This window comes from Caloenas nicobarica, chromosome 1 (genome assembly GCF_036013445.1).
Source record: "Caloenas nicobarica isolate bCalNic1 chromosome 1, bCalNic1.hap1, whole genome shotgun sequence".
NCBI lineage: Eukaryota > Metazoa > Chordata > Aves > Columbiformes > Columbidae > Caloenas > Caloenas nicobarica.
The window spans coordinates 169405612-169549790 of NC_088245.1; the positions used below are offsets into that span (position 1 = coordinate 169405612).

At 37.6% G+C, this 144179-nt stretch overlaps 1 protein-coding gene across 5 annotated transcripts; it reads left to right on the forward strand.

Moving 5' to 3' along the window:
• The first annotated feature begins 3850 nt into the window (after window positions 1-3850).
• Window positions 3851-61434, forward strand: RBM26 (RNA binding motif protein 26). Of its 5 annotated transcripts, none has more exons than XM_065638242.1 (22): window positions 3851-4306; window positions 16639-16757; window positions 17297-17433; window positions 18299-18387; window positions 18960-19198; window positions 20873-21133; window positions 23686-23925; window positions 26511-26678; window positions 27032-27172; window positions 27960-28071; window positions 28874-29033; window positions 30413-30577; window positions 34072-34203; window positions 35192-35263; window positions 38368-38496; window positions 40564-40638; window positions 41282-41452; window positions 47715-47819; window positions 49799-50008; window positions 52360-52446; window positions 55826-55939; window positions 60713-61434. In XM_065638242.1, exons 1-22 carry the CDS (start codon window positions 4236-4238, stop codon window positions 60800-60802), a joined length of 3087 nt encoding a protein of 1028 aa, XP_065494314.1. In that variant the 5' UTR covers window positions 3851-4235; the 3' UTR covers window positions 60803-61434. The 5 variants fall into 5 exon arrangements, with proteins under 5 accessions (XP_065494314.1, XP_065494330.1, XP_065494339.1 ...); XM_065638258.1 differs by having other exon boundaries at window positions 26511-26651; XM_065638267.1 differs by having other exon boundaries at window positions 18960-19171; window positions 26511-26651; window positions 60713-61433.
• Window positions 61435-144179: the final 82745 nt, after the last annotated feature.

Genomic DNA, 144179 nt, shown 5'->3' on the forward strand with positions numbered 1-144179 from the left:
CAAGCCATTATTTTTAGATGCCAAAGGTCACTAAATTGAATTAGATAAGACTAATGCAAACTAAGCACACACCAAACCTATGAACTTTGGGAGTTACTATATATGAAAACATCTATACCACTCTGAAGAAGTTAACTATGTTTTTATAAGCCAAAAGGCTGTTATGAATTAGTAATTCTGATGCATGAATAAATAAGGGAATTAAATTTGTATTATTAACCTAACAATTTGTTTATATTTTAAGACTACTGATGTCAAAATGCACTTTTTGTATTACTCTAAAGAATATGTATGTCTGGTTTTGCATTTTTGAGGTTCCTATCAAATGTTTAGTATCCATAGATCATATACATGATACAGAATATCACTGTCATTTTGCAATAGGAACTAATTTTTTAAATTAAGGTGTTAAATAGAAACCTGAGGAAAGCATGTTCAATTCTTCTTTTGCTGCTTTCCAGTCTTTTCAAAGATTCATTCTTTTCCTTGGTATCTTCTTCAGGGCTTTACCTGTACAGGCAGGGGTTAAATTTAGAGTAGATTTTATTTTCCCTTGGACAGTTTATGAATTTTTCATCAAATAGCTACAAGAGAAACTGAAATATATTTGTCTCACGGAAATATGACACTGTAGAAGTTAATAATTACTTTGATCCTTTGCACAGATTGTCCATTATGTTGCATTAAATGAAACATGATCTTCAGAATTTTTGTCAGTTAAAGTACTCATTTCAGGTGTGACTAAAGTTTGTCTTAAGTAAAGACTATTCCTTATTTTGTGGTTTTAAAATTGTTATTAAGAACCTAAAGATGTTGTGTCTTAAATAGAAACCACCTTACGTATAGAAGCCACTTTACATTTTAGAAGAAATTGCTTCCTCAGATCTAATAAATAGTTTTACTTTGTACTCCTCTAATCCCTGCTGTGAAATGAAATGAAAATTGTTTCAAAGATGCTACAGAACATTGCAGTCACATCTGAAGATGCAGGATCAAAATCTTTATAAGGCCTTAAGATTTCAAGCCTGCAAAACCCTAGAATGGGGAATGTCAGCAGCTTTTATTTATTTATTTATTTATTTATTTGCTCTGAGTATCGCCACAGAAGGGTGATAATAGCATATTTCTATCAACACAGTAATGTTCAAAAGCTACCACATGCAGACAAGTCTTATCCAGTGCATGAAATGTTTTTGTGAAATACTTTTGCTGATCATAAATTTAATCTACTTAGAACACTGTGCTTCTGAATGGCTGGAAACCAGTTTAGAATATGAAATGCCAAACACAGAGAAGTTGGTACCATGATTATATCCATACATTTTATGCAGGGAAGACTTAGAGGCTGTGTTTTCCTGCTGGCCATTGTATAAAGGATCAAAGGTAGTTACAAAGATGAGAATGAAGTGGACTGACACAGTGCTTGCCTGAATTATTTCCTCTAGACATTGGCTTTTGCAAAGAATTAAGTGCCAGATCCAAAACTAAATTTAGATTCTTATCACAATTCCTATGTGCCTGTCCCTTCAAAGACTCATCAGAATCCCAAGCTTAGTGACCCTTTTTACTTGTTCAGGGGGAGTTAAGTTACAAGTTGGTGACTGTGAACCAAAGACTTTTTAGATGGCTACACAACTGTCTCCAGATAATTTCTGTCTACTGACCGGACATGCTGTTCACTCTTGACCATGCCAGGAAACCAAAATATATCTTCTAATCGGTAAGTCCTCACTGAAGTACCTGTTAAACTGGCAGTTTATTTGGTTGGCTTGCTAGACTCTCTAGGTTTCATCCAACTTTCAAGGATGATAATCAAGCCACAGGTGACCACGTGCAGGCAGCCATAGCCTCCTACAGCTCTTATTTAGCTGTCTCAGATACTGGATATCTTGGCAGTCTCTCTGCTGAGGTCAGGTGCTTCTCAGTGGCACGAAAAATTGTAAATAAGGGTCATAATTGTCCATGACCCTTGTTCTGTTACAGGTTCAGCCAAGTAAAGTTGAGTTTTTCAAACCAAAGTATGAGCAGTTCATGGTGGTTTCCCATAGAATCATAGAATGTCCTGAGTTGGAAGGGACCCACAAGGATCATCGAGTCCAACTCCTGTCCCTGCATATGACAACCCACACCATGTGTCTGAGGGCCTTGTCCAATCTCTTCTTGAACACTGTCAGGCTTGGGGCCGTGATGCCTCCCTGGGGAGCCTGTTCCAGCACTCTGGGCAGGATGAAAGTGGGGACAGATCTTGAAGGAGTTTCCATGCCATGACAACAGGCAGGCACTCCCCTTATAGCCAAACATGCCTTCTTGCCTTCACTCCTGCTCTCCAGGGGTCCCTCTGCTGTTATCCTGACTCCATGTTGACAGGTTGGCCAAGACCATGGTTGCCATTTAATCTAAGCTGATTACCCGAAGTCCCTCTTTACTTGAGAAAAAGCAGCAGGCATCCTGAGCATCGTCCACTCTGCCCTAAGAAATGCGGCAGGAATTATTTCCTTGAAATACCCGCCTCACTTGGGAGTTCAGGCGAGACGCTGGTCTTTTGGAAGCCCACCAGCCTGACTGATGTAGATGTACTGCTGACATTTTCTGTCAGCACTCGGTTACTCCACTGTCCCAGCAAAAGCAGCAGCGTACACTACACCACCACTGCCTCTGGGGGTGACTGAGCAGCTGTGTGGCCTCGGTTCCTCCGCCAAGTCCACCTTGCAGGACCTGAACTGTGGAACCACCACGTAACCATCGTGGGCAGGTTGGTGTCGGCACCTGTGGTCCTACTGTGGTACCTTGTCCTGCCCCTCAGGGCCCGTGTAGGGAAGATGCATGGCTCTGTTGCCAACTCCCATGTTTTCAGAGGAATTTCTTACTCTCACCTTAAAAAAAAAATAAAAAAATTTTTTAAAAAAATCTGTCAGTTGCAATAATTTCGGAACGTTTGCATCACGGGGCAGGCAGCCCTCGCTGTTCCTCTCCTTTTTGTGGCCAGGAAGGCCAAAGGCATCCTGGGGTGTATTAGAAGGGGGGTGGTCAGTAGATCGAGAGAGGTTCTGCTTCCCCTCTACTGTGCCCTGGTGAGACCTCATCTGGAATATTGTGTCCAGTTCTGGGCCCCTCAGTTCAAGAAGGACAGGGAACTGCTGGAGAGAGTCCAGCGCAGGGCAACAAAGATGATGAAGGGAGTGGGGCATCTCCCTTATGAGGAAAGGCTGAGGGAGCTGGGTCTCTTTAGCTTGGAGGAGACTGAGGGGTGACCTCATTAATGTTTATAAATATATAAAGGGTGAGCGTCACGAGGATGGAGACAGGCTCTTCTCGGTGACAACCAATGATAGGACAAGGGGCAATGGGTGTAAACTGGAACACAGGAGGTTCCACTTAAATTTGAGAAGAAACTTCTTCTCAGTGAGGGTAACAGATGCTGGAACAGGCTGCCCAGGGAGGTTGTGGATTCTCCTTCTCTGGAGACATTCAAAACCCGCCTGGACGCCTTCCTGTGTAACCTCATCTGGGTGTTCCTGCTCTGGTGAGGGGATTGGACTGGATGATCTTTCGAGGTCCCTTCCAATCCCTCACATTCTGTGACTCTGCCTCCCCGGGGCGCGTTCCCCTCCCGCCCACCCGGCAGCCCGCGCGATCGCGCTGCTCTCACGGGAGGGCGCGAGACGCCGCTCCCGCCCGGCCCCGCCGAGCGCGCCCACCGGCCGCGCCCCCGCCCCGCCCCGCCCCGCCCCGGCCCGGCCCCGCCTCCCGGCAGCCCCCGCGCGCCGCCCGCTCTCGCGAGACTCCTTATTCTCGCGGCAGCGGGGCGCCGCCATCTTAGCTGCTCGCCCGCTCGCTCCGTCTGGCGCTGCGGCTGAGGGGAGAAGCGGGGCGGGGGAAGGCGGGCGGCGCGTTTCGGAGCCGCGCTCGGGGCCCGCCGGCCGCGCTGCCCTCCGCTTGAGGCGGGGGGGGAGAGTTGGGGACTGCGGAGCAGCCGGACCGCCCTCCCCCGGGCGAGGAGCGGCGAGAGCGGGGCCCGCAGGGAGCAGCCGCCGCTCGGCTGGTTCCGCCCCCTTCGTGGCGCTTGGGCCTCCGGCCGCTGCCAGGCGGCTTCTGCCGAACCGGGAGGCGGCCTCGGCGGGTGAGGGGAGGCGCGTCGGCAGCGGGCGTCCCGGCCGGCGGGGCGGTGCGGACCCCGCCGGCGCTGTCGGTGCCGCTGCTGCTGCCGGGGAGGCGGGGGGCCCGGGCCGCTCTGGATGGTGGTTAAAATGATCATAGAAAACTTCGAGGCGCTGAAATCCTGGCTCAGCAAAACCTTGGAGCCCATGTGAGTAGCCGCGACCCTTCCTCTCTCTCTCCCCCCTCTCCGCCCCCCAAAATAAACCTTCCCTTGGAAAAGACGGGGGTGCCGAGGCGCGGGGAACGCCGTGCCGGAGAGGCCCGAGGACAGCCCGGGATTTGCCCCCCCCCCGCCCCCCCAGCGCCCTTCTCCCCCGGTTCTCTCCCGTGGGCTGCGTCGTTCCCCGCTCTCCGGGGCCGTCCCCGGCCGGGAGGTAGGACCGTCTTTCTCCGGAGGAGGCAGCTTCCCCCACCTAGCGACCGTATTCGTCTTTCCCTTTGTAGCCCAGGGTGAGCGGGAGATGGTGTGTCTGCGTGTGCAGCTCGCTGTTCGCCGCTCTCAGCCCCAGTCGGGGCCAGGTTAACAACCACAGCCCGCCGCCCTGTCCCATAACCTTCTCTGAGAGGGCTCGGGTGCCGCTGGGACGTTTTCCAGGATCCTGGGATCTTCCCAGTGGCATTTTCCATAGACTCGTCGCACGTCGTTCTTGGTTGTTTTCGGTATTACTCTCTTTGTTTTCCTCCACCCGAATAAAAATTGCATCAGTAGAGCACTTGGGAGTAGGAACACTAGAGAATAATTTGCCTATTTGTGAATACCTGCGTGGCTTCTAAGCATAACATTCATGTGAGTAATTTGGGCTCTTCTGCAAATAGTCCATGTTTTCCTTCTCTGCCAATTTTGGTGGAACTGAGATGTGAACTTGGTTTTAAAGGTTTCATCTTCTGGAAGTATGGTGTCTGTAGACATTTTAGATCAAAACATGCACTTCATTTGTCATTTTGAAACACTGTTATAGCATGTCTGAATTAAATTGCTGGAGCTTGATTCGAGTCAGTAGAACTAACAAATTAATTCTGGTATTAACTTTTCCTCTGAGATGTTTGGCCACTGTTGGTTTTACTCTGATGCTATTGAATGGGGGAAAAAAAGAAGTCTGCTTTATGTCTTCCATGGCCATTAGTTAAGTATATGTATGTACATGTATAGTTTTTATGACATGCTAAAATGAGTAAGTTATAAAATGCTGAGACATTTATAGGAGTGTTTTGGCAGGGGGGCTACTGTTCTGTTTTTCCGTAGGGCCTAATCCAAACCACAGGGAAATAGATGAGTCTTGAACTTAATTTCAGTGGATTTAGAATTAGGCCTGCAGCAAATTACGCTGAGTGCCTTTGTATAAAAGGTTTGACCCTTAAGACTATGGTAAGAATTTTTTTTTTATTTGAAAAAATATATATATATCTTCATCTTGTAAAGGTGTGCTTTTGGGAAGGTGAATTAATCTTCCTCTTGGGTCAATGTAAGGTGATATTAGAATAACAAAGGACATTGGCAAGGTAATATTAGAATAACAGAGCACATTGTGTTCTGTGGTAATAGATCCAGCTAGTCCTCAGGTACAGAATGCTCCCTGTTATTCTCTGGATACATTCTTGCATGAATATTCTGCTAATGGCAATCAGCAGTTTGATGTCGCTATTGGAAAATCTTGTCATTTCCAAAATACATGTTGGTATTTTTAAATGATAAATCATACACACTTGCCTCTTAGGTGCTCAGGAGCTGGAGATGGATATGTTAGCTTCAAAGAGTTTACAAGCAACATTTTAAAATTCTGTGAAATCTGGAAGTCTGCTATTGGCATTTTCAGGAGGACTTTAGTTGACTTCAAAATCTCTATACTGAGTAAATACGTTAGGTTCTTTGGATTTTGCAGATCTTATCCAAAATTGTTTTGTACATTTTTTTCTGCTCATTCTTGAATATTATGCATCGAGAGCTGATGTTTGACTTTACCAGTACATAATAAAAGTTTCCTATTCACAATACAAGAAGTATCGAAAATTTGCTAGATATTACTTAGCTGGAGGTCAGTACAGTTCTTCAGTCTTTCTCCTCAAGCTCATTAGCGATGTGTTGTAGTAACTTGTTTTTATGGTAACAAACTCAGGTTGTTCAATGGTTTTCTGTTTTAATATTGCACCGTGATATCTGCTATTCATAGTCAGCAGTTAAAGGGTGAAATCTGGATTTTCAGCTTTTGTGATCAGCGCAATTTTCTGCTTTTTAGTACTGAAAGGGCCAACATATTTCTGTTAAGTTAAATATAGTATGTGAGCAGTTTAAATGCATTTCTCATGCTGTAAAACAGTGTTGTGGAGAAGGGAATTGCTGTCCTGGAGGATGTTGAGTTCCCTGAACCTTTTACTTTGGGAGGAAACAAGCCAACAGGGACTGTTAAATTCAGCTGTCATTCAGTTTTGTGCAGACTCCTATGTAACTGCATTATTGCAGTAAATGTTGGAATTAGTGGAGAAGTAGTATCGCTTCCTAGCAGTCAAATACTTTTGGAGCTGCTTCTGATCTCAGCTATGTGAAATGTGTGTCTACAGCCATAGCTTCTGGCTGTATGAAAATTTTAGTGTGCGTTTACTTCTAAAGAAGTAACTGTTAGTGAGATATTAGCACAGTGAGGCCCTAGGTGCTGGTTGTCTGGAGGTGTTACCATAGCTTGAAAATAATTTTTTACTTGTCTTTTCCTTTTAATGAAACAAAAAAATGTGCTGATATTTCTTTCAGAAACCTTTAGTTGCAAGATAGGCATCTCAATTTCCTAACTAGAACAAGGAAGACACCACTGTATTAAACCATTACAGAGGTGTTGTCTCAGTAGTTTTAAGGGGAGAAGTGTATTGAAGAAGATACATAAATAAATTTTACACACCTGTCTTTAGGTCTGTATTTATGTGCTAGATACCCAGAGCTGAATAGTTAGAACATGCTTCATTTTCAAAGTTTCCCGTTTCCAAGTAGCTAGCATTTTTTAATCAGGATGTATAACTTGTTCCAAAGGCCATAACACATGTGCTTCTGAAACATAATGTTTCAGAACTAGAAGACAGCAATATCCGTAAAGCTTGTTTCATTTTATCATTAAATTTTATCTTTAAACTATTATAAAGCATTAGCAAGAATGCTAACTTTTTAGTGTAATGAGACAAGTATGTTATATAATTGTATGGACTGGACATAACTTGGTTGTTGGATTGCTTTCACATGGTGCCTTGGGGAAAAACTGTTCATAATAGACAAGAGAGGGATGATGGAGAATTTAAGTTTCGGAATTTTCTGTTTCTGGTAGATTGTTGGGGTTTTGTTTGGTTCTGACTGCTCTAATGCCTTTGGCAAAGCCTTGGTGATTCTCCACACAAACACTCCTTATCTGAGTTTACTCCTATTGCAGTGAGGCGGGAACTGCAAATGCTGCCATGCTGGAGCACAGTCATGGTCCAGCTCTGCTCAGGGCTCGTAGTTCTCTTAGTAACTTTATACAGTTCTCAAAAGAGAGGCTGCTTTTGTGGTTTTAGAAATAAGTCTTGAGCAGCTCAGTAAATATTCATACGGAACCATTACAGATACATCTATGTGAATGTAGTAGCGGTGTAAACAAAGTGGCAGGAGTGCTTTTTGTGCTGCAGCTGCTCTGTGTTTGACTAGAACTGTCTTGGATGTTCAATTCCAGTCAGCTCTGTAAAGAAGGCATTTGTCAACAGTCTTCTTACTTCTTGCAAACAGCAGTATGCTTGTTATATACTTTTTCTTGTCCATGGCATGGATCCTGTAGAGTGTTTGAATATAATGTTAAACTTGGAATATAACCTTATGTCTGTCACTTCTAATTTCTGTACTAACAAAGTCTTCACTGAGCCATATCTCTTGTGATGAATTTCTTTTCTGTGAATCTGTTCCAGATCCTGTATAAACTGTGTAGATAATCCCTGCTGGAATATCAGGATCTGGCTTGGCAAAGTTCCACACAGGGATGTCTTTTTCATTTTTGTCTTGGAATTTCTTTGAATCTCTATCTATGAAAAAATTAGCTCTCTTGTACCAATGCTGCACTCACCATTATGCCTTGTAAGACATTGCGATGTTCTCCCCATTGCCCTAATTCTTTACAGTGGAAATTTTTCTTGGTTTTAATTACTTTGTGTAAAACAAATTTAATTAAAATCTTTTGCTGGCACCCTGAATTTTACTTAAAACTTGATTAAGACTCCCATATCTATTTTTTTTCCACTTTGCTGTATTTACATTTTTGTGAAAGTTTGTTCATGTACTGAATCAGACTTGCAAGGAAGATTTAAAAATATCTGAAACAATGTTTATGCAGTATTTAGATATACCTCATTAAAATGGAAAGATTTTCTGCATTGGTTAATTCTGTACATGATCATGGTGTTGTAACTGCTTATGTCAGAGGGAATAAAATACAAATTGTTTAAAGAATATTTTGAATATATTTATCATTGGAATATTGTATGGCAGATAGTATGCTCTGGCATTCAGTTATGCTGTCACTGTTCTATTTTTTGTCATGCTTTTTTTCTTCATTAAATTCATCAAGCTAAGCTTCTGTGTAAAAATTACTATTATAGAATCAAAATATTGATATTATAAGGTGTATTTGAAAGAAGACAATAAAGATGAGAAAATTATTTCTGTTAAGAGAAACCTTTCATGTTCTTACACTGAACAGCAGTGAAATGGAACCCCTTGGCTGCATCGCAAGTCATAGAGACATGGTTTTTGCTTTCTGCATTAACAGTGTGTTGGACAACCAGCAAGCTGTCAGCTGTTCTCCCTCAGGAGAGCTCTCTTGAATGGAGATGGGGCATTTTAAGTTCCTGCTTACCTGTTGCAGCTCTATGCACGTGCCAGCTCTGAGTATTGGGATAACTATTGTTATCCCATCAGTAACTTATGTCACAGCATTGGAGACTTGCATTCTTCAGTGTGTTTTGGTACTTTAAGTACTGTTAAAAAGTTAATGGAAGTGAGCATTACAGGAGTCATCCTTCTCATCTACAGTAGTGTCTCTCGGTGAAAGTCAGATCTTACTGAATGAGTCTGTCATTCATTTTACTTATCGAACACTGTTGCTTTTTATAGATCTTTTTAGTAGCAACACAACAGAATGGTACAACTGCCTAAATTAGACTAGCTACTCTGCCCAATATGCAGTGTACGTTTTTCTGAACCCACTCAGCCCTGCAAATACAAAGTATGTCTCAACCTTCAAACATAACCATGTCCACTTTGGTTAATGTCAAGAGCTGAGCAGTATTCTAGAGAAGTATAGATATGTATTAATCTTTAGGCAACAAAACTGAACTCTGAAATTAGCTTGTAAATTCTCAGGATCAGAATATGACAACTGACATGCACCTACATGTTATTTCCTTTACAGAAAGACCATTCACTGCCTGGAGGACTTCAGACATGCTTTTATGGTTTCGATGTATTCTGGTAGTTTGCATTTGTCAAGGAACTGGTTTCAGAACTTGCAGCACCTTTTTGGTCTGTACATTCATTTAAAAAAATGAAGAAAAAACCCCTATGCCTTATGTAGTTTCTTTTATGATTTAAAAAAGTAGTGTGTGCACACTAGCTTTGTCCAAAATGAGCTAGAGATTTGAGGGTCTTGGCATTCGTTTGAAATAAAGGCAATGAGAGATATCTGAAATGAACAAGCAGTGTTTTCATTACAAGAAAACTTTATGGATTTTTTTTTTCTGTCCTTACTCCTCTCCCTCCCCTAAGCAGAGTTTTTACCCTAAGTGAGTAATCATGTTCATTTTGTGTGAACGGTCAGGTTACAGTTTGACAGCTTCATCGTGGGATTTTTTTTTTTTTTTTTTCAGATGATAGAAAGGTTACACGCCCTGTAGTTAAACACTACTTATGTATATCTTCCTTTGGGAATTTGCATACATTAGCCAAACATTTTCACCAGAGGGTAGACTTGGAATACTAGATTTTTTTTTAATAGAAAAGCTTAAATTAAATATATTTTCTATGTAATAGTTGAGTTGTTGTCTAATAACTGTAAAATTTAAACAGCAGTTTGTTTTGCCATGCCGAGGAGATTTTTAGCAAAATAAAAGATTATTCTCTTGTTATACTGATTTCTGTAGGGTTTACTACAGCACCATAGTACCATGTCTGCACCAAATACAGTAGATACTACTACTAAAAAAAATGACCAGAAATAGTGACTTTTTTGAGGCTATAGTTCAAAGTGGCTGCTTATTAAGAACTGACTTAAATGATAAATTGCAGCATGAAAAATTTCATAGCACTGGAGATACGGGGTTTCCTGAGAGGAAACCGCCTGGGTTTAGATATTTCAGACCTTTCCTCAAGCTAATTAGTTAATACTTTAAAAGACTTCAGCTTGGTATGTATGTATTATACCTAGAATATGTATCTTTACTCGCACTGTGCTTTGTCGTGTTGGAAAACATTATTTGAGGAAATCAGACTGGAGTAGAATAGACAACGTTAATAAGCTATTTAAATATGTGAGGTTTTCAGGTGTATTCTCATCATCTTCACAACTATCATTCTTGAGTCTGTTTGCCATTTTTTAATTCCTTGCTTGTCTTTCTCCTTGCTTTAAGAATTCACCATGAGTTTGTTCTGGAGTTTTTTTGTTGCTGGCGTGAGTATTGTAACAGGAGTTCTAGTGGCCTTCAGTATTTACTTGGTGGGGTGTTCAGGGCCCTGATGGGGAGATAGGCCCAAAGTTCTCAGTTGGTTGCAGAATATTTAGTCCAGCAGAGGCTTTTAGATCTGCCTTCCCTTTTAATACCTTTTACCTTAAAAATACTAAAATAACAGCATGTTTCGTCTTTCACTTTAATATATATTGTTGTACTGATGCTTAAACGCATTCATAGGCACTAACCTGGCAAAATATGTCCTCAGTACACTGTATTCAAAGTTCGTGTTTATTTTTTCTTAAGATGTCAGAGATATTTATTGTATGCTTCTATTCAGTGTCTTTTAAAATGGTTCTTATGCAGTATTTATGTACAAAGGTATTTTGCTGGTTTAGCTTATCTGCCTTGTTGAATTACTTTTAGCTGTTTTGGCAAAAGTCTTTCTAAGTCAGTATAAGCTCTGTTGTTAACAAGGGGTTTTGTATGTACAACTACGCCAGTAACTTTTTTTTTTGCGAACAACTTTAACATATATTCCACATCCACTGAATTTTTGAGTTAAGGCTGATGCCTGTAATTGCATGGTAATTATAAAAATCAAAATCTGAGTATTGGAAACGGATAGATTGAGTGGTGTTTAATGAATTGCAAAGTAAACAATTAAAAAATACTGTACAGAGAACTGGGTCCTCTTCAGCCAAATTATTTCCCCCTTCTCAAACATTCATTATTTAAAAAGAAATACATTTAAGGCTTAAATTTACTCATAACAACTTCAGCTTTCCTTTTCTGTTTTCTTTATTTGAAATGGTAATTTCAAATAATGACTGCAAAACTCGATGAGATTTTGGAAGAGGGATTTTGAACTTTTCTGTGAGGTTTATTGCGGTTGTGTACTCTTGCTCCTACAATTGACCAAAATATTTGACATGGTGTTAATTTCCTTTTTGAAGCTTTCCTCTGGTTAACAGTTGGAGATATCCAGATCACTCTCTGAAGAACATGTAGAGCTCTAGCAAGAGATTTCTTCCATCTATGCTTGTGTATTAAATACTGTTTATTAAAGCAGGATTACCAGAACAATCTTCCTTGTTTATTATAGAGCAGTAGTCACTATATATTCTCTGACTGATACAGACTCTGCAAAAAAAGCATTACTAGAGGGAAAAACATTTAGCATTACTAGTTAGGAACATACATTCAGCAAGATGGTGTAAGAAAATATGCTGTGGTGTTTAATTGTAGCAGGCCCTGGGATGTACTTGCTGCGGTAGAAATAAGTGCACATTACTTGTGCCAACTGTTTTTTGTTTGTTGAAGAGAGCATGAAAAAGAAAACAGGAGAAATTTATGTTATTACTGCTTGTAGCACACACAATAAGTTGAGGGGATGTAGATATGGGATTCAAAGTTGAGAAATGTTCATTTACATGTTTAAATGCATGTGAGTGTTTTTCTAGTAGCCATATTATAGCATAAGAATGAAGTTATGTCTAAATTTGTTACATTTTTAACGTGTAGATTCCATTTATGCTCAGATCTGTGACATACCCCACCATATTCAAGTTAAGCTAAGTATTCAAACCTGTATCTAATAACTGAAAATGTGCGTCGTTCGGTGAACACTAGATTTGAAACATAAATTTATTTTTAATTTTGAATGCTGCTTAAACTGTTTGAAATGTGTAGGTGGTATTCTGATTTTTCTTATTTTTCTGAATTGTCAGTTAAGAACCTTACCTTTATTAGTCTTACAATCTGCAAGAATATATCTTGATATATACTGTATGATAAGTCCTTGTGCTACACAGTATGTATTGCTGCCATCAGCATGGGCACCTTTTCTGTCTTCTTCAAGGTGACATCACTTAATAAAACAACGTTATCTAGGAGAGCATAAAATACAAGAGAGAGATATTTAGAAAAACTGATAAAGCTAACTCAAAATGGGCAAAACATCTACGTATACGCAACAAAGATACAGCAAACATATTGCAAAATATTCACACACAATGGCTACTATTCTGTAAGAAAATACTGTCAAACGGAAGAACATACGAACTTGTTTTATCAGAAAAAATCTAGGCCCCTGTAATCCAAACCAGCAGATTGTGATTAAACCAAAGGATGGAGAATTTATAGACAACATTTCAGAATTCAGTTTGAATGAAAAAGTAAAAAGGAATTGCTTTAAAAAAGGAGCTCTCCCCCAAACAAAACCATGAACGATAACATCCAGAATTCTAAAAGCTATAAAAAATAGAAATTTTCAGGCAGACCACTTGTATTCACAGTACTGTAAAGTTTAAATATATAACCTTGTTAAATCCATCTAAAATACTAGCTGGAGAAACAAGCATTGTCTTCACAGCAGGGTGGAGAAAACAGATAATTTGTGTTTTTTTCAAGCTTTGAACACAGAGATAGAAGGGGAGACTTCTGTTTCAAGTCAGTAGATTAAAAAGTAAGTCAGCCTTCAGCTGTGTAAAGATCATTAGCAGTTTAATTTTAAAAAAATGAAATCACATAAAATCATATTGTCAATTTACAAAAACATTTTCTCCATCTCTACCACAAAATGGATTTATTCATTATTGCTTAATTAGCACCAATTTGAAGTAATTTGCCAGTTAGTATTTCTTTAAAAATAGTATTTTTTGAATAGCCAAATTAAATACAGTTTTAACTTAAAAGCATTTAAGCTCTTTCTGTTGTGTACTGGGGAATTTCTACACTGACATATTGAATAATAATAATAATAGAGTTCAGTACGATTGTTTTGCATTGTTCATATGAGGTTGTATTGCATAGAGAGTGGTAAAGGCCGGTAAAGGCCAGGACTGCCACAGGAGAAAGCGATCCTGTATTTTGTGAATTAAAAGTACACTTTTATCGAGAATATTTTCTTGAGAGTATCTTGGAGTTGGGTGGATGGATTGAAATTCTGAAGTCATTCTGAGGTGGACAATATTGCAAAAATTTCCAAAATCGTCATTGGTGGGAAGGGAGGAAAGCACCAGTTGTTTGTTGTAGTTAAACAAGTTTGTTTGTTTGTTTTTTGGGTTTTGGGAGTTTTTGTTTGGTATTTTTTGTTACAGCTTTTGGAGTCTAGGTGGCTTTCCAGATGAGATTTCACATTTTTTACTGTGCTCATAAGAGAGGAACTAATTTAAACTGAGTATGAGGTTGTTGTATAGTCACTAGTGTAGGAGCTGGAGAATTAAAGTACATTGCAGTAGCTAACAGAAGTGGGTTTTTACCATATAGACTCACTTTTTTTTTCTTTTTTCACTAAATAATTTTGAGTGCATGTGTCATCATTTAAATCAGTTGTAGGTGATTTTGGACAGTGACAGCTGATGTTCATATTATCAGACGAGAACCAGGTTTATGGAAATTGAAATAAAACAATCCAGCTTGTAATGTCTTACCTGATTTTTGTGGAGAATAGAAATGAGAAGAAAAGTATTTAGGATTATAATATGAAAAGTGTCCCCTCCCCCCAAAAATTCTTTTCCTGTAATGGCTATAGATAGATAATATGAGAATAGCACGCTAATTTTCTGAGTCATGATTCAGCGTGAAACTAGGAGAGGACTGAAAATCTTCTGTAGTGACATTTAAGTAGCATTAAGGAACCATAAAAAAGAAAAAAAAAAAGAAAACAAAGAATTTTATAAATTAAGGCATTGAGAAGTTACAAAATGCTGGCGTTAGGGCCTCCTGGGGGCTGTACTGGATGAGGACCCTCACTGCAGCCTGTGGTGAGCACTCTGTTCAATGTCGGACTTCCAGCTTATCTGTTTGGATGATGTGCTCAGGTGCAGCCTCAAAGAGACTGTGCTGTGCCACTGCTCTTGCTGTAAGAGGTTATTTATGTGCCTGCCTCCGAGATGACTTGGTGCTTGGACAACATTTGCTTCCGGGTAAAAACTGTTAAATCTGAATGGGGGCAAACCAGATGTGATGGTGTAAGAAAAACAATTCTGAAGAATTTTCAATTGGTGTGCAGTCTGTTTGTCGATTAACAGTATCTATTTGCATTTTGTCAGTTTGGTCTGTGCGGTTTCTTCTGGAATGTAGACTTGATTGTGAACTCCCATCTCCTGTATCTGTGAATAGTGCAGGCTAATGCAGAATGCTGTGGTATGTCCTCTAGCAGCTCAAGTTGCTTTTACAGCATGAACTGAAATTCTGCTGCTGCCTGCTTTCTAGAGGTTGCTGAGTTATGTTTGAAGCTTTGACCTTTAACTTCAGAGCATTCTGTGCTGGGCCCAGGCTACCCAGAGGATCTCCTGAGAATGGATGCTGATGGATCTGCTTCCTTCGCCTAGTGGATGTGTTTGCATGGAGGATGTTGCTTGCTCTGCCAGAGGTAGCTTCTTTGGAGAGAGGAATTAGGGAGCCTGATATGGGGAAGGATCTGGTTTCTTCTGCCCAGTGTCTAAAATATATTTCATTTAAATGATCAATGTTCAGATTTATAATTAAACTTCAGCATTGAAATGTCACTTGTTTAAATGTGGAAGAGATTGAGGAACTGCAGTTTTATTCCATTATTGTGACTAGTGGACCTCTGTGCTGGAACAGTATTTGCGTGATATTCATATTCAGTGCAGCTCCCTGACCACAGTTTGATTTTACTTCTCAGTTATTTTTGCTAGAAATAATGTACAGTTAGGATGCATCAGTGCAATTTTTTTTACTCTTGTTGTAGTTTTTTAAAACACTAGTATTAGCTTTGGTCACCACTAAAGCCAGCTGTCTGTATCACATGATCAGCATGCGTGTTAAATCCTGCCCAGTTTTGTGGCGCCTGAGGTCTTCCTTTGGTTAGTGCTAACTAATGGGATTAAATGGTTTAACAAAATGCTGCTGTTCTGCCTGATAAACCATTTTCTAACCATTTCATTAGTTACTGGTTTTGCATTATGAAGTGTGAAATGGTTTTCTGCAGTGTTCTCCCTTGCTTTGGCAGGTTTTACTCTTCAAGACCACTACAAAGTTCATTGTCGATTACTATTCATGAAACGTAATAAAACTTTATCAGTTAAATTAAATAATGTTCTACTTAATGTGGATATACAGCTTACTCTGTTCTAAGTTTTTTGTTGATGTGCATGAGACCATAGGTTTCTACACTGAAGTGATCCATACTTAATCTTAGATTGAATTTAGATGTTGAAAACAGATAATGATCCCCTAAATTTCACTTCATTGTCTGTGTACCTCTTACAGAGATTTCCATGATAATATTGTATGAACACTTTCCTTAGGCTTTCGAAATTAAGATTTTTCAGTTAATCTGCTTTTTGTGGTGTTCATATGTAGGTAGTAATAAGATTCTTTAAAAACACATTTAAGCGAAAGGATCTCTCTGAGAGTCTGAATTTTTTTAATATTTAAGTATTTAAGTAGACTGACTTTTCCCCCACTAACAGTCACTTAGTGTTACACTCAGAATTACTGATTGAATAATTGAGAAATTATGGAAGTATTTGTTGTATTTGTAATTGTTTTTAAGACTCTTAGGCAGTGGAGCTGTTTCATTCTAAAGTTCTTTCAAGTTTGCTATGAGGTGCTCTGTGGAATATTGTTTGGAAATATTCTGCTTCTCTGGAAAAGAAAGGTGATACTTAGTGATCTTACCTATCTGGACTCTATCTTAAAAAACCAAACAAACCCTGAGTGTTTTTCAATTACTTTGATAGGAAATGTTTTTGTTCTCTCTATGTATTGGTCATACCAGTTTAAGACATTAACTTCTGTAATGTAATTGCTTTTTTTTTTTTTAAATTAATCTATTTGCAGATGTGATGCAGATCCATCTGCCCTAGCTAAATATGTTCTGGCTTTGGTAAAGAAGGATAAAAGTGAAAAGGAACTGAAGGCATTGTGTGTTGATCAGCTGGATGTATTTCTTCAGAAAGGTATGGTCTTTGTCATAACAGTTAAGCTTGAGTAAAAAGTCTGTCTTGTTTAATTCATTCAAATTGTTTACCATAGAATTGTGTGCTTATCTCTTTATTAGTGTTGTTACTTTAAATATGTAATTCAATTTTAATGAAGTAATTTGTTTTAAAAAACATATATAGCACAATATGCATATATTATATGTTTTGTGTCTATTTGTATTCCTTGAAGAAAATTATGAATGTTAAGAGTTATTGCCAGAATTAGAAGTATTGGAGCTCTGTATATATTGCAGAAATATTCTTCCAGATACTTTATTAAGAGTCATCAAATAATTCAATGATTTTAACCTTTATGAAACATTGTCATTGTTGACATGTTTCTTGACCCTGTAAATGTCATTTTTAAATATAAAATTATCAGCGAAGTATTTAAAAATAATACTCTTCATTGTTTTAACTTTCGGGTAAATGTTGATTTAAAAAAATATTTATTTTTAAAGCAAATGTTAATTGAAGTTTTGAATAATGGATATTTGTACACTGTTTATTTTTAGAAACTCAGATATTCGTGGAAAAACTGTTTGATGCTGTGAATACAAAAAGCTATCTACCTCCACCAGAACAGCCATCGTCAGGAAGCCTGAAAGTAGAATTTTTTCAGCACCAAGAAAAAGAGACAAAAAAAGAAGAGGTAGGCATTGATTTTATTTTAAATGTATGTCTTTTTTCATCTTCTGTGTAGTTTGCTTATGTGGTTCACCTACATTGTGCTTATTATTTATTAATAAAAGTTCTCAAACTTATACTATAGCATTAAAATACATCAGAAGATTTGTGCCTAATATGTTCAAGTACGGCTGCACAGTTTTTCTCATCATAAGTGGGTGCTTCAAAGGTAAACCAAAGTGGTTCTGACTAGGGAAATGTAAATAACATTACTGAGTAGTGTAGGCGTTGCAGTACAACCTACATTAGATTGCTGTTGCAGTTATGCTGCCCTTTAATTCAGCATAAATGCAGGCTGCTGTTCCGAATGGCAGTCCTCATTCCTCCAGCTGCTTGATGCAGATAATGTCCTTATTCTGATACAAGCATTTATCTTGTTCTTTGAGCCAGAAGAGTAGGTTTGTACTTTTCAACAGCAGCCTGGGTTTGGCAGCATGTAGATGTTTAACTGTGATCTGAACCAGCTAACCTGCTGATGAAGAAAAGACCTTACTGTGTCAATTGTTGAACATTCATGTCTCGCCAGATCTGTCCCTCCATCTTAGTATGCATTTTTGTCCAGCTGTAGCAAAAGCAGATGTATTTTCAGTGCAGGACAATAAGGATTGCTTATGATGCTTTGTTTTCTCCCACCTTGTGCTTTGAATATTCCTAGAAATAGAAATCTAATGTTATGAAGATTCTTTAATTGTATTAGACGCAAAAATGTTGTTTCAGTTCAGTGTTATTGCTTTGCTCAGCATTTTGAGGTTTTTGTTACTTGATTGTGCAGAAGTCTTTATTTAATAGTGTACTCCAGTTTTGATCTAATGTATATACTATAAATTCAGATAGTTAAAGAGGAAGAACGAGAGAAAAAGTTTTCTAGAAGATTAAATCACAGCCCTCCTCAGTCAAGTTCTCGCTACAGAGATACCAGGTAATAACTTTTGTTTAACCTCTTGTACTGTATCAGTAATGAGATGGATTTTGATTTTTCTAGTGTTACTAAATTATCTCCTTTCTGTATGGTCACCTAGTAAGCCTAAAAATAACACCTCTATATATATGTGGTTAAATTTTGAGTGTATAAGTGACAGTGTAAACAGTCTCTAAGCTGTGTATAACTATCACTTTTGAATTTTATGATGCGTTTTTCTTATATTACAATTTGTTATATTACAATTACTCTGTTCATTATTGAGATTGGATTGTGATAATTTAAATTTAGAAATCTTTTTAATGTTTCCGATTTGGGGAAGGTGCGCTATTGGGCACAAAAAGTGTTTTACACGCATTTTAAAATCCTATGGATGGTAAAAGTAGAATGCATAAACCAAATAAAATAATTTAAAAAATCTTCAAAGAAGAAAGGAAATGCTATAGTTAGATTTCATTTATAGTTTTTCTGTAGTTTTTCCATTGCTGTTACTTTAAGTTTTTAATGGTAGTGAAGTTTTTAAAGTGGGACTTCATAATTCTTGTAATTCACCTACAACGTTACGTGTTTAGAAGCCGTGATGAAAGGAAAAAAGATGAACGTTCTCGGAAGAGAGATTATGACCGAAATCCTCCCAGAAGAGATTCCTACAGGGATCGATACAACAGAAGAAGAGGGAGGAGTCGGAGCTACAGCAGGAGTCGAAGTAGAAGTTGGAGCAAAGAAAGATTGCGGGATCGAGATCGAGACCGGAGCAGAAGCCGAAGCAGAACACGAAGCAGAGGTACCAACAGTTGGTCTCTAAAACACGGTGAATGTTGCCTACAAAATTTAGACACTAAGCTTAAACACTATGTTCAAGTTGTACCAAAATTTCCTCTATTGTTCTTGTATCTTTGTCGAAATGTGGCTTGGTTTTCTGTGGAAATGAGGCTTATGTGATCATGTTTCAGTGCTTGTTTTTCCCTCTTTCCCTCCGCTCTTCTTTAATACCTTTGACTGTGTTGGCCACTTCTAAGCAATGTTGTAAGAGAGGCAGAAAAATCCAAGTTAATGGCATTTCATTAAGGTTTAGGAAACTCAGAGTCTTGTTTGGGAAGATACAGAAATTAATACCCACTCCTTAGTGTCAGAGGCAGGGACTGACATTATTACAGTAAATACTTGTAGTTGCAAATGTAGGAATTAAGGCTTCAGTACAGTAGTTTTCTAAATTAAGCTTTAAAAACAGAGCTGGATCTTCAGCTGAAAAGAGTGCTTTTTTCCCCCAATAGTTGTTATTGATAAATTGAAAAAGAGCATTGAAAGTAATTTTATAATCTCTTTACTCTGTTTTAAACAAAGTAGAGGTAAAAATTAGCCTGATAAGTCTCCTGTGTATTATTTTTCTTTCTGTAGAGTGAGCCTTGCTAACTCAGCCTTAAAAGTAGGAATGCGGAGTTTCTGAAAATAGTCAAGCAGATATTTTCCAAATAACTTATGAATGAGGAAGTTAACTAGCATATAGCAGTTTAACTAAAATATTACAATGTGATTAAACCTATATTCAAGGATTATTTTACATAAACTGCAGTGGTAATATAGACAATATAGTGAAAGCATTGTTTCTTTTTCTAAGCACATTAAGAAAAGTATGGTTTATGCACAATTACCTGCTATCTTTAAGACGTTTTTATTAATGTTCCTTTAATGTGGAGTTGTTTAAGTCTACTGATCTATCTTATGAGGGAATTCTTCTGTCTTAATCTGGATACTTAGTGTTTATTTTATCGTAATACTAGAAAATTAATTTAACAGCTTGTATGTATTCAGAACAAAAGGTCATGTCACTGCTGTATCTGGTCACTCCAGTCATGTCAAAGCAGGTAAAATGAAGATAAACAACTTGAAGATTTAACAATTACAGTGTCTTGAAGCATGAAAGATGTGTAACATTTATAATATTTTCAAGTGGTGGCTACCTTTTTCTTGCCTATTGCTTTCCTATATTCAGAATAATTCTCTATCTGAAGTTCTTAGAATAAACATATCACTATAGAAGATGTACTCTACTTGAAGTTAAATAGGGTTTCTGCTGTATTGTGGGTATAGCTGTTATTAAAATAGCCCAGCGGCTGACTGTGTACTTTTAAGGTGATTATTTTTCTGATTAAACCTTTGGAATGAGGAATCGTGGAATAGTTGAGGTTGGAAGACACCTCTGAAGGTGGTATCTTCCAACATCCTTTCTCAAAGCAGATAAACTGGAAGAAGTTGCTTAGGACCCTGTCCAGTTGGGTTATAAATAACGCTGAGGGTGGTGACTCTACAGGTGCTCTGAGCAACATGTAGAGCATTTTAGTTATCATTTTTATATTTTCAGTTGAACAGATGTGGAATAAAAATACCTATATAGCTTAGTGGCTGTTTCTGGAGAAAATGTACAGAAGAAATCATCCAATGTAATTATGGTTTTTTGTTTTTTTTTTTTTTTTTTTTTTTACAGACAGGGATCTGGTAAAGGCAAAATACGATATGGATAGAGCTGATCCATTAGAGAACAATTATACTCCAGTTTCTTCTGTGACAAATATTTCATCCGGCCACTACCCTGTCCCTACGCTGAGCAGCACTATTACTGTTATTGCTCCTGCTCATCATGGAAATAACACTACTGAAAGCTGGTCAGAGTTCCATGAAGAGCAGCTGGACCACAACTCCTATGGAAGACCTCCGCTGCCAAAGAAACGCTGTAGAGATTATGATGGTAAGTCTGTATTTTTTTGATTGCTTCCTGCAACTCTGATCGGTCCCTTTCTGAAAAGATCTTTCTTTTCTTAATTTCCTCTAATACTTTTTTTTTCTGTTACACAATTCTTGGATGCAAATTTTATCTCACTTTTTATTAATTTAGCTTTTAGACAACTTTCTTTATTAGTGTTTTTATAGGTATTTCAGTTACTAGAATTATTTTATATAGATGCAAAATAGTGTATATTAAAAACTGTTTTAAAAAATGCAGTTTTACCCAATTTTTCTGTCTTATGTTCAAGCCAAATACTACATTTCATAGTCTTGGCCATGATTAGCACCTTACTGACCTCATCATTTTTTTTTTTTTATTCCATCCAATCTAAGAGATAATTTTTAACTAGAAAGATCTAGAGCTGCAACTTCCCAGGCTCGTGTTAACCCATTTTTTCCATGTAGGTGTTTCTTGAAGTTGGGTGGGTTTTTTTGCTTATCTGTGTCTTAAACTATCATTTTGCATGTCTTGTGCCAAAATCCACGCAAGATGCTGCGTCAGTTGGCAGTAACTTAACTAAATTCAAGCCAGTCGACCTGTTAGCTCAAAAGAGTTTAAATTTCCCCCTAAAGTTTTTCCTGAGGGTTTTTTTGTTGTTGTTGTCGTATCCCACAATGATGAGTTTAAGATCTAGGCCAGTTTATATTCAGAAGTCTGATTAGAATAATAATGTGATTTTTTTTTAAGTAAAGAAAATGAGAGGCTGAGCTCTCAAGTGCTGGCAGAGTTGTGCTAGTGAAGAATAGCTTTGCCAATGTAAGTCATAGCAGTACTGTGGAGCGAGTAGAGTTGTGAAAGTGTGGTTTCGTTTCGAAGTTTTCTTCTAATGCAAGCTGAGATGTAAGATGTTGTGTCATGGTCTCCCAGCTCTACAGTTTATTTAGAAAGGAACAACATGTGCAGGCTAATATGCTTTCGAAAGAATATCTCCAGAAATGACACTGAAACTTTGTATCTTTAACAGTCTGTCTTCTGTAGCAGCTTATTATTTCCAATTTCTGAGTATGAAGCAAATGGTAATGTTGGAAAACAGTGATATAGTTGTCTTCAGATTTTTGCTGTAGTGGTGGTGGTGTTTTTTTTTTCCTTACGTTTCTGTTACTGAAATCTTTCAGTAGATGTCTCTTCCGCTTGCTTTTCTCCTGGCTGTTTGTGTCTCTAAATTTATAATCTCACATCCCTCTTCAGTGGCTAGCTGGTTCCAACATGGTGCTCTTCCTTTCTCTACTTTCACATTTTCTACTTGATCCTCTCCAGAACTTGTGGTTTTCCTTAACATTTAAATTTAATATGTTCTGTAACTCTTCCTGAAGGTGAGGTAATGCAGACTACTTTTCAGCGTCATGTTTTGAGGAAGCAGACACTCGGCTTTCTTCCTATTTTACCAGAAGATATTTTGAACTTTTACCCTTGTATTGTATTATTTTTTTTTGTGGGGGGGCTGTTCCTAAAAAGTTAATCATAGAATGGTTGGTATTGGAAGGGACCTTCAAAGGTTGTCTTGTACAACTTCCTGCAATCAGCAGGGACATCTTGATGTAGATCAGGTTGCTCAGAGCCCTGTCCAGCCTGGCCTGGAATGTCTCCAGGGATGGGGCATCTGCCACATCTCTGGGCAACCTGGGACAGTGTTTCATCACCCTCATCGTAAAAAACTTCTTCTTTATATCTAGCCTAAATTGATTCTCCTTTAGTTTAGAACCATTACCCTTTGTGCTATCGCTACAGGCCCTACTAAAAAGTCTGTCTCCATCTTTCTTACAACCCCCCTGTAAGTACTGAAAGGCCCAATAAGGTCTCCCCAGAACCTTCTCCAGGCTGAACAACCCCAACCCTTTCCTCATAGGGGAGGTGTTCCATCCCTCTGATCATTTTCATGGCCCTCCTCTGCGCTCGCTCCAATGTTTTACTTGCTTGTAGAAGAAGTGAATGCATATTTATTTTTATGTATATGTACATAATTACTATTTACATATGTATGCATATAGACACATATACAATACAAATATAGGCAAACAATGAAAAATTTTGCTCTTACACAATCACATACTATGACAAAATATTCTAATTCTTCCTGAAATAATTGCAGAGGAGGAAAAAGTTGAGTGAATTTTCTCATGTTAGAATTTTATAATATTAACTTCTAACTTTAATAGGGGTTTCTCAATCCCGATATCTGCACTTTTTACTTAGAAACACTGTGTTTTTGTTAATGCGACAACACCCAGATTTCATTCTTTGCTTTCACATTTTGTTACAATACAATGCAGAATTAATTCTTCAAGAAAAATCTAAGTCCTGTATTTATTCTGCTAGAATGTAGCTGCGGTCTTCCTGTGTGCTGACTGTTAAAATAAATGGTCGATTTAATTTGCTAATATAAATTTCTGTTGGTATGAGAAGCTCTTAATGTACAAACTGTTGCGTTACACATAGATAATCTCTAATCTGCTCTGAATCAAACTACAGCTGTTGAATACTAACAACAATTCTTTTTGGTTTTGCTGTTTCAGAAAAGGGTTTCTGTATGAGAGGGGACATGTGCCCCTTTGATCATGGAAGTGATCCAGTAGTGGTAGAAGACGTGAATCTTCCTGGCATTCTGCCTTTTCCAGCACAACCTCCTGTTGTCGAAGGACCACCTCCTCCTGGACTTCCTCCCCCTCCACCCATTCTGAGTCCTCCTCCTGTTAACCTTAGACCTCCAGTGCCACCACCAGGCCCCTTGCCACCTAGCCTTCCACCTGTAACAGGTAATTAAAACCTATTTTTTTAGTAGAAAAGCCTGGATGTTACTTGAGTTGCATGCATGGCAAAAAGCTGTTTTAAGAATGCCAGCTATATTTTAGAAAGTTTTACTGTCTTCTGCTATGGCATAGCTTACCCCAAAATATTTTTTAATAGTAATTGTTGCATAGTTGATTGTTGTAAAATTTGCATATTAAATGTGAATCTTGAATATGAGATAATATTGTAGTTGTGTTTAAGCAAAAGCATGGCATGGCAAAACTCAGTTCCTGGAGTTTTATAGGAGAAGTTGTCTGAACTTCTTAGTGGCTGAGGGAAAGGCTGTGGATGTTGTCTTCCTAGACTTTAGTAAAGCCTTTGGCACCATTTCCCACAACATTATCATGGAGAAGCTGGCAGCTCATGGCTTGGACTTGTGTACTCTTACTGGGTAAAAAACTGGCTGGATGGCTGGGTGCAAAGGGTTGTGGTGAACGGAGTAAAAGCCGGTTGGTGACCGGTCACAAACGGTATTCCTTAGGGCTCAGTATTGGGGCCAGTTCTGTTTAATCTCTTTATCAATGCTCTGGATGAGGGGATTGAGTGCACCCTCAGTAAGTTTGCAGACAACACCAAATTGGGCAGGAGTGTTGACCTTCTGGAGGGTAGGAAGACTCTACAGAGGGATCTGGATGGGCTAAGGCTGATTGCATGAAGCCAGGGTCCTGCACTTGGGTCACAACAACCCCAGGCAGCGCTACAGGCTTGGGGAAGCGTGCTTGGAAAGCTGCCTAGTGGAAAAGGACCTGGGCATGTTGGTCGACAGCTGGCTGAACATCAGCCAGCAGTGTGCCTAGGTGGCCAAGAAGGCCAACAGCATCCTGGCTCGTATCAGGAACAGTGTGGCCAACAGGGCTAGGGAGGTGATTGTCCCACTGTACTGGGCACTGGTGAGGCCGCACCTCAAATACTGTGTTCAGTTTTTGGCCCCTCACTACAAGAAAGATATTGAGGTGCTGGAGCAAGTTCAGAGAAGGGCAATGAAGCTGGTAAAGGGTCTGGAGCAGAAGCCTGATGAGGAGTGGTTGAAGGAACTGCAGCTGTTTAGCCTGGAGAAAAAGAGGCTGAGGGGAGACCTTATCACTGTCTATGACTACCTGAAAGGAGGTTGTAGCGTGGAGGGTGTTGGTCTCTTGTCCCAAGTAACTAGCGATAGGACAAGAGGAAATGGCCTCAAGTTACACCAGGGGAGGTCGAGATTGGATATTAGGAAAAAATGTCTTCACAGAAAGGGTTGTGAAGCATTGGAACAGGCTGCCCAGGGAAGTGGCTGAGTCACCATTGCTTGAGGTGTTTAGAAGACATGTAGATGTGGCACTTAGGGACATGGTTTAGTGGTGGACTTGGCAGTGCTCGGTTAACAGTTTGACTTGATGGTCTTAAAGGTCTTTTCCCATCTAAATGATCCTATAATGCTATGAAACAGATATTTGGCTTTTCATTTGTGATGCTAAAGAATTCATGACCCCATCAAATTTACACCTGAAAATATGTCATTTGCAACTGATTTTGAAACTAAACCTGTAACTAAGAAAATTCTCCAGCTTTTTGCTCTTTCATTGAAAGGTACTTTGGCTCACGTACTAAAAATTACATGAAGACTTGTGTGCCTGGCTGTCATTCATAAAAGAGCAGCTTAGTATTCTGTTCTCTTGTGTTGTTTAAAAACTGTTATAAACATTTTTATGTTAAAAACAGTTTAAAACTGTTTTATGTCATTATTGCTTGCTCTCTTTTTTATTAACTTAGATATCCCACTTGGTAACATTAAAAAACAATTTATATTTGATGTTGCTTGAAAGTTTCTTAAACTGTTTTCGTTTCCAGTCGATAGTATATTTCAGTAAGAACTGAACTTATGTATTTCACTTAGTAGAGAGAGTAACTGTATTGCTGGGATGATCAGTTCTGCCTCACGTGCTATTTCCAGATCTGTGTGGGAAGTCCAAATATATGTGACTTTGTCTCTTTTTCCAAAACTGGTTTTGCCAATGATTAAACTGAAGGTCAGTCTTGACTGCTCCGCTTTGCAAATGTCAGGTTACCTGTTGTAAAAAAAAAAAAAAAAAAAAAAAAAAGTCAAATGGTTTGAATGATCTCTTTGACTTTCTACCGGGGTTACAGGTATCTTTTTGGGTGTTTGGAAAAATAATTTCAATAAAGTTAGTTACTGTCATTATAAAATATTTTTGTTGTATGCTCTTAAAAATAGAATTTGTTTCTTTGAGGGAGTTTTATAGAGCTTTAAAGATCTTCTGGCTGTGAAGATAAATACTGGCTTAGCAGTTAAATTTTGCTTATAGAAAGGAAGTGTTTGGAAAAATGTTAAACTACTCGAATGCTTTTCTCTGTAATCTAAGTTCTCGGTCATTTGCTGGTGGGGATGGTTTCATATGAATGAATGAATGATACAGCATTGTGTGCATGCCCTCTCACCTCCTTTTTTTTAAATAGCCTTAAAAACATTTCAGGTCACATTCCTTGTAAGTTGAGTGTAATGTAAGTCTAGTGGATAATAAATGAGTGCCATGATTTCCTTTGCTTTTGACAGGACCACCGCCTCCACTTCCCCCATTGCAGCCTGCTGGCATGGATGCTCCCCCAAACTCAGCAACTAGCTCAGTTCCCGCTGTTGTTACAACGGGTATTCATCACCAGCCGCCTCCTGCTCCACCCTCTCTTTTTACAGCAGGTGTAGTACTGAGGCTTTGCCCACAAGGTTTGCTAAATAGAATAACATTGATTCATATTATACTGTACTTTTTAGAGATTATAATTTTATAGTTTGGGAGAATAAGTTTATATTATTTAGACTGTGACAGTAACTTAACACACTTCTTTTCTAACTCAGTTCAGGACAGAAGTAAAATTTGTGTGTAAAATGTAAATCTTGACAATGGAATAATGTTTTCACCATGTTTAAGCAGAAAACTTGGCATGAACGTTTTTTAGGATAGTGGTTTTAGAACTCTTCCATTGTAACTATATCTTGCAATTAATGAAATGTTATATTTGAAACCTTAGGGGTTTTAACTGCAATTTATTTTAATTAGACAATTTCTTTGTTACCAGAAACGTATGACACAGATGGCTATAATCCAGAAGCTCCAAGTATAACAAATACATCAAGACCTATGTATAGACATAGAGTACATGCCCAAAGACCAAATTTGATAGGACTCACGTCGGGTGATATGGATCTACCACCCAGAGGTACACTCTCAAAGCTATACTTAGTTCAGCTGGTTTTCTTACATTAATGCAGATTGAGGCAGTTTTCAGAGAACGTAATACTGAAAACACTGTATTTTTTTGAGGTCTTCTGGAATTAAGAGTAGTTCAGTTGAATAAGGAATTACGCTCATAGTTGCTTTGTGTGTGTTTTTACAGGTAAAATGAAATTTCTTGCTGGAGTATTGCATGGTCAATACTTGACTGTGATAACTAGTCACTTTGTTCAAATTTTTTTTAATGTGGGTTTACTGTGTTTCTGTTGGTGTATTTTCAGTGAGCAGTCCCTCATTATGATTCCTATTCTTCAGCAAGAGCCAATCCTCTCCTGCCTGATCCCTAAATCTTGCCTCCTAGGTGTTAGTGCTCTGGAGTACTGTACATTTCCTATCATGAGCGTTTTCGTGTATGCCATCTAATAGTAGAATGGAGGTGTGAGCAGAAATGTTGTGGGTTTCCAAGCGTTGTATGGACATAGTGAATCAGTGAGTGCAGTCATCTTGAGGCAGATGCTTTCTGTCACACCTCTTTTGTTTTCCTTTTTTATGACATTACTGTGACAAAAAAAACCTATTAGCTATTTTGATCTGTCACAGCATCTGTTGGTAGATAAGAAAAGTTTGTGACCAGGAATTGATCCGGTTTGAACAAGGATCATAGTCATTTAAAATACACAGTTGTGCTTTCCAATGCAAATTGAGAGTACCTTTTTATGATCAAATACATAGAAAATACAACAATATTGTAAAATCTTTTTGTCTGTTTACAGAAAAACCTCCCAATAAAAGTAGTATGAGAATAGTGGTAGATGCTGAATCCAGGAAAAGAACAATTGGTGCAGGGGATGGTGGAGTTCCTGCAAAGAAGACTTGGTTTGACAAGTGAGTGCTCATTAACACAAGGTTGACTTAATAGTTGGAATTCCGTGGAGCTCTTTTGTGTAATCTGAAACATATATAAATTTATATAAATTACAAGGAAGTTAAACTGTGAATAAACTGACCGTACTAAAGTAAATCACACCATAGTGTGGTGTGTATTTGACTGTCTTCTCTCAAAGGCAGTATAGAGAGAGCTGAAGTTGCTTTAGGTGATACCAGGATCTACTCCTTAAAAGCTGGAATGTTGTAAAAAACAGAGAAGCTGCAGTGTGATTGTTATTAGGGCTGACTGATTTCACTTTTGAAATGTGAATTGTATCATTGCTATTTTGGATTGAGTTGTCAGGTATGTTACTGACAGAAAATACAGGGTGCAGTGCTTGGTGTCCAGATATACCTGGGGTGACAAAAGGTTGGAAGGGATTTTAAGAGATTACTGGGACTGAGGAGAGCCTTGAAGTAATAGTTATTACAAACGTTAGTGGGGAGATTCCGTGGAACAGCTGAGGAATAGTTTTTGGAGAGAAGCAATGTAGAAGTCAGGGCTTACCAACACAAGCATCTTACTGTGAATTATCTCATGGATTTATATGCTGGGGTGTGCTTGGGAGTATTGGTGGGGAAAACTGCAGGTTTATGGGCCTTTGTCCGGTACTCTTCTGCACTTCTCTAAAATTACATTTTTTTAAAGTCTGCAGATCTTTCTCTCTGTGTCTCAAATGCTCCTATGCAAGCATATATAATTTAACATGGTGTTTGCTAGCTTGCTATGGATTTCTGGCTTGATTTTCATTTGTTTCAGGCAAAATTTTAACAGAACAAATAGTCCAGGTTTCCAGAAGAAGGTGCAGTTTGGAAATGAAAATACAAAACTCGAATTGAGGAAAGTTCCCCCAGAACTTAATAATATCAGCAAACTTAATGAGCACTTCAGTAAGTTCGGAAATTTAGTCAACTTGCAGGTAAGAGTCAACAAAGAGAAGGCAGTATGCTTTGACTTAACGATAGAGGTAGCTGCTAAAAGGAGAATGCCATATGTTTTTTAGCTGTTTCCCTGAAGCTGTTCTTATTATTTTCCTAACTTTTTTCTTAAACAAGATCTCATTGTTTTTTAACGGAATTGTTATTGAAGAAGCAGAAATGAAATGTTCTTTTAACTTTTGAACAAAAGTTTCCTTACAGATAAGACTTTTAAGATACATAGTTTAAAACACCGAAAATTGATTGGAAGTTTTTCCTTCGCCCGTTTTCTCAAGTTTGGATCTGATATCATAAACCCTCTGTATTTTTTGAGATAAACTGGGAGTACAGAAGACCTGTATTTCTCATCCAGAAAGCAGTCCTTGTGATATAGTTACTTTCTAGTCCCATAGCAGTGAGGGTTTAACCCTTATAGTTATTTTGTGGTGTATCCCAGTGACCCACATTTATAAACAAAAATAAGAAAATGATTAGGGAAACACACAAAAGACATGCAAAGAACTGAGGCCTGACTTGGGTTGATGTTACATATTACAGGCTGTATGTGTGATGGCAGTATTTCATATCCAGTCTCTAAGCTACTCTAATCTGATCTTTCGTCATGTTTCATTGTGAATAAGTTTCAGAAGGTAGCCAGTGTTTTCATGGATGCTTCCTTGTTTGCACGGTGAGGTTTAACAAAGAGGTGTAATAGAATATTTTGTGCATAATGGTAAAGTACAGATTAAACCTCCTGTGCCTGTCAGAACACTGAGGGAGTTTAAATCTCTCTTAATTGCTCTTAAATATTTCTTAAGCCTTTCCATAGTTTACCTGAGAATATGAGTCTATTAGCAGCCAGTATGATTCAGTAAGGCAAATAAAATTGTGTGTGAGTATGCATAGAGAGGCAGACATACGTAGATAGATGTTGCAAGCTGTGCTCTTCTTCGAAAAAGTGTAATTTTGTCCTTTGGAGGTGTCTAAAACAGTATGTAAATGCTCAAATGAAAACCAAAATGGACTTTGTTATCTAGCTCTGACACTAGCTAGGACATTTATTAACTGACCCCTGTATTTTTTTGTAGTGATGCTTCCTCTTGTCATATTTGCGATTAGAAATACTGTTTAGGTGTTTTACTTCAGTTTGTTTGGTTTGGGTTTTTCAACTGTTCTTAAAGTTTATTAGCTTAATCTCAAGGTTGCATCTTGACACCAGGTTTTTCAAACAGAATCATGAAGGGCAAATGCTTATCTGCTGACCCGTATTGGGTTTAAATTGTAAGCTTCCGAACCCTGAAACTAGTGATTTTATGATAATAAGAGACACAAATGAAAAACCTACATGCAATAAGTTTTGTTCTTCTGTTTTCAATCTTAGGTTGCATATCAAGGTGATCCAGAAGGTGCCCTTATTCAGTTTGCCACACACGAGGAAGCAAAGAAAGCTATATCTAGTACAGAAGCAGTACTAAATAATCGTTTTATTAAAGTTTATTGGCATCGAGAAGGCAGCGCACCACAAATCCAAACTACCACGCAGAAGGTAGAGGATCTAAGTCTATTCTATGTAGAATATGATGTAAATTAAAATATTTTGAAACATTTTTAAAAAATATGTATAGGAAGTAAACGAAGTCCTTTTGAAATAATGAAGACTTCATGTAATTCTTTTCCAAAAGTTACTCTTTAGTTCTAGATTCTTTGACCTCAGATACAAGGTTCAGGAGTTGATTAGCAAGATAATACTGAAGGTATTTAAAGAAAACCCGTCTGTGACTTATGAAGAATTCCACTCTGTTGTCATCTCATGTGAAGCAAGATCTGATGCTGCTGTCTGCTGAATAACATCTATTTTGCTTTGACTAGTATAGACTTTTTTTTTCTTCTGGTGAGCACAGTCAAGACAGCAGAGTTGTATTTCTTTTCTTGGAAGATAATCTCTTCCAAAAGGTGCTGTTTTTCCAGTCTTTTCTTTTTTCCTTTCCTGTTGACTATGCATACTGTTTTAGAAAGTAGTAGTAGAATTTGTTTTACACAAAGGTACCTATATGTATATACAGATATATATACGCATTTGTGTAGAGAGAGAGGACATGCACGCAGCGGTGTAAGAGAAAAGCTGCATTAGAGACACTAATTTAGTTGAAATGGATCAGGGACATTTTACATTTTTAAGTGGAGAGGGAGGAGCTGATCTCTCTGGTGTCTAGTGACAGAACATGTGGGAATGGTTCAAAGCTGTGTTAGAGGAGGTTCAAATTTGATATTAGAAACCATTTCTTTTCTGAGAGGGTGGTCAAACACTGGAACAGGCTTTCTAGAGGGGTGATCGATGTCCCAAGGCTGTCAGTGTTTAACAGGCATTTGGATAAAACCTTTAATAACATGCTTTAACTTCTGACTAGCCTTGAAATGATCAAGCAGTTGGACTAGGTCGTCACTGTAGGTCTCTTCCAGCTGAAATATTCTATTATACGTTTTTGGATCGAATTGCACAGTGGAGCACCTATTAGTAGTTGTCATGTGGATAGTAGCATTGGCAACTTTTTAGGAATACAAACCAGCAATTACTTTTGTGGAGCTTTGATTTGTTACGTGTGGCAAGCCAAATCAGATTTGTTAGCAGGTTTAGTGGTACTATCCAAACATAATGGGAAGCTTGGATTCTCCCATGTTGTGTAGGTTATTGGGCAGAGTATTTTCAGTTAGCTCTCGATGTAGCAAGTCCCTCTAGATGCTTGTGTATCTTGCTTTGTTGGATTTGCTGCCAGTGTGGAACAAATTCTACACGTAGAAGATATGGGGCAGGCTCTGTAGAAGAAAAGTTCATTTATTTATATACATTGGTATAATGAACAAATGAGTTGTTAGATGATTCTTTCAATTGCTGATCTAAGTTTTGAATTCCTTCTTTCTCCAGATGGTGAATGTTGTCGTCATTCAGAATCAATGACCCACTTTTCCGTAGCAATCCTGCTGTAGGGCACATTAGGCAACAATTTCCTTTCTTTCCTTTTGTAAGAAATGTCCTACTTTTTAATCTACAAAAATGCACTTTCAAGGACACCTATCTCATTGTATCCCCCGTTACTATCCTTTAGATTTGAGTTTGGATTCAGATTCATAAATATCCTTGGTGCTTCATGTGGACTAGTGCTTCTCAAACTGCTATTTATGTTGTAAGCTTGATTTACTTCTGATCAGCCAGAAGAGGGCAGTGGAGTATGTAATTTGAATTAACACAATCATCACCTATCTTGAGAAGCATAGCTTGAATAGTTACTGACATCAGCTTATTTGCTGTTTATACTTTCCATCTTGGAGTATTAATTGTGTATTTCCAAATGAATGTCTGATCTGTATATTTCTTATTTTGGAAAACATGAATTTTAAATAATCTTAAGGTTTTCAGTGATGTTACTAGCTTCCCAGCACACCACCTCTGGCAAGTTAACCTTGAGAGTGAATTTCCCTTGATACCAGGTAATAGTATTAAGAGTTCCTGCTTCACAAACGACAGCCTTTATCATGTGTCAGGAAGCTACAATTTGAAGTCTGTTGTGGGCGCACAATGGCAAGAAAAACTTAAACAGAAAATTAAAACATTAAGTGCAATGCTTTCATCTTCCTCTACCCCAAAATATAACAACTATACAATTGTTAAGTCGCTAAACGGGTGTTGCTAATTTATTAATGCTTCTGAAAGCCTTATATGTTTACTTCTCTTTTTATTGACATTAATATTTAGTAGGGTATCTACAAGTAGTATGAGAACCTTTTTCTTACAGTACTTCTCGTACTGTATTTGAATTTTTGTCAAGATTTCTGGTGTATTAATTAACTGCAGCTGAATTAATTTCACCTGTATTAATAATGGTTTCCAGCCAGATTTTCTATCTGTCAGGCACTAAGGACAGGCTTTTGATTTTTTATTTTTCAGTGTAAAATCAGTTGGTGTTTAAGTTGTCACTTCAGTAGTACCTGGTGTTGCACAATTTCTTCACCATTGCTGTTTCCTCAGCAGGATTGCTTGTGGAAATTCTGAAAGCAGGGGAAGTACTTGGTAAAGATGGTGGGAATCAACCATAACAAATCATCAGATAAAAGGCTTCTGCCAAGAAGCAGAAATAATGTGCTCTCCACATCTGTGGTAGATAAAATAAGAAGTACTGGGCTTAAAAGGCAGCACAGGAAATTTAGGTTAAATGTTAAACATTTTCTGATGCCAAAGGATACTGAAACACTTTTCCTAGAGAGGTGATAGGATCTCTTTAATTGGAAGTCTGTAAGAACTAGATAGATAGATAGATACTGTCGGTAATGGCTTAGTTATAGTTGGCTTTGCCCTGGAGTGGAGAAATGGGTTAGGTGACCTCCTGAGGGTCATAAATATGGCAGGAAGCTTGCTTGGAAGCATTTTTTTTTTCGTTTGGTCCTAAGTGTTTTTTATGTTTTTGTCAAAGAAAAAAAAGCAAAGTAAATATTAGCTGCTCTGTTTTCTATTTCCTCAGTCCCATGACTGCATGTCTTCATATCCTTATTTCTTTTTCTGTTTTGTCCAAGTTAAACACATAGGAGATGAAAAGTAACATATTGGTGTGAAACGTGAGAGTCTTTGTGATACAAGTTTGTATTTCACCTTTACGTAACTTAATGGTTGATGATGAAAAATTTGTGAAAGGAATGAGAAGACTGCTTATTAATTTTTGTTTGGTTCTAAAAGGTGGAAATTAAGAAAGTCTAAGGAGGCATGATTAATAGATATAGATCAGGGTCGTTTGATCACTTCCGTGAGCTGCAAGTGCAAAATAGATGTTACCACTGTATGCACTACACAAATAGTCAGTATAACATCCTAAATCTCATGAAGTGTCTATTTATACCATCGGGTGAAAAAGCTATTGGATGACAGAAAGGAAGAAGTGTAAATCTAAATGCCATTGCAGCAATTTTGTTTTGTATTTATTGAACTACATATATGTAGTGGCCTTTTGTTAATATTATGATGTGGGGGTTTTTTTGGGGGTGGTGTTACAGGTAATACAACCCTTAGTTCAGCAACCGAGTTTACCAGTAGTGAAGCAATCAGTCAAGGAGCGATTAGGTCCAGTACCTGCAAGTAATATTGAACCTGCAGAAGCACAGAGTGCCAATACAGAAGTCACTCAGGTATGTATGATAGTCAAAAAACCAGCTGCATGTTTTTCTTTCTGTAATAGATTCCATAGTGTATTGAATGTATCCATTACAGTTACTCATATTGTGCAAGTGCACATTTTACTACTTATAGGTGCATCTAATTTGATTGAGAGTGGTGTTTTGGTGTTAATTTTCCTCAGTGCAACGATACTTGGCTTTCTTACCCAAGCATGGTACTTCATTTTTAGTATCATAGGTTTTTACTTAGTTTTTAAAAAACCTAGAGACTCTGAAAATATTTTCAGCTTTCAAAATAAAGTTGGTTTCTCTCCGAAAAACTAGAAACTATTCTTATATCTGTTAAACAGCTAGAGGCATTAGAGACCGATGATCAGCATCTCTAAGTGTTTTCAGTATTTGTATGTCATCCTTAATACAAGGAAGAATGTAACCACAGCACCAATATGAATAATGACAGAATGTTGGCATGTTACTCTGATTAGAAATAGCCTTTTAATTTTATTATGTTAGAAGTATTTCATGATTAGCATTGTGCCACTACTTTAATTTTACTTCTGAAAAGGAAGACCACCACACTTGAGAAAACATTTGTGGTTTAAATTCAAACAACAACTTTCTGCGGTTGATGCCTGCAAATACCAGATTATAAAAGACAAAAACTGAAGTGTGTTTATAAGGGCCTGTGTAGATAATCCTCTGCTAACTAGCATGTCATGGACTTCTTGCAAAAAATATGTAGTATGATCTTTGATTCCAAATTTGGCTTTGTCATCTCCGATCTATTTATAGATAGATGTATATTAACTATAAAATCAAATATCTAAAATACATTTAATCAACTGCTTTAGTATTATTTTTCTTGTTGCTTAAACGTCTATGGTTTTATTAGTTAAATATGTTTTTTTCTAAATTTCTAACATTTGGGATTACAGAGGAAACAGTAAAATATTCATAAGGTAAAATATATTTTAACTTTAATTTTGTTTTGTTTTCTTAGAATGTGACTAAATTATCTGTGAAGGATAGACTGGGTTTTGTGTCAAAACCGGTTACTCCAACAACTGAAAAGGTAAGAGTATGTCTCATTTTCTTCCTCTCACTTTTAGTTTCAGTAGAATTTTTATTATAAAACCCTTTGTGTCAATATTAAGTTTGTCTCATAACTATGAATAAAGTTATTGGTTAAAGGTTAATTTTATGAAGTATAATATATTGAAACTTAGCTTAGCAGATGGCTAAATGGTTATAAGAAGAATAAAACGTGCTAGGACAGAAGCTGCTTTTTTTGTGGTTTTTGTTTTAATATACTAGATTCCATAGCTACATATGTTTCAGGATCACAAGCTGTTAAAAGAATATAGAAATAAATTTAAAAAACAAATACATTTTGACGCTACATATGAATCTATTGAAAGCTTTTCTATAAAAATGTTTTTGGGATTTTGTGTCCCTTAAAACATGATGCTGTAACATTTACCCTACTATTTGGTCTTGAAATTTGCAGTACTTTTGAAAAAATAAAAGTGGAAATTAATCAGTTTAGAAAGCACAGAGGTGGGTAATGTGGGAAAGGTGCATCTGAATTGTGGTTTTGAGTTACGTGTTTCACCCGGTGGTTGCAATTTTCAGAACACGGAGGTGGTGATGTATTTACTTTAGTAGCAAAGTTTGTGATTAATGTTTCCAGGTCTACTGAACACCTTAAGGGACAGGCTTTATGGATGTTTATAACATCCCTTTGAGAAGACTTTTGGTAGGAAGGCAGCAAGTTTTACCTGGTAACAAGTTTCCTTTGCTTAATTATACATCTGTTCTGTTGGGAATTGGCTTGACTGAAATAAACAAAGTATCCACTGTGTTTCACTCTCTGCCCCTATAGTATGGCAGTTAATGCATTTAGTGGCATCTAACAAGTAAAATTCTCTCAAAAGATACTATGCTGTATTTAATATACAAAGGTAACAATATGTAATGTTTTAATTGTAGAAGATGTCTCTGACACATTTCAAGGCGAGCAGTCCACCTAAATGGACTGATCTTGGCTTCTTGCCTGTATTCTTTTTTTGTTTGATTAGTTGCATTCCTGTTGTCCTAAACTAGTTGCAGATAAATATATAACTGTGTATTCCAGAACAACATTTTAGATACATACTCTATACTTACTTTAGAAATAGGAAGTCTGCTTCAGTTTGAGTGGAAATATATTTTTTTCCTGTTCCGTAAGAGTTATTCTGAAACACTTTTCTACAAAGAGTAAATTTGTGCTGAAATGGTTTTCTGCTGTGTTATCTTGTAGTGCAGACTGGTTTTGATGAACTGCTGGGCTGTTCAGTGAATGGGTTGTGAAGCAACTGTTTCCTTTGGCATTTTTAGTAGAGTTCTGAAACTTGGTTTGCCCTGTTTTACCTACTACTATCCCTTTACAAGGAAATACCTTGCTTAATTTGCAGTGACAATGATATATAACCATTAGAAATTAAAAGATTGACAGCTGTCAAAAAAACCAGATATCATGTCCTAGACTTTTTTTCTTGCTTCTGTCTGATCGCAGGGTTTTTCAAGTACTTTACAGTAAGAAAATAGGTAGCTATGCTCCCCAAAGAGCGGGAGGAAAAGGAGGCGAAACAGTCATTGTGAGGCCTTTTAAGATCTGTATAGGGATTTAAACTTTATGAACTTTTGAAAAGATTCACGGTATTCTTTCTCTTGAATAGTATTAAGAGATTTAGAAGACATTAACATGTTGCTTCTTGCTCTTGTGTATTAGTTGATGCAGGTGTATCTGCTGTGGCATCTCTCCTTATGTTAAAGAGATGAGGAAGCATGGTTCACTCTGCCATGAAGACAGTTCAGGGCAAAAAGAGTGTGTCAATATTTTTGTCTTGGTCCACTGTTTGTGATGTAGCCTCTCCTGAAGCTGCTTTGTAATGGGAACCACGTTATTGGATTGTGTATATATTAATGTGCTTTAATAAGTTTAAAAATATTTCATCTTCTTTTTAATGGCCTGCTTAGAGCATCTTATATCACTTTTTATGCTACCCCATAACATGCTTTGATTTTCTTTTTTGTTCTCTTCGTGCTGCTTACTCTAGAAAACAATATATTGTGCGAAGAAATAGTATAAATAGCACAATGAAGTGAAAAGCTTTTGTATGAAGTGTTCCTGTTGTAAATTCTTCTAATCTCTTTATCTTTTCTATCTTTCTCATGTTTCTTGGCTGTCTCTCTTTCTTTTCTTCTGTTTGTGGGCGTTGTCTTATTTTATGGAGTGCATGGTGACCAATAGACTCTGCATGCAGCTTTTAATTTTCCACATATATATATTTAAACTCCTGGAAATGATACCATTTGCATAATTGCTGTGATTTGCTAACAAGGTGGACAAGATCACGCCTTTATCTCCAGCAGTTAGCCATGGATTTATCAGTACTAACATGGCCAAAATGTCCTTTAAGGAATATGATAAAAGAACAGAACAGGCCAAATCTTCAGGTATTTTGGGGGTGTACATAGTATACTTTAGAGAGGGTGTATAGCAGACAACTGTGTTCTCAGTAAATCATGGAGAAATTTTCATACCTCATCACAAATGTAGGAAAGAGGGCAGAGAGGCATAGGAGTCTCTTCCTTTGCTGTACGATGTTGAAGACTTCCCTGTATTTGAGTTACTTCTTGTTGATTGTGCAAGCTCTGCTTTGCACAAACTGCATATAAAAAAGAACTATTGTATCTACTTTGGACCTTAGTCTCTAAAATTATGTTCATTTTTTGCTTGGAAAATTCATGCAGCCATGAAAAATTGCGTTTTAAACTTCAAAACAAAAAAAGAAAAACTTCAGTTATTATTGGGAAAATCTCAGTCTTCTGTTTCCTTAATTATGCTCAAATACGTAACATTTATGTATTTGAAACTTGGAAGTACATGTGAAATCTCAATGGAAAGGTTTTATAATCTTATGTTTAGAATTCTTATGTATCTGATATGAAGCTGCCTCTTTAAAAACTGTTTAACTTCAGCAACTCCACATATAATGGTTACACCATTTTTTTTATATTCCATATTATCAAAACATACAAAAGAAAAGACGCTTATATATTTTTAAGCACTCACTTTTTTTTTTTTAGATTGAAATTCACTGGCAAAAAAAATAAAACAATTTCCTCCTATAGGTTTTATCCACTTCTACTGGCTTGACAAAAACTGTGTACAACCCTGCTGCTTTGAAGGCAGCACAGAAATCTTTGCCTGTTGTTTCCACTTCCGTGCTAGACTCTAATGAAGCACAGAAGAAAAAACAGGTAAATTAAATATACTTCTTTATGAAATGGACCTAGATTGGGAACTTGTGACCACTAGAGATAGTGCACTAGGTATATTCATCTCAAGAGCACGGATGAAATTAGTTACAAGATTAAATTCCTTTCAAAGACAGAAAATTCAGCATTGTTTTTTATTTTTTCAGTGTATGCTCAGGCAGTGTAAGCAGGTTTAAAACTCTCTAGAAGTTCAAAACGTGAAACACTCTTACTTGGAAGCAGAATCTCCATGTTGAGGCATGAATTGTCTGTTGTGAGTGAGAAGGAAGTATAATATAGTCACTATTCTTCTCTCTTAAGCCTTTCTGGAACTGACCTTTATTTTCATTAAACTGGCCTTTATTCTCACTGTGTTTTGTACTTGTGACCAAAATTATTTCTTCACTCGAGAGAACTGAGAACTGTATGATCCTGCATTTTATTTTTTCCAAAATATAGTTCTGCTTGCTTAGAATTTTCAAAAAGCCTGGTAAAGCTCCTTTTTCAGGTTTATTCTTATCATTTAGAAAAACTAAATATAGGACAGTGTTTATCTTACTGGTTTTGAACCACAAATTAAGAGTTCAATACTAAGTTAGATTCAAACATAAGTATTGAAATCAGTATAACCATTAAACAAAAATTTTAGCCCATTGGTAAACTTCAGTAACTAGTGCCTAACATAATTTGAAATAGGAGTTTATAGCTGCATGTCAGTTGTGGGATTGATCCAGACTTTAAAGAAATCACTTCTAATTTTGGGATTTCATTTCGTATGTGTCCCCTAAAACATGTTTTTCAGAATTAGAGCCTTTACCTTTCAAGTTAAGATGCTAAGTGCCTGTGAAATGGCAAAAAGCTTGTAATGAAATTATTGACTCATTGTAACAGCTGTAGGGGTTTTTTGAGAGAAGATTGGCTCTTCTTTCATGTACTCTTGTGCTCTTTCCTCTCTTCAGAGATTTCTATTACAATATGCTAGTCCTTTTGGAAAAACATGATTTTTGGGACTCATTCCCTTCTTTCCTCCTGTCTCCCTAGTTTTTCTTAGCATTCTTCCACTTGTCTTATTTTCCCTTTCCCTTCAGAAAAATGATTGCTCACTGTATTGCAAAACTAACATTTCATGCAGCAGAATTTGTCAGTATTTGGGAAGACATAAAGAAACCGTATTACTCTTTCTTTTTTACGTCTGTTTTGCATTTGCACCCTTTCTATAAGGTAATCCACGTGCAGTCTGATCCCAGTTGATTGGTGATCTAGAGGTGCAAAATCACCTTCTGCTTCTTCTCTTTTATCCCATTAAATATGTTGGTATCAAAGCTCTCAGTTGTTTTCTGCAAGTATCCTGCTATCTAAGACTTAAGCACTCCGTATCTGAGAGCAAGAAGCAATTGCTTTCTCTCAAGGAGCATTAGTGGGAACTGAGCACAGCAGGTGTGGCATCTCCTCCTGCTTCACCTTTTGAGTGCAATGTGTCACATACTTATCAGTTTCAATTCATTTTAATTTTCCCATTGCAATGTCAAGGTTCTGTGTTTAGCAGCTTGAGTGGTAGTACTTGTCACTTCCAAGTTATAGCAGTCAGATGCAGGAGGGATGGTTTTCTTTGGGTAATATTTTAATTTTACAAAATAGAATATATTTTCTATTTGCTTATAACTGTACTGGTGAATGTGTTTTAATTGGTGGACTTCATTTAAAGTTGCTTTCAAGATACTGTCCTTACACATGACTCTTGTGTGTTGTACCACTTGTGGTAGTGTATTATATTACCTCTCAGCCTTCAGTGGAGTTGTGTAAAGGGTTACTTTGTACGTAAGTAATAATGAATTCTTCCCAGCACAGATCTAACTAAGAAAGATCATTAGATCCTTCACTAATTTGTTGATACATTATTTTCCAAAATATAATTTGAAATATTGCCTATTAGTACCTTGAGTTTCTGTTACAAATGTCTTCCTTGTTATTGTAAGTTACTACTTTATAGTTGTCATGTATAGTATATTTTTCTTCTGGCATTATTTTTCAAAATCTAGAAACTTTCTGTAATTTTTTTTATGCTTCTAGGAAGCATTACGACTTCAACAAGATGTGAGAAAAAAGAAGCAAGAAATCTTAGAGAAGCACATTGAAACACAAAAGGTAAAATGTTAGCATTAAAGTTTGTAATTCGGTTTAAAAATCTCAAATCAATTCTCTAAAATATTTCAGAATTTGTAAGCATGAGCTACAAAACTGACCTATAAAATAAGCATTTGCTTAGAATGGTATCGTTACATTATTTTAAGTTTAGAGTTTTAATCTAACTTGTCTTGTTAGTTCACTTAAGCTACAAGCTTGTGCAATTTTAGTTAAAATTTCCTAATTTGGGTGCCATATGCGTATGTTTTTTGGGAGAAGTAGAAGCGTGAGAGTTCTACTTGGCAAGAGCAGGAGAGATTAATGTAGAAAGGTGTGCTTGACTGCATTTAGGCTTAGGAGGAGAAAAAGGCCAAAATGTCATTTAAGTTGAATAAAAATTTTGAAATAATTTAACTATGTTGAGCATATTTGTCCAAATGAAATGGAGATATGAAATGCTCATTAGCAAATGAATTAGAGAATCAGACAAAAATTTTAATATAAGCTGTTAAAAGCCCTATATGTTGACTTTGAAGAGCACAGTAAAAGAAATACAATATTCTGTTTTTCCATTAGCTGTATTGAGTACTGGAAAACAGATCTCTAATAGTAGTTGTGAGGTAGAAAGATTTATTCTATATTTATTTTTTTTTTAATTGGACAGATGCTGATTTCAAAGCTGGAGAAGAATAAAGCCATGAAGTCAGAAGACAAAGCAGAAATCATGAAAACACTGGAAATTTTGACTAATAGCATTACCAAGTTAAAGGATGAATTAAAAGGTGTATCACCAGGAGGAGGGGCTCCTTTAAAAAGCATGAAAACTAAGACTCAGGTACTCAAGTTTTGGTCAGCTTTTTAATGAAATGAATTTACATGCTTTTGTCAGCAGAAAAAAATATGCAGCTACATCAGCAGTTTTTAGAAACATACTGGTTTAATTTCGAAGTTGTTTTTGAAGTGAGATTGGTTTTGCCTTCTTTTTAAAGGAGCATAATTAATTTTAAAACCATGCTGTCGTCTAAAAGGTTTATCCACGATTACACAGATATTACATCAAATCAAAAAAGCCCCAAAATCTCATGATTATTTCTGTTGCCTTATCTGATCTTTTGTGTATAGTCTATTGCTTTCTTAACTTTTTAATAGAAATAATGAAAATAGTATTTCTTCAAAAAGATTATCATTATGCAACACAGATATTGTCTGGTCAGGCTTAATGCACAAAAGAAACTGCTTCATGAAACTAGTCAACCACTGGTGCATAATTCTCTGGGTTTTTTTATGTCACTGAAATATTTCAATATTTTAATTAAGCCTTTTAGATTGAAGACCATACTGGTCAGTTTTCCTTTAATCTGTCTACCCATGTTTGGGTTGTACCTGTGATAGGAGTTCCCTTCTTTTGCTGTCATTCTGGTTAGTATTTGGCTAAAACCAGTTTCCTAACTGCTCAAATACACAATTATATTACATTTTTAAAATGCAGTATTTTGCTTTTTCTAGAAGTACATATTCCTAAGCAGGTTACAAGGAAATTAGGAATTCAGTGAGACTTTGAGAAATAACATTTTAAGAAATTAATGTGTTCTTTTAAATACATTACAAGATTTTCTTGCTTTGTCAAGTCAGGAAGTGCATACTAACAAAGGGGTAGATGTTTGTGCAGTGTATTTTCCAGTAGAAGACAAAAAGTCTTGTACTTGTCTTGCTGTTTTCATTCAGTTATTACATCTTCAGAATGCTTAGTCTTCTAATGTTGAGGATGGTGTTTTAAAAAGCTGGTGTAACATTACAACCCAGATTTACTTTGAATGAATCATTAGTTTTCAGTTTGAAACAGCATTTCTACTGCTTTATTTTACATAGAAATATAGGCATTTAAAGTAAGTGCAGTGTAAATTACAGTGATGTACAGTTTTGAAAAGAAATATCAAAAAGAAATACTGAAATGAGCTGTGTGTACTCACTGTAACTTCTTACATTGTTCATCAGTCAGGAAAAAGTTGAAGCAGTGTATTTTTATCCCCAAAATGGATATAAATTATAATTTCTGGAGGTCACTTTATACTCCTTAAAACAAATTTAGTTTCTTTGGAATACTCTACTGTGTTTTAGAGGGGGAACTAATGGTAATAGGAAAAAAAAAAAGATTCAGACATGGCTATAATAAGATCAAATTCCTCTTTTTTTTGGAGATGAGAGAAGATTTGGTTTTTGGTTTTTTTGGTTTTTTATTTAATGTTTTTGAAAGAGAGTAGATGTTGTTTGATAAGAAAATGTTTCTGAGAGGTTTGAATGAAGTTACCTACCTGTAGAGTGAATTTAAACTGTGAAAGTCCTAGAAACTGGCAATATTCTCCAAGCTGCATTTGATAAAACCTCATGTTTTTGAAAAATACTCTTCTACTGGTGGTGTACTGTGCTTCATAAATTTGAACAGGAAGAATAGTTTATAATCGTTTCAATCAAAGAATAATGGTTGGTTGTGGGTTTCATCACATGCAAGGGAAAGAATCCAGACCCATAGAAATAAAGAAGCAAGTTGCATCATGAAAACTTGGTAAATTCTTGACTAGAAAATAGTAAATGCAGCATTTTAACCAATGACAGTTATTTTATCCTGAGAGTGGTCCAGTACATTCTTAGAGTGGACAAGAAAATAGGCTGATAACACGAAGTTGCTCAAAAGGATTGGGGTTGACAATCTTTGGGGATTGTCCTGTTCCATCACCAGGCGCCGCTACGGAGAGTCTGGATATCCTCTTTACTAATCCACACTGGGAATTTAAACACATGAACGAGGTCTTGTCCCCCCACCACCTTCTCATCCTGGAGTCGAACCATCCCAACTCAGCCTCTGCTCATATAGTAGATGCTCCACTCCCTTAATGATCTTTGTGACCTTTCTCTGGACTCTCTCCACTGTATTTCTCTTGTGCTGGGGAGGCTGGAACTGGACACAGCACTCTGTATGTGGCCTCACCACTGCAGAGTAGAGGATCACCTCCCTCAGCCTGCTGGTGGTGTGCTTCCTAACGCAGCCCAGGAGGCTGTCAGCCTTCTTTGTCACAAGGACACATTCCTGGCTCATGTTCAGCTTCTTCTCTGCTACCAGGACACCCCAGGTCCTCTTCATTTGGGCAGCCCCCAACCTGTACTGTTGGCTGCGGTTATTCTTCCCCAGATGTAGGACTTGGCATTTCCCATTGTTGAAATGTAGGAGATTCCTCCTGCCCTGTTTCTCCAGCATGTCAAGATCTTTCTGAATGGAAATGCAACCAGCTAGTGTAGCAGCCACTTCTCCGAATTTTGTATTATCCACATACTTAAAGAGGGCCCACTCTGTGTTACCATCCAGATCACTAATGAAGATGTTAAACAGTTTTGACTGCTGGGATACACCAGTAGTGACTGGTCTTCAGCTGGGCTTCTGTCACTGATCAGAACCTTCGAACCTAGCAGTTCAGGCAGTTTTCAGTCAGTCTCACTATCTGTCTAGTCAGCACTTCACCGTTCTGGCTGTGAGGATGTTGTGTGTGGCAGTATTGAAAGCCTTACTGAAGTCAAGGTAAACAACTTCCACTACTCTGTTCTTGTCCACCAAGCCAGTCACCTCATTGTAGATGGCTGTTAAGGTCAAGCATGATTTCTCCTTTCCCAGATCACCTTCTTGTTCTTAGAATGCTGGGAAATGTTTTCCAAGATTATTTGCTACTTCATCCTCCCAGGGACTGTGGTGAGGCTGACCAGAATGTAGTTTCCCAGATTTCCTTGCCCTTCTTGAAGATCGGAGTGACATATGCTTTTTTTCAGGCCCAAAGAACCTCCCCCAAATGCCATGACCTTTCAAAGATAGTTGAGATTGGCTTTCCAATGACATCAACAAACTCCCTCAGTACTTACGTTTGCATCCTGTTGGGTTCCAGGTATCTGTGTATGTCCAATTTGTTTAAATGTTTCCTAACTTGATTTTCTTCTGACAAAGGTAAGGCTTGTTTACTCCAGGCTTTTCCACTGGTCTCAGGATCAGGAGTTGCCAAAGGCAAGTCTTACCAGTAAAGACTAAGGAACAGGAGGTATTGAGTGCCTCGACTGTTTCTGTGTCCTTTGTTGCCAGGTCCCCTTTTTCACATTCAGCAGTTTTCACATTTTAGTATTCCTCTTGCAGCTGATAGACCTGCAGAAGCCTTTCTTCTTATTCCTCACCTCCCTTCCCTTGCCAGATTCAATTCTAGATGGGCTTTGGCTTTCCAAACCAGTGCCTGCGTGCTCAGACAGTTTCTCTGTATTTCTTCTGTGATCTGACCCTGCTTCCATCTTTTGTACACGTTGTATTTGGATTTAAGTTCTGTTAGGTGCTGCTTGTTCATCCACGCAGGCCTCCTGCCACTTTTGCTTTATTTCCTGCGTGCTCTGGAACTTGGAGGATGTGATTCTTGAAAACCATCTTGCCTTTCCAGCAGATATCCAGGCCCAGGGTCTTCAAACAGGAGGCTTCTTCCAGTTGTCTAAAGAGGGCCTCCCCTACTTGTTTTACCTGATCAGGCAGTGTGCAGTACACGCCCACTGCAGCATCACCCGTGTTGCTCTGCCGTCTTGATTCTCACTCATAAACTTTCAACTGGCTCATAATCCGTCCACAGGCAGAGCTCCATGCATTCCTACTGCACCGTCACATAAAGGACAACTCCTGCTCCTCGCCATCCTGGCTTGTCCCTCTGTGAGAGACCGTATCTGTCCACTGCAGCGTTCCAGTCGTGTGAGTTTTCCTGCAGTGTTTCTGTAGTCTCAGTTAGATTGTAGCCCTGTAACTGCACACAGACATCTACTTCCTCTCCTTTTTTCACGTGTTGTGAGTATTAGTGTACAGGATCTTCAGAGAGGCACTGATTTCCCAGAAAATAAAGGAGATTTTCCCCTGTGATACTGTTCTGTAGGCCCTCCCTCATTTATGTGGATTGGTATATGTATGCTTGAGGTTGGTTCCCCTTCAACCCAGTTTTGTTGATCTTGAGATCTCTTCTGCCCAGATCACCCTTTGCTTGGCAACCTGGTTCACCACTTCCTTGTGCGATTGTTTTTTTTACTTAGCAGAGTGAGACAATATGCTAATTTGAATTACAGTTATAATGAAGTTAAATGAGCTGGTTTTCCATTTCCTTTGTAATATGAAAAGTGAAGAAATATTTTTTGCAAACCCACTTAATAATGGACAAAATATTCAAACTGTAGAAAAGTTGATTTTATTGATAGCTTTCCTCTCAGGGAGATTGTGCATAATGTGTGAGCACTGTTTTGTTAGTATTCGAAAAAGAGAAAACAATCAGTTCCATCTGACCTTTGTGAAAGTGGGAAATTAACATCCTTCAGTTAAAGTTTCCAACTTTGACAGTTTTCTGAAAGACTTTGCTCTAGGTTCTCCTACATTTTCTTAGCTTTGAAAACCTGGGCAGCTCAGAAGACCCTTGAAGATGAGGCCAATGTGACTGTGCCATTATCTTTACCTATTTTTGTCTTGTTCAGTTCATACAGATTACAAAATATGCTTCCTCCCTGAGTGTAGAAACCTTTGCTGCCTCTTGATGTATCTTGAAGGAAGTATTTTCTTCTTGAGACCTGGCACAGCTCTGTAAAAGAGAAGTCTTCATTAAGAACGCTAGAAATAAACCTCAAAAGTCTAGAGACTTTCTTTACGACACCAGTGTCACTGGCTGCTTTGTGAGTTCTAACTGCTGGTCATTATTAAACTTCAGAAGTGGTTGTTTTGCGATGTCATTATGTGTTGCAACACAGTGGGATTTGAGAGAAACAGTGTTTCCAATTTTGAAAGCGTTGAAAAACATTATACTGGAGATAATGGATTTTTTTCTGTGGTTGCTGTAGCTAATCAGAAAATGGGACTGAAAGGAGGTCAGATTGAAGTTGCCAGTTGAATAATCCAGCTTTTTTTCTTTTAAAGCTTCCAGGAAAACAAACAAACAAAAAAACCCCCTTCTTTATCATTCAGTGGTGATACTTGGTTTCCAACTGTCACAACTGCGAAACCTTCATCTCTTGACAACCAGCCTTTGAATACATTACATGCTGTGATTTTGAATCAACGGGTGTAAATATAAAACTGTTTCACAATCATCTATAATTTTATCCTTCATTTGTGATGTCACTGGAACATTAAAAAAAAAAATCTTCCAATTTGGAACAGAACTTCAAATAAAATTTTTATGGTCACATAAAGCCCTTTCCTGCACCTGTACCAGCACCTGCACGTCAGTGGTTGCAATGAGCATGTCTAAATTTGGGCTCAGTCACCTTTCAGTTTCATATCTATTTTGAATTTTCTAGTTGTTTCTAACAGGTTTTTTAACTATGTGCTGGAAGGCACCTCCGGGTGCATCAGAGACCAACCTTTTGTTAGCAGAGGTCTTTGTTAACTGTGTTTTTTCTACCATGGTCTGAACAGAACTACCATTTGTGCTTTTTCCATTATGAAATTGTGATAGATGCTTTTTCTCATTACTGATTGTAGATTTTTGTATTCATTCATAATTGTACTGCATTTTTTGTAGAATACTTTTTTATCATCACTACCGTATAATTTTGCATTTTCTGTCTTGTGTATCTCTAGTTTAGGAAAAATCCCATTGGCTTTGGCTGTGTGTTAGTCTAAAAGGTTTGACATCACCAAGCTCAGAAACATACTACTACACATGGAAGTTTCATTTTGCCAAGAGCCTCCTAAGCTTGTGTTTGGTTTTTTTTATGAAGGTGGAAACCTAGCATAGTAAGCAGTATACCTGCAAAGTTGCAGCTGTGATCTGAATTAATAAGCCACAACTTGGTTAAATTTAAAATTCCACTACAGCTTTTAGTTTTCAAATTCCTTTTTCTTAGAGTTTCCAGGGATCTATTTTTGAGGTAGAGGTGCTGCGGCAGATTTCTGCCTTCCCTGGAGGCAAACTTTAAGTCTCTGTGTATTTCTGAAATAGCTTCCTGATAGGAGCGTAGCAGTAGATTCTTGGGTTTTATTGGAAAATTGTTTCCTCAGTAGAGAACGTGAACTGTGCAACTAATAATTTACCATAACAATTTCTTAGATGCAGAAAGAGTTACTAGATACTGAACTGGATTTATACAAGAAGATGCAAGCTGGGGAAGAAGTTACTGAATTAAGACGAAAATATACAGAGCTACAGCTGGAAGTATGTTTGTCTCCTCTTTTGTAGCAATTACCTTTTAATCAAATGTTTTCATACATGTTTATTAGCTTATGTGTTGTATCATAAACTATTTTCTTTCAGAGTGCAATATTAAGTTGCATATACATGGAGGCATTTAGCAATATTTTTAAAAGTCAATTTCTGAATTCCACTGAGGTAGAGAAATAATATTGTCTCTAATTTTGATTGTTAATCTATTTAAATTCTGTAACTCTTAAAATGATGTGACATTCTATACATTTGTGGTAGTAGTAATTCCTTGACACTGTGGCATGTTTTTAAATTGTTGCCTGTAGGTGGTGTTATGTTTGATACAGAAGAGTTAGCAACATGCTGCTTGATCATTTATTCTTAGGTGTACTCTTAGTGAAATTAACCAAAAAGGCTGAAGCGCCAAAAGTAGTAGTATTGCAGCATTGATTTCCAGAAGAGGATTTACCAAAAGCGAATACAATGTTTCAAGAAGTGTTCAATGTATAGAACCACACTTTTTTCTTAATGTACTTGCTTTTAAAAAAATTCAGAAGGCTGTGCAAGATTCTTCCTATCTCTCTTATTTTGAGAAATTCTGAATGCTGTGGGTGTTATTCTGTGTTATATTGCACTGTCTTGCTTATATGATTGTGTAATATCTACTTAATTGCATGATAATCTTATCTCTTTTTACTGTTGAGCAGGCTGCTGTGTCGCTTAAATCCTTCTTGTCTTAATGAAGTTTGGTCATGTCTTATGTATAACTACATATGAACACAGTGCACATACGTACGGCTAAGTTGCATTAAAATCTTACTTTAAAAGGAAGTTGTTACACAGCTTTGGTAGTTGTGAAAATAGGTTTATTAATAAGCCAAGCCCAAGGTAACAAGCCTTGATTTTACTGTGAGAAAACCCAAACAGTATACAGTTTCATTGTTGAGTCGGCATAATCTGTAACTTTCTGGATTATTCATTTAACTATTTTTTTTTTTTAATGAAACAACAACAAAAAACCCTGCAATATTATCTTTACAAAAAAATAAAAAGTGAACCATATACTGTTATAAAATTATCTGAATAATTTCATCAATAAAGCCATAACAGATAGATCTCCTCGTGGGTCATATCACTGGCATGCACTTAAGTAGTCATATCACTGCTTGAGTTGTAAACACTGTAGGATATGTCAAAAACGTTCTGGTGATTTCATTTAACGTTTGATTCCTACATGAGATCTATTTGGATTTGAAAAGTTGTTTTTTTTTTTCTTGTGATAAACATTGTAATTAAATCCTTGAAAGTGCTTTTTTGAAACTTAAAATTAACTTTTGCAAATTGTTTTTCAAATGGCTGTCACAGATACTGTCATTGGCCTTTTGACTTTTCTTGGAGAGTTCATGCCAGTTCTTTAGAAAGGCTATACAGGTATTATGGGAATGGAAATTAGCGAGTACATAGAGCCAGATTTTTAGTGAGTACTTTGTCCTTGGAAGTGCTCGGTAGAGCCTCTGTTTCATACCTCACAATTCTGTGGCCAAAGTCTACTATGCTGCATTAGTTCTGGTCAGAATGAAAGTCTTGGCTGGACACTGAGAGACAAATTAAGAGATGGATAAAGAGACAAATTGAGTAGTTAGTCACCACATCAAGAAAATTTGTTAATGAAATTTCAAATGTTGTGCTGCAGTTCCTTTCTCCTATGAGGAATTATCCTCACAGATAAGGGCTCTTTTGCTATCTGCTTTTAATACCTGGTTCTTTCCTATTTCCATCCTATTTTTGATTTGTTAATAAGTAACAGTATTAGCTTTTTAATGTTATTAACGTGCTCGCCTTTTGTTATTTTAAGACCTGTAAGCTGCTCTTTCTGAGGCTTGTTTGGGGATGTGTTTGTAGGGAACATCAAAATATGCGTTTGTTAATTTTGTCTAAATATCTAGATTATGAATTTTAATATGTCAATATGTTATGTATAAACATCTTAGGCTGCCAAACGAGGGATTCTTTCTTCAGTTCGTGGTAGAGGGGTTCATGCAAGAGGTCGGGGTGCATCACGTAGCAGAGGTAGAGGAATACGAGGCCGGGGTAGAGGCAGAGGAGTTCCTGTGCATGCAGTTGTGGATCATCGACCTAGGGCATTAGAAATCTCTGCATTTACAGAAAGTGATAGAGAAGATCTTCTTCCTCATTTTGCGGTATGTGGCAATTTTTTTGTTCTTTGGATGACATTCTTCTTGTTTTCTCTTGATATAATTCATCTGGAAACATTATTTAGGAATGAACCTGTTCATGGAAAAGGAGGATACATCAGAAAAAGGTGTAACAAATTACACCATTGGTTCAACTAGTTAGAAAAGTAACCACATAGCATTTACAAGGCTTGTGGGGTTTTTTTTATTAAAAAGAAAGGAAATTGGGAATATAAAGCAATGACTTTTTTCAGCATATATGTAAAATGGTTACAAATTATTAGATATAGAAAGATAACTGAAAGGATGGTGAGAAAAAAGTCTGATTCACTGCCCAAACTTTCAGTGCCTAAAGTCTGTTTATCTTCACTGAAATGTGCTTAATGAAAATTTTCACTGAGGATTTTCAGTACCTTTGCCTGACTTTCTGAATTTAAGAATCAAGATGAGAATTGTGCAACCGTATGCAGATCTTGGCAGGACAGTCAAAGGTTTCTGTCTCTTCATCTGTTTTAGCTTAAGAAGTCAGATCTTTTTATACTTTTTTTCTGGTTTTGGTCTAAAAAATGATAAACTGACATTTTTTTAGCAAATTTTTATTTGCAAATATAATGAAGTAAGAAATCAGCATAAATTCATAAAAACCCTTATCCTCCATTATAATAAAAAGAAATTTGTTTATTTTGTAAAATGAGTGGTAGGAATATATAGTGGGGTAAATTGTGTGAATCTTCGTCTGTCGTCCCCCGTTGTTTTTTTCTTTCAATATTTAATTGCAGTCGTCTTCTGTGAAGGTAGAAGTCCAAGAGCCAGTAAGTCCGATAAATTCTACTCCAGTCAATGTACTTAATATTTCCTGTCTGGCAGCCATGCAAGTAGGCCAAAAAGAACCTGCTTCTCCTTTTTAAAACTTAAAAACCAAACCGAAACAGATAAACAAAAAAAAAAACCCAACCAACCAAAAAAACCCAAATGAACAAACAAAAAAAATGCTACTATTATACTATTTTTTTTAAGGTGTGTTTCCAGGAGCTATATATATATACACACACATACATAAATGTACGTATATATTTCATTCCCCTTAAATACACTGCATCATACCTATACAGAGGAACAAAAAGGGAACCATTATACCCATGAGGGGGACCAAATTACTTTCTGTAGAGATTAATGCCATACTGAATATTTCTGCATACCTACATATATGTATATGTGTGTGTATTTAAGGGGAACAAAAGTACTTTCTATAGAGATGCATGATGGACTGAACATTTGCTCAGTGACTTCACGAATTTCTGGTGTAAAACTAGGAACAGAACTTTAAAATGAAGCAATACCATCCACTTAGTCAACCACAGGGCATTTCTCAGCCCAGTTTCAATGATGAGTATAAGAAAAATCTTATTTTTAAGCTACAGCATTCTGTTGTGGTTTAGTCTGCTTTATGAGTCACCTTTCACGTTTTTGATTTCATTATGTATTTCTCTTACTGACTGCAAAGAATATAAAAATGAAGATGGAGAATCAGCCACTGTTAAAAGGTTGCTGTGTGGTGTCAGTTTATGGTCGTAACTTAGCGTTTTCTTATACTTCGGTTCTGTTGCAGGGAGAATTAAACTTACTAAATTTAACAAACAAAAATATTAACCAAAAACCCCCACCTTAGTAGTGTTTACGTATACAGTTCTATTCACAGTGTTAGTAGTGTAACACTGAGAAAAAATGTTAATTGTTTCATTTTACAGGTTGTGCATTTCCTGTTTTAAACTTGATCCAAATTGCATGGATTTGCACAGAGCTATATTTCTGTGATATGATCTCACAACTCTCTGCACATCAGAAGTGCGCTCCACCTGTACAGATCTGTTGGGCACTGCAGCTTACAGTGCTGGCAGCATTAAAGGTAGCAATACCATGAAGGCCATTACAGAAATAGATGGCTCAGGTTCTTAAGATGCTTAAATCAAATTTTGAAACTTTTTCTACCATCCCTGCTCTACCCCACAACTCTTTTTGTGAAAGAGTTTCCTAATAAACTAACTGAATCATCTCAAGATCCCTTTTTTCTGCTGAAGAGAGAAGTATTGAAGCAGAAGAATCTCTTTTTTTTGTCGTAATTTTGCTTCATACCTGTATGTTTACAATCAGGAGGTCCAGACACTACAGCACTTTTGTATTTTAGAAATGGATGTCAAAGTAACTATTCTTTGCAAAGACAAATACTCTGATTGGCATTAAGGGTGTGAAAGGTACACTGTTCTAATTTTATCTTATTTTTGAGGGCATTTGATTTAGGATAGCATTTTTAGAGGTTGAGAACGATTTCACTAAGCTTTTTTTTTATTTATTAAAAGCAATATGGTGAAATTGAAGATTGCCAGATAGATGACTCTTCTCTCCATGCGGTGATTACCTTTAAGACAAGAGCAGAAGCTGAAGCTGTGAGTATAGTCTTTGTTGAAAATACTCTGCACCATTGAACTTCTTTCTAGTTACAGTATACTTCTATATGTGATTAAATTTAATACTGCTAAGTATTTAAAAATATTTTAAAATAAGTCTGACACAAAAGTTTAATTCTAGATTAAATCTGTCAGAACAGCGTATTACTGAAATCCTTGGGAAATGAGGATGTTTATAGCAAATTCAAATGCAGGATATAAAAGAGAAATGAAGAGAAACACATGGGAATTGATAGCTGGTTGTCTTGGTTTATCTTTATTTAATTACTGGTTGTTTTCTACCTGAAGACTTGTTACCTTCACAGTCTTCCTGAAATTTCACTGGTATCCTGCAGAATGAGCCTGTGTATTTTGTTTGGGATCAGCTGGATTTACCTTTGCTTGAAAACCTGTGATAGTGTAAATGTGATTTGATGGGATTTGCTTTTTTTCTTCCTCCCTTTTTTTTCCCCTTTTTTTTAGCATATTTCTTAGAATTTTAGGAAATTACGGAAGTGTAGAATTATAGAAGTAACTTTTAAAGACTAAAATCCAGAGTTAAGGTATGTTGTAATTGAGCATCCTTATATGTGGATCATTAGGACTTTATACATTTGGCTCAGCAGGACTCCTGCCTTATTCAGTCCATGGTGTAGGTACCATATGGATCTGTGCAAAATAACAAACACAGTTGTTCTGCAGATGATTTTGTTTTCTCTAAAATCCTTGCATCACTTTTGGGAAGGAGTAAACTGAAAATAATAGGGACTCCTGAAAGAATGGATTCATATTTACAGTATGGTTGTATGGAAAGATTTTGTTTTATATTTATATTTTGCACAAAGTTTCTGGTTTTGCACAAAGTTAATCTTGTGGAGTTTACTTGAACATAGTTTTCATACCTGGCCAGACTCTTTTGTATGCTTTATTTTGAGACACCAGTAACCTAAGTGACAGAAATACTAATATTTACAATGCAAAATAAGCCGATGGGGACAATAGTTTTAAGCGCTTACAGTATCATTGATGGTTGTTACGTATTTTAAGAAACAATTTGATGCACATGCCAAAGGTGTTTTATGGAAGCATAGAAATTTTGTTTATGAAACTCTTAGATGTAGCAATGATGAGCACTAACTCTATGGAGATTTGTAACTGTTCTGTAAAAAAAAAAGAAGTATAATTAACATACGTAGTATGTACTAACAGATAGTGAAAAACAATACTGTACAACTGTATTGAAGGAACGCAGTTCAACAGTGAACAAAAGTTCGGTGGAGAATAAGAAATATCTGCTGGCAGATGAAAGCTGTCATAATTCATATACTCAGAAATTGACTGAAATAAGATTGAAATTTTAATTTGGGTGCTTCCTGACATCGGGCACTTCATTTTGCAGCTTCATATTCTTTGATGTTGTTTACATAAGAAATATTCTAAGTATTGAGAGAAACTTCTGCTTCCCTGAAAAGAAAAACAGTTCACCTAGAACAATAATTGTTTTTTATGGACTGTCCAAATAAAGTCTTTCGTTTTCCCAGGTGCAGTATGATTCACAACAAGGATCTTGACAGTATCTTACTGCAGATACTTGTTTATCAGCAAAATACAGTTTTTACTGTTATAACTGGTTTTGCCTAAAAATTGGCATGGAGAATCTTTTCAGCCTTAGCTAAATTTCTACACCTAAAAAGCAGGGAATGGTACTATTTTGGAACCAAACATAGAAGTGTAGAGATAGGAAGCACCTGAAAAAGAAAGTTGTGTAGAGAATGAAAAAAGATGTGGCAGCAGGAGAAGGGAGATGTGTTTGGTGGAAAGGTTGAAGTCAACATTATGTGCTTGGGTTTTTGTTCTTTTTTTTTTTTTCCTTTTTTATGATGCATTTCACTGCATTTGGAAAGCAGTATGTTTTTCCTTGATCACTCTCAAATAGGTAGAGTTTTCAACCTGTATTCAAGGTGAAGTTCAGAATATGCTCTGGAAAGTGGGGATGTTTTAGCTGGGTCAGAATTTGTGATTGATGTATGAAGTGTCCACATTGTAGTTATCATTAAAAGTTTTAATTGTCAAATGACTTTATGTCTAATTGCATCTTCATTTTTAAATTGAAATCTTATGAAAACTGTGTTTGATCCAATATAGTAAAATCCGTATTTTCCTTATTTCCTTTTTCTTATATATTAAATGTATTTCCACTGGAATTTCTGTGTTTACTACTAAAGCAGACTTTAAGGCTGGCAATTGGAGAAGTTGTTGAAGGTAGTCATTAAAAACCTCTGTTGAGGCCAATTGTGAGGTAAATGCAGCTAATATTTTACCTTCTTAAATGAAAATAGGCCTAGGCTTTATGACCATATATGTTCTAGCCTGGAAGGAAGAGGAAGATTCCCTATTGTAAAATGTTGCGGTTTGATGTAGTAGTAATTTCTTCCAAAGATTACAAGTTGTTTCTGGACCTAAATGTCAGGTATAAGTACTTTTAAAAATTCTAGTTGTGTGACATTGTGATGAGACCATGGACAAAAAGCTCCTGAGCTGCATTTTAATAAGCATAGAATCTTTTAAATTTATCATAAATTTATATGTACAGATTTAAAATTTATACCTGGGGACTTTAATATCACACAATTCATGTTCAGATGTCATTGAACATGTAATTGTTTCTACATTTCACATTATGCTGTGCTTTCAGATTGTACTATAAATCTTTTGTGACCGTGACGGTTATTTCGGAATGTTGCTAACGCTGATTTATGCTCATTCATGTTACTTTAATTTGAACATACTATTTCCAAAGCAGTCACTTAATGCAGCTGGTACTTAGGCATGAATATCCCATAAGTTAAAAATTTTTACATTTCAATTACCACGGCTTTACAGGAAGTGGAGTGTTTTCCAGTAGATTAAGTTGTAATCACAAAGGGGCTTTTAGTTGTTTGGGTGATTTTTTTTTTTTTTTTTTTTTTTTTAATATATTAAATCATTTGTATTTGTGGGATGTCTTCTTCCAGTAAGGCATGCATTAACAGGTTTGTGTCCATCTTTGAAAGGTGAAGAACCCATCAAGATAATATGAAAAACCAGGAAGGTGTTGGTTCAGTATGTTACCCACATCACCAAATGACTTATGGTTTTCAAACCTTATTTTCTTCTGAATGTATTTTGATCATTTTCCTGAAAGGAGTTGTGAATTCCCTGCGCAGTGAATGAAGTTTTGTTTTAACCTATTAACAATAACTCAGCATGAACATGTTACACCTTGGATGTTCTTTTGAGAAAGCAGGCTGCTGGTTTATTTCTGGCATTTAAGTATTACCAAAGTTAATTTTTCCCCTGACAAAGAAATATATAACTAAAATGTTTAAACTTGTTTTAGGCTGCAATTCATGGATCTCGTTTTAAAGGACAAGAGTTAAAGTTGGCATGGAACAAACCTGTTGCTAGTATGTCAGCTGTTGAAACAGAAGAAGCTGAACCTGAAGAAGAAGAAGTAAGCTTGCTTTTTCTTTTTTTCTTTCATTTTTTTAAGATAAAATACTGTAGCATTTTCAATATAAAAAGATCTGTTGATTCATACTTCTGTTTTTGAATCTAACTCATGTTTTGGATTAAGAAAGTGGATTTATCTACAAATACATCTTGTTTCCTAAGCTGTTGAAAGTCCAGATACTTTACTTTTCCTTGCAGAAATGTTTCATTTCTTACACACCAAAAAACTCTAGAGGATATACCTAGAAAATTGAAGGGGTGGGTTTGAATTTGCATGAGAGAGATTGAGGATTTTTTCCAAAATATGAGTTTTTGTATAATCTAGGCATTTATTTCTTAGAGAATCAAATTTCAGAATCTAATTTTCCTTTATAGAGAGAGATGGCTTGGAGGATACAGGTGAAGGAATATTTCCTAACTTCATTCTGGCATCTAAAGTACAGCTGCTGAGTGTTAGTCTTCATCACGGTGCATGAAAGATATTAAAGCCTTGTCTGAATAACCTTAATTGGATAATGCAGGAGTAGTGGGGCAGCATTTCTTGAGGCATTTAACTCATTACGCTCAAAATACCGATGTTTGTGAATTCTGGAAAAACAAATGTCACTTGGGGAAAAAGCCAAGTAATCTACTTCAGCTCAGGAAGTGCAAGTTGAACAAGTGCACAGTGAGATGGATTGAGAACTGGCTGGATGGCAGAGCTCAGAGGGTTGTGATCAACGGTGCAGAGTCTGTAGTGGGGTTCCCCAGGGTCCAGTCCTGTTCATCCTGTTCATCAGTGACCTGGATGAAGAGACTAAGTGCACCCTCGGCAAGTTTGCAGATGATACCAAACTGAGGGGAAGGGCTGCCACACCAGAAGGTGACACCTGGACAGGCTGGAGGACTGGGCAGAGAAGAACCTGATGAAGTTCAACAAGGGCAAGTGCAAGGTCCTGCACCTGGGGCAGAATAGCCCCAGGCACCAGTGTAGGCTAGGGGTTGACAGGCTGGAAAGCAGCTTGGTGAAGAAGGACCTGGGAGTTCTGGTCGACAACATGTTGACCATGAGTCAACAATGTGCCCTTGTGACCAAGAAGGCCAGTGGTATCCTGGAGTGAGGCCGCATCTGGAGTACTGCGTCCAGTTCTGGGCTCCCCAGTTTAAGAAGTATAAGGAATTACTGGAGGGAATCCAGCAGCAGACTACAAAGATGGTTAGGGGTGTGGAGTGTCTTTCTTATGAGGAGAGGCTGAGAGAGCTGGGTCTGTTCAGCCTTGAGAAGACTGAGAGGGGATCTCATCAACGCTTATAAATATCTCAAGGGAGGATGATAAGAGGATGCCGTCAGTTAACTGTGTATACATAATTGCCATAGAATAGCTGAAGTACACCTTGACTTACTCGGTGATAGCATTTTGTCTGTATATTTTTCCTGTATTTTGGCAGGTCTACCATAGTAGCAGCTTCACAGGGTTGTTTTGATATAACCAAAATCGGTTATTCTTTTTACACTTCGTTGTATTCACTTTCTGTATTTGGGTTTTTTTCTGAAGAAAGCCAGTTTGCCTATTCACTTTCTGTCTCCAAAAATGCTAACTTCTTTTTATCATGTCAGCCAAAAACAGGTAGGCTACCTCCACTACTATGTATTCATATTAGGCATTTGTGCATTCTGACTTTACTAAGTATCATTTCTCTTGTATACGCAAACCTCAAGCACTGTCAGACAGTAGTGAGCTGTGAGTGAACAAGAGGCTACACTAGGGAATCTTCAGAGCATAAATCGATGGACTCATCTAAAACTCTCCAGACTTTCAGAACTTAAGTAAAAAGGGGAAGTAACTTTATTTTTGATATTAAGGAATAACTTCCTTACTGGAAGGTTTACTTTTATTGTAGATATTTGGTTTTAGTGACCATTTATTTTTCTAACCCTTTTCTTGAGATCTGATTTTATTTTTAATTTAACTGTTTGTCCCTGGACTGTTTCTGCAGTTGTTCCTCAGCAAATTATTCTTGTGGAAATGCATAGGATTTTATCTTGGATCAAAAATTCTGGTTGTTCATTGCTTTTATGTGCTTGCCGAAATCTTTGCAATACCAAATGTGTAATACAAAAATACTAGTTTACCTGTATTTTTGTTAATAGTATTGCTGGATTCTTACTTGGCCCAGTGTTTACAGATTTTTTTTTTTTTTTAATTTAACATGATTGATGTACTTACCTCTGACCTTTTCCCATTTTCAAAACAAGCCAAATATATGTCTCTCTCCTATCTTCTTTCTGTAATGAGATTGGATTTTATTTGAATTTTCTACAACTGAATTAGTCCTAAACTTCAATAGAATTATTTACATGGGGAATTTTATTCCATAATCCTTAGGAAATTTTGCATTTAAAGGTCATTCTTTCTGTGAGCTTTGTACTGCTTCTAGCATTTGGTTAAGTTAGTATTTGAAGTATAATGTTATGATCCCTAGGTCTCATATGGATGAGTTCAAGAGTTTGTGTTCATGCGCTGAAGTTCAACCAATTGCATAAAATAATTTTTACATAGTTTTATTGTTCAACATTTGGTACTTATGGAGGATTAGATTGGGGGTGGGATAAATTCCTACAGTAAGTGGTCTGAATTTCATATATTCTTTTTACATGTATAATGTCTTGAGTTTCTGTAAGCCTACAATTCATCATGGTGCGTATTTAAGTTCTTTTCATGGTATCTATTGTAAATATAAAGTTTCCTTCATTTTTACACATCTGCCATTTTAGTTCAGCTAAGGAATGCTGTGCCAAAGAGGGATACCAGACTTTAGAATTGAGTGAAACTAAATACCTTTGTGTTTGGGGCAGGAGAGGGAGAAAAAAGGGAGATAGGTCAATTCAGCAGAGTGACATTTTTAATAATGAGATAGGGCTCCTAGTACGTTTATGAAAAAATGAGGACTTGAATGCTATAGAAAATCCCTGGTGAGTAGCCACTTAATTATGAAAGCACTTGATCTCCCTAGATGCCTTAATGTTCTACACCTGGGTGCCTAATAAAAGAGTTGGCTCTACTGAGTCAACAACAGATGCTTAGGAAGAGTAGAAGATGTATAAGTAGAGAAACTTTTAATCTTCAGCAGTTTATAGTTCAGGGACCTGTTGAGTCAGAGGTATGGGAACTTTGTAGTTGAAAGCACTCCATAGATGTTTATTTTATGAATTTGTCTGGTTTCTTTGAATCTGAATAGCGTCTATAATGTCCTGCAACAGAGAATGCTACTGTTAAACTATGTCTAGCAGGGATAAGTAACTTTATATTGGACCTGCCACCTGCATGTTTAATTTTTATGTTCTCCTGCTTTTGCATCGAAAAAACCAACCATCATTCCCTCTTCACTTTCTCTGGGACACTTACTATATATGGACTACTGTCATACTTCCCTTCAGTTACTTTCTCTTCAGGCCGGAGAATCCAAGTCCGTATAGTTGTTCCCCAAATGGAAGTTGTTCTGGGCTTTTTCATCATCCCTCCTGCCAGTTTGCCTTGTGCACCTTGAAGTTCTCCATTGTGCGCTGCCCAGGACTCCTCCTTTTTGACAGCACTGACATATTTTAGCCTGCTGGACATCTTAGACACCAGGGGAAGAGGCTGAGTCCTTGAAAAGCTTCTGTGGTTTAGTCTGGCTTAGAGTACCCAAGCATACATTGACAGACAGGTCAGGTGTTGACAGAGCTGCTTTTTAAAATGCACTTTCCATAGGCAGAAGTAATTAAGATAGTTTCTCCCTCTTGTAAAACAGCCTACTGGAAAGAGAGAAGGCTTAGTTCTAGGCTTTCTTCAGCCTGGAACCTCATATCTCACCAGCAGGCTCCCTTACTTCACTAATCAACCTTCACACCTCCTGTAGAATGTAGAAATTCTGTAGAAAACAACCCCCTTACAATTACTGGGACAAGAAGAACAAGCCATGACTGTTACTGAAAGGCTGGAAGACTTTGCTGGGGAGAGACTTCCTTGTGTTGCGGTCCTTTCAATTTAACTAATGCAGAAATTGCTGTGATAGGTGCAATCATCAAAAAAGTTCTGAGGCAGGGGATAGTTTATCTATACCCCCATGTTTATATGTAGACAAAAGTTAAAACAACTCACTGTTTATCTTTTTTTTTTTTTTTTTTTTTTTTTAACTTTACCTCTCTGAAGCCTGTAACTGTCGCCCTTAAATGTTCAGGGTTTTGTGAAGTGTACTGAGTTACTATGTTGTTACTGAAAGCAATTGAAAATACAGAATTATATTTTGTCTGAATTTCTGTAAATAGCTGTCTCCCTGTCCCAGTCTTTTAGATCTTGATATTGGTTTTAAGCTTGATTAAGCTGTCAAAATCAAAATTTGTCAGATTCAGCCTTTTCGATACTGTGGCACAGGTATATTAAACTCTTGAATGAAAACAGGCATAGTAATTCTCAATGTGGAAAAACTGGCATTAATTTTCAGAGTAGCATCTTAAGTTTCATGGGAACATTGCAGCTTGGTCATGAATGATATGCTGAAGAATCAGAACAGCTATTTTAGTATGAGGTGCAAATGTCCTGGTCATTTTGAAGTCCACAGAAAAGAAAAGGTTTCATTTGCCATTTGTTAATATATGTATATAATACATACACACACAGCTTTTTTGAAAGCATTACTGTTTACCTATTAAAAATATATTTGTTCTTTATTAAATCACAAGGATCAGAGATCTGTGTTTTGCCTTTTGATCTTTAGCATTTTCTGACATGAGTATCATGTTTTGTTCTTGAAGTTTCAGGAGGAATCTTTGGTGGATGACTCGCTGCTTCAGGATGATGATGAAGAGGAGGAAGATAATGAATCTCGTTCATGGAGAAGATGATTCAACCAACTGATCAGTGACAGTGCTTGAACTGCACTTGTGTTGCATTAGTATTACCTAATGTACTTCTGCATCTTTGTATTTGTTTTGTGATGAAGTTGGATTCGGATATAGACTAAAAAGCAGCTGGTCGGTTATACATTTTGAGAGATTAATGTTTGAGTTACATTTCAGTAAATGATTGCTAAAGACATCATACTAGGAACATATGCAATGTTTTTATTACATAGTTCTACAGAAAGTTACAGAATTCTTTGGGTTCTTTGTAATTTACCGAATTGGTCAAACACAAATGACCAAAAGTTGTTATAACATAGAGAATTTTTGTTCTATTCCAGATACGGAATGAAAATTTGCATTTAAAATCTTTGTGAATGTTTTCAGAAATGAATAGATAACAGTACTAAACTGAAGTCTCTCAAGTTATGTATTCAAAATATTGCATAGTAGTATGCTTAGGCTTTACTATGTACTAGCCTTTTGTTGGATTTGTGTACGTATTTTACCTATGGGTTTTAATGATAAAGTGTATGACTGCTTTGCATATAAGTCCTTATGACTTTAAGATGTTAAAAAATAAAGAAATGGAATGGTCTTCAAAAAAGAAAAAAAAAAAAAAAGAAAAAAAAAGCAATAACCAAAAGGCAAAGGCAATGGTCCTTTGTAATGGAAAAAAAAAAAAAAAAAAAAAAAAAAGAAAAAAAAAAAAAGGAAAAAAGACCGTTCCAAATGGCAAACCCCACCCCCATATTCACAAAAGGAGCTCTAATCACTATCACTTATACTAAAATGTTATTTAATATAAAAACATCTCAATAATATTTCGTTTACGTTAACACACAGGTGTACTCTGTTACATAAAAGCTTTTGGATGGCTTTTGAATTTTAAACTAATTTAAGTCAAATGGTAAATAGTAGGATAATATTCCAACAATAAGGGATTTATTCTGTATTCCTGCACTGTGCAACTGTAGAAGAAAATTTGATCCCACAAAAATATATGCAGTACTGAAAAGTAATTTAGAAAAATACACAAGGTGAAATAGAATATTTGGTAGATATTATTCTAAAAACTTCTAACTACCCACACATGCATCTTTTTTTATTCCTATCTTTCTATTATTACATTTTTCTATTTCAAAAGTAGCAAGTTCAAACTATAGCGTATGTTCATCATTTAAAAATGGGTGTACATGAAGTGTTGCTAGATTTCCTGTTCCACAGAAGTACTTTAATTGGCTCTTTCTAACAGGGCATTCTGTTACGTGAGGTCTGAAGTTTCTCTTAGGAAGAGGAACAGCCTGGTCCTTCGCAGTAAAAGACCTCTCTCACCAGAAAGATGCAAGACATAATACTTCAGTTGTCAGTGTATTTTCTTTAGTCTGTGGTTTTGGGGTTTTTTTTGAGGGGGAGGTGAGGGAGAACTTCTATAAGTCATGTCCCTGCCCTTTCTTGAAAAAAAAGAATTACAAAGTAGGAATGGAAGAAAGTAGAAATAATAGTAGTAATAGTATTCCAGAGAAAAGAGCTCCAGCTGTAGGATTTTTGTTCTGTGCTCTTCAGTTATTTGAGGGGTTTTGGGGACCTAGATCCTGTTTGGGGTGTTTTTTTACTTTTTGTTTTTCCCTATATCCCTGTGCATATGCATATCTTGTTGCAAAAATATGCACTTAAAATTTTTGTATAGTCTTAGTTTCATATTGAAATTTCACAATTGACTGCCATGCTTGTTACAGTAAGTTCTAAATCTTGCCATAAGGAATTGTGTTTGGGAAATGTATTTCCTTTCACACTAAATTTCAGGCAAAATAAAATGTTTTAAGAACCTTTTTATTTAATGCTCTGAATGAGCTGTTTCTAGTTCACTGAATTAAATACAAGCTTTCCTACTTTTCTTTTTTAATAATGTAGTACATCTGAAGGGTGCCAGATTGACAGTCTGGGAGGTGGAAGTTTTCTTTGTGTTGTCTTACAGAACAGGTACAGCACAAGAACAGGCTGCGGATGCTGCCTCCGGGTGGTCGCGTGGCATCCTGTGTCTGGTGCTCTAACCTGCCTTGTCACTGCGGTCAATCAACACAAGCTAATGACAACTATTAGTGTGTTCTTTCCATGATCACTTCTTACGAATCATCTGAAATCGCTGTATCGTGTAATTTAAAAATTGGTATTGCAAGTTTTCCTGCTTGTATTGATTTCAGCCTGGTAATGCATCCGTGCAAGATTCATTTATTAAGAAGTGTTTGCACTGTGGACTACCTGTAGGAGGAAGAAATCCTTTAAAATTCTTTTTACCACCTTCCTCCCCAAACTTCCATCAATGAAAGCTGTTGAGGGGAATTCTTACTGGTGTGTATTTTATTTCCTGCTGTTACCTTGTGACACTCTGAATGACTAAAAACCACCTGGATCAGAATGGCTTTGTTTACTCTCACTTTAAAGAAACAAACTCAAATGCTTGTTTCAGTCAAAACTAATCTGTGATTGTGTGCCATTCAGCATAAGAGAACAGTGTCCCAGGTGCACTTAAATGGATTCTGTACGTATTTCTGTCATTATCAAATGACTTCCTTGATTTGATCGCTTCTTGGCTTGCTCTATCCTTGTATTCCTTATCTAGCTCTGCTCTCCCTTTTTTTATTGCTACCTGATCCAACTCTTTTCATTTCAGTTCAGTCAGATCCTTATTAGCGTCGCCTTCAGTGAAACCTCTTGTCACCTGGAGCAGCATCCTTCCTTGTTTGAATCTGCAAACCAAGCATCCTGCTGACTTGCATTCCCTCTTTACTTGGTTCATCCTTCTGAATACATTCCCAAGTATTCCTCCACTGCGATTAGCTAAATAATTGTATTTTTTTAACAGTTCTGCAAATGGATTTTTCTAGTCTGAAACACCAAGAGTGGGGTTACCTTGGTTTTCCCTGGACAGCTTAAAAAGGTAAACATTTAAGCAGGTATTTTCTTTTCCAGCTAGATGCTAAAGGGCTTGAGTAAGATGTGATCTTACATGGAGTTCAATAACAATATTGTAGTAAACCACATTTATTTGAACTACAAAAAAATTCAAGTAATGTGAGTCAGAAATTGAGACTATATTAGAGTCTGTCTACAAAATAGTAAAGTAACAAGAACACCTCTTTGAAGCATTACTTATGGCCCAGGCTATTTGTATTTTTTCTTCTCTTAAAACTCACTTATTTCAAATCAGGAAATTCATAGGTGAACACAAGTTATTTATTAGTGAAACACGGAGTTACAGGATTTATTTTGCAACAAAGTCTAAGCAGGTCTATTTCCTAAATAGAAAAACCACCCATTGAAAAGTATTTATATAACTTCAGAAGTTTAAATTAGGTTTCTGTTCTAAACCACACTCTGAAAACAGTCTTTATTCCTTAGCTAGAAAAGCAGTCAAAACTACTGTCCAGGTAACTTAGGTATCTGAGAAAAGTGTAGCATGATTGTACCTAATTTAAAACATCTAATTTTGTTGTTGACTACTCTCCTACTCTGGAGAGGTCCCCAAACTGTTTAACCTTACTATTGTCAGCTCTTGGATAACTTCTAATAACTGTACATTTATTTGAGATATTTTGTGGTGGAATGGATAATTTGTCAGTTGTCTCATGAGCATAAAAAAGCACAAAAAGACGCACAAGAATTTGGCTTGGCTCGAAGAAGTGATTTTGGATGTTCCCTGTATTTTTTTTACTAATCTGTGAGCTAGTATATCTCACCAAAAATAAATGGGGAGGGACAGGGGATTTTTTTTTCTTCACCAGTTACACACTACCGTTGTACCAATACACAAAGTGACTTTAAGGGGCTAGAATAGGTCTTCAAGGAAGTACCTCATTTGCTGTAATTCAACCTTGTTTTAACGTTGCAAGTAAAAACGATACAGTCAGATTCAATCCTGTATCACTTACCTTTTCTTATAATTAGCAAATTAAGTTGCAATTAAGAGTAGAACAACTGGAACAATAGCAGGAATTAAGAGGGGTTTGTAGGGGGAAAAGTGCGAAACGGAGCAATTTTGATTATTCTTTGTCATCCTATTCTGAGTGGAGCTGTTTCTTACTGTGCTGTATAGCACTCGATTACTTTCAAGTCAGATAAAGTAGAAGTTTTCAATTGAAATTTAAAAAAAATAATTCTTTTTCAGTTGAGCCAATATTGTTGTAAACTGATCCATGGTGAAAAAGAACTCTTAGTTTTTGTGGACTCATGTAGACCTTCATAAACATGTTAGTGTGCTTGTCACACAATTGTCCAAATACTGTAGTTTTCTAAAATAATTAATTTTCATTTTATAATATGTGTTTGCGTGTTTTATTCTGAGCTGTGTTTTAAATATGTAGACATCAAAAATACTTGCAACAAAAATAGACTTTAGTGATTTCAGTCTTTTATTTGAATTCTCTTTAGATCTAATTGGAATGCTAATAAGAAGGATTTCAAGAACATAACTGCACAAGAAATTTTTTTTTTTTTCCTAATGGATCATTATTTGTAAAATCTTTATGTATTAACAGCTTATCTGAATGTTGGTGCTTTATTCTTTGTCCATGTGAGTGTAAATTATTATTTTTTTTTTCTTCTTACATTAGGCTTGTAATCCTGAGACCAGTCGATGTCTTTGAAAATCATCTCATCTGACCCTGTGGTATTTTATAATAATTTTGATGTTACAGTTTGACTTACTGAATTCCAAGATCCTTCCTGCTGCGTTAGCACAACAGAATAATTCAGTTTCTCACCTTTCTTTGGCCAAGACTAGAATACCACATTCAGCAAATCTGTCCGTGCTAGTTGATGAGCTGGATTTTAGTATTTCCCTGTCAGCAACTGAGAGAAAAAAATTTTGAGGCATGTACTCTTCAAAATCCATTTTTCTGAGAAACATCTGCAGGACATGTATTTTTTTTCATTTTGACCTTTTGAATGCAGAGAGGATAAAATTGTCTTCTCTTTTTATGCTGTTTTACTCTTCTGTGTTGAAGTTCCACATAAGATTTTTGCGTGGTAATTTAATGGGCAGATATTTTCTTTAAAAAGTCAGAGCTTTTTATATCATCTAGCATATACTTTTCTTTTAAAAGGAAGGAAAAAGACCCCAAACTGGTATTTACAGTTCCTCCTGACAAGTTATGGAGATTATTTGAAATCAGAAATGTTTACAGGCCTCAAAACTTAAACAGTTTAGATGACCATTTATCAGTTGCTAAAGAATGACTTCTACTTCTTAGGCTTAGTGTTCTTTTAAATGCAAAGGAGAAAAGAAACACTAACTTCTCCAAAATGTTTTCTTAATGATCTGCAGCAAGACGGAAAATTTCTCGGCTCTAAGGCATACTAACTCTTCTCTCTATACAATAATTCGCCCTCTAGGGAAATGAGAAAAGTTTCTTAGGTTTTAAAGGTCATAATTTATTCTTCATCTTGCATGGAATTTTGTGCAACAGATAAGTTTGAGCCAAAATGTTTCCTCCTTGTAGAGAAAACAAAAGACTTCACAAAAATGTATGTTGATCTATGCATGTAAAAATCTGTATCTTTTGCCAAAATCATGTGCATGTTGCTAATGCATATATGGTGTAGGTGAGATCTACAGAAGCACAGAAATGCCTTTAAGGTACAAGAACTCTTATTTTCAGAGCTCTGCAGGACTCTGCTGCATAAAAGCTGAGAGAAGTGTCCTTTCCATTAAAGTCCCTTGTTTTAACATGAAGAAATGTTCTTCCTTGCATTTGCAGACTGTGTTTTCTCTACTTAAAAAACCAGCCAGTTCTGATTTTGTGAATTTTTTTCAGATGCAGCCCTGTATTTTCTCTTTTGAATGCTAGAGGGCACTATGGCTACGTAAGTGAAACACAATAACTGGAAGTAATTTGGTCCCATTTCAACACTTCTGTGATATTTTTCCTGTTTCAGTTCTCATACTAATATTTGCATTTCTTGCAGAAACCTGTATATATCTCTACCGTGTCAGCAGAAATTCTATTTGTGTGAACTGACACAAAGTATCTCTCTTTGGATTTAGGTACCAATGATAAAACATGACTCCAGGTGTTTCAATCTGAATAAAATAGAAGAACTGTGTTGCAAGAGGCATATATCCATCTCCTGTTCTGGGAGCTGAATTAGTTTTTGATGGATTCGAGTTGAAGTTACAGAAAACTTTGGGTAGCTACATCCTGTTTCTCAAAGCTTTTCATTAAAATTAATATTTTAAGCATGTCATTTATGCTGTAGAATAAGGAGATATTCAGTGAAATGTAAAGCTAAAACATTGCTGGAAGGGGGAGGGGGGCAGAAATGGGGGCAGAAATGGCAGATGATATTACGTTTTTATATAAACCACAAAATAAATCACTAGCCTAACATGGTGTGAAGAAATTTCCCTACTGTAACCAGTTATCTTCGCTTTATGGTAGACTCATGTTAAATATATCAACGAATTACTGCTGTGGCTCTACCAGCTGGTGCAGTGTAACTACATGAAACAATTTTTCAACCCCGATATGGAATCCTTGCTTATCTTCATACCTCTGATGTGCTGCCTGTTACTGTCTTGCCCGAGTGCATCGGGAAGCTGCTGGTAGCCCATGGGTCCCTCCACTTGGAACTCTGAACGTGCAGCGTCCATGCACACAAATCACGTTTAGGCCAACGACATGCAGGATGCACATGGCTTGTTCTGCGTTGTTTTCTTTTTGGTCAGTAGCGTAATATCAGAAAGCGCTGAGGTATCATAAATTTTTTACCTAACCCACAAATTCAGGTATATGGAGATCATTATATACTCTGTGTTTTCTTGCAAGACGGCAGCTGTATCGTCACCTGTGGACAGACATTGTAAAATGCTGAAGAACTTCCAACCAGTCAGTATTTTTGAGTTCACTTAAAGATGCAAACCTTACTTGGCAGAAGTGATTGTGAGAATTTCTCGTTGAAAATAATTCTTTGGGTTTTTTTTAATCACAATTTTCTGTTTGTATTCAGATCTGATAGATGATTGACATTTACGCAGTGCTGCTCTCAGAGAGGTATTAGATAACGTTTAAAGTTATATATCCCCCATGTGCTCTTTCTACCAGTTTGGTAGCAAATAAAAGAGACATACTATCTTCATATATGTTTTGATACAATTTTAATGTTAGTTTTCCATCTACATTCTCCATGGTAATACTTTACCTTAGAAAACAGAAAAATGGTAGGATACTATTTATTTTTACAGTCTTAACCTTTCTCATTGCTGCTGTTTTCAAAACTCTCCCATACATCCTTCATGTATATAAGACAAAAAAGTTGTGTAAGGTTAAATAGAATTGCAAGTTTTATCAAGAACACAAAACAGAAATACCCAGTAAGCAGAAAGTGAACAGGTTTAGAAAATTTTGCTGCAGTGTAGAGTTGTGCAGTACAAGTGTTCACAAAGGTAGATTTTCTATACCAGAGTAATTGAAATCTTGTCCGTCTTTCAAACAAATTCTTACAATGAAGGGAAATGTTACCTGCTCATATCTGAAAACTTTGCTTTATTGCATTATTCCAGCAATTGAATAGACCTGAATGTGGAACCATAACTGCTTATCTACTGGAACACCTTTTAAATGGGTTAATCTTTGTATGGAGAGAATAGAAGAACTTCTTTCACAGCTATATCCAGGAGTAATTATTCAGTGTCTTTTGGGGGAAAAAAAAAATCTGTCTACTTTTAAAATATTAAGTTAACAACTGGTGAATATTTGCTTCCAATATTCAAGGATCTGAACACTGGGAGTCAGACAAGCTACTTCTGTTGGATTTTTTTCTGATGTAGTAAATTTCATCAGCTAGTTTTCAAAACTACCTTATGGAATTGGAGAAAGGCATTTTCTGATTTTAGAGTTTGGAATTCTTTGTTCCCAGAAGCAAAATCCTGTACATAGTGTATTTAGATGTATTATTGTGATGTACCCAGATTTATGCGTGGGAGTATTCTGTTACTGAAAAATGTGAGATTACAGAGCAAAGAGCAATAGCTGGAGCCTTCATGGTGGATGAAGCTGAGAGACGGTTAACAAACAAAGTTCTGGTCAGCAGACTTACTGCCTGACTTGAATTACAAAATACTTTTTCTGTTAAAAATTATGTAAGGATATTTGTGGTATAGCACAATGAAACTGAGCACTTTTTTCTGTCAAGAAACAGTGAAAAATTAAGGAACATAAGTCACCATTAGACCCTGTTAACTTTTAATAGGTTAATGCTGTCTGGTTTTGCAATTTTGTATTGGTGAACTTACCATAATATTATTTGTATGTCTTCACTAAATTTATGTTTTGATAACTTTATATTAAAATAATTTAAAATTTATTAGCTTCTTCTGTTTCTGTGTTGAAGTATCTCTAAATGTCCTTTCAAGTGCGTTTAAAGTAAGTGCTATTTCTTTTCCACCCTCATTTATTGCAATGCTTCCTGTACTGAAAATAGTGATGTGTTTGCTCTTGTACTGGCTCTCCTCTGCAGATTTACTATATATTGAATTTTTTTAAGACAGCTTGCCAGGAAAATGCTGAAGAAATAGTTTCGTATTAGGGGAATAAATTATAGGAACCGGAATGTGAAATAATAAAAAAATTCACCAGTAACATTCACTACACTGCATTTTTGAAGATGGCAGTGTATCACGCTACAATACTATCTGTAGATAAGCTTTTGTTAAACTTTTAAAGTAATTTGAATAGGTAATTACTAGTATTTTAGTAGTCCAAAGCACGATTGATGGCAGCTTGATTGGCTGTAGCAGTTACTAAAGTTCACATTTTATGACCTCCTTAAAAATATTAATTTAGAAGCTTATGAATTTCTCTCTGGAGTCACCCTGAATTAACAAATACTGAGCTAGCTTTTAGCTTTTGAATATTTTTCTTAAATAATTTCTGCCTACTACTCAACTTTATAGTGTTTTTCAAGAACTCATTTTCTAGATAAAGCAGGAGTAACTCTTTCATGGCCAGGGCTAAGTTGCACAAAATGCTTGGGGTTTTTTTTTATTATTATTATTTTTTATACGAATATATGACAGCATTAAAGATTACCTTGGCCGGTCACTCCTGCCCATCCTTTGTGTTTGACAGAGCAGTTATTTGTGTGATAATGCAGTAACTGAGGAGTTATGCTTTTAAAAATGGGGTAGTCCAAATGAATTACCTTCCTAATCTACTTCACCAGGTGGCTGAAAAGACAGTGTTGGGGGATGCTGGGGCAGGACTGAGGAGCTGGGATCAGCAGAGCTTGGCATCTCACATGTCTGGTTCAACCTGAGCTACTTCCACTGGAAACACCAGCACCACTGTGCTGTTCTCAGGTACATGTGTTTGGGTTCAACTCTTGGTTCTCTTCCCTCACTTTACAGGAGCCAGGGCAAAACATTTAACAAAGCCTTTAGTGAGCAAAATGTGGGAGCTCAAGTGCTTCCTCAGAAGAGCAACTGAGAACAGAAGCGTTGCGCTTGCCCAGGCTCCTCAGAAACACGAGGCTTGCCGTGGTTTAACTTGGCTTGCTGCATGGCCCCACATTTGAGCTGCTCCTCTGTACACATTTGGAAGGCAGTAAAAAGATCGCCTAAATAGCCTTGTAAACAGGGATTTTGCTGTGGGAGCTCTGGCTCCTTTTTGGTGTATCCCTCAGTGGTTCTGATGAGGTGGAGAGGGAAAGGTGTTCTCAGATGAGTTAAGGATTGCCTCCAAAGGAGGTGTGAGAAGCCTTGCAAGAATTTTGTTAGACCTTCTTGATCTTCGCTTAGCTTATTGTAAGTGCAGTCGCTTTGTGCCAAAGCCTGTGTGATTCATGAATCAGTGCAGATGCTTAGAAGATGCTTCCTGCTCCACACCACCATTGTGCAGGAGGGTCACAGTGCCTGCGCTTTCACGTCCTAGGAGAACTCAGGTTTGCCGGCTGGGTAAAACAGCTCTGTGGCCGGGCTACAGCAGGAAGAGATCATAGAATCATAGAATCGTTCTAGTTGGAAGAGACCCTTAGGATCGTCAAGTCCAACCATAACCTAACTCCAGCACTAAACCATGTCCCTAAGAACCTCGTCTGAATGCCTTTTAAACACCTCCAGGGATGGTGACTCCACCACTTCCCTGGGCAGCCGGTTCCAATGCCTGACAACCCTTTCTGTGAAGATTTTTTTCCTAATATCCAATCTAAACCTCCCCTGGCATAACATGAGGCCATTTCCTCTTGTCCTATCACTTTCTATTTGGGAAAAGAGATTGTTGCCTCTAATCGATCTGTGTAGACAAAGTAAACTATTGGAAGGGAACAGACAATTCTGATGGTATTTAGGGAGTTTAGACAGCTGGGAACCAAGCAGGTGGGAATGTTGCCATCACAGGAATGAATCCTGTCTGCAATTGCTAACCTAAAGATATGTAAATTGTTCCAGTTTTAGGTCAGTCTGCTCATATAACAAAGAGTGACTTGCAAAACACCCACACGAACTACAGACACTAGTGACCTTGCAGCTTTAGACATTTTGAAGCCCACACAGTTGAGTCTTGCTTTAACACATATCTCAAGACTTGGATAAAATGCTCTTTAGCTGAACACTGCTCATTATATGCTAAAAGGATTATGTAATGCAATACGCCAGCATGTAAGCAGTTCGGTCCTCAGGGTGTGATGGTAGTGATAAGATTTTGTATATAATGCCTTTTACTTTTCTTGCTGGCATGCTGGCTTTATTCTAGCATGCCGACTTATGCAACTCTGTAATAACTATCTTGTCTCTGTGTGCTAAATTGGGCTCATTTGTATGCACACCGGGTAAAGAACCCTGTTTTGGGGACCACAGGAAGAGAGTGGAGCAAGTACAGGGATGTACCATGTGCTATTAGACTTGCAGTTAGTTTAGACAACGTCAAGGCTGGTTTTGTTGAAGTTTGTTTGGTGTCGGTGAAATAAACTACCAATATCAAACTGTTAGAAGGAGGTGCTGAGGCAGATGGAAGCTGAGGTTTCAAGTTTTTGGCCAAACAGCTGGTTATGTGCATATTGCCTTTCCTGCAATTTACCAACAGTCTGCCACACCTGTGGGCAGCCCAGTTTGTTGCAGAAAACACTTGCTATAAAAGATTCGGGAAATACTGCTAAATCCATAGAACTGGGCAAGGAAATACCTTGTACTTTCACAGAGGCTTCCATCTGGAATTTTAAAATAGCATCCAAGATACTTAGCAGTTTAGAGAAACTTTACTTTAGTGATTCCTACTGGATGGCCTAGGGATCACAGAATTCAGTGTTCCTTATTACAAAATCCCTTAGGACTATGTTGTGTCACCAGTCGTTTGCTGGTATGAAACACTGCTGTCCTTTTTCTGTCAAACAATGGTTGTGTGTTCAAGCCTGTTTGTCCAAGTTAGGTTAGCTTAAACAGGTGAAGTAATGGACCTTTGCTGTCATTTAAACTGCTTGACCCTGTTGCCTGAGCGAACAAGTCAGGAAGCAGTTATATGAGCAACCTGGCATGCAGCTCATAATTTCAGATGGGAAAATGAATGACAATAATCTGTGGTAGTACAAGAATATAGGATCCTCTTTGCTCATCATGGCTGCAAAATAAGCTGAAAGGTATGGGTTTCAATGCTTACAATTACATTAACAGGAACTTGTGTCAATTGAACCTTTAGAAGTGGACACTTTTGCAGTGCAAAGCATTTTGGTGCCTAACTCCTTTCAGATATCTCTCCAGCTGTCCAAAGAATCAATGGTCCTGTCTTGCCCTTCTTTCTCTGAGCAGATTGGGAACTCATCCGAATATTGGAAGTGTTAGGAGCCATACCAAGTACTGTCTTATCTAAAAGGTTGTGTATGCTTTGGTGACTGCTTTCTAATATCGGGTGATCAAAAGCATTCAAAATAAAATATTGATATGAAAGATAGACTGTTATCCTACATCTTCACTGGAGTCCAAAAGTCACAATGAAATGTAATTTTCTACTTTTATCTCCATGGATCCACTGGTCAATTTAAAGAGTTCTCAAAGCCGACAGTAGAATCATAGAACAGTTTGGGTTGGAAGGGACCTTCAAAGGTCATCTAGTCCAACCCCCCTGCAATGAGCAGGGACATCTTCAACTAGACCAGGTTGCTCAGAGCCCCGTCCAGCCTGGCCTGGAATGTCTCCAGGGATGGGGCATCTACCACCTCTCTGGGCAACCTGGGCCAGTGTTTCACCACCCTCATAATAAAAAATTTCTTCTTTATGTCTGTCCTGAATCTTCCTTCTTTATGCAAATCTCTAAAATGTACCCAAATACTGCGTATACTGTTACTTGCAAAAATACACATTGCCTTTTGAAGAACTCAAGTTCATTTCCTTCCAAATGTCCACAGAAAAAATTAGTGGTCTTCTCTAGCCACTCTGTTTAGTATTATTTAGTGGTTTCGGGAATAATGTGGTAGGAACCCTCAGCATGAGTTCTGTAATTTGGGTTACTAAGATGCTGAATGATATTCTAAATTACGTGGGGATCTGAGGCCCTTCTGAATTTCACATCAAATGTTTAGGGGGCAAAGAACAAACAGTTGCACTCCTACCCCAACAGTCAAATGGTGAGAAAAGCCCATCAATCTTCTTGCAACACCAACTGCTCCTTCCTGCAGCACCTTGCCTGAAGATTTTGCAAGGTGGTAGACGATGGTGGCTTCTGAATGCCTTGATGTCATGCAGTCATACTGTGGTTTAGTCTGCTGCCTCTCTGGCACTACCACATTTCGGCACGTCTTTGTAGCTTTTGCTTTTAGCAGAACTCACTGGAGACATGTTTTTTTCAGTGTCTTTTTCCCTGTCTGAATGTTGGTACTCAGCCTCTTAGTCTACATCAATACTAGTAAATTAAACATGGCTGGGACTGTTCTCTGGTGCTGAGGTCACCTGGCATGGAACAACTCTCATGCACACTATTAGGCTTTAAAACAGGACAACCACGTCCACGTTCTGTGCTGGGAATGGTCTCTGGCTTGGGATAGCTGATCCAGGTCTCTGTGGAGCTAAGGCCTAACAATTTGATAGTACCAACAATAAAGTTCCAGTGCTTGTGATGTATGCTGGACCTGTTCCTTTTGCTAATTCAGATGTGGTCTGAGTTGTGCTGTATCTTTAAATGCCAAGCGTTGTCCAACAGCAGCAGGTAGTGGGGTCTAGTTCCACTGGTAGAAGGATGGGAGAATATCTGTTGTTTGGAAAGTCGGTGAGAATTGACAATGCTGTGTTGCAAGGAATCCATCCTCTCTAGCGATAAATGTCACTAGATAAAAGATAGAAAGGGTACTTTCGTTAGCATATAAATAAATGGCAATTAGCAATCCAAAATTTATAGACTATAGTAACTACTAGATTTAATAAGAAGTGTAAAATACATGATGGTTTTGTGAGATACAGAGTCAGACGAAACCTTATTAAAGAAAATTTATAAAAATCTTGAAGCTGAAATATGCATAGGCCATTGTATTAAAACCTTCCTATAATTAGTGAGGTTTGGAGGTCTCTTGAGCTATCCACTAAGTGTTATCGGCCATCTTAAAAATTAACCTAGCAATAATGCAATGCTGTAATCAAAGGAGCAATCTGTGATACTCTTCTGGCAAGCCTACCTGTAGAATTGCAGTTTCCCATAAACAGGCAAAGGGGGATCTCTACACAGATAATTCATCCTTTAGCCCTTCATGTGTAAGTATGCTTTCTGGCACAATGCATCACCTTAGTATTATACTTTCTGCAGCAGGATAGAATTCTCTGGATATTTTTTGTTGCCAAATTACTTGCACATACATTGTGAAAATATTTTCTGTCTGTACATGTATTTCATCAGCTATGGTCACATCTGTCAAAGTAGGGTGAATGCTTTAATTGCTTAATCAGCTTTCTGGGTCTCCCGTGCAGGCACAAAACCACCACAGCGAGTTGTATAGTTATGCGGTGGTGGGTAAGTGATTATTAGAAGTAGCTCTCCCAACTTTTGTATTCTAGTAGGCAGCAAGCACGGTGGATTTAGTAAGATGATAAGCACAGTTATTTACTAGCAGAAGCTGATGTTTTTCTCCCCTCTATTTTTACATCTGAGGATAAAGTACAATTTATGTTCTGGGCATCATCGTGTGGAAGTTCTAAATCACTTCATGAGGCTTTCAGCCTGGCTGATGTCATTTATCCCTCAGCACTCAGTCCATTTAATCCCGGCCTCTCAGCTGTACAGACCCAGCTCCTGTTGTGAGTGATCGGCCTGCTTGAGTGCTCCCAGCTTCTCCTGTCACATCACATTTGCATAAAAGAGGACGGATAACCAAATTTGAGCACACAAATGAAAACGCTAAGCGCCGAACCTGTCACAGTTGTTGTTCAACTAATTGTGAAAAATTTGATTTGCTGGCTTTTCACTCTTTATCATGTGGACCCCCTTCTCAAATTTGCCTTGGCTTCTGCTTCTGTACATGTAGCTTTTAAACTCTCTACACAAGCAGCTCACCCTGGGGATTACTTACCTCTCCTACCAGCTTTTAATGTTGGCTCATCTACTTGACTAAATTAGGCCACCATGGCAAACAAACACATAATTAAAAACCTGGGAAAGACAACTGCAGTTGCACTTCTTAAATTGATTTTGCAGTCTATTACTGCTATATGCCTTCGCATTTTGCCATTTTATCTTGTCCTCCTATAAACCCTGAAAATGTCTTTGCATTTGATTGTATATAGGAGGAAAATATTATTTCAAAATGAAGACTAAGATTTTCTTCTCAAAAGGGAATAGTAAATAAAACCAAATTCTTATTTCTGGATACTTTGTGGCAGCCTGTTACAGAGGTGCTGTATTCATTTTAAATTAAGACCAATTTTTGAACCAGCATTGAAAGCTCATGGATTGCATTGTTCAAAATCTTGTTATTTTTTCAAATTTCTGGGGTTTGACTTAGCTTTCCAAAGGTACTTACAACTGCTGTCATACTTCTATTTCAGATCACCTTCTCTTATCTGTATAATTTACACATCACTTCTTATAATGTATAGCAAAAGGTCACCAATTAAAACAGTTGAATGTCATGTTGCTTTTTTCATGAGAGGAGAGGAGGTTCAGGCAAACAATTATATATACAAATATGCAAAATTTCATCTACATATCCAAATCATCCAACTCTTGGGTATCGATGTTGGTTATACTCTAAATATCCATAACTATCATCATTTAGGAAGGTAGATGATAAAATGGACTAGTGGATACAAATCTATAAAGACCATTGAAAGCTTCTAAAAACAACCCGATAAGAAAAACTGGTATTCAGACGCAAATAATTGATATTTTTCTGGTAGTAATAAAACATAAAAATAACTATTTTCAAATCAAGAGAATATTTTTTCAGCAGATATGACTGTAACATTGTTTAAACATAAAATTGAAAACACTTTGCTGAAAATGCTTTTTAATTTCATTCTGTTGGTGAAGGGTGAAAAGTCCCTGAAGTGACCTTAGTGTGAAGTGCAGTTCACTGGCAACAGTTATAGTAAAGCCCCATAATCCCTTTCATAAACTGATAAAGACCTATCTTAAAACTGTAGGATATTTTCATCTGTTTCTCTAGTAAGATTGTGAAGAAGAAAAAAAAATAAAGTATATTTTCTGATTATTAAAAATTTTGTAATTTGTAGTCTAAACTGATTTACATCCAGGTTAACTATGGTTAGCCATCCTTCATTTTAAATAGCTTTTCTTTCTTCATTGCGTTTACTTCTTTGAAACGTTCATGAGCAGCTGTCATGTCGTCACCGCCTTCATTTCACCAGGCCACAACGGCTGGACTGCTAAAGGGCTTCAACAGACAAAGTCTGATGCTTTTAACAGCATCAGCTTACAATACTAACATTCACAGCTCAGTGTCTTGGAGATGACTGTCCTTTATTTTTCCATTAAGTTTTGCTCTTTTCCTCATTTTTACTACTGAATTCTACTGCCATTAAAATTGCAGCTGGAGAAATAACTCATTCTGTACTCTATACTCACTACGTTTTGTTTGTGATCAGTAGAATACTGTTTCCTTTTTCACAGCCTTCCTTCACATCCTACTGCTTTATCTCCTTCATCATTAATAGCTTTCCAAACTTCTCCTCCTTTCCTGCCCTCTTCATTGAGTTTGCCGATGAATTACATTAAATACACAAATCATATTTACAACATTAAAACTATTTTGAAAAGAGTGTTTGTAAGAGGCTATTTATTAGCATGTCAGACCTACAGCATCAAATGGAGGTGCAATGGAAATTTGAGAAATGAGTTAGCTAAAAAAAGCCCCCCATATTCTGTACTTGACAAACTGCAGCTACATTGCCAACAGGTTTGATTCTGAAGGTCTGAAGTAGCAGCTCTTGGTCCAGACCAACAAGGTGGCTTGCAGATTTCCAGAATGTTGGTACATCCTTTAGGTTATTCTGAGTAACCTTCAACAACATGTTCCATAATGAATATAGTAGTCTCTCCCAGCTACTCCCACTTGCAAAATACATCCTGATAGCTGAAATGTCCTGAGGTATCCTTGTGATCGAAGAGGCAGAAGAAGATTTATCTACTCATGAAAATAGGTACCATTTTCAAAACCCCTTTTCTTCATATAAAGAGAGCAATAAAAATTACCTTAGTTACCACGTTCTTCAACAATGGGGTTAATATCTATTGGTGAACTGTTATTTCTTCTTATCATGCAACGATTGGATCTGGAAACCTCACGCAAATGTTAAAGCTGATAGAACAAAATTAAATATTTAGGCTCGTGCACTGTATTTGTCTTAGGAAGATCTATGTTTATAGATAAGATTCTGTCCTCTGCTTCTTCTCAAATTTTAACAAGAAAACAAGACATGAATTTCTTGCTTTTTTTCTGATTTAGCAATATTGGAATGTGGAAATTTTATTGTTCAATCCCAGAATTTTTTTATTCAGTTAAAAAAAAAAAATTTGATCCCTTGTTTTTCTTCCTTTGCCTTTCTTTGAACTTAGTTGTGTATTTTGTTAGATGTATTCTGTAGTAGTATAAGAAAAGCAGAATGGAAGAGAATTACTACAACAGCCACACAACAAAATATCAGTTCTCAGGGTAAGTTTTGCAGTCAAAGTAATTGTGACAGTAGAACTTAAATGGCAGTTTCTCAAAAGGGAAATTAGATTTTAAACTTTCTTCAGAAGTTTATCTGTCACCTAAATAAACGTGAACTCCTGATTTATAATTTCAGAAACTACATTGCAAAATTTCTTCCGGTTCTGTATCCTTCAATATCCTTATCCATAAAATGCTTTGCTAGGCAAGTCAGAGAAACACAAGAGTGAGGACAAGAAATACGTTTAAAATTTTGAACAGGTATTAATGGAAAATGTTTTGCTATATTCCCTCAGCTCTAATAAAATGTACACTTTCCATTTATCCTTCAACTAGATATCTATTGATGTTTGATTAAAAGCAATCTCCTCTGCTTCTGTAAGTGCCTTTGTGTAATTCATGGGGATTTTCTCATTTTCCCAGGTCCACTTGGGTAAATAAAGGTTTCTTCTTAGCTCAGTCTCTTAGGTTGGATGTTAGAATAAACAAACTTCCATTAACTTGCTTTTTGTTTTGCTTTAAATCGCAAGTAAATTCATCAGCATGTAAGAGAGACGACTGCTCCATCTCTCCCTATATATTCTGTTACACAAAGCTGACCCCCTTCCCATGAGCTTAGCTCTTAACTATAGCTAAAAGCAAAAGAATAAGCACACACAGACAGATTAGCAGGTTTACACATAGACATCTCCATGGTCTGTGGGTATGTGCAAAGAAAGAGATATGTTAAATTGCATGCTCTTTTTATATAAGAAAGAAAACTTATTTACCCTGTGGGTAAAATGTGTGTTGACCTACTGTATTACAGTATAAGCATGAACAAGGTTACTTTTTCCCCCTTTCTGCTAAATAATAAGGCAACTCATGCTGAGGGTGCACTTAAACTACACCTATAACTCTTGGAAATTCATAGATCGTAAGGCCAAATGGGACCATTATGATCATCTTGCCTGACCTCCTCTATAGCACAAGCCATAGGGTTTCCACAACATAACAGTATTTGTAATTTCATATGCATTAGAGTGCTATTTATAGGATATATATTGTATTGAAATGGCAGAATATTCATTGCTCTGAAATTCTGCTAGATAATTTTACTACTGTAGTGGCACCTACAGCATTCTCAGTTGGTACATTTTACTAATAAAAAAAATTCAAACTGAATTTCAAGTAATTTGCTGAAAATGTGACTACATCTGATAAAAATGCTTGGGACAACAGCTGCAAAGCCATATGTTTAATATAAAAATACAGTTGATACAAAATAATCCAAGTAATTTATTAATTACCAAGTATTGTAGAATCTGAAGTCTAATTAAGATAAATGATGACTAACTGGCCCATTCCACTAACTGGAGTATTTGAGCAAGACTAAAGAAAAGTAAACCAAAATTTTTGTACCTTTCACAAGGCTTACTCTTTTCCTTTGGGCTGATATCAAGAACTATGGTGCTTGATTTCATTTCCATGGAACCGTTGCTACAAACGACCGCTACCAATGGGAACTGGTTTTAAATGGCAACTAGTGCAGAAGCAGACATCTGCATATGTAAAGCAAACTGAACCGCATCCCCTGCCCTGCTTTGTAAAATTATCACCCCTTTTTTTATATCAGGGAGTATATTTAAAATTCATATCCCCCCCTTTTTTAAATAAATTTGTTAGTCCTCAAGTTTCATTTCCCACCTATCTGAAACCCAGAAAATGTTCTCTGTGTTTTCTATAGGAGTTGCTAATGAAATGTACTACATTGAACAGTCCTAAAGGTCCCCATCAAACCAAACCAGCTTCACTGCTCAAATCTTTGAAACAGATAATATGCCTGATTTTTAAAGATAAGAATCCAGATATCACCCATGTTTGTATTTGCTGCTGGGAAGGGAGCAATGAAAGAGCAATTAGCATTTCTACTGATCATTGGTTAAAATGATTTAACTTGCCTCTTAGCAAAGTAATAAAGATCCTTGAAGTAATTACATCATTTTGTTAAATGCTAAGAATGATGAGGTAAAACAGCATGGATATCATTGGTCAAAGATGTTTATCTGTGCACGTTAAAAGCCTTTAAACATGATCCTGTAGAAAAGCCTATGCCATTCAGAGCAGCTTCTTCTTCTGCCAGTCTTCTCCAAAATTACACAAATTTAAAGACCTATACGAACAGCTATGCCCTAAAAAAAAAAAAAAAAAAAAAAAAAAAAGAAAAAAAAAGAAAAGAGAGAGAAAACGAAATATATCACTTGATGGAAACTTTCAGGAATTATTTATCAACAAAATAACCTCATTTTGTAAAATATGAAATGCTTTGTTCGGAGCCTCCCTGCTATGCAGAACCTTTGACAAACTCTTGTGATAAGTGCAGGAGATGGGCTGTGTCTCAAGGTTAGAATTTTGATCCATTCACTAGCAAATTCTCTGAGAGCCTAGATAATTACAACATTTTGCTAAAAAAGGTTAGTTTAAAAGCAGTTTTTAAAGATATTTCAATAGAGGGAAAGAGAGCAGGGATGAAGAGACCAATTAACCAATTTTTCTTGGCCTTTCTCTCACACGCAGACACATTCTGTACAAACCTCTGTTTTGATGTATTATTTTAATTAATTCCAGTCTTTTGATTTCTGTGAAAAAGAAGGTTAGCAAATGTAACAATGCTCGAGAGTTTCTTTATCGTAAAAGACACATAATTTCAAGCATTTAATAAGGTAGATTTATTCTGGGTAGTTTAGTTTGCACATTCACTCAAACAGCCCTCCCCAAAGACAACATTAAAAATGTGATTAGTTAGCTGCCATCAATAACACAAAATAGGAAAACACTCTCTGAAGGGACAGCTTTGTGGAGGGCACTGCACAGTGTGTAGTAAAAATATATGGCCTAATAAGTTTACATTTGCAGGCTCATTTGTTAAAACTCTTGAATTTCTAATTTGTGTCGGAAAGATAAATGGATGGGGCCTCAGTAAAGTGTGAGATTAATACTGATGGATGGGGATTCAGATTTTTGCTAGCCTCTTACTTCTGTACAACCCAGTAGGCAGTTTATGGGGAAAACCAAATGTAAATAAAAAAGAGGACATTATTTACCTTGGTCAAGGCCAATTACCAGTTATATTGTTCTTCTCAACTTTATTGTTTGGATGTAAATTATCCTTATCTAATTATTGTTTAATGCATTTTGGTAATCAAGCCCTTACAAAGTGTAATTAGATGCTAAAAAGGATGGCCACCCAATGGTTACTTTGAAACAGTCAAATGGTAGAAATGGGGGCCACTGGGACCTTCAGGGGTGTAAGGTGGAAGAATAATAATAATAAGCCATATTATGTAATAAAAACTCCCTTATACCTGAATCAAAATACATAAAATGAAAATGAGCTGAGGTTAATACCGATAATAAAATAAGTGGGACGTGCCTATGCTGTACAGAGTGGATTTCGGCAGCCTGCCTTCCGCATGCCGTGCCAGAGCAACACTATCGGTGCGCTGTAAAGGGACAGACAACCGAGGCGACGGCCACATTTCTTACCTGTCTGGCAGAAGGTACCTCTGAACTTAGGTGAACTTCACCAACTTAGAGGAAAAAGTTGTTATGCTCCAAGAAGGCAAGTTGCCAAATACCTTTTCAAACTAAAATATGAACACGGATGTGGGAGAAAGGCAGGCGTCAGTAAAGGAATAAAAAAAGGGACTCTTCAACATGAGCTGACAAAACAAAGGTTACGCTTCTGCGTGTGTAGTCCTTTCAGATCAAAGCTGATCCAGAAGTCTTCAATATTTGTCAAACGTGTTGAAATGTCAGTACGTGTTCATGCGGGTTGCTGAAGCTGACAGCCCCACAGAGACGAGACTGACACAGCTCCAGGTGCCCAGTTCCGACTTGCGGCGAGGCTGGACATGTATTCCCAGAAGGCATGAGCAAAAATACACGTGTACACTTGTTGTGGTTCAACCCAAGCTAGCAATACAACCACTAGAGCTGCTCGCTCAGTACTGTCCCCACCTTTCCCCAAATAGAGGAGAGAATCGAAAGGGAAGGGAGAAACTTGGATTGAGATAAACACAGTTTAATAAAATAACAAAATACTAATACACTACTAGTAAATATATATATATAAAGTAGAAATAGAACATAAAATAAAAGATACTCAAGGCAATGCCTCATGAACTCTGTCCACACCAAACAGCCAGTCCCAGGAAGCAGAACCTGGTCCCAAGAGCTGATCCCAGACAGAGAAAAGAGGAAAAAGGCAGAAAGGCCCAGCGGCCTCTGCAAAATGGCAGGATGGCAAAAGGCCAAACTAAAGAAAGTCCTGAACAGAACTCCCCCAAACAAGTCTCCGAGAGCAAAGAGAAGGGCCAGAGAGAGAGAGAGACCAGAAGATCTGCACTCTCCTTAAATATGAAGCATGACACAAATGGGATGGAATACTCTCATTGATCAGTCTGGATGTCAGCCAAGCTCTGCCCCATCTCTGCCCCCCTTGATGCCTCACACCTGTGGGCAGAGCGCTCAAATTCTCCTTGACTCTCAGACCAGAGCAATTGAAAACATCAACTCTGTGCTGGGGTGTTATCTGCTTGTTCTCAAACTAAGTCCAAATGATGACTGTGCTAGTTATGAAAAAGAAAGGTTTCTAACTGCATGAAGAAAATTAACTCATTTTCAGTCAAACCAGCACAACAATACATGTATATAAATGCACACACCTGTCTGGCCACGCAGCTCAACAGAGGCAGAGACACGTGAACATAAACAGTACCATGGCTTCATCTCATTCTCCTCGCTGGCTGATTAGGATGAAAGCCCATTTGTGGGAAAAATACAGATATACATGCAATGTGGATCTCTCCAGCAACTGGGCTCTGACACACAGCCTGTCTGGTAACTGCCCCTCGATCCTCTCATCTCCAGGTTCTTCATGCACACTCACACACAGATCTCTCAGCCAAGCCCCAAGATCTCTCCATCAGTTGGATGGGTCTCACCTGGTGCTTCCAGTAGCTAACTCTTCCCATAGTCTTACCCTCAGATAACCTCTGGCTCCCGAACCACTTTGCCTACTCAGCAGATACTTCTTCTCCTGCACATCCTACAGTAAATCCTGTGCAATCCCAAAACACTCTCTCTTGCACCCCATAACATGTACCCTGCTCCTGGGCAGTGATGCCCTTCAGTCCAAAAGGTGCTCTGGAGAGCAGCTCCCCTTGACTCGTGGTGATGGGTTTTACTCCCAGGGCTGACACCTCCCCTGTGATGAGCCTGGAAGTCGCTGGGCAGGGTTTTTGTGTGTGTGGAGATGAGGTTTTTATCACATAACACAGACTAATGCCTTGAGGAGCTACATGCTTAATGAATTTGTACAGCCATCTTTAAAGAAGCAGGCAGAGAGAGAGCCAGGATTTGCAGGGAAGACCATTGTCTTGGAAAAAAAGGGAGAGTATCAAAATGGTCTGTTTAAGCAGCTGCAACTTAAAACATGGTTGCAGTCAGAAAAGTGACTTACATCTGTTTTTCCTTTACAAAAGTTTTCTTGGTTTCATATACTTCCTCTAGTACCAATGGCATTTCATTATTTTTTAATCTGTGTTGCAAAATAAATGTAATTATGAAACTTGAAGGCAGGTGCTTCTTTAGCTTCAGCATCATCCATTGCGATTTAAATTGAATTCTTTCTGTAGGAACTTCAACCTTTAGCCTCACTCCATGGATACATGGTCCAGGGTATCAGTTCTCTGTGAATTGTAAGAATAAAATCCCAGGTCTGGCTTGCATTCATTCAGTAAGGGAGGGAGTTCGTTTTCTTCCTAGCAGCCCATGTGGTGCCGTCTTTTAGATTTGTGACCAGAACAACGTTGATAGCTCACCAGTGGTCTAGGTGTGCTTGCACCGCTTCAAGGCCTTCTGTTTCTCACTGTGCTGCCCTGCTCAAACCCCACCAGGGAGTAGGCTGGTGGTGGCCAAGAGGTTAGAGGGGACACAAGCAGAACAGCTGACCCCAAGTGATCAAAGGGATATTTGATATCTTGCTGTCATGCTCAGCAATAAAACTGGGGAAGTAGTCTTTCCAAGGTTGCTCAGAGACTGGCCGGGCATCGGTCTGCTGCTGGGAGGTGATGGCTTTGCATCACTTTTTGCTGTTGTTGTTGTTGTTGTTTGGCTTTGTGGCGTTTGGTTTAATTTTTTGGTTGGTGGTTGTTTGTCGTTGTTGTTGTTGATCAGTTATCAAACTGTCTTTATCTCGACCTGTGTGTTTTCGCTCATTTTTGGTCTCCCAGTTCTCTTCCCCATCCCACTGCAGGGTAAGCGAGCGAGCAAGTGCTTAGTTGTAAGTATGTAAATATATTGTGAAAATAGAAATAAAACTGGAACATATATCCTCTATGAACAGAAGTAAGCAGTTCTTAGTTTAGTTTAAAAAAGAAGGTGGAGTAGTGAATTGGCACATTCTACATAAAGATAAAGCTCTTCAAACCCTGTGTGGAAGTTTTAACAAGGGTAAACCTTAACAAGAGTAATTTAGACAATGATTCACTGTTGTGTGACATTCTTAAATTAAGATTTGGTGTTTTCTTAAAAACAATGCTCAGCCAATTCTCTGCTGAGTGTATGTCCAAACCCATTCTCCACTCTTGCATACAAGCATCTTCAGCTCCTGAGCCTGGAATTTTGGAATTATCTTCGTCTCTCTGTGTTTTGCACTGGGGACCCAAAAGGGCAGGATGCATTTTCTTCCTGCAGCTCTTTTTCTAAATGCTGTGCTGTAATTCAACTGTAAATTACTGCACATGATGCAGAAACCATTGATTGAAGTTCTACAGCTGCTGTTATGACAGAGGTCAGAACAGATGTTTTCATTGGCTCTTACTACCTTTGCGAATTCTGAAATCTGTTAAAACAGATACTTATGTCTCATATACTCATATTTTAATTGAAAACTGGCAGCTGTTTTTATTACACAAATTTAGCTCTAGTTTCTGTATTACTCATGCACTAGTATGAGTATATGTTTAAATGAATGTTTATCTGAAAAGGTCACAAAACAATCACGATGTTAATGTCAGAACAGCCCTTTTGTTGTGAAGAAAGCTATTACCTTATTTTTAACTGCCTGCAGCCCTACATTCTGGCTAGATAAAAGATCCATTTGTATTACAGAAGCTCACGGCTTGAAATTTGAATTTCATCACTGGAAGCAATTACAGTATCAGTGCAGTCTCTGCACGTAATCCCTCACTTAGTAATTTAATTAAAAACAAGTAATACCATGAGCACCAGAACTAATGAAGCTTAGTTTCCAACAGAACTGTGTCACGTGGTTGATTGACTTTATTCTGAGCTACGAGGAAACTCCAGTGTGAGTTCCTCCTCTGCTTCCATCACTTCAGAAAATGTCCAACGTCTAGTTCAAAATAATTAAACATCATGTATCTCCAACCGCTCTTGAGATGGCTCAGAGTTGCAAGAAGGAAGCAAGTTTGGTTGTGGCAAGAAAAGGTTTCTCAGCAAGAACCAGGCACCTGAAAACCCAACAACCACTGGTTCAGCACGACTGCTTGCTTGTGATGGAGAAACAGTGTATTTGGGGGCTAACTGTGCAAAATTTGGGACATGGCTGACAAAGAATAACGAAGCAGTAGCAGGGAAATTCACAGACCAAAACACGCTAGTATATTTATATCTCTATAAAAGTAAATGACACATCTACTGTATTTCTTCCTTTTTTCTCCCTCTGTTAAGTTTTGACTTTTCATTCTTCCTATATTGGAAAGAGCAGGTAGGAGAGGAAGGAGTTCAGCAGGCTGAAAACAAGGAAATTTAAGAAGTGGTCAAACAGACTTATTGCAAGTCTGAGTCTGGAGACCTTCAACATCAACTACGCGCTCTGACTGATTCCTAACTTCTTAAAGTGAAAATAGTGCACCCACTAGAATAGTCTCTTATGAAAAAACTTAAATGCCTTCATTTCCTCTGTTGAGCAGTCAGTATCTATAATTTCTCAAAGTTCTGGGGATTTATAAAAAATAACTGTATTCCTGCACACTAGAAAGCTGACTAACTCTCTTAAAAAAATGTTCGAATGCGCAGCAGCTTGATCCTTTTGCAATTAATCCCTGCTTGAGAGAAGTGAAAGCAAAAACAGTGTGTGCTTATATAGTGAGCACACTGTTTTGTCACATACCTAGCTAAGAAATTTGTTTCAAACAATAGCTAATACCACCTCTTGGATGATATTTTACATATTTAGATTTAATTCACTAGTGTTGAATTGTCTCAACACCTAGAACAGCAAGATTAACAGTTCATTTATTTACAGTTATTTTATTTACAAAGGGAGAATATATACAAAAATGTGGACTCATGCCTAGGTACTCAAAGATATAACTGACAGTTACTTTTAAAGCATTCATTCTTGGCCTTTTTTAAAATAATCAATGCTTGATGCTTTTCTTTGGCATGAAAGGTGCAGGGAAGAAAAAGTGCAGGGAAAAAAAATTGTGACAATAACCAAATGGATTGAGCTTGGATGACTGTAGGCCATTCAGCTTGAGGTTTCTCCAGTAGAATGGCTGAGGTGGAAGATGAGTAATAAAGAATGGAAGTGTAATATTAATTTCAGATGTTCTTCTGATTTTATGGGGAATACATTTTATTGTATAATGCTGATGATGCTCTTCCAACTAAAGCAAAAATTCAGTGAAGGTTGTTCTGAACTGTGGTGACAGCTGAGTTTCTGCACAGCATTCATATGTACCCCAGGTGATGTTGTGGTGAAAAAGCCCGTGCTTTGCAGGATCATTCCAGAGACAGCGGTGAATGGGTTGCAACCTGGACAGTTGCTTTTAATAAAAATTGTCAAAATTGCGAGTGTAAGAAGACAAGAGATCCATGTCTTGTCATGGATCCGCCTGAGTCAAGCTTGCAAGAGAGAACGCATTAAATACAACAAAGGTGAAAGTTTTTGTAAGTTATAGGATATACTGAATGCAAGTTTTCAGTGCAATTTTTCAGCCACATTGAGACACTCCTACTTGTCACATACACATGGGATGTGTATTCGAACCAGAGACACCGTACTGTAACTTATAGGATGTGATGTGGCAACTGGTACAGTGTGTTTGGTTCTGACATCTCCAGCCCCAAAGGACATTAAAAAAAGAGAGGCAGCTCAACATCCAGCTCATCATGCATCTGCATGTTTATATAGCAGATCTTGCTGAAAAACAGCCAACTGATCCGTGATGGAGAAATTGTTGGTATCAAAGGCTGGCAGAACAGAACAATATGAATATTTACCTGTGGAAAAAAGTACAATCAATCTAGATGAGAAACACAAGAAGTGACAACAGCCTGAAATTAAGTGGAAAATAGTTATCAATTTAAACCTTAAATTTAGAGAGAAAATTGTTGGTGCTTTTTTGTTTGATTTAAATCTACTGCTAATGAATCTTTTATTCTAGACACTTGAGATAATGGTTACTAATTACAGAGTTTTATTTGGACGTGCCTCCAAAAATATTTCACTTCGTAGTCTCTTGAGACAATTGCTTCTGGTAAACTTTTATTGATGATAACACACTGGGACCAGAACTACACATCCGCTAAGTCTGTTGTTTTGTAATGTAATTATGACACTTAAAAAATAATTGAAATGACATTCACATGGATACACACGTTCAGAAAGGCATACATTCGAGACAATATATATTGAAGAAAGGATGTAAGCACATCTTTAACATTATTCATGGATTTTAACACTTTTTGATTTCGCTAGGATTTAAACAGCTTCTTAAGTGCTTTGCTGGTAAGAACCTCAATATAAGGTTTCTTTCTAGCACTAGCAATACCACAAATACTGCATTTTCAATGTATTAACCACATTTAATAACCACATTTAATAACAAGTTTTAGTGATGATGAATGCACGTTTTCAGATCTGACAAGACAGAATTCTCTATCCCTCATTTTGTATACATCATTCTAGTCTCGCTTGCATGGTTTTTAGAAATTGCTTATTAAAATGAGTTCTCTACCTGTTCTCTGTGTGACTGATCAAAAATGTAGTTCTTCAGATTAGTTCGAAAGAAACAAATTGTGTTTAGAATCATTCTCAAATTCCCTAAACCATCTATAACAGCAAGCTGTTTAAATGGAGTACCAGAGATAAAGCGGATCTGGTTTTCCATGAAATAAAATCATTGACATTGTAATGAATTATTTCTACATGACTTTATTCAATGAAACCACAGTGCACCAAGACATTCAACTGTGGAAAAAAGATTTCCACCCTATCCTTACAATTTAGATGAAGTCATATGTATAAAATTCATCACACAGCAGGCTACACAAAGTGTGAATTTATAATTAAACATTTTTCCTAAGTCAAGGGAAGACTATTAAAAAAACCCCCCAAATTATTCAGAAATTAAAACAACAACAACAACAAAACAAACAAAAAATCCCACAAAAGCAAACAAAAATCCACCATCCATTTCCTTGCTTTATTCTTGTGCTGGCACCCACTGTTTGCAGTGACAGAGTGAAACATTTTCACAGACTTCTCCAGATGTCATACATACCAAAAGTTTCAGCTCTGGTAGGACTTTTAAGTACTCCACTCTTCCACTCTTATACTCCAGTATAATTTTAGTTCTGTTTTCTCGCATGCACAGGTCAGCAGTCACTTGGGGTCAAGGAGCTCAGCTGTTTAACACTGTACAACATGAATTTCTGCAAGAAAACCGGTAACAACTACAGCCTTTCAAGAAATTGTGAAGTCACTGGAAACTCTCATGTAATGCTATTGCAATTTGCAAGAAGTAATGGTTTTTATAGAGCTCATAAGCCCGGCTGCATATTCCCAAAGTTAATTCATTTTCCAGGTACCTCTGTACACAGAACTGGTGAATATGTATGTCCTGTTTATAGAGACCTCTGGCTGAAGAAGGTCACCTCTTTTGTGAAGTCTTAATATGGCTTCAGGAAACCTGCTTTAGGCTCTTGCTTTAAAAGTGTATCACCACGCGTAGCTTCAGAGTTGCATCAGAAATGTGTGATGAGAGGCTGTAGGTTCATGGATGAGAGGAAATTACCTCAGGCTGCACCAGGGGAGGTTTAGATTGGATACTAGGAAAAATTTCTTCATGGAAAGGGTTGTTGGGCATTGGAACAGGCTGCCCAGGGAAGTGGTGGAGTCACCATCCCTGGAAGTGTTTAAAAAATGCTTAGATGAGTTTCTTAGGGAAATGGTTTAGTGAAAGTGTTAGGTTAATGGTTGGACTCGATCATGAGGGTCTCTTCCAATCAAAATGATTCCATGATACTATGAGTTTCAGCAACAGAACGAGCAGGAGGGGGCAGGTACAAAGACTCTGACTTTCCTGCATACCTGAATGGTGTGTTAGATGAAAGGTACCCACCTTCCCAAAAGTTAAACTGATTAAGCAGCAGAACAGCTGGCTGGTTACGTTGTTCTTCATGAATTTTATGCAGAGCAGGTATAAGTTCTGTAATGAATCCATGTGCAATTGCTTTCAACTCTTCCCCAAGCGAATGACATTCCTGTGTATGTTCATCCAGATTTGCAGCTCAGATGGATCACTACGTTTGACATTTCAAAGACTAAAAATGATCTAAAAAATAAACACACTGCAATAATTTTGAAGGCTTATCAGCCTTGTAATGTGGTGTCAGTTGACTGTTATTTTGTAAATTAGGCAGAGATTTGATTCTTTATCAATTTTTAGTGGTGTTTAACATCACCTAACTCATGAAGAAGGCAGCATCGGTAGCCTGAAATGTAATGAAGCTTTTATCTACTTCAGAAACAATGACAAGTCTTTTAAAAAATTTGGGATGACTTAAGTACTCATGAAAGAGATGCTGATGGCATTAGCTAACACAGATACTGTGCCAGCACGCCTTGTGAGCTTCCAGGCACAGCTCTGACAAGTCCGCTCCAGCTGCCAGCAGCAGTCTTAGGAAGGGGCATCTGCTTGAGCAGTGAGTCTTGTGAAAAAGGGTAATTCAAGCCAAAAAGTGATACTGATACAGAGTTTCCCAGAAATTTGGACTTGTTTCCTTTTCTTCACATCTCCAGTAATGGAAAGTGCACTCCCAACACACTGGACAGGGACTATTTTTGGTGGTTTCAGTAGAGGAGAACTCCTTAAGTCCCAGTTTTCAGGACTGAGTGTAGTTTTATCAGTGTGACTCAGCTATTGTTGCCAGTAGTCAGAACTGAAGCAGGTTGGGTTTTTTGTTTTTGTTTGTTTGTTTGGTTTTTGTGGGTTTTTTTGCTTTTTGTTGGGTTTTTTTGTCATTTGTTTGGGAGTGTTTGTTCGTTTATTTGTTTGCTTTTCTTTTTGTGAGGCTTTACACAATGTAATAGTATTTTCAAAAGGCATTTTTTTTAATCTTGGAGGAGTTCCGAATTCTAACACAAAACCGTGTGAGTCATCATGCAGTAGATTTGTTTACAGAAAATGTTTGCCTGGAGTCCAGATGTCATTTCTAAAACTGATAAGACATTGTAAAGCCTTCTGCAGAAGACCTTCACTCACAGAGATATTGAACGCTTCAGTCATGACCACCTTGTAACTTTTGTGGGTTATTTCTGAATGATTTTGTCAGTGGCAGAACCAACTTGATGCAAAGCTTTCAGTGCATTAATAGTGAAATTGCTGTCAATGTTTTTTTCTTTCCAGACTTGCTTTCTTGGAGATAAAGAGTATGTTTTAGATTAACTTAATTTACCGTTAAATTTATCATCTGAATTACTTGACCATAACAGAACTGATTGTCCGAAGGCAGATGGGTCTGTGCTAGTGTGGAAACAATCTGGGTTGTCTGAATTGATTGTAATTTAAAACAGAAAAGGTGGTTTTGAGGTCCCTGGAATGGACAAGCAAGTAGAATATGGACTTGATTAGAAACATAGTGCACAATCTACTCTGCATGTAGATTATAGGCAATGATGTGTTTGATTATTCTACAGTAAAAAAGTTAATGCCAGCCATCACTGAGTTAGCTTTTCTAAAAAAGCGAGTTGATAACTCTTCCTATTTTTACAGTATTATCCCAGAAATGGGAAGTTAAAACCCTTTATGCTTGTCCTGTCAAAATGGTTTCACGGTGTCTGTTTCAGCCTTTGAGATCTACTTTAGGACAGCAAAGCCTCCTATGAGTTCTTACTATACTAGGTAGCAGTCACCTGAACAAGACAACCGAACCAAAACAGGTTTTCTGATCCAGAAACTTCCGTGCATTTGATGGAGACGTTTAGCTGCATTTAGGACATAATACAGAAAGGGAAGGTTCTGGCCTCTTTTACACCTGCGTGAACCCAGAGCAATTGTGCTGAGATCCGTCAGAGATGACGAGGCAACTCTGTGCAGGTCAGTGACTCCAAGGCTCATGGTCTGGATTGACAGTGGCATATCTGTTCCTTGTCAAGCATGTGCAATGATATGTCTACTTTGAGTATGCAATGGTGGGGCAATGGTTTGCTCATTGCGTGTTCAGTTTGTAAAAGAACCAGCAAATAGTCTCAAATGTACCTTCTCTTTAAAATGGTGGAGTAATTACCTGCGAGTAGTGAATATTAGGAAGTATATGAGCAGCAAATAATTTACTACTGGCATTATCTAATAATTGTCTCTAGATGAAATTGCAAGACTGCAGTGTTTTTAGGGCCCATTTGTGACCCATAAAATATGGGTTAGAACCTCACATTCCACCACTTGCTTTTGCAATTATTACTGCAAATGGTGGTAAAGTACAAAGCAATCACCAGGAGAAGATATCTTTTAACTACTATCATTTCTAAAACTAATCAAAGAGATAGAAGGACTTGCCCAAAAAGTTGATACCTATCTCAGTTGATACCTGTCTCACAAGACAACATAAATGTAACTTGTAGTAGTGGCAATCTCTCTTTCAAAATCAATGTCCTTCTGTCTAAATGATAAGGAAAATATCCTTCATCTTTACTTTTCTGTTATAAGAGGCAAAAAGACAGAGTCTAAGCTCACATTTAGAATGGAAATTAGAAGACCAAAGCAAGGACCAAAAGTGGACAACACTGCCTTCTACAAGTGTGTCAGGGTAATTTCTGGAGGAAAAAAAAAGAACTAAGCATCAGCCTTGTCATAAAATAAGTTTAGATCCTAATACACATACACAAGAGATGACAGTAGTTTCTTCTATACTTTACAGCAGCAAAAAGAAAGCTTTCCTACATGAAAAATGTGGGCAACCTCTCCAAAACAGTTTTAATGTGGAGCTTGTAAAATTCATGACACAGACAGTGTGCCACCCCATTACCTTTGGTAATGGAACTGAACTGAAATCTCAGGAAGACTCTAGTAGTCCTACATTTTTGCACTGAAAATAAAGCCTTCAGTCAGGTAATATTACATTTGTTTGTGACTAAACTGAGATGAGTTATTTTATCTTATGCTCAGGACAGCGACGAAAAAGAGGCAATTCTACATGAGTAACCATACCCCCTACAAGGAATTTTTATGCTCTTGGAAAACTCACACAGGGTAAAACCCAGAGAATATAGCCTGGGAGTCGATAGAAAGAATATAGAAGAAAAATAGAAAGAAAATAGAAGAAAAAATATAAGAGATCAATTATTCTGCCCTATTTTTGAGGCTAATTTTTACTGGATTTGGTAAGATTCAGACAACCTCTCTCTCTAGACATCAGGCCCACAATCATCTTTAAATACAAGATGGGCCCCAGGCAAAGTGTGAGAGAGAGCTGTCTGAAACAATGAGGACAATGTGTAAATACACAAGTGAAAGGCTTTAATCTAAGAAGCATGTTGACTTCAACTAGTAATAGCCTCATAACTTCTCATGACTGGAAACGAAAGATTATCACCAAAATATTTATGTAAAAACCAAAACCAGGTGAAACCAAACCAACACAACCCCCACAACCCATCCCTCTCCAACACACCTAACAGAATGAAAATACACGAGCTGTTTCACGGCAGATGTCTACTCCTTCATGGCAGTCAAGTGCAGCTTCTCTCGCCGTACTGCATTCCTATCACTAAGTGGCAGTGTGCTAAAGTGTATATACAGCCAGCCCCACTAGTAAGAGCTCGCAAAATCCACTCACCTTTCCCGTAACCTAAAACGGCTACATGCCAACACCATGCCTTTCACCAGCTCCCCAGAAAACTACTGACCTATTGATTTAAGAAAAAAATTCCCATGTCTCCACCTTTTGAGATCAAAAGTAGTTAGAAGAAACTGCCTACGTAGCACAGCTTCTTTGCACATGGATTGATATTTCTTTCTTTTTCCTCTAAGACCTTCTTTAGTTTTAATAGAAAGACCTGTATTTTGGGTTAGTACCCAGATCATGCCCTTGTTTTTAATGTTCCTGTGACAGCTCGATCTCTCACAAGAAATTCTGAAAGAGGAGTTAACAGAAAGCACTAAAGCAGTAGAAGCATTGAAATTACTTCTTGGAAGTAACTATACCATCTAATGACCTTAGTGGGAGTGTATTTCATGATGGGATCCCAAGTTACTCGTGAGGATGAGCCAGGTAGTCTCACTTCTGCAGCTGTTGATTCTGCAGAAGAGTCTTGTGCTAACTTGCATGAGAAACTGTCCCCTCTAGACTCTTATGAAAACATCTGCCTTCAGCACACAACCATCGTTTTGATGGTAAACTATATAGGGATAGGTACAAGCAGAGTAGTATATTAAGATTTTTATTTTTTTCCCCAGAAATGCACCTAGCCAAATTACCCTGTGCGGGGACCCACTTGCCACTGAAATATCCTTGAGTTCTCCACAGTTTCTTATTGGATCCTATCTCTACGTCCTTTTTTTAGACCTCTTTGGTTTGAGACACAGCTCAAAGGAAGAAAGCACTTTTGCCATATAGTTCAGGGTAACAAGCAAGTTTGGCAGAGTAACACCCGTCTGCAGCACTAGGTACCAGAGAGAGCGGATACAGTGTCTTCAGAGAGGAATTTTGCCACGTAGCAAAGAAGAGGGAAACAGAAAGGAGAAGAAAGGCAGTGGGATGCCACAGTTGTGTTTGGGCCATTGAAGAAGCATGAGCAGGCACCTCAGGCATGACACCTGCAACATCACACGTGCTTTACAAAGACCCATATTGGAGTAGACCTGCCCAAAACACTCATGACAACACATACTATCTCTAGTGTCATTAATTACTCCATTACTCTTCAAAACATAAGAGGGGTTAAACTACATAGAAAAAAAAAGAGAGAGATGGGGTGGGGAACCCTTGTCTCTGACACTGTTATGATACAAGTGCAATGAAAACACAGCTTCACTGTCCATTCACCGTGGTCCTTGACTGCTGGTTCTCTAAAGAGAATTTATGCTGCCTCATGCTTTAAAAATTCCTTGCCAGTGGTAATTTGCTAGCATTTTTTTAACTTTTCCTATCCATAGCTTCAGTGAGATAGGAAAAACTCCCAATTAAGCTCTCTGAATAAAATATAAACAGTTAAAAGCAACTCTACTCAAGCACTGCTGAAACCTCAAACAGTACACACAAGAGAAAACTGCTGCTCTGTTTGCAAGCTAACGTGCCAGTTGGCTGATCATGCTTTGCATTGAGAAGGGAGGGAGGGAGGGAGGGAGCCTGAGATGGATAACAGGGGCTTAATACTTACGTCTGCCACCCTCACCTGCAACACCTCTTCAACTTTCCCTCTCCGATCTGGCTCTCACAAGAAGAATAATTTCTAGGATTGCTCTAACAGTTTCAATGAGTACCACAGATATCAGGCACAAATTCCCACAGACGCTATATTTTTATCCACACTTACTTGGAGAAAAGTGAGGAAGGGAAAAGGAGAAGCTTTTTCCAGAAATGATGCTGTCTTGTCCATCTGTGTAAGAGGACACAGGGATTGTGCAGCATGGCCTTGTATGAAATATCTGGTCCCCCAGAGACACCAGGTGCTCCAACATGACATAGGAGAGAGGAAAGACTGTCTAGAAACCTGCATCCATAGTTGAAGTTCTTTTGTTCTTTTTTGGTGAGGGTTAGGCATTTTGGATTTTTTTTTTTTTTCCCAGATTTACAGGTAATTTTTCCACTGAAGTTTTGTAGTGGGCTGGGATCCACAAAGTTGGCCATACCAAAGTAGTCTTGCAAATACTTTGGGAGAAAAAAATCCTGAAAATGTTAGAATAGCTAGTTGATTTCCAAAATTCTTGGTTTATTACAATCTTATTGATACTCTTTAAACAACTCGAACTCTTATCCTTTCAGATAAGCAAAAGACAATTATTTTCTTTAGCCTGAAATGCTATAATTTATCTGGTTTCCCAAGGATATGAAGCTCACATGATAGTTCTCTGTAATCAACTATGTATGTATACCGTGTCACACATGCATGCACAGCTGTCATTCTCATCATAGTAATTTCAAGTGTAATATATTATCCAGTTTTAACTGTATTGGATAAGGCACTACATTTTAATGAGTTTTTTTAGAAGTAAGTGGTTATAGAAATAGGTAGGAGTTCCTATTTCTGACCCAGAGGAGATAAAGGTTGTAATGCAAGCACTGACACTACAAACAATTCACACAGGAGGTGAGCCTAAAGGTAATAAATGAGGTATCATCTATTATGCTGATGGAGAAACTCTGGTTTTGGAACTGCCAGAAAGTCAACAGGTTGGTTCTCTGAGAAACCAGTCTTGACTATAAAGGTATCCTGAGACCTTTTCATCTTTCTTGGACATGGCTCTTTCCCCTGTAGAACACCTTGAATGTTACTTGCGTTTGGCTTCTTTTTTGGACTAGTAAGATGTCCTTTAGCATAGAAGAAAAAAAAATCTCACTAGCCATGTTGAAGAGACCACTTCCTCCACAGTCCTCTGAGACGCTGTCTTTTAGTTCAGTTCAGTTCAGCTCCCAGAGGTCTTCCAGTTTGGAGCTCTGCCTCCCACTTTAATTTTCCCTTTACCCGTAGCATTGATTTAAACACGCTTCCTAGATATAAATGTTTCCACACTCTGTGTCTGCATGAACACCACAGCTAAAATGTTGACTATATTTCCGCATGGCCACACCTCAGCAGAGAGCAGCTGATAATTCACACCAGGGTGCTCTTGAATGCAGAAAGAAGCCATGTGGTACTAAAATAAATAGGTTTGGGGGGGATGAGGGACAGCCTCTGACCACAGATCTCTGGTTAAAAGGTTTCAATATGCTGTCTTGAGAGGGAAATTGTCCTCCCTTGTAATTCTGATGTTTCTTCTAGTCCCTTTGCTTCACATGCTGTTCTTTCCTTCTAACGGTTGACCTTTTCTCTTCCCATTCACCTCTGTACTTAACAAGTGTCTCTCTTCCGCCACCAAAGGATGTGCTGCCACTTGGCAAACCACTTGCCATCAGAGCTGTGCATGTGATTTAGGGAGGTCTGATTTCCAGCTCCACGAGGTCAGCACAGACCCATTCAGTATTCCTCAGATACCAAATTGGCTCACTCTCCTGCGTGGAGCTGGCAGGGAGATGTTCCCTCCCTCTCCTCTTCACTTTATGTGCACATTAAAAGTATCCATGACCAAATCAAAAATTGTGCAGCTGTTTCAGTAGCTGCAAAACTGCTTAGAACAGGGAGCCCAGAGTATAGAGAAAGAGACCGTTGTGAATTGAACGCTCTCTGAACTAACTTGTTTGTGAAAACCCATGTATAATTAAAGCCTCTCTTGTTAGTGAGTGAAGCCATACTTAAATACACACAATGTATATCTTTATTTCCAGCCCAAATATTTTTGGGACACTTTCCAGCAATGTGTATTACGTGGCTTCAGCAACTGCAGTGCATCATCATCATCATCATTCAAACAGTGGAGCTCCCAGCTACATTATGAGCATCTTTCCCCTAAAATACTTTTTGATAGACTACAGTATAGCCCTTCTAGACCTGAACTGCATAATAAATGAGTGCTATGATTCCTCTAATGGCAAGGTCCTTTCCCTCAATGCAAATGGAGATGTAATTCAGATGCGCACTATCTCGCCCTTTGCATGCTGAGAGACAAACAGCAACATTCATTTGTCTTTTTTCCCATTTCCCTTACCAAAAAATCAACTTCCAAAGAAAATGTTTACCAAAACACTTCCCTGAACAATCTGAATAATATTTTAATGGACCACTTAGTTAGTATCTAATTAAATTTTGCATCATGACGAGTGTATTCAAATCACTGTGGTATTGTGAATAAGGATTCAATAAAAAATACAGGATAAAAGAAATCTGCAAAATAACCACCATTAAAATAATGAGTAAAAATTCAGCAGCTATAATAAAATCCACAAGAGAACAAACAAACTGCAAACAACTATATTACCAAACAACATTAGTCAGGTTTCATCTCATTCCCTCATGCATCCCTGCACTGAACAGGAAAAAAATAAATACTCAGAGGAGAACATTTTGACAGAAGTAAGGGCCAAACACACATACACAGAGAGATGCAGTAAACACTAGCAGCTGCATGGCTTAAGGTACCAAATAGTAAGAAATCTCTTAATTAAAAAAATGAATTAATTGTTGTGACTATATTTCTCTTGGCAGAGAACATTTACACTTCTGCAGAATGCAATGTTTAACACATTTAAAAAATAAGCTCCCTGGTAGTTACATCTGTAATATAACGGCATAATATTAAGAACAAGGAAGCAAGCAATCAGTCTTCCTGTTTCACTTGGACTTGGGCTTATCACACTCCACCTGGATCCTATAAATATTTTCCTAAAGGTTGCTTGGTTTCTGCTCTGCTCCACGACCCAGTTCAGCAATACACATCCATAATACTAAGCTTGGGCTGCTCCACTGAAATCAATACTTGTGTGCCAAAGTGCTTCGCTATAAAAGGGACCGGAGGGCTATAAGGCCTTTGCCTTGTCACTCCATATAGAGTGATTTCCCTGCTGTGCAGTATAACTCTGTAGATGCAATCTGTTCAGTATACCAAATAAATATCTCTATTGGAACATTCCACCTAGGGCTTATTCGTGACGTGTGTGAATGTTATTTATTAGAAAATTTAAACATTATTGCAGCCAATTAGAAAAGCACTTTTTATTACTTGCAGCCTTTGCTGCCGCCAATGACCCACGTCCTGCTCCTTGACACCACCGTTGTATAGTGGCTCACTTAAGAGATGTGGTGAGCAAGTGTGCACAGCTCTGCAAAGGCGTTGTGTAATCTGAACTCCAGGTGTGTCCATACTCTGATTTCAGCTGTGCTGCTTATGCCTAAAATCTAGCAGGCATGAACACAAGTATCTGCAGGATCCAAATTTCTACAGATCTATAAAGTAGGAGTTCAACCAAAATAAGAGAGGGGTTCACTTCTCTGAGACTTTGTTCCAACTAAAAGACATATTTCTGGAAGAGTAATGTCCTGTCCTCCATATTGCCAATTTTTGGCATGCTTTCCAGTCCGCTTCCTCTTGGCCCATGTGGCAAAATTTGGAATGCAAATATTGGAAATCTCTCCATGTATATTGGTTTGCTGCAGGTAAAACACTACTTCCTGAAGAATTTCACTTACACTGCTGTTTGTCTAAGCTTTCTTTAGAAGTCTCTTCCTTGAAGAGACAGGGGAGGCTGTCAATTTGTGAATATCCTGTTGTAAAGTCACATAAAGAATTGCAGATCAATCCTACAATTTAAATACACAGAGCATATATTTTGTTTTGCATATCTAACTTTTAACCTCAGAAGTATACATAAAAAGTGAATTTACATGGTGGATTTCATAGAACACCTTCTAATACCAAGTAATTTGGGTGAACACTTGACCTAAAGAAAATTATTATCACACCATTTTCAGGCATATTTATAGTCTCCGCTGAAAGGGTATTTTGATAGCAAAATGTAGACTGCTTTGATTCCAGCTATCAGCCCACAAAATCAAAAGTTATCATGGGGTGAACTTTTGTATGTTTGAATCCCAGGCTCTACCTACAGAACTTGAAGAAACAGAATAGTGAAAACAATTTAACACAGACACTTAACTTTTCCTGAAACCCCAATATGAGGAATTTATTTCTACAGACATAGATATTTCATTTCCCAGTAAAGTCAATGGGAAGGTGGAGAGGTTTTCAAAGGGTTCCCAAGGAAAGGACCTTAAATTTATGTGAATTTGGACATAATCTCCTGTTTTTTGGGACCTTGAAAGATGCCAATTGTTTTCCACTTAGGAAAGAGTGCACCTCACTGTTCCAGTGGACTGGGAACAGCTACCTAACTTACAAAGACTGCTTTGGTCTGCACCTTAAATTAAGCCTATGTTAATCCTGCCTCAGTATCTCAGACACTGAACAGTTTGCTCCTGCTCATTGTTGAAACCTCTGTCCTCCGTGTCTGACACTGGCCAAAGGGTCAAATTTAGCCTGGGGAGGTAGAAAGTAGGAAAAGAATTGGTAAGGATACACCCAGATTGATCACATCTGCATGTTTGCAAGGCAAAAAATACATACAGTAATTTGTTCAGTAAAAATTCTTCTTGATAATAAAGAACAGCTTATACTGCATATAAGAGAAAGACATTCGAGCTAGAAGTATTTTCTATTGGTGACAAACTTAACAGGAAAAGGAAAATTAACATCGCTGAAAGTATATCTATCTTTGCCATAAAATACATATATGTACAGATATTTATATAAGAGAAAAGAATGGAATATGAATGCTCATCATTCCTAAATTCTGAATTCATACTACCTTTAGTTATTTTGCATGTGCTTTATACTTTTTTTAAAGAAGAGTTATTTAACTTAAATTTAGCTGAGAGCATTTCAGTTAAATTTTCTGATTTAATTTTCCAGGAAACATACTATACTAATTTGAATCAAAATTGTGTTGGGTTTTTTTTATAATATGTCCACAAACATCTGAAAACACTCCCCAACAGTGCTGAGTGAGGGCAGAGGCTATGTTATAAGCCTTTGTATATTATTTTTCATTTATCATTTTTCAGACATGTAGGTCTCATCCTTCAAGCATTCTCCTGGCCTGTTACCCTGCAGTAAACAAGGCGGAAGAAAGAGAGGAGAGCTGTAAACTTTTATAGGATATATTGTCAGAAAAGATGTTCCTCCTTTACTTAGTAACCTGACATTTAGGACATGCCAAGATACAGGAGCCCGAGGTTCAACTCTTCTGTGTGACGATATTTGACTATCAGTCTCCCATTGCCCCAGGGACTGGCTCGACAGCACAATGGTACTAGGTTCTTAGCTTCTTTTAAGATGCTGTTGCCTTTTGTACAACTATTAAATATTAATGTGAGAAGGGGCTGGTGTCCAGATCTCTCACACTTTGGATGCATGCCCTGATCAATAGGTTTCCATAAAAAAGGACAAAGAATCTTTCTCTGCAAGTCTGCCTTTTCATGTCTTTGTTTTTCTCCTAAGCTCCCAAAATTGAGGTACTTTATTGTATTGAGCATAAAATTGAGATCTTACACTTTAAGGGAAAACTTAAATTAAACTTCAAACTTAGTTTAATCTAAACTTGTATTCACCATTTGTCATCACAAAGAGCCTCTTGTCACCCCCTACCTCAAATCAGGGCCAACTCAAGATTAGAGAGTAGATGCAAACAGAAAGGGAAATGAGGGGTAGTGGCATAAAAGAAATGGCTGTAAACAGAGTTCCTGCCCAGACTTATGTCTGTATGTATGATATTTCCTAATTAAAAAGTAGAGTTTCTATCATCCGTGCCATTCATTTTAAGGGAAAGATTACACTGCCATTGACTTAATGGGAACTGACACCAGAAGGGCTTATTATCACCTTCACAAGAGTGAGACATCCTTTGATGAGCTCTACGAACAACCTTGGTTGAATACTCTTCTCAGCTAAACTCCATTCCCAGGTGAAGCAGGCTGGAATACATTCCTGTGTCAACATGGCTGTTCTACTTTTGCTCTAATTTTCCAAAAAACACATTTAATCTTCAGGCCAGAATCAAGCACAAATAGTATCTGCCTAAAAATCAAACTGGTGAAAGAGTTCTGTACAACAGTAAAAGAAGGTGCCAGAACTGCCACTGGGTTTTAGAAAACACTGTAATAAATACTCTCTATGTCTGCAGTAAAACACTAGGAAATGAACATGCTTAAAAGGCGTGTGTATATGATATTTTCATGTAAAAACAACTTAAAAATTCAGGACCTTGAATTCTCGCTCTCAGTAACTTTCTTTTTGTTAGGCCTTATGGTAGACTAGTATGAGATGGCACACTATGCCAAATGATGACAGTTATTTATAAATAAATAACTATATAACTGTATTTTAACAATTTTGCAGTGCATGCATTTGGCTACCTTTGCCATTATTGTGTTAGATTTTGTATATGCATGTACAGAACAAGAACAAGACCGTTACGTTAGTACCCCCTCTGGTTTATTTTTTTAATTATTTGCTGTTCCACCCCTCTTATGTTTTATGCATTCAGCTGGAGAAATTTTCCACAAGTTATGCTCTTGGGCATATCACCCGTCTTCACTGGATATTAATCCCTGCAAATTCTCTCCCACCCCTCCCCACCAAAAAAAAAGGCATAATGATAAATGCAATATTAACTGTGGAGCCCTATTCTCATATGAAATCTGAAATTGTCCAAAACAGGTGAAGGGCAACAAGATTTCTTTAATCAAGATTGTCCTGACTGTATAGCCACCATTAAAGACAATGGACTGTCTAACTATCTATTTGAGATAAAAGCTGTTGAGACGAGTGTCAAGTATTCCAACAGGGTTTTGAAGTTCTTGTTACAACCTCACAAACTCATGAAATGTACATATCACTTTGTAGATCGAGTGGAGAAAAGAAGGCACAGAAGAAGAAGAAAACAAAATAAAGAATAAGGAAACAAAATAAAGAATAAGGAAACAAAATAATGTGGAGGAAGGAACTACTACGGTGAACAACGTACTGAACCTGTGGCACCATACCTGGTATGCTGAGGGTTACTGACCATTAAGAGAAAGTGAAGGTGAAAATAAAGATGTGGGAGGTATTTCTGAGGAAGAAGAAGTCAGGTGGGATGGTACAAACAGCAGTGGGACAGGGTTGTCAAAATGTGCAATTTCATGAAAGCAAAAAGCAAAACCAGGAATGAGTAAAAGAAGAGTGGCGAAGAAATACAAGAGTAACATAAAAAAAAAAAAAAAGGAAAATACAAAATAAAACAAAACCAGGAAGAGCGGTACAATTTGAGGATTATAAATGACAGAAGTTTTTCAGGGCTACGGGAGAGGGAGAACTGGGAAGGATGGGAAGGTGCTTTAAGGGCACTAGTGCTTCAGCATCACACCTGCAGAAGAGCAGGGCTCTCTGAAGCAGTCTTGCAGTGATTTCTCTGGGACTATTTTTTTACACAAGTATGACACAGTCATGTCCAGTGTCATTATTTTTCTTCTGATCAGGCAGAGATGAGAAAGCAGGATCATTAGGAGAGAAAAGGATGGACATGACAAAGTTTGTAGATCCCACTGGAAGTGCAGGGCTAGATATCCATGTCACTAAAGCCATTTGACATGCTCTTAAATGGGTGAAAATGCAGTAGAATTGGCTCAACTAATTCTGTTTATTTGATGCCTTTGGGATGGAAACTGAGTTTTCAGACTCTTTCAGATTGAAATACGTCAGCCCCAAGCAAAAACTTTTCCACATTCTGGGTAAAGTTCTGGCCAATATCTTTAAGGACTGAGTGGCTCCTTCCTCAACAGCCTGTCCACAGTAGCCACACAGTCCATTACAGTAGTAGAAATCCTGTATCACTCCAACATAGAACTCAGCAAGAAAGATATTTGGATTTTTTCTGTCCTAGCCCAGGTTTTGAAGGCTTAAGATGTTTTCATCCTTGACTGAAGACATTTTGGCTGTTAGTGGAATTTTCTATGTTATATAAAATTTAATTTGTCCGGAAGGTTGAAGGAACTCAGTTTTAATGTTCACCAACACAAAAATGTGCTTTTTACTTCCACTTAGCAAACATATTATAATGACTATGATGTAAAATCCTAGTGAAGACAAGAAAGAGATCTTGCCATTTTCACAGACTGGCAAATAAAACTTTTTGAGAATATGGCTGGTTTATCTCAATCTTCTAGAAAACTGGAGAAGCTGAGATCTTATCCTAAATAACCCATGTTTTATGTAACACAGAATAAAAATATACATTTTCCTATAATGGAAAATAACTTAACCTGTGATAACCCGTCATGGATTTGCACAGCTTCACGCAGAAGAACACTAATACTTTGCTTCCCCACTTGAAACATTTTCTGTCCTAGTCACAGAAGAGAGCTAGTACCACTTCGTAAGCAAATTTGTATTAAGAGCAATTGCTGGAAATTCTTACCCTGAATTTTTGAATATGTACTAATTTCCATTCACAATAAACCGCGTATTCTGCTATATATGTCCACCTAATATATTTTTGTAGCCCAGATGATGTGTATGTGCTTTGCAGTATTTAATTTAAAATATTCTTTCTCTAATGGTGGGAAAAGGACCATAATTATAGAAGGACCTCCTTCAGTACTAGAGTTCAAGTGGCACTTCGTTGTTCATTTAAAGAAAGAATTCAACTACTGACTGCTGTGGGAGGAACACCAAAATACCGAGCTTCTTAGAAAAAACTTGAACCACCTACAAACTGGTATATACTTGTGTGAAAAAAAATTCTGGCAATTTACAAAGAAACAATTTACAAAGCTTTATTTTGAAATCGTTCTCTAAAATATTTAACATCTAAAATATTTGCATATTCTCACTCTAAAATGATTTCAATACGAAATCTCACCAAAAAAAATCAACCATCACACTAAGTCACTGAATTATTGCTTCCTGAATAAGGGCCAACACTTCTTGCTTCACAACCACTCCAGTGGTTAAAGATAACTTTTCTACTCCTCTTTGTAACTGATGGCAGTGTTGGACAGTGATTTTTCAATTGAGTATTTTCAAGAACAATCATCATAATTACATGGCTTTGGAGCCATCCTCACCCTTTTATGTCATTTTATAACAGGACAACTTGCACAGAGCCTTGTTTCCTCTTTGTAATGTGTCCACATGGAAAAAGAGAGGTTTGGTGGTTTGATATGTCTAAGTTCTCGCTGATTTAGTTAACATTCACAGTGGTATTACAGCAATAACAACATGGTGATAGCGGAGTCCTCAGTGCAGAAGGAGATACGCAGAGTTTCAAGTGCACTTGTACAGGTCATGCTAAGTGGAGCCAGTCATGGCTTCTCTACTCCTGCTACTCCTGCTAACAAGACTAAGGGCAGCACAAATATATACTGCTTATTCCTGCTGCAATCACACTTTCATTCACTGCAGAAGGACCCACTTAAAGGCTTTAGCTTAAAAAAATAATTACTTCTGCAATTCATAGTAACAAAAGTGATTAGCTCATGTGTCAAGATGAATTATATGCAAAGCAAAAGAAAATAAAATCCAGCATCATATAATTAGTAATAAAAGCATGAAATTAGGAAATAATAATGTGAAGGACACTTAAAACAAGGCTAGAATTGGCAGTAAAAATTACTTAAGCAAACTGCCACCATCTGTTCTACTTCATAAATTGGCTAGGCTGTGACCCACTGTGTCTATTAAAACCCTAAAACTTAAAAAGTAATAATAATATACTCCAAATCAAATGAATATTTATAAAAATTGAAGGGAATCAAATCTATTGAAACACAAACATCTTAGAAGCTGAGAAACTAGAACAGATGAGAAGCTTATGCATGAGATCATCTTTACAACATTTACAGTTTGCATACTTTGAAAAAATAATTTTTAAGAATTTTTATGACTTATTAGTTACTTTGTAAACACTGTGATGAAAATGTATCTAGTGAGATGTTTTGTGAGTTTTATCAATCTTTGTTACAATTATTAGAATTTTTAGAATAACATGCATGCTCCACATGTTCTCTAATTAAGTGAATTCCATTAGCTAAATGAAATTTCATACATAAATTGAATTTGAGAAATTATGAGTCAGTTGTAATGAAACAGTTATTAATAACTACTGTATTAAGTAGTTACAATCACCAGATTCAGGTAACTCAAAAGTGAATTTTTTGAGACATGAGCAGTAACTCAACAAAATATTGTCTTCTCTTGTAACTACCCTGGATGCAAGTATTTTGCTAGAGCGAGTCAGTAGAATGAGACAGACTCAATTTGTTTGCCCAACAGTTTCATTTGCCCACCTGACTCTGCTCTTTAAATTGGCTATTGGCACATCAAAGGCTCCCATGAGGGAACTCAGGTTGTTCTTTTTCCAGAAAGCAACACAGCTGGGTTAAAACAGAAAGAGCCAAAAGGGGTCAACATGAAAAAACAGAGTTTTTTCAGCCTAGCCCTTTCTAACAGTACTAGTTTTGCAACATTTTCTCCCAGAATAAATAGTATAGTGAGAACATGAAGCCTAGAGGTAGCTGATTTGGTTGATTTGCACTGATGCAGTGTCACAACTACTTTTTAATTGACCGATATATTCCAGATGCTCTGTTGAGGAGATTTGGGGATCCCGAGTTATCCTCTAAGGCACTGCTTGCTTTCAATATCACTGGCTCCCAAGCTAAAGTATGACGTGTAATGTTTGTTCCGATCTCAGAGAAAAATCCAGTTGCAAAAGAGGGTCATGCAACCAGAAACTGGAAGATGCAGCTGGACCTGCAAGAAGAATTGAAACCACAAGACAATGGCTTCAGAAACTGCTTCCTTATACTGCAGGGCATCTCTTATTCACACTGTCACTATCACTATCTCAGTATGCTCTTTGGGTTTTCATCTTCATTGAAATCGTTTAACTATATATTTGTCTGTATTTTGGACAGGTACTCTGGAAGTTTTCCTCCCATATATTTTTTACTGCCATTCCCATAGTTCCCGCAGTCTTATATTCACCTATATAACCAAGACCACTTTACTGTCAAGATTTAAAATAGTCTGTAGACGGCTAGCTGCTGAAAGGTTGGTGTCTCCTCCACTGCCCTGCATCCCCAAATGCGAAGATACCAGTGTGGTGACAGAAATGTCCCTTCCTACAGTCAAAAGCCCGTACAGACTCTCAGCAGAGGCCCTGCCTCAAAAGCATCAATAGTGTGTTCCGATGGGAAACGATGAACTTAGCCTTTTGTTCACTAATCTTGATGAAGCCAATAACAATCTTATCTTCTCTCAGGGATGGGGAGATTTCAGGGCTCCCCTGAGGAGCCTCCAATTGATGTGGAAGTTCCCAGAGCAACTTTCAACACTTGGTTGTAATCCACTGGCCATGGCAGGATGGTTTGCAAGGAAAAGGAAACTCACTAGTTACTTATTTATTTCCAAATGTAAAGGGGAGTTTTTCTTTTACATTTTACTTTCTGGAAGGAGAGGGTCCCTGTTGCAGTAAGTGAGAACTTTGCAGTCTTGCAAAACCCATGTGTGCACTGAAAGCCCTTGCAGGGATGGCAGCGGCACCTGAGCAGAGGGAACCTGCATGTCCAACTCACCCTCCTGTTGCTGCTGCAGCCGGGTACGCACTGACTTATTCAAATCACAGCAGAATATCAGCAGTGAGCCACTAATGGGATAATTTACGTCTCACTTCAGTCATCTGATGTCTGTAGCAGGAGTAAGTAATGAGACTGCATTGTGAAAATGTAAAGAAAAAAGGAAAAGAAAAGCAGAGGAGAAACAGGAAAGCAAATGAAAAGTGAAATTATGACTGAGGAACAGACTGACTCCTCTAGCAGATGTACCAAAACTTCTGGTATATTTGCTGGGCTTCTGAGGGTAACAGAATGGTATGTTGTTCCTAATGCAAACACTGTTCCAAGGCTGTTCATTTTCATATTTAGTCATATCACAGGAAAGCTAAGGGGGTGTCAGTCATACTCAGTACATCTGACTGGGAGAGCGCTCCCTTCACAGCTGCATCTGGTAGAATACACTCCTTATTTATTATATTTTTAGTAAGGCAAGCTATCTTGTTCATGTGTGAGAAACTGTAATGCATCTTTCACATTTAAAGTGCCCTCTGAAGCTTTCTGCCTCACAACCTCCTGCCTGCTTTCACTGTTACCACTAAATTTTTTATATTGTCTTGAGCATCTCTGAAAGAATTGCAAATTCCAGATAGAACATGATTAATTTAGCACTGTCGTCTCCTACAATATAGTGTACAACCGTCCATCCTTCTTCAGCGTGGCTACATCTTATCTCAGCTCTTAGTGAAAAACTAAATTAAGGCAAAGGCTGAAGTCACTCATGTGTGCTTCTTTTAAAATTAATTTTTGCTGACAGCACCATAGAGTCAAAAGCATGTCGTTGCATTATGAAAGCCAGAACAGAGATTAAAATATATGTGTATTTTTGTTATTCCAGGAAAGAGAGTATTTTGCTCCTTCTACATTAGTCATTTTCCCAAAGGACTCTACATTCTTCCTTATTTGGGGAGTAAAAGTTGAAACATCAGTCTTCTTTCCATTTGCTAAGAATTTCTTTTTCTTATTTAATTTAACTCCTTAGACTCACTATCTTCTGTATAAGATGTGAGTGAAGTTTTATCATGGGCAATTTGGGTGAGGGAGATGAAGGACAGTTTGGAGACAGTAACACTTTTTTTTGCAGTTCATCTCGTTTTCAACAAATGATTTAATTTGAGAGGAATCCTCCTTGGTTTCTAAAAGCTTAAAATAGTTGAGTTCCATGCACTTTAAACAATCCTTCGCCCCCAAATTTACTTTCATTTTAACTTTAAAACTTGTAAAATGTTCAGAATTGAAACTTTTTTTTTTAACGGAGCTTTGCGTTTTTTCAACCTTTTGAGTATCTGGGAATACAATACTTCTCTCTTAGCTTAATCTATAACAAATGTTTATTTGTAGTTTTTAAAACTATGGAAAACCCCAAATCTGTATTCGTCTGGGTTTATTTTCTTTTTGTCTCCCTGGTATTATCAGGACCTGCTTTTCACCTTTGTGATGCAGAGGTGAACCTGAAGGAAGAACAGTGTGGAAATTAATATATTTTCTATGCTGGAGCTGCTTCCCCAAATATACATATCACTGTTCAAGCTGGTATGAAGTGCAGCAGAGGAGGGCTCTGCCATTCCTTGTTTATTGCTCTCTGAAGAGGGGTGAACTATGTTCACTGTCTTCCAGATTACCAGCAAGGTTTAGTGAATGCTTCTGAATGAGATCAAAGATGAAGAGAACACGGACAAGCTCAGCAGCAGCCTTGCTCATCTGGCATTCCCTTTTAACGCGACTAACGTTAGGCAATAATCTGACTTTTCTCCCAGTGACCATACTTACTGAAAGCCTTTGCAATAACTCTGAAGCATGTCTCTTCCAGGATGCTACAGTGAAAACAGGCCCTTTGAAAACATGTTTGAAAGCAGAGAGTGATGTGCCATCAAGCTGAGCTCCTCACAATACAAGTATCAAAGGGAGCAGTTACAACAGCGAGAAGATGGTGTTGTGATGGCTTAACATAACCACATGGACTCCCCATGCTGCAGTTGCACTTGTCAAGGGACATTAAAAATTGTATCCAGACATAGCTCGGTATATGAGACTGTATGTGTGACTGTTGCAGAAAAGGACAGTAATACTTTTTAGGAAAAAGTAAGTAGTCAGAACAATTGTGATGAATAAGAGTAACATTCTGTATATGTACAGCATCTAGAAAACTAGTAAGATTTTTTAGCAGAAAAAAAGAATAAAATCCAGAGTTTATAATGGATCACAAACTAAACGTGGCTGAAAGTATCACCATTTTAGAAAAGCAAATTTTACACTGTGATGTATCAATAGGAGCATAGCTTTCAAGATGCATATATACATCCTTCTGGTCTTGACAGCCTTCACAAGTTCTCCACTGTAAACTTTGTCCTGTTCTGTCTCCACTGTAAACTTTATCCTGTTCTGGCTACCATATTTCAAAGCAGATGTGCACTACAGTAAGAAGTCCAGTGAGTTGCAAGAGTGATGAGAGATTTAGAAAGCTTTTTGACTTTTAAGCTTGAGAATGTTTAGTCTGAAAACCAGTGGTTCAAGTGGGAGCATGGCACAAATTTCCAAGCACATAAATTGTATTCTCATTAATTTCTTTTCAAAAAGGGAAAAAACCCCACCCATTTCACATTCATATGACCAGAAAAAACAGGAATGCACTTAACTTAGGAAAAAATACACTCATGCTGAATAACAGAAGAAAAATTTAATAGTAAGGTATTTTGAAGCAGTGGGATAGTCTGTATGCATTGCTTAAGGATTATTTCTCCTTGCAGAGTGTGTTAGGGAAAGTGATCAGGAGTGATGTGAACAGAGCTGATCCTGTACTGTAGTAGTACAATGGACGAGATAAACTCTCTAGGACCTTTTCCTATCTATTTTTTATTATCTTAACACGAGTCCATGAGACAGACTGTGAAAATTTGGTATTAGGGTTTAATATCACTTTGCACCTCTTCAAATAGTTGCATGAACAGGTCAAAGGTGAATGGAAAAAGTCCATTGACAGAAAGCCTGTAATGGTATTTTGTGTGAGATTATTTTGTACTTTGTTCTAAAATACACATCAAATTATGTCTCTGCCTCTAATGGATGAAGATATTATGCAGGGATAATGGATGGATAAAAACACTTCCCCAAGAAAGGAAGTTTTTGCTGTGTATTCAAACCATAAGACATAAGGTAGCACATGCAGAGGAGAACAGATCAGTAACAAAGGCCTCCACTTTTTTAGGAAGGTTTGAACAAAGAATGCATGTAGCTTGAAGAAACCAAGAGACTAAAAGCCCTGTTCTGGTAAAGTGCTCTTGTGATAGGTGCCCATCCCTGCACAGCTTGGCTTCTGTTGAAGTCCATGCATGGATGTCTTCCAGTCCTAGACACAAAGGAAAGAAACAACTTGAGTCAGAATTATGAGGGATAAAACATTACATTGTGTAGGTATGGGACAAGAGGTGCACAACTCACATGCTGACCTCTGTGATAACTGCAATATATAAGGAATACACCAAAATCAAAACACAAGAACATTTTGAAAGAAGCCTGAAATTTTTGCTAATTAGCCTTTGGTAATTTCCTGAATGACAGTTCCTTTTCAAGAGCTAAAATCTCAGTGGAAGACTGAAAATATGAATTGTAGAAAAAGCTCACCGAAATAAACAAAACACCAGAGCTCTCATTGAAGTAGTTCCATTAAAAGTAGGATGGGAAACTACAGCTTTTTCTTGTGGATTTTTTTATTCTATTAACAATTGCATTGATTTGTAAAACTTTTTACCATTTTGCCAAGATACCAACATGATTTAGGAGCCTAACTCTCAGCTTCAAATGCAGTGAAACAATAATTTAAAAAATATTCTCAGCTTATTATTAGCTCATCAGGCCATACTTTATATCTACTTGATTAAGACTCCTCTGAGTGATCAAGTGATTTGCCTATGAAAAGCAATTTGGTATTGCAGTTAGGATTTAGGAGATCTGTTTCAGTTCTTAATTTTACCTCCAAATTGACAATAAGATTTTAAGAAGTACATAATGAAACTTAAGGGCCCACACTTAACTTTCACATGCCTGAGGGGTCATTTTTTGTGAGGAAACAGATGAGCATCATTGTTTGGAATAACTGTGCTGCTGCAGTGATTATAGTTTCCATGTAGGATGTGTAGCTATTGGGAAAAAGAGGAAAGGTTTAAAAAATATAATCATAGCAAAATTAATGGGATAAGTATGAATGATACATTTTTTTAGTCTGCCAAATAAGTGGGGGAAAAAGAGATTCAAGGAAATAAAAACACTTATTTTTCTTCAGGCTAAAAATTAAAACCAAGATTTTTTTTTTCAGGTAGACTTGAGAAGATTTTTTGACTGAAAAGATTTAAATGAAGAAAACAAAATGTTTCATCTTAAAAACACTGAAACAAGACCTTCTCACTCAATAATTTATTTACTGACCGCCTTATTTTTCTATTTATTTGCATCACAGTCATTTGCTAAATTCACAACGAGCTATGTTGTGAACTACTTTTTTTTTGGCTGGTGTTTTGCGACACCACAGATTAAGGTAACTTATTCCTAAATAACTGATCATGTATCTGTTAACATTAAAGTGCACAGTTTTCATTACCTCACAAAAAAACTTTGTCCATCAATTTCATTGCAAAGACTAGCTTTAAATATAGCCCGACTGAAAGTCAATAAGACTTACAGAGTCTATGCCACTCTATCAATTTAGTAAACTGCATTCCCACCTCCTACTCCTACACATATATGCATTCAGATTTGTCCCTATTGCATGTATTACAGATAAATTAATATTAAAATAGCATTATGAAAAAGCAGAAATAAATGGAAATTCTGAGATTTAACTATCATATATTTGAGCTTTAAAAGGAACGAAGTACAAATGAGAGGAAACTGCTAAGACGAGCACCTCAGTGTTAACTTCTAGGACGCCAGATCATTTTAAAGTAGTTTTCTACAACCCCCAGCCCATGTTCCCATTCTTCTCTTCAGATAAACCTATACAAGAGAAATAGCAGCAGTTTGCCCACAGAGTTTGCGATTTTATGAAAATATTATAAATGAAGAATTGTCTATAGAATGAATTAGGAGTAGTATTTGTACATTTTTCTGCTTGTATGAGCTCATATCGTTTCTTTGGGAATACACTACCAGTTTTTAACATTTCCTTTGCCTTATTCCCCTAGCACAGCATCACTCATCTTTTACACTTTCTGCTGTTTTATCTCCATGAGAAAGACGTGTAAGTTAATGTTGCTCTTGGGACAGAGATGTGTAAGAAACAAAATTTCCAAACTTCCGATTAATGGCTGGAGGCAACCAAAGGATTCTCTTTGTCCTGAGATTAAAGGACTGTTGCATGTTGAGCAATGCTTTCAGGGTCTTGGAGTTTGCATCTGAAGCGTATGATTTAAAATGTTGGCACCAAATAGGATGATTGAAAGAGGAAGGCCTGCACGACTTCCCCACCCATTGCTTGAATCCAGGATGAGATTCCTCACTGTCTACAGAAAAGCAGGGTGCTGGTTCTTTCACGGTGCTTGTCTTCTTCTCCATAGTGCTGTTATGACATTGTCCTGTAGCTCAGTGAAAACTTTTTGGCACCTCCTAAATTTCTAGAATTCACTTATGCCTTCCTTTCCGGTAATAATGTTTTCTTGGGTGACAGGGGCACAGAGGAAGAAGTGGCACAAACACATGGTTTGGAGTAGGGTGAGTCTCACCACTGCAGCATGCAGGAGTGGATTATTCTTGCTTAAGTGTAATATTCTGCAAGTAGCAAGGGATCACGTCACTTGGGAAGGCCATGACACCTTTTCAGTCTTTTACTTATCTCCTCATATATTTTCCTAAGGTTTTTCCTTTGTTGCCAATTCTCATAACTACTGCAACAAAGCACGAATTATTTCCCAAGTTCCTTCTGTCCATATATATTTTGTTTGCAGTGGGTGATTCAAAGTTCCACAGTCTTTTGACCTCTTCTCCTCTTCAGCAAGTCCTTTCACAGACCATCAAAAGTACCCAGCATTTTCAGCCCAGGGGTGGGCAACAAAGATATTAAGGCAAAGCCACATCAGGTCTCAGTGTATTTTGAGCACAGCAAAGTGTCAGACGAGGAGATTTTTGGTTGAATTTCAATCACAGGCACTGTGACTTTCACACAAGGCACCATGCTTCAGTCTGAGCAACTGGAAAATAGTACATGGAGACGATTTTGCTTAGCTCATATTTAAAAAATGAGCCTGTATGTAATAGCTTTCAACTTGCTGCTGGAGGAAACGCAGAGGCCCTGAGTGGATAGAAAGGAGAAACTAAAACCACAGACTGTAGGCATTGTGCCAGGAGAAGGTGCCCTTTCTTGACATAAGCCCATTATCGCTGCAGCAGGCTCTGAATATCCTCATTTCACTCCAAAACATCAAGTATGGGTTGGCTTGAAGGACTTCTTCACTTTGTCCTGTGCTGCTGGAATAGTCTGTACCTTTTCACCGTCTAGCAGAGGCTATGGATGACAGTGTCAGGGTTTTGGCTGACAGTCCTTGTGAGAGCCATGTGCTAGAATAGCAACCACTTCATTCCCAGGTGACCTGCCCTTGTAAATAAGGACCTACTCCTCAATTTATGGTCAGAAGTCTTCAGCCATGTAACGTGACCTGTTGTGATGACAATATCTAACATGCCCTCTGCAAAATCTAATAAAAAAAATTTGTGCTTACTATTCATGCTAATGACAACTCAATGGATGTGTGACAGAAGCTTACACATAAGAATGATTGTATTTTTATATTATCTGTATGTAAAATGGAGCTTGCCACATATCCACGACAACAAGCAGCTATTTCTCTGCAGGCAACCCAGAAAGAAACTCCAGAAGCATGAGGCAGCGTAGCTGAAAAATGCTGGTGGAAATTTTTCCGTGTCATTCAGAGGAATATGCAAGAAAAGTACGGAAATGCATATGTGATATTTAAGTTAGTGGGGAGTACAGGATGGGCATTCAGTGGTGCTCCCTGTGAAGTTGTGCTGATGGCAAATAATGCCACACTGTATTAAACCTGACAATTTTTATACAAATATACCCTGAAAAATTTTTAAGAAAGAAATCAGGAGAAATGTAAGTACATCCCCATCACTTAAAACTGACACTACTAGGTACTTTCTGTGAGAATGAATGTTTGCTGAAACATGATGATTAATTTTGCATAGTTATGTGTCCTTTTTTAGGAGAAAAAGAAACCTGTACCTCTCTGATGAGCAAAGAAAGCCATTTCTGTAACTTTAGACATGGTATGGTACTTTCAGTACAGATACTACCACATGTAAAACTGCTCGTGGCACATAGTAGGGGATTACTGCAGTTAAGAGTTAATGTGTAGTGTTAAATTTGCTTAATAAAAGTTTGTGCAATTGAAAGTGCTGTATAGTGACTGATGTGATAATATAAATGAATTTTATTACTTGTTTAAAATGGTCTGTGGCAAGATGATGGATTTATGCAGAGAACAAAGTAGAGGTGTCTGTGAGCAGCAAGCTTAGCACGGTTGTTCTCCTCTGAAAAGATCTGGCAAACCAGAGTCTTCTTTGTACCATTGCTTAATGGCTATGCAGTAAAAAGGGGCATCTGACACCATTACCTAATCCCTCCTCACTAGCAGGGTGAGTAGATTAAATGCTACTAGTTTTAATAAAAGAGAAACTGTGCCTTCACAAAATAAGTTTGGATTCTTTGATCAGAAGGAATTGTTCAGAAATGTGTTTCTCGCACAGACTTTGAACAGAGTGAAAACATGCTAACATTTTTGTATTAAATATGCAATCACAAAAGGAAATAAATTATGAAATGTTATACAGTAGACCATTTTCTTTCAGCTTGAGGAGTTCAAGTCATCTTGTTTCAGCTGGCTGTAGGTTCTCGGAAGGGACAAGTTTAGACGTTTAACCATACAGGGATTTTCTTCATTTGATAAGATTGTTTAAAGTCAGCCTCTCCACAGGAGGAACTAGAGAATACTGTCTGTTAGACTGGGGGGACCGCTACTACATGTACAAACATTTTCCTCATTACTACAGGAAAGTCTTTGCCTTCAATTCAGCGCTCTAAACTGCACAGTGTTACTGTGTCCGAGAGAGAGCACCTAAAGAGAAAAGCAGGTGGTTTGGGGCCTTCTAGACAAATATGCATTTAGCTTGGGCACCAAAAGTAGGTTCTCTTTGAGGAGCTTTAATCTGCATTTTCACACAGACTGGATAGAGAACTTCTGCACCTCTGATGTTCTGCTTCCCTCAGCGTGGACAATTGAGATGCAAATCAGATATCTGGACAGGCTAGAGAGTTGGGCGGGGAAAAATTTAATGAAATATAACAAGGGAAAATGTAGAGTCTTGCATCTGGGCAGAAACAACCCCAGGTTCCAGTGTAGGTTGGGGAATGACCTATTAGAGAGCAGTGTAGGGGAAAGGGACCTGGGGGTCCTGGTGGACAGCAGGATGACCATGAGCCAGCACTGTGCCCTTGCGGCCAAGAAGGCCAATGGCATCCTGGGGTGTATTAGAAGGGAGGTGGTCAGTAGGTCGAGAGAGGTTCTCCTTCCCCTCTACTGTGCCTTGGTGAGACCTCATCTGGAATACTGTGTCCAGTTCTGGGCCCCTCAGTTCCAGAAGGACAGGGGCCTGCTGGAGAGAGTCCAGCGCAGGGCCACAAAGATGATGAAGGGAGTGGAGCATCTCCCTTATGAGGAAAGGCTGAGGGAGCTGGGTCTCTTTAGCTTGGAGAAGAGGAGACTGAGGGGTGACCTCATCAATGTTTATAAATATGTAAAGGGTGAGTGTCACGAGGATGGAGCCAGGCTCTTCTCGGTGACAACCAACAGTAAGACAAGGGGTAATGGGTTCAAGCTGGAACACAAGAGGTTCCACTTAAATTTGAGAAGAAACTTCTTCTCAGTGAGGGTGATGGAACACTGGAACAGGCTGCCCAGGGAGGTTGTGGATTCTCCTTCTCTGGAGACATTCAAAACCCGCCTGGACGCCTTCCTGTGTAACCTCATCTGGGTGTTCCTGCCCTGGCAGGGGGATGGGGCTAGATGATCTTTCGAAGTCCCTTCCAATCCCTAACATTCTGTGATTCTGTGATTCTGTGATCTCAGTTGAGCCAGGGAGACCAGATCTCATCCTTCGCTTCCTGCAGCTCACGTGGAACAGTTCTCGAGCCGTCACTGCCAAATGCAGAAAAAGCAGGTGAGCTTAACATCTACTGACTGTCCCACCTCCCAAATGTCCCTGTACTAGCAACCTGCTAATTCTGCTTCTGATTTGAGGACAGTCTTCCAAGGCCTGTTTCTACAATTTAGCAGAAATTCCAGTCTAGCATTCCAGCTAAATTAAATTTATTTCCCTTTCTTGCCTTTACAAGCCAATTAAAACTACTCAAACACCACCTAAGCATCATGTTACACTTCTGAGGCAGCTAATAATCATTCCTTGTGCAAGGTGATTTGAGAAAGAAAAGACAGATCAGTTGTCTAACATGTCTCACTGAAACAGCAACATAACCTTGATTAGACCCAACAGCTTCAAACCCCAATGCTCTCAATATTTAGCATCTTTGTTTCCACTCTCCCATCACTTGGAGGTATATCATGTGCATTGAGTAACTATTGGCTTTATAGTCTCACTCTGCAAGAAGGACAAACACTGTTTTTCTTTGTGCATAGCAAAAGTTTCCCAAACCCAAGTAACCTTCAGAGGGGGAGGCTATCCTGACCTTATGGCTAATTGAACACCCATGAAGGCCCACACAGAAGAGATGTCCTGAATACCCAACAGTGAGAAAACCTTCAAATGGAGGTTACATTTAGCAAAACACCTGAATTCAAACATACTATCCCATTCTGTAGTAAACACAACTCTTTCTTTTCAAAAAGTCCTAATAGGTCAGATAATTAATTTTCCTTAAAAATAACTTTAAAAAATAATTACCAGATTATGTTTGCAAAGAAAATCTTGAATAACGAAGGCTGAAGTCTTAAAAGCCACGAAGGAAACAAAAAGAACATTTTTTTTTAATAATAAAACCCGTCCTGATCTGTATGCCAGTGTTATAATTTTATTTTCTTGCCTGAAATAGTCAGACTGCCAGCACAATTTCATTGATCATTTCTCATGCTACTTCTTAATTAGATTAAATGGAGGACAAAGTAGTTTGCTTTGTTGCTGTTGCACTACTAGAGGGAAGGACTTTGGTGTGACTTCATTCAGAAGAGATACTGATCATCTTCTATTTCTTTCCTGAAAGCTGAAGTTCAAACTCTTACTACCACATTTCTAGATCAAGTCCTAACTACTGGGGATATTTGAAAAAACTCTGGATGTTACAAGAAATGTCTTGGAATTTTTTATGCATTTTCATCTGTGCAATTCTATTGATTTCAGGTAGCACAGGTATGAGTAAGATTAAGGTATGGCCTTCTGTATATGGCAATAATTTTAGAGTGGTCAAGAAAAAGTCTGCCCTCAAACTACAATTCTCAGGGATGGAAACAGAAGGGAGGTAAGCAGATTATGATTTTTAAAGTAAAAGGCTGCCAAACTACTTTATAACAATATTAGGTAATATCAAACATAACAACTGCCCTCTGCGATTTTTACTCCAGAGTGATCCTCCACAGACTTTTTGCCTATTCTTTTTGAATCCTTAAAGAGATTCTGCATGAAGTTTTACATCCTTCCCTATGTCCCCCTCTCCATTTGCTATCCGTGAAGTTTGCCACTAGTGGTCATAATTTTACTGTTATACATCAGGTCCCATTGCAGCATCCAAGGCGCATTTCAGAACCTGTTGTTACTATATCCTAGAAACATTTTAATGATCAAGGATCTTTACAAATACTGTTTTGCAGATGAAGAGAATCACAACGCCTTAGGCTGTTTTTAGAAAGAAAATACCACTACTGACCAGGAAGCTTTAGAAGATAATCTTTGGAAAGTCCTCCCAGAATTTAATATTCCACATCAGAAACCAAATCAACAAATTAAATATAAGTGAGTCTTACAACTCATTGTTCTAGGGAATCTTAGCCCTGCAGCCATTGTTAGTTCTGGCTCAGCAGAACTAATTTCAACCTAGATGTTTAGTTTGCTTTTATTGGTAATGTTCCTGCACTGAAAATAGGTCTTTGATTTCAGTTGTTTTTTCCCTTGTTTTGGTTCATGAATACCTGTCACAGGTAATTCCCCTGATCCTTTGTTCATTTGTCTTCTCCTGATTAAATGTAACATTACTGTAGATTTTAAAAGATCACTTTCCAGGCAGAGGCTAGCAGCAAAACAGATAATTTTCTTCCATCTTTCTCCCTCTTTTAAAAATCAGAACTGGATATCCTCATAAGGCCTGTACTATCCCCTACAGGAGTCATGGACTTTACACAGAGTTTCATGAATAAAGCACTTAAACTGGTATTATCCAGAAGATCACATTACATGGTTGTAATAGTCTCAGTTTTTAAAATGTACAGTTTTGTTTTCTGTAACAAAGATCTTTCTGTCTTCACTCTCAAACTGGTTTTGCCCCAGTTTCGCCAAAGTTCTCCAGCAGTGCATTCTGCACCAACAGGTGGATCCAGTTTGCTGCTAAACTGAATATTTTAAATTGAGACCATCTCTTTCCGTCCTTAGCTCTCTGTCCATCACTCAATCAGAAGTGAAAGTGACCACAGAAAAGTATTGCCAAACATTTAACATATAGCTATTTCTTCTACCTGATGCAAAATCACAAGACAACAGTTCTTAAAAAGTCCGAATTTGCACATCTGGTTTGAGTCTCAATAGGCAGTGATGAAGAGTTCAGTAGATAAAAGAGCATTTACCTGGGTGGTTATTTAACTTTGCAGGCTCATTAATCAAGTAGGACAAACCCCATTCAACAAACAGGTGTTTAATTGAATAGGTTTTTTCATCCATCCAATTTATGTTAAAATACCCTGTGCTAATTAGTTCTCAGTTACCCCCAAGTTGATTTACAATCAATTAATGTTCTTCACAAACATTGCTGATGTTTTCAGGTGAGAAGTACACAACAAATAAAGGAACTGCAGTATTTGAACAGACCTAAGTTATTGTCAGGATGCTGTAAATGTTGAGGCAGAATACTAATCACATAATGACCAAAGAGAGCAAGAATGAGCAGAACAAATGACACTTTCATTTGCAGAGGGGGAAACATCCTGCTGCATCGATCCCTCTGTGATACCATACGGAGTCTGGAGCAGGGGGCAAAGTGAATTTGAATGGTCTGTGAGACAAAAGAAAATCAAAAGGGATTTTGAGACCAAGGATGAACATAATTATAGTCTTCAGTACATAAGTCTTGAATCAGATTCAAAAGGACAGGCAGTGTCGTGGAAGGCACCAGAAAGACTGAACCTTAATAATAAAAGGACAAATAAAGCAAGCTTGATGTGTATATAAAGGGCATATAAAGTGACTTGTAGGCATTTACATTGGAGGTGAGAGCCCTACAGACAGATTTCCTGGCACTTTCTCCAGACCTCCATCTTACGAACTCCGCTCTTCCTTTTTGGTTCTGGGAAGGTTTCTAGGTGCTCCGCTGTGAAAATATTCTCCATGATGGGATATCTCTCATATGTCAGAGTTTTAAAGGAAAATCAATCAGCTACTGAGAGAAAAGCCAGCTGCTACCATGTTCTGGTTTTGAGGGTTGCGTGGATAGGAATTATTAGCTCACTAGAAATTATTGTCTGCTGAAAACTGAATGAAATTCCCAATATTGACTTTCAAATTGGTTTTGGGCACAAGCATGTGGGAAGCAACTATTAAGTTACGTGGTGATAACCTGATTGTAGATTTTTTACCAAAACTGTATTTTTGGACCTTGATTCCTTTTGGTGTTTAAGATGTCAGCCTGTGACTTAAACACAGTAGAAAAACCCATAGGTGAGGAATTAATCAACTTCTTAATCATGAGAGCGACATCAGAATCCCAGATACATAACAACTTACTTTAGAGGTGAGCTAGCATAACAACTACCTACTGAAGAGAAATGTGCAAAAATGAGGAATTTGAAAGCTTTGTGTGGTGGATGAAGAGGAGTTAGAACACCAGAATAAGAGTGGTTTTAGCTCTTAGCTTGATTTTAATTCAGTAACTACACTTTAAATACAGCACAAGCAATCACTTTGAGATGCCACCTGCCTTAGATGGAATATTGGGTGAGCAGAGAAGTGAGAGCAGGAGGACATGTCTTCAATGTCAGCTTCACATTAGGCTGTTTGGGACTCTGACCTTCAAGAATTAAGAGCCATGATGAGGACTTCTGAGCTTTAAAATGGAAGAGAGACATTGTTTTATGATACCAAAGTCCTCAGCTTAACACAGGCTTCTAGAGTTGCTTTTTCAGCTCTGTAAATAAGAAATTATCTATGCCAAGAGACAAGGAGACGAGGCTTCTTTTCAAAGGAGCAGATGGCAGAAGCATCGGAGGCATCCTACTTCTTTCTTCTTCTGTGCAAATAAATATATTTTAAAATGCTGAACCTGATATGAAGTTTATTTCAATAATTAATGTAAGTGGTATGCACTTGGAGTCTAGGAATTCCCATCACTTCTGGGCAGTGTCCACAGAGACATCTTGGAACAGAAGAATCCTGTGCCCTTCAAACTGTGACAGATTTTTTTCATACAGAATGCATTCATTTGTTCTATCAGCATATTTGTGGAGATGCTAGAAAAATGTATAATGTAAAAACAACAAAAAAAGTATAAAAGCAGCCTTTTCTATTTTGAAACCTAAGAATCCCCTCAAGTCTTGGCTGTTGCTTTTTTCCCCTCTCTAACCCAGCTGCTCTTTGATCTATCTCTTTCTAAGTGGATAAATATATTTTAAATTATTGCTAGCCCCAGGGGAACTGAACTGGTGTTAGCTGGCAAGGAGATGCTTTTAGGAAATGTCACTAATGTAGGTGGTGAAAATGGCAAGAAACTGTTGATGACTGCAACAGCTCAGCTAGATCTGAGCCAAACTTAGGGCTGAAATAAATGAGTGCAACTTTCGTGTCTTCTCTGGGATATTCAGCCACTGGAGCTCTCTGAAATTTTCTGGCTGCGCTTTCTTCTCATTAGGAAATAAGGAACGGTAGGTTCCAGGGGGGCAGTTTGCTCCCACATGCAGCTTTTTGCTTAAAATACACAGGCTTACCAGAACTGATGTCTACAGAAATGTACAGATTTGGAGCTGCATTCTGCACCTTCTTTTCATATCTGTAAAATAGCAACTAACTATAATCATTCTAATTTGTTGACTTATCTTGCCAATTGGTCTAGTTTTGCCTAATTAGTGACAAAGTTTCTATATAAAAGAAGTTGAACAATCCTTGGGATGGAGGCAGAGGACATATTCAGTGGCCTGTGCAGGGACCTATCCACCATATTACAAACATTAAGAGTGAATTTCTATTCTTTGTAGAGTGATTAAGACCTCCAGAGTTGAAAGCCTAGATAGATTACACAGTTAGGGAGTTAATGTTTCTGAAACCAGTTACAGGACTGCAAGTCAAGAGCCTACTCCTCTGCATTGACCGCAGCGTGGGGGTAACTTTTAGGCTTGGGCAGATCCAAGGATGGTCTCAACATATCTCATGGAGGTACCTTTGCTTGCTGGGTTGCAGAAAGCTGAGGGCAGATGCCTCTCCAAGTGGAGAGAGGAGGTTCCTTACTCCACACAAAATTTATTAGTGAGGCTTACCAGAAAATAGCCTTGTGTCTTCCGTCTCAACCGTGACAGTCTTCTGCATCAACTGCTGATTATAGAAGAAGTGGCCAACTCAGTGTTCCTTAGAGAAGTCACTTGTTTATCAAGATGTAGTCTCCCTTTTCGGTCTCCTCATCTACCTCTGTAAATCTCATGTGCCTTTCTACACACTAATCAGTTTCAGAGGGAACAATAAAGGCACATCCACATAGGGCAGCATCATTCTTGTCCCGCAGTCATATGTAACCTGATGAGTGAGGTATATTCCTGGTTTGCAGAAAAAAGGTTTAAAAATCAGCCTGAGAAAAATACTCTGGATAGCAATAAAAAGTGGATACTACCATTGATGATGCTTTCTGAGCTCAACACAGTGCCATTTCAGTAAATTAGACATAATCTGGTTATGTTGAATGAATCAAAACCTATAAGGTGGAGTTCACCTGTCCCCACGTGCAAACATTACTGAGCACGCATGACAAACTTTGATCAGGTGCCCAGGAAATATGGCCCATGACCTGAGCTCTGCTTGATTTTCAGATGTATTCAGAGGGCTGGATGTGTATGAGACAAGCTGATCTGCTCTTTTCTGAGACTCACAGGACCTGTTTCATCTAATCTAATTTTACATATCTGAAATGTAGACAACAACATCTGAGATGTCCAACCTACGATAAATTGACTCACACAGTCACAGACTGCCACTCTCCACCAGGGAGACTGATCTGACGCAGACATCTGCACTGAGCAGCTGAAGGTACTTTGAATTTTCCTTCATGCAATGAAACCAACACAAGTGAGAAAAATCTTAGGCTAAGTTTAAACTTGCTTTCCACTGTTCTGAAGTTTGCTATGTTTATTAAAGTTTGACAGGCAAGGCAAATGCAAGGTATGGAGTAAGTCAAGACTACAGTTAGCCTGACTTGTCCAGATGAAAAATCACACAGGTCTCTTCTCTCTTGGTTATGTTGAATGGTTATGCTAAATATGCATTTAAATTTATGTGGTTTTTAGGGAAAAAGTTTGATTAAATAAAGTACATGTGAGTTTAGAAACAAGATGGCTTCAATATCTTCTTGAGCTTAAGTGGCTAGCAAAGTGAAATAATCTCACTTCCTCTAACCAAAACTGTTCAATGACTAAAATCATACCCATCCAGCTTGGAAGCCACATGAAACAGGTGTCCAACTATGGATCAGTTAGGTGTGGCTTTCATTTTAAGTGTAAATCAAGCTTATGCCTTTGGATGAGTTGCAAACCGACTTAGAGATGCTATGTCTGTGCATCAGAAGTGCAAGTGAATTTCTGAAAGGGATGCAAAACACTTTTACTTGGAGATCATTGCTTCCCATTAGTGTTCTGCGAAGACAAATCATAACCTCTTTTTCTTTGTAGTGTGCCCTATACATCTATGGCAATGTTTATAACAGAAAAATAATACAAGGGAGAGAAAATGGAGTTTTTTGGGGAACTTTTTCAGGTGTGAGATTTGAAATCCATCAAAGTTGAAAGTGGGTTTTCACACTGAGTGCAATGGATGGTTTTGGTCAATCACCAATTACATCTGCTGTCCCAAAAGTCTGTCTTATAGCAGTTCGCAGTGTAGCTTCCTCTCTTTGACTTTTTCTAACATTTCTAATAAACTAACACCTTTAATTTTTCATGGGGAACAAAAGACTCTGGTTAAAATACCACAGATGATTTCTGTAAATTCACACCAAACCAGGCATTGATTACGAATTACCGCATTAACCCCACTCTGCAAATTGATACCATTTTGGAAACGTGTGGCTATGATCAAATCAACTCCACGAGCTGTTACAATGCTGCCACTTCAACAAAAAAGTAATATTAAAAAAAAAAAAAATTGAGAAATTAGTTCATAATCTCCTCTTGCCATCTATTGTTTGGACTCGTCTGACAGGTTTAGCAAACTTTTCTGATACCCTTTCCAATCACTATATTTGTGGTTTGATAAGGAACTTCATGTGTCTGAGTAATCTGTGATGATATGGCAACGCATTTTCCTTCATTCTGCAAATGCATTAGCAGCACAAATCCGACCGAAACTAGACTGGAATCTTCTAGCAATTTGTTTTGTAAGTATTTATTTACTCAGTGAGTAAATAAATTCATATTTTAAATTAAGCATTTAAGCTTCACTGCACAGAAGTGGCTTTTATTTACAATATATGGTTCTGGTATGAATTACCATGGTTGTCTCTAACATGTTTTATTTGCAGTTTGAAGTTGAAAAAGGAAACTACAATATTACAGAGTTCTCAGAAATGTATCTGCACAGAGTTAAAAAATAAAAATTAAAGTTCCAGCACAGGTAACAATACTTTTATAGATATATTTTAAATATTTACTTTTTATTGTTAATAAAATATAAAAATCCCTTGATATGTAGGATTTATTATAAACAAGCACACACTCATTTTTACTGCTTCTCAAAAGAATTGAGAAACTGAGCTTATATTTCCTTGTTTTTTTTAATAACACTCTGCAATTTTTTTCAACAACATGTAAAAAAAAATCTTAAAACTATCTTAAATATAAGCTGGAAAACAAAGTTAATTTTTAATTTAGTTCTACCATCAGTACTAGTGAAAGTGGCAACAGTTTTAAACCCCCTGTAGGAAGAGATCACACGGATCAAAGCTGACACATTGTGCAGGACTGTTTATTTGATATAGAAAATGTTTTATTATGTAGACAGCTATGCCACCATTCTAGAGAACTGCTATATCTTTTTGTAGATATCTTCCTCATGCATGAAAGTGAATGTTATTATCTCTCTTCTAAAGTTTATTTTGGCTAAGTGAAGGGCTTTATAATGCTTTATCAAGTACTCCACCAGTTTTCTCAAAAATGGATGCGGCTGGTGGTGATTCATCTTGTGCAGAATAATTAATTGGCGTTTTCAAGTGATGATCAATCTAGAATGATGTGATTGGGATTATTTGTTTAAAATAGTATTTCACTTATTGACAGTGTGTGGTTTCTGTCATTATTTTGATCTGTAGTGGCAGAATGCTCTAAATAAAGATAGCTGGAGCTGTCTATTATAGGAAACAGGGAAAAGAGCTGTATTTGGTTTGAAACCTTGGGATGATTTTCATTGACTTGATGCAGTGGACTCCTGGACATAATTAAATTGCAAGTGGAATTCATAAGCTCACAAAGTTCCCTTTACAAAGCCATTGCCCTAAAATATGTAGTCTTAAATATCTTTAATGAAATCCTCAGAGCAACAAGTAACTCCCACTCCCTACAAGTGGATTATTACAGTCTCCACAGCCTTGTGGAAGTTTTAATTGAAGGGTACTACTTTAAGGGATGGTGTGGTATGACTCTAAGGTAAGATTGATCAGTACGGGCAGAATTTTATTACAAGTGTCAATTAGATTGAAAAGTGTTATAAAAAAGATCATTTGCATAGCTTTAGGGGACAAGGAGACACATTATTCTGAAATCTCCTTTGCTGATTGTTTAGTGATTCTCTAAGGGTAATAGGGAGGAAATATTCCCTCCTGCAAGAGGAGACAGTAGCCTCTTTCTGACTGGCTTTGATTTAAAGCTCGTTAATGAGATATGTGCAGCTAATTAAGAGCAGGGAGAATTTAGCTATATACCACAGTGGAGAACAGCATTTATCAGGGAGGATCAGACTGTGCTCCTATTGAAGTTCAGTGCTGTACTACCAGGAACGATCCAGTTCCAATACTGCAGAGAAGGGCAATATAGCAAATAGCTGAAGTTGGTTGAAGACATGCTTTTCCCCCTAGAAAAATAAGGTTGCACTGACAATGCATTCTTTTAATGAAAAACCTCATTTTTGTTAATTCAAGACAGTAAGGAAAACTTCTCACTCTTAATTTTCACCCTTTTTTCCTCTGGAGGGAAGGGACAAATTAGCAGACAGCCTTTGGCTATTGCTACTACATCTTTTTTTGGTACTTGAGCTAGATCATGGGAGTCTCTACAATAGCATTTTATTCAGGAGCAGGTGCATCTTTCTGAAACAAATCTTCCTGCAGCCCCACACTTCCCATGCTTTTGTTTTCATCACAGAAATGGATGTGCATGAATTAGATTTCTTTTCAGACCGAAATAGGATGGTAGGTGCCCGTGTTCAGGCAATGTGATCCTGCCCATCATTTGGGAATTCATTTCCAGACAGCAGGCACCCAAACTTCAGCATATAGACAGAGGCACCTGTACATAAGCTTGTTGAATACATACCATTAAAGTAAATGGAAATGGATGGCCTATATATAATGCTATTTTCAAATGTCCTGGACTCCAGGTTACCCATCAGTCAGTGTGATGTACTTATCACATATACAATAGAATAACTTGAGGTGTTAAATCCCACCCTGAGACAGTACAGTCAGTGGACCCTAGAGAATAATGCAGTCAACCAAAAGTAGATGTAGGACACAGATCTGTTGCCTAGACGTAGACATACGGAGCTGTATGAGATACTTCGAGGTATACAAAACATCTGCACAGGGCTGGTAGCTCTGACGCAGGATTTATGGAAGACTCAGAGTCTTCTGCTGTAGCAGCTGCATAACGAGGTGGGATATCCTACAGTGCCTAAAATGAAGCAAGATGCCTGTGTTTGGCACACTGTGCAAATGAGGATAACATTTTTTGTCATTTGGTCTGTCACTTCTCTCCTCCTTGTCATCCAAATATTTTGTCTTTGGGAGAGGTAATGAATATGCATCACCAGGTGGAAATAGTGTAAGAGTGAAGTATTTGGGGAAGAATATTCACAACAAAAAAACAGACTTCTGTTCAGATCCTTCTCTTCCTGTGACTTTTCCAATAGGTGAGTTCCCAAATGCACGGTAATAAAATTAGTGTTGCTCAGTATTGCGTGAGTTTGAAACTTTTCTGTGTGAGGGAAAGCTAGGCACATCTCATATGCCCTAGTCTGGAATATGAGTATCATCCTCTGGTTGTATTTTGTCATCAGATCAGTTGTAGTATTCTTTAGGCAGGTGAGATCACTTTCCTGAGGGAAGTTACAACTAGGGATCTATCTTAGAATTCTTCCAATACCATATATATTCATCTGTTTATTTAATTTCAAATTTTATGATATTCAGTTTTCAGGGGGCAGACTGCATTTTATGGCAAATACATTTTTCTCAGAAGAAACTGTTTTATTATTAATATCTTCAGTTTCTAAATTGTACTTTTAGCTGCTTATCTAATCTCATACAGTAATTTCTTTGCCATGTGAACTTAAACCCTTAAAACTACATAAAAAAATAAATTGAGAGAAAACTGCAAATGATGGCTTGAAACAAATTAACTAAACTTTGTCTACAATGGCATTAATACTTCCCTGTTTCTATTAGAATTACTTTATTTGATGCTTTGTAGGTATCAAACAGAGGGACATAGTCATACTTTGTGCTATTGCTATACACAGGCTCTTTCTTCTGCTACTTCTAGCTGACAAACTTACAGGTGTTAAAGCAATTCTTGATATTCATCCCTCAGTGCATCACTTTGCACTTTGTAGAATTAATTTTTAAACCATTTTCTTTACTGCAGTCTCCAGAGTCATTTACCCACTTCTATAAGATACTGCAACATTTCTCTTTATTGATGTGTAATGCAGCTTTGTGACACCAGCAAGTGCCATTTCAACATGGCTATATTGCTTGCCTAACTGTTAAATAAGTTTGGTCTGAGATTTTTGGGAAAGCCTAGTAAGAACCTCCTTCCAGTCCAATAAAACTCCTTATAACATAGTCTCTTGAGTTGCCTGCATTTTATCAAATATATAATTTTTGTTGTGAAAACTTACTCTTTCACAGAATTTTCCCCTAGTAACAGACACAGGACAAAAATCAGTAGCTACTCAACAACACTTCCTCCTCTTAAGATACGGAATTTATTTTGCTCTTTTCTCAAGTGCAGTAACTCGTTCAACTTGACAGATTCATGAAAAATGCTGTTTTAGTGGCATAGATTATTTAGGTATCTTTTCAGCTCAGCATGACTTGCTAGTGGTCAAACATACAGTTCTGAGAAAATATAATTTACTTAACGCACATTCATTTGCTGTTGTTTTTGATCATTGACTAGAATGTAACATAGAGATCATGTTTAGTTTTGTGGATGTGCATGCCTGCGTGTGTGGAAATTAGTTTCAGAATCACAGAATTGTGAAATCATAAAAATGTTGTTCGGAAGATTATCTAGGCCAGCCTCCTGCTTGAAGTGGGACTATGGTCAAAGATGGATTAGGTCAGACGTGGCTCCATCTAGTTTTTGGTGGATACTTTTTTCTTGTGTGTTTCCTTGAGTGTTTTAACATTCAAGGAAAACAAAACCAAATGGGTCATGAGTAAGGATGATGTGAAATTCAGATTTGCATTTGAATGAATATTTGCAGATCTCTTTCATATTATTCCCTCAGGCCATGAAAAGTACAAGCACAGATTACTGAGAACTCTCTAGACTGACTGATTGATATGGTTTGTATTTGCCATGTAAATGAATGGCATTTAATACTGTATCTATACAAATATAATGCTGATTGACAAACTTGCCCAGAAACAGTCATCTCCTAGGAGGAGGAAGTCATTAACATTTTAGAAAGCAAAATCCTAAAGGAAGACTCTTCAGACACCGCAAAGGAAGGTGGTCCTTTGAAATGTGCAAAGGTATGAACAGTCAATATTAAGGATTCCTTTGTTTCTATTGGAACAAAATTCAAGGATTTTTTTTTTCAATAAGAGAAACACTTGATATGCAAACTAGAAGAATTCAAAAAGAATTGAGGAATAATTAATTTTATTATATATACTGGAACATAAAAACAGAATTGTAAATTGCATATTTAAATTTAAAAAAACAAGAAAATGTACAACATGTTGAAGAAGCCTTTAGCATTTGAGTTCCACAGAGGACTATAAAGGGGAAGGACACTAGCTCTGAGTATAGCCTACTTGCTCACAAGTTTCCAGAGAGCAGTCCTCTAAGTCAAACAATATGCTGCTGTTCAGGGGAAAAAACACCATTTATTAGGTAAGTTGGGTTTTTTTTACCTAGGTAATATATAGCTCATGAGTAAGATATCAGCTGAGATAGTTGCCATTTATCGTAGTGCCCTGCCTTGAAGTAAGAGAAAGTAGTTTCCATTTTAATGAGCAGTTGTAAAGAAGGATGTTAATTCACACAACATCAGGGAGACAATTGCTGATGGCATGAGCAAGAAGTATAATGAGTTTTGGTTTTATCAACAAAGTCCCTGTGCGCTGTCTTGTCAGAGAAGGCCCCTGCACCTTTCTTGATGTCCTCAATCTATTTTGCCTCTATTGGTCCACGTACTATTCTTTTCCTCTGGCTTTTGATTCCCTTCATTCTTGGTCTTTTCACTGTTTCTCTCTCCACTCATTGCTTCCTCTCCTGCCTGCTAAAATGGGACACAACTTCTCAAAGGACAGCCCATGTACCATAAATTTTAAAACAATTGGATTTCTGACCATCTTTCCTAGGTTCCACTTGTCCAAAAAAACCCACCCTGACTGTTTTGACCAACTGTATAGGGTGCTTTCATCTTCCTCAAAATACTGAGGAAAGATGATCAAGTCCATATGAAAAGCCATGTTTGATTCTATCTGCTTGATGATCGTGGAAACTATAACATCCATTTATTGCAATGAGGCTTCAGAAGTTGATTCCTCACTGCTGCAGTACACCTGAATCAAAACATGAACACTGTGGGGCAGGCCTGCAATGTATTAAACTGGCTTGCTTCCTAATTAAAATTGTGAACTGAGAGCTCTCCGTGTGATTCTTGAGCCCTGGGATGACTCACCTGAAATTTCTCTCTGCTGCAAGGGCACTTGATGATGCCTCCAAGATCCAATTCCTTTCCAAAAGCTGGAGGTGATCCTGTGAGCCTCCCATAGTAGCCTTCTGCAGGCTGGCCAGCAACAAGTAGAGCAATGCACAAAAGGTAAGGTAGGCTATATTTGAAGGCAAGCTGTTGTCTCTGTAGTTCAGCTGTTCAGCCTAACCAAAAGTTGTTCTGAAATGCACCAGTCAGAGGAACCCAAAATGTAGTTTCTAGAAGGCAACTTCACCTCTTTTTCTCTCTAGATATGTAGCACTAGGATTTCTCTCACATTTCTAGTGATGTGATGACTTACACACAAGGTTGATAACTCTACTTCTCACTCTTGCCTGAGATTCAACTAGTTTCCTGAAATCATGGCCTTCATATTGGGAGGCGACGGAAAGCCCAGTTCTGCTTCATGATTTCTGTAGTAGCAAGGCAGTTCCCAGGGCCAATTTGCTCTTCTCCCTGACTTGCTACAAGTTATTGGCTATGCAGCATTGCTTGTTCAACTACTTGTGCAGTCATGACCTAAAATTGGTCATTGTAGTGATTCCATGTTTCACAAGCCTTCCAAATCCAAGGGGCAGGATGCCAAAGATGATTTCTCAACAATCGTGACTTTCACACACATTCAACATTATTTGGTACATACAATATACATACAGTATTCAACACAGCTGGCATGGCTTCACCAAGGACAAGTATTGCTTGACCAACCTAGTGGCCTTCTGTGGTGGAGTAACTACATCAATGGACAGGGAAGACTCACAAATGTCATCTATCTGGACTTCTGTAAGGCCTTTCATGCTGTCTCCCACAACATGCTTCTCTCTAAACTAGCGAGATATGGATTTGATGGGTAGACTGTTCGGCGGATGAGGAATTGACTGGATGGTCACATCCAGAGGGTAGTGGTCAATGGCTCAACGTCTGGATGGAGACTGGGGATAAGTGGTGGTCCTCAGCAGTCCATATTGAGACCAGTTCTGTTTAATATCTTCATCAATGACATAGTGGGACCAAGCGCACTCTCAGCAAATTTATGATGACACCAAGATGAGTGGTGCAGCTGACACGCATGAAAGACTGGGGTAACTGCCAGTATCAGTACAGGCTAGGGGATGAAGGGATTGAGAGTAGCCCTGCAGAGAAGGACTTGGGTGTACAGGTGAATGAAAAGCTGGACATGACCTGGCAATATGTACTCATAGCCCAGAAAGCCAACTATATCCTGGGCTGCATCAAAAGTAGCGTGGCCAGCAGGTTGAGGGAGGTGATTCTGCCCCTTTTCTCTGCTCTGGTGAGACCTCACCTGGAGTCCTGCATCCAGCTCTGGAGTTCTCAGCACAGAAAAGACATGCACCTGTTGGAGAGGGGCCAGAGTAGGCCACAAAAATGATCAGAGGGTTGGAACACCTCTCCTGTGAGGACAGGCTGAGAGAGTTGGCATTGTTCAATCTGAAGAAGAGAAGTCTATGGAGAAACCTTATTGGATCCTTTCAATATTTAAAGCAGGCTTGTGAGAAAGATGGGGACAAACTTTTTAGCAGGGCCTGTTGCAACAAGACAAGGTATAATGATTTTAAATTAAAAGAGAGGAGATTTAGACTAGATATAAGGAAGGAATTTTTTACAATGACGGTGGCGAGACACTGGCGCAGGTTGCCCGGAGAGGTGGTAGATGCCACATCCCTGGAGACATTCAAGGCCAGGCTGGACAGGGCTCTCAGCAACCTGATCTGGCTGCAGATGCCCCTGCTGATCGCAGGGAGGGTGGACAAGATGACCTTTGAAGGTCCTTTCCAACTCAAACTATTCATGTTTCTATGAATATTATAGGCCTGACACACCAACAGGAGTGCTGGTGGTGAACGTATTGTTCTAAACTTCTAATAAAATAGACTATTCCAGTTGGAAGGGACCTACAATGATCATCTAGTCCAATCGCCTGACAAATTCAGAGCAAAAATAAGGACTCTAAGTGAACTTTGGGGCATTTAATCATAATTAATGACAACACATAATGCATATCAAAGCACATTCCCCAAAATGTTGTTGATGACAAGTGCCTTATTTCCCCATTTATCCTGCCAATATTTGAGATTTCTGAATTTCTTACAGGTTATTTAACACCCATTTCATACAGTCATCTGCAGTCATCTTTCCTGTCATGTATTCAGACCTCATATTATCTAAACTGATTGTCTTTTAGCTTTGACTTGTCTGGCTTTTGATGTTTTTCTACATTCAGGAGATCTTGTCAGCTGCCTGCTGGTTTCAGGCTCTCCTGGATACTTATAATTAGTTTTCTGCCCAATTCTTGCTTATTCCTTCAGCCTCCTCTCCCCTTATCTGCTCTTTTCCCCCTTATACTTCCATCTGCTTTTAACCCACATACTGCCTCTCCTTCTTCTTGGATTTCAGTACAGGTCCTCCACTTTCTAAGGGAAAATGTAGGAACTTTTTGTGTCCTGATCTTCTCTTTGGCCCAATATGGAAGGCTGGCATAGGGGAAAAAACAAGAAAAGTGTTTTTCTTGTAGGGAAGGCTGAACTTGCAAAGGAGACAAATCTCCACCAGGAGATTGGTCTTTGACAGCTAGACGCACTCCTCATATGGCACACTTTTGATAATGGTATTTATTGTTATATCTAGAACAACTAATAAGTCTGCAAATCAGCAAAATGTCTCATTGATTTAAGGAAGACAGAGCACCTCAGAGATGTGTGGGTAGGAACACAAAGATTGTCCCAAGACCACTTTGGACCTGACACAAAGTCCACTGGAGACAGCTGGAATCTTTCCCTGGTTTTCAAAAGGTCTAGGGTCAGTTGTGGCAGAGGATAAATCGTTGTTTCTTTTGGTCTGTTTCTATTTGTAAATACTATTACAGATGCAGAGGAGCAGTCTTGCAGTGTTTGATTACTCACTGCAAACACAGATATTTTAAAGCTTGGGTCAAAAATATTAATCTGATAGTATGACATCTTTTTTACTGTGATACATATTATAAACAAGTTAGAAGAAAAGAAAAACTGAAGTTGATGTTTATTCTGCAATAATGAATTGCTTAGAGAGTGAAATTTTCTTAGGAACTACTTGATGCAGGAAGCTTAGTATAGCAGGTCTAATCCTGCTTACTGTGAATTACGCACAGCCATAGATATACCTGATATATTTTAAATAGAAAGTGAGTACTGCTTGAAATAGAAAAGCCATTATTTCTTCCTTGCAATTTCAGTCACTTGTATAATTGAATTACAAGATCTGTGTTTTTAATAGTAGTATGGTTTTTCTCTCGGTCCCTCCCTCAAAGTATTGGTATTATAAATGTTTTTTAACCATGTAGTTCTAATAGATGGTATTGAATTTTGCAGAAAAATAAATTAATTATTACCTGATTTAAGTGAGCTCTTGGTGAGTTTTATCTGTTGTAAGTAGAACACATGCTTGTTTGTATTCTAGAATCATCATGTTTTACAAGGTTAAAAAGTGCATAACAAATAATTTAAATTAATTTTTAAAGGATAAGTTGATTTTGCATTTTTGCTTGCTGCCTTAGAATAGTGTGCTCATTTCTATTAGGCAGATATTTAAACAATTCTTCCTTAATCAGGTAAAAGTTGTAGAAAACATGCATTTGAGATTTTGTTATAAAGTACTCAATTTGAGCACACTTAGAAATGCCAACATCCAAATGATTCTTTGAAGTTTATCATTCCTAGTAATCTTTTCATACTACAAAAAACGCAAGTAGTATGGTGACCAAACAAAATTAGAACCATAAATCAGATTAGCCCTTTGCTTAGTTTTTCACCAAACAACTGGCTCAATAAATCACTCTGCATGGCCTATACATTATGCTTACTGCTTTTCCTGTATCTACATCAGCACAACAGTGTGCTATAAAGTGTTATTTGATATATGCAAAGTGAATCAATGGATATTTTAAAAACAAAACAGGAAACAGAGAGGATTTATTCTATTTTAAATGCAGTACTATTTCCAGAAGATAGTTTGGTTAGAAAAATATGAACTGGCTGTAGCAGTGCAGGAGGAGCATAAAGTTCTGCAATATCAGGCTCCTACAGATACAAGCAGTTACTGGCTGCTGTTGTAAGTGACAGGGCCAACTTCAGGTTTTGAAACGTGAAGGTTAAACTGTAAGTATCCCAAATGACTCATCAACATTTTCCTTTGGCGTTTGCGATATGGTTCCCATCTATCTCTGGTCTCACTGGTCTATGACTGTACTTCCACTCTCCCATTTTGCAGTACTTCACAAATGACCAGCATGCTTGAGATTCCCCCAGCCTTGCAACATGGCCCTGCACAAAATCACACATGTTCCAGCTCACACCTTTTGCCAAAGTGCAGTATATCTAACCATGCATTTTCGTGCTATGGTCTAGAAAGGGCAGGAGTGTGGGTCAGCCTCACTCAAAATGTCCTGAGAAAGAGAGTTTAGTAGGTAGTGGAAATGTTATTGTAGTCAAAAGCAAAGAAAATCTGTTTTCTATTCCCCAGGCTTTGAACAGTGAACAAACTGCAAAGACCTCGGATTTGACTGGCAATAAGGAGAGTTGATAAATTACTGTCTCTTAACCATCCCAAGGTAACAATAAGGCATAAACAAATGAATAAAGAAATAAGAATTGGTCCTTGATGCATTGTTGATTAGATCCCTTGTCTTCTGACTCTATTTCTATGCTTTTTATGTTATCTTTTCAGTACCTCTAAACAGTTGGAAACAATAGTACACACAACCTAAGTACAAACTGGAATGATGAGTACCTTGGTCTTTTCGATTAATGTTTTTGCCTTTTGAAGCTGAGACATTAAAACTGCTTAGCATAGAAATTTTTATTTATAAATACCAATTTTTATGTAAAAATACTTTTTTGCTGAAATCAAAACTATTCTTAAGAACAGTGGTTCTGACATAACTTTATCTGGAAAGGAACCAAGGTAGAGCTTGAGACTAACGTAGCTAAGTACTTGCAGGCGAGGTAATATTGGTGATATTAGCTATAACACACTATTAGCTATAAATCACTACTCATAACAGTGGTAAATTGTTATGCTAGATCACAAGAGATCCTTAATCTGCATTTTTTAGAGCAGGGACATATGTGGTGATTTTGCATGTCTTAGCTTAAGGTTTTTGGATTACAGAGGACTCTTTATCTCATGTGCTTTTCACAAATATTTGTGAATGAATCTAGTTTTCATTCTGCATAAAATTTTTAAGCAAGTAATCCTAGAAATATCAAACAAAACTCAGCCTTTGTCTTCCTGTCGGCTATATCTGTAAAATGTGCCAAGAAAGAGACATAAGAGGTACTATGAAAAATGGAGACTATTTTCTTTCTCCCTAATATGCCTTTTGACTTATTTGAGATATTTATAACTGGATATAAGTGTATCAAATGGCCTGAACACTTTCTCTTTTACAAAATGTTTTTGTTAATTACACTTTTTTTTTTTAATTAACAACACTACTTTTGTAACTAAGCTGCACAGCATCTCTGTGAACAGTTAACAGTCTCCACTTTCTTTTACAAGTGAGGTAGCTGGGAAGCCTTTCACTCTTGGCTTGGTCATGACAGGGAATAGAAGCCAAGCCTGTGAAAAAGCTGACTTTTATGTCATGGGGAGTCGCGTTTCTTTAAGTTGGTCATACTAAATCTTAGTACTATTGGTAACTGTCGGTCTCCTCCCTCAAGTAGCAAGTGATAGGACAAGAGGAAATGGCCTCAAGTGCACCAGAGGAGGTTTACATTGGATATTAGGAAAAAATTCTTCACAGAAAGTGTTGTCAGGCATTGGAACAGGCTGCCCAGGGAACTGGTGGAGTCACCATCACTGGAGGCATTTAAAGGGTGTATAGACAAGGTTCTTAAGGACATGGTTTAGTGCTAGACTTAGGTTATGGTCAGGCTTGATGATCTCGAGGGTGTCTTCCAACCAAAATGATTTGATTATTCTATTTTTTTAACTACAGGACTCCAGAGAGCCCAGAGCGAAGCCTGAACATAATGTATTCTTCCGTCTCACAGTAGCTTCCCATAAACTCATTGCTTAAGAGGCTACATGAGCACAGAGGACAGCTGTATTCTGGTGTTTTTTGTAAAAGTGGAAGACCTGAACCTATCAACACGTCATTGCTTGTATTACTTATTTTAACCTTTGTAATATAATACATAGTATGTATTTATAAGACTCCATTTTGTTGCTTACTTGGTGAACTTGGATTTGTTGACATATACTGAATCATCCAAACTAATTTCTATAGTCCTTAATTTCTTTCATGACCAGAACACGATTCAGTCCATTTGAGATTTGAAATGAATCCTTTCCAATGAGTTCTCTTTGGTCACTGTGACCTCTTCAGGAGACAAATTTGCTGGCTTTTGATTTTAGGTCTTGTGTCCTAAACTCACTGCCACGATTAAGAAATTTGTCACAGTGCTGCTCTGTACACAAACAAAAAAGTTCATTTGTCAGGGATGTCAATCTCCCTTCTCTAGTGTTAAATCTTTCTTTCAACATCAGATGTTTACATGCAGATTATTTGTTAATATAGTATATTGTTTAACAATATTATACACTGAGAGCCTCAAAATATGTGAGTTATGAAAATGAAAAAATCACAAACATACAGTATAGCAGATTCTTAGAGATATTGTGTATTTCTTCTGGTATTATAATGTGCTAGGTGCGTTAGGCATAAAGCTGTCTGAATAAAGAAAGGATTCTTTATCCTGATTTTTATTCACGTATTTGTATAAGGCAAAAGACTACCAATTATAAATTCCTGAGGAAAAAAAAATCGTGAATATTGTTAGTGAAATAATTTTAAAAACGTGAGACCTTGTTGTCTAATATTACCTGGATTCTCAGGTACTTGACTTTTTATCTCTCAGTCAGCCAACATGAGCCAAAAAGTGGCCTAAAGGCTTAGATGTTCCAGTGGTTACTCCAGCACAATCTAATCTGTGACCTCTATCCCTTTGGTTTTTATAATGTCCTTATAAAAACATAGTACATTTAAGTATCCTTAAAGTGCTACTGGCTATAATTAAAGTTCTGTCAGCCTTTCCATTATAAATCCTTCTTTTCAAGGTTTAATATCTCAGCGGTTTCAATTCCCACTGGGCTAAACTTGATACAGAAGCTGTCAGCATGAATGCAAATACCTCCTACCTTCAAAAATATTTTCAATTCATAAAGTTGCTGGTTTTTATTGAGTCCTACAGTCTGCAAAACTATTTCTGATTAGCTCCCCTCCCAAAGTGTCTCACAGTGTCTTGTCTCATCTTGCATAAATCAAGAAATAAATGTGTCCTAACTTTGAAGTGCAGAAAAACACAGATGGAGTTTCCTTTTTTCTTGTTCTAGGTTATAGACTGAGAGCAGTTTCTACCTGTATTGAAAACTGCTGAGCTCAGGTTAGATCCCCAGACTCCTCCTGGATGTGGGAAGCAAAGTTAATTACCTTGGCCATAAACTGTTATACCTCTTATCTACATTTCCCATATTTATTTCTTAATACTGGACTGCATTCCCTAAACTTTTGATTAGAGGGAAGCAGGCAACTCTTGGAAAAATTAGCAGATACCCTGTTTAATGAATTTCTAAGTTTGGGGATAAGTGTAAAACTTCTTAGCACCCTTGTGCCTTACCGTTGTCTACTTCAGCAGTGCAAGTTGTATTTCTAGATGGAAAGTGACAACTCTTGGTCTCCAATATCAGAAGAAGAATATCTTGAAAGCTGAAGCCGCTCATGCAGAGTACCTTGGAACTGGCCTAAACTAGAGAGAAGATACTTGTCAACTGTCTGATGGCCTTCTAATTTCACTGATGTCCTCATTTCAAGTTCTTGTGGAATATTATAGGGAAAAGCACTGGTGCTTCCCTGTTTCTTATAAATGAATATGTTCATTATCTTTTAGGTTCATTTTCTTATGCAGACTCTCGAGCAATTGATGCCTTAACCAAAAAATATTGCATCAGGACTTCTTGATCTCTTCCATTCTGGGCCCATGAATATTATATTCCTGAATGGCAACTCCACTTTACCCTCTTTCCTCCAACCACCTAGGCTTGCGACTAGGACATGTTTCTGGAAGTGGAGGCTATTTATGGGACTAAATACCTCAGAACTAGAAGGACTTTGGTCATCTCATTCTGGGTGACTGTTTAATCTTTGGACTGTTACAAGGAAGTACCATCTGGCTGTCAAAGTGGAAGAGGCCGTTTCAGGGTCTGTAGCTCAGTTTCACAACCACAAAAAACTAGCTGAACCTGCAACGCAGGTATCACACACCCAGATTTTGAAACGTATTATTTTTCTTTGGTGTTTCTAATTTTCTAATTGGCTGCCCTTGGCATGCCAGTGAGCATGAGTGTGGCTGTTCTGAATCCCATTCTTGGCAGTGTGTCTAGAGAAACACTGATGCACAAGGATTCATGATTTTCTGTGTAAACTTAAGTTTTAACATTGCAAAAGAAAGAACAAAAACTTCTTCGTGCATTAATATATATGCATGCATACATATATATACACACAGTTGTGCATAAACCTTGACATACATTATCTATAAATACATATTTATACACATACACTTTGAAATGTACTTCGCCTTTGAGTTTGTTTACACTGTGGTAGATTGGGAAAGGGAAAACTGGGATTTTGTCAAAATAACTGATACTGCTGTTTTATCAGCAATAGCAGGGAAAAAATGACAAGCTGTTCATCACAGAAGGTCTCTGTCAGGCCTAAAACAGACTTCAGTGCTAAATATCACCTGTGAACAAAGTAGATGTCTATTTTGGTTCCTTATTAGCATCCCCTCTCTTCTACAGATATTTATTGCTTTTTCTTTCGGAGATGTTTGTGGTGGGTTAACTTTGGATAACAGCCAAACTCCCACCCAGCTGCTCACTTGGTTTCCTCATGTCTTTATGCCATTGTAGGTACAATGGTTGTAAAACTCAAAAGCTCCAGGCTTCCAGGAAAAAATAATTCTATAATAGCTCATAGTAAATAGCAACAACAATCATCTATGACAGGTTTTTTACCATGGAGTTCTAAACAGGAACCAAGACCAGAATGATGGAGTAAAGCAATGAAAGTAACCTCCCACCTTTCTTATACACTGCAAGGTGTACAGATGCTTTGCCATTTCTACAGTTAGGTTTCTAATGCAAATTGATTTACAATTAAATTTTAAAAAGACCAATTGATTTTAATCTGTTTAACCAAGTTATGGTTTTATGAATATACATAACTGGTGGGAGCCCTACTTCAATTGAAAATGGTAATTTAGGTGGAAATGGATTGAGAAATGATTGAGAGGAGAATTTCTAAATTTTGGGGAAAACGATTTGTTACAATAAATTTATGTATTGTCATACATTAAAGTAAAATCTTAGTGGAAGTGTTCAAAAAATCTGCACAATGAATATATAAATTAAAATTACTCAAAACTAAACCTTTAATACTGCAACATTTTTTGCCCTGTCTGTTTAGTCCTTTATCTGTTTTGGTTAGAAACCATTGACTGCTATAAGCATTTAAGTGAAATGTATCAATAATGATGTAAAGACTTAACAGTCTAAGAAATAGCTATATTAGCAAAGGGAATAAAGAGATTATCAATGGGGGAATGGTCTATAGCTCTATTCTGAACTGCCTTGTCCTTTGGGATTTCACTTTTATCACTATCACATCATTTCTTATTTACTATGATATTAAATAACACAACAAATAGTAAGAATCACATGGAAAGTCATCTGATATGCTTTTGTTGTGGTATCATGTTAGTTTTTTGTGACTGTCTTGGATCTGACAAGCACCCACCACTTTGACGAAAGCTATGGACTAAAATTAAAAGACTGCTTCTTTGCAGAAAAACTGTAGATTTTCTTTCACTGAGAATCAGGGTATTTGGTGCTCTTTTCACCAATTATAATTCATGGGCCAAACTCAGCTATGTAGTATTTAGTAGTATAAATTATTTTTTTGAAAAATGATAGGATATTCTGTTAGAAGCCAAAGATACTAGACATTCCTGAATAAGAGTTAGAACTAGTCTCAAATGTGGAGCCCAAGTTAGCTGGGGAGCAGCACTGGTGAGAGAAAAAGATTGAAGAGATTAAAAGATGCATGCGCCATAAAATAGTAAGGAGTAAAAATGAGTCAGAGAATTGGTCAGGCCAGTTAGAACTAATCCTTCTTAAATCCCAAATAAGATATGCAATCAAGAAAAGTTCAGTGTCCTACTTTTGTCAGAGAAAAGTTGAATGCAAAGTGTTGCTTTTGGTCTAGTTTGAGTACAGCCCAGTGCCAGAACACACAGGCACTTTGTCTGCTCAGAAGCCTACAGCTGTTGTGCTTTTCAGTTTGGTTCACTTGAGTTCTTTTGTCACTCAGGTGCACTGCCTTATTGAACTAAATCCCCATGTATTTGGAAGTCACTGAAAAGAGGCTACATTTGTAGGCAGTCTAACTGTGCTTGTTATTGTTTGTGACTTGAAGTGGATTCGTAAGATGGCAGAATGAAATATTAATGAAAATGCATTGGAAATGTGTTAAAGCAACCATTTCTGAAATATCTAAAAAGAGAGCTTTTTTTTGAGGGAAAGGAAGCACTTTAGTTTCAGTTTTTAAATATATTTATATACATATAAATACACACACAAGCAAATGCATATCCTTTTAAACAGTAACACTTTTAAATGTACCCATAGAAATCCAGCTGCAATCACAGAACTTTGTAGTAAACTATCTCATTTTATTTACTGGACAGAATAGTTTTCTGATTGGCAAATAATTTAATAATGACTGTAATATGTGGGAGGAATGTACTATCCCAAACACACTGGATTTTTGCAAATCTCTTTAATATTGGCAAGTTCTAACAAAGATGCATGTTCCTATTACAGGATTTACACAATGCTAAATATTTTTAGATTGATTTCAGCAGAAGTACTCAGAGATAACTCTTGCAAGAGTCTCAAGAGGATGTAGTTTAGCATTAATTTTATACAAATGAAAAAAATACAACAAATGTAATATAATTTTAACATTTAATCTGATTACCTTTTAACCTTTATGAAATGGTAGACCTTGCATTTTCAGTGTAATAAATGATTTGCAGAAATTCTTCCCTAATGTAAACCTAAGACTTTTTTCTTATAACAATTGATTCCACTTTAGAGATTTTGAATCTCTCTCAAACAAACGGTGGCAAGAGGACTAACATGAAGGAAATGATGAAATGATTGCACACAGATTATTGTTGCAACTAGCTTCTCTGCTACTTGCAAATACAAGAATATTAAACAAGAAAAATGCCCATTGAAGTGACACAGAACTCAGCTCTATCTAGACTTTTCATTTCAGCTCAGATCTAAACATTTGTCTCTTATGAGGTAAAATATACAGTCAGACAAGGACATGTCGGCTCATACAAAACCAAACAGGAGAAGTTCTGGTTTGTTTTGTGAGGCTTCTGGATTTGAATGAAGTTAGCTGGTGTCCAGTAACTGTTACATTTCTCACATCCTGGCTTTTCTCATATCTATATTTTCACAGTGCAATCTTCATTTACTACAAAACACAGCAGAAAGTTGTTTTGGGAGGAGCAGGCAATGAGGCCAAGAATTTATATTTTGAGCTTGGATCAGAACTCAGATGTGTTCCCTAATTCACCTTTTATCCACGTTATTAAGTGCCTTAACCAAGGCTATGTAATGCACATCTGGGCTCTTGACACAATTATGGATAGAGAAAAGTGAGGGTAAAGTCATGACTGTTAACTTTATTTTTTTCTGTAGCATAACTAGATCAACGTGAAGTAATAGAATCTGTATTTTTAAGAAATGGAACAAAGAATAAAGTTTTCAGTTCTCCTCTGGAACAGCTTTTGAGCTGTTGGGGACAGATGAATTAGCACTCAAATGCTGAGATGAAGTTACCAACTGAGATAGCCTGTTTGCTCAGAGCTCTTCAGTGAGCTGTTCCTTTTCCATGGGACATCTACCTCACTCCTTTGGTGTTCTGGTATCCATACTTCAGGCTGGGCTGAAGCTCTGATGTTATAACACTTCTATAAGTAAAGCTGACACATTAGAGTACGAGCTTATATTCTCTGTATAGAAATTTATGGTGATTAGAATTTCCCTACTGAATACAGTTTGCAGAGCTGTGCTTCTAATATTTCATTTTAACCTGCTGATCCTGTATGGTGTAGGAAACTTGAATGCTGCTTGATTCCCATAAAAGCTGAAAGTATATCAGGTGCTCTTAAATCTTACAACCGTGCATGGTTTCAATTTAATCATTTACATTGAGCTTATCACCACAATGACACAGTGATCAGAAGATCCTTGTGCTCATAATTCTAGATGAGATGTGTAGTACTTATCAAGGTTTTTGAAAAGTTCCAGATAAGACATGGTAAGATACAATAAACTGAGAAGATGATTATCTTTATACATCCTTTGAAGGCAATTTGATATTTTTAAATTATGTTTGCAATAACACTGAACACATGGAGACACTGAGGTATTTTAATAGTTGCTAGAAATCATGAACAATTTTTGTTGTTCTAACTCCATGATGGAAAAGAATCAGCCAACTTGTTTCGTTTGCCCTCAGGTCGTGGTAAAGTGTTGTAAAGCTCACAAAATTAAAAATGGCAATGAATAGGCAACCGAGTTGTTTCTTCTGTGTTTCCAGAAATTAAAAGTGTTTTCTTTTCATCAGTCTAATTTTTACCCTTCATTTGTTCATTTAAATGCCTCTCTGTCAGATAGTGTTTCATAGCTTCAGAGTTGTGGCTGCATTTTTCTGAGAGGTTCAAGGAAACTGCAGCTGAAATTTTTATTGTAAACTGCAGCAAAGCATGAAGTGTGGCTTACTAATGAAACCACACACAATTTGCTAAGACATAAAGAGGCAAGAAGCAAAAGGAAATACAAAGTTGTCTGGACACAAAGACTTTGTTCCTGGGTTAATTAAAAAAGTAAGAAAAGAGTAAGAAATTGTTTTAAAGAGAAAGCAAAGGAAAAACATAAAAATTCAAACAAAAAAATAAGATATAAGTTATTAACCACAAGAGATGAAAGGGCTCATGACACTTTTTTAACCAGGTAAACTTTTTATAGAGTAGAATCAGGTTTCATTGCACAAAAAATTTCTCAAGATAGAAGATATTTTTCTTTAAACAGAAAGATAGGGTGTTCCATGTGATAGTTACCTCTCATGATACTCTTGTATTCCAGGGTGCAACACGAACAAGGATCTTAGGGAAAGCTGCACACATATCATGAAATAAGACCCCAACTGTAAATTTGCTCTTCACTTAGGAAAATCACACCGAAGTTCTGTGAGACAACATGATCGTACAAATTTGCATTGCATTTCACAACAGAATAATAAAGAAACAGTAGCATCAAGTCTCTGATAGTTTTTCACCAAAATATGTTGCAGCTCCTTTTGAGTGTATAATAAATGCTTACTATCTGTTGCTATTAGTTGTCCATGGTCTGCAAATTTGGAAAAATATTTTCTTGGCATAAAATTCCTTATTCTCTGAAAATCAGAGCAATAGTGAGAGACTTGATGCCTTGAATACTGATCTCCCATTTCTGTCTGCATACCCCTGGTGTCTTATCAGAGCTCTCCAAATCATGTTTCTCTAAACCAACACATCTTCCTCAGAGAAAGCAACTGTAGGCAGACGGGTTCAGGCAGACTTTTTTTGCATTTGATGTTCCTACCTGGCCCTTATGACAATTTTGAGAGTATGAGCATGAAAGGAAATTATCACAGTGTTAGTAAATGTGATTATAACACCTCCACTTTACCATGGTACATGGGTTACATACATTCTTTGACTTGTATAAATTAAAGGTGAGTTGCTATACCTTTATCTTGCTAATCTGTTCTTACTCTTGAATAAAGGTACAAACACATAGAGTTAACATGAAATAGTTGGTACATGGGCAAGCATTTGCATCCCAGCATTTCTCATTGGTTTCTTATGTGTATATACATACACTAGAAGCATTTCTGTCATTGCTGTTTTCAAACTGACCAGCCAAAGATTCAGGATCTTTCAGGTTGTTCTTGTAAGGAGGTAACTAATCTTAGAGTCATGTTTTTCTTCAGTGCAATTCTGTTAATTCAATTTTCTACATGGAAAGAAACAGCAAACTGTGGCTCATAACTTTAAATGTATTTTGGTTAGCAACCTCCGAAAAATCTTCCTCTCTAGGCTTTTTCTCCTAGGGTTTCCCCACACTCTTTCTGGACCCATTCTCTGTTTCACCATGCTTCTTCCAGTCTCGGAATCAACTCCTCCTTGTCTGTTTCGACATGTGAATCCCAGCACAATTTCACACATCAAGAGACTGAATTCTTGAGCAGGCCTGGTGAAATGGAATGTGGAGAGAAGAAAGAGAGAGGGAAGTAATCAGTGACATGAATCTCTCTCTAGCAGCTGTTTCCAAGGAAGACAGGTCTTCATGGCCCCAAAATGTCGGAGTGAGGGCAGGTCAATGGAGAGGCCACCAGCTACTTTAGGCCCAGTGCCTGACCAAAATGCCGTGCAGATGTTTTCCTGACCTAGACACTCGCATATCCACTGCTGTGGGGACCCTGCAGCAGCAGTATGTGTTAGCCATAGGCTGGTGAGGCCCCACTTCGGCTACTTCAGATTCCAGATGTAAACCTGTGGGTTTAGTGAGAGTGGAGAGAATTTCCTTCATTTGCTGGTGGTTTGAGAAGCCACTGTGCAGGCCTAAGGAGAATAAGCATTTTGCATTTAGAAAAACAGAGAAGGAATTATGAGTTTTAGCATACTTTTGACCATTCTGTTCAAAATGAGTTAATTAAACTCCAGAGATGAGGAAGACCTAATGAAACGTTGGGAACATTGTCCTTTTCCTTTGTCTGTCACCTTACTCAAATAATTCCAGGTTTAATTAACTGACTTGGAA

Bases quoted from the DNA above. Each gene is read 5' to 3' on its own strand.
- RBM26 (XM_065638242.1), top strand. From the start codon at position 4,236: ATGGTGGTTAAAATGATCATAGAAAACTTCGAGGCGCTGAAATCCTGG. The intron at 30,578-34,071 runs GTAGAGGATCTA...GTGGTGTTACAG, and splicing joins TCCAAACTACCACGCAGAAG to GTAATACAACCCTTAGTTCA. The intron at 40,639-41,281 runs GTAAAATGTTAG...TTAATTGGACAG, and splicing joins AGCACATTGAAACACAAAAG to ATGCTGATTTCAAAGCTGGA.